At 42.1% G+C, this 123,069-nt stretch overlaps 3 protein-coding genes across 7 annotated transcripts; 2 read left to right on the plus strand and 1 right to left on the minus strand.

Annotated features, from left to right (window-relative positions):
* Positions 1–11,855: 11,855 nt before the first annotated feature.
* LOC139368333 (DENN domain-containing protein 2D-like) lies at positions 11,856–68,575 on the plus strand. 3 transcript variants are annotated; one of them, XM_071107090.1, is made up of 15 exons: positions 11,934–12,081; positions 26,155–26,214; positions 26,862–26,960; positions 30,675–30,844; positions 32,492–32,604; positions 32,705–32,774; positions 32,883–32,960; positions 34,012–34,152; positions 36,944–37,092; positions 37,223–37,394; positions 37,960–38,010; positions 42,066–42,147; positions 43,017–43,262; positions 43,465–43,535; positions 68,456–68,575. In XM_071107090.1, the coding sequence occupies exons 1-14, from the start codon at positions 11,934–11,936 to the stop codon at positions 43,533–43,535; spliced, it is 1,650 nt and encodes a 549-aa protein (XP_070963191.1). In that variant the 3' UTR covers positions 68,456–68,575. The 3 variants fall into 3 exon arrangements, with proteins under 3 accessions (XP_070963192.1, XP_070963193.1, XP_070963191.1); XM_071107091.1 differs by lacking the exon at positions 68,456–68,575 and having other exon boundaries at positions 11,856–12,081; positions 43,465–44,343; XM_071107092.1 differs by lacking the exons at positions 26,155–26,214; positions 68,456–68,575 and having other exon boundaries at positions 11,858–12,081; positions 43,465–44,343.
* Positions 56,353–80,385, minus strand: LOC139368334 (choline/ethanolaminephosphotransferase 1-like). Of its 2 annotated transcripts, XM_071107093.1 has the most exons (9): positions 80,089–80,385; positions 79,021–79,554; positions 72,669–72,816; positions 64,242–64,383; positions 62,387–62,471; positions 61,883–62,014; positions 58,434–58,592; positions 58,022–58,147; positions 56,462–57,689 (listed from the first exon to the last, which is right to left on the minus strand). In XM_071107093.1, exons 2-9 carry the CDS (start codon positions 79,438–79,440, stop codon positions 57,546–57,548), a joined length of 1,356 nt encoding a protein of 451 aa, XP_070963194.1. In that variant the 5' UTR covers positions 79,441–79,554; positions 80,089–80,385; the 3' UTR covers positions 56,462–57,545. The 2 variants fall into 2 exon arrangements, with proteins under 2 accessions (XP_070963195.1, XP_070963194.1); XM_071107094.1 differs by lacking the exon at positions 58,434–58,592 and having other exon boundaries at positions 56,353–57,689; positions 80,089–80,376.
* A 9,878-nt stretch (positions 80,386–90,263) lies between these two features.
* Positions 90,264–111,684, plus strand: LOC139368336 (serine/threonine-protein kinase 38). 2 transcript variants are annotated; one of them, XM_071107095.1, is made up of 13 exons: positions 90,264–90,323; positions 94,954–95,090; positions 103,173–103,224; positions 103,306–103,428; positions 103,525–103,608; positions 105,194–105,317; positions 105,827–105,981; positions 106,159–106,270; positions 106,882–106,943; positions 107,197–107,314; positions 107,462–107,681; positions 107,883–107,977; positions 108,243–111,684. In XM_071107095.1, exons 2-13 carry the CDS (start codon positions 94,960–94,962, stop codon positions 108,380–108,382), a joined length of 1,416 nt encoding a protein of 471 aa, XP_070963196.1. In that variant the 5' UTR covers positions 90,264–90,323; positions 94,954–94,959; the 3' UTR covers positions 108,383–111,684. The 2 variants fall into 2 exon arrangements, with proteins under 2 accessions (XP_070963196.1, XP_070963197.1); XM_071107096.1 differs by having other exon boundaries at positions 90,272–90,323; positions 106,159–106,261.
* Positions 111,685–123,069: the final 11,385 nt, after the last annotated feature.

The following is a 123,069-nucleotide window of genomic DNA, read 5'->3' on the forward strand; positions in this document are numbered from 1 at the left end:
ATGTAGGATTCTAGGTGTAATTTAGATGTTGTCCACAAGACAGCAGTGTGTATGCGCAAAGTTTCAGAATTACATCACTGCATAATATTTTGTACCAAGTCTGTCAGGTCTAGACTCAAGCCTCCCCCTGTACCCGGACTTTGAACTATTCCTCTCTGGGCGCAGGTATAGTGCACCCCTCAGCAGGAAAAACAGAACAAGACAAACATTTGTGCCAGGTGTGTTATCCCTCCTAAATAGCTCGGGCTAATGTTCCTATCGATTCAGTAAGGCCAGCCTTTTTAAAAAAATGTTTATGTATTGGTATGTAACTGTTATGAAAAGTTGTATTGTCAATTTTGTTTTGTATTTAAAGGCCACTTTAAATGTGTACATGACACCGCAACAAAATTTCCCCATGGGGACAATAAAGTCAGTAAGTAAGTAAGTTGTCCTTCACGAGTTTGCCCAAATGTGCCCAATTGGTCAATTGATACATTTTCAAGTACATAACTATAAAATATACATTTTCTATTACCATAGCATTTTTGTAAGTTTCCACACTCCCAAGAATGTCATTTGAATATAAAAATGTATTTTATCAAACAAAACTATGCTACATTTGTATCTCTGGGACCCTCAGGATGATTGAATGTAAGAACATTATTCACCTTCAGATGTGAATGTATCAAACCAGTTGCCGTGATAGTGCACAACAGAACACTATCCTCAAACAATAGCATGGCATTTTTTCACTGTAATAGCTACTGTAAATTGGACACTGCAGTTAGATTAACAATCATTTAAGCTTTCTGCCCATATAAGACATGTCTATGTCCCGGGAAGTTGGCTGTTGTTAACCATGTCATTCTAGTCACATTATCGCATATTGAGCAATAACTGTCCCGATTTCGGGACACCAATCCAGTAGAAGTTAACACCAACATTGGGAGTAATTTTACACCACTGAATGTTCATTTCACTCTGACTCCTGAAATCAATCAACACTGGTCAATTTGCTGTGTACAAGCTTAATGTTGATTGGTTTGACTGAGATACATTCCTTTGATTTGTTCAGTAGAAAATGCTATTACAACTGGAAAAACCCTCATTAACTTAATATGTTTCAATTTGAATACTGAAATCCATTCCAAAAACAAATTGCATTGGAATTGACCTAATCTCTCGTGGACAGATTTTCATGGACGGGTGAAACGAGAATCTGTCAAGACTCACATAAAATGATGTGATTATGAGCAGCAGTAGTTCCTGGTTTGGGGTTTGTCATTGATTATTTGGACAAATCAGGATTTGGTGTGATTTTCAAGCCTGTGTGAGGATGATAAACGGTTTCCACTAGATTCCACAGCTACAATGTAAAATTGATATCATGTAGTAGTGACACAACTCTCACGACTTTAAAACTCTGCTTGGTATCATATCCTGTAAACTACACAGATGTCTGCTTTGGATTTCTGTTTCTTATGACGCATGACTCCAAGCACATCATATTGTTAGGCAAACCAAAAGGGTGTGCCCACAGTTTAAATATAGAGTTTCAAAGTCTACATTAGAGCAAACAATAACTGATAGCTTGAAGGAGAGACAATACATTGTGAGGGAGTCTGAAATATCAAACCACACTACTGAACAAGATGGACACTACGCTCACAGGTAATGAAAATATCTTAACAGAGGTGATCACTGTAAATAATCTTCAAAGGTAGTTGAAGGTCAGATGTTGACATGTCACTGCTTCCAATTAATTGTATTTCTTAAAAAAAAAAAATTCTCAACTACTTATCCACATCTCTTCCAGACAAATAGAGCTAGGATGGCGGGAGAAGCAGAGAAACTGGAGCTTTTCCTATTGTCGATCCCAGTGTGAGCATCCCCGTCATCCCTTATTATTTGGGATTAACTAATTAATGAGGTCATTTATTTGGAATTGACTCAGAAGAAATACATTGGTCTTGACCTAGTGCCATATACACCAAAATTGTTATTCTCCTAGCCAAATTGATACATATCGTCATTATTGCTGCCCATTTTTCTAAAATGTTGATTAAACCTTCCTTCAGTTCACATACAGAAGTAAGGTGTAATCTTGATGCTTAATCTCAAGCGAAGGTAAACAGATGGCGAGGAGGCTGGATTTAGGTTTGGGGGGGGGGGGGGTGCAGTCCTACTCGTTGGTGCGTGAGGCCTCAAGCGTGAGTGGCTCTCATCTAAACATCTACAATCTCCCTCTCCCCTTCTGTCTGAACCTGAATAGTTGTATACCGACCATGCAAGTAAAGCATGAAGCATTCCAGAGGAGAGGGAGGAGGTTGATGCTCTTGTGACAGGCGCCTCAGGAGGACCCACCCCTCTGGTCCAGCTGAGGCTGGTGGCAGACTGGTTAAAGGGTAAACAAACCAAACTATTCATCGCTCAACCTCATGGATGCCACGATGCATCACTTTACAGTGCAGTCAGAAAGTATTCAGAACCCTTGACTTTCCACATTGTTACAGCCTTATTCTAAAATTGATAACATATTTGTTTTGTTTCTTATCTACACACACACACACACACACACACACACAATACCCCATAATGACAAAGAGAAAAACGGTTTATAAAATGTGAAAAAAAAAATGGGGTACGACAGTAGTCAATAGTATTCAGACCCTTTGCTTTGAGACTCGAAATTGAGCTTAGGTGTGTCTTGTTTCCATTTATCATCCTTGAGATGTTCCTATTACTTGATTGGAGTCCACCTGTGGTAAATTCAATTGATTGAACATTATTTGGAAAGGCACACACACACCTGTCTATATAAGGTCCCATAGTTGACAGTGAATGTCAGAGCAAAAACCAAGCCATGAGGTCTAAGGAATTGTCCATAGAGCTCCAAGACAGGATTGTGTCGAAGCACAAATCTGGGGAAGGGTACCAAAAAATGTCTGCAGCATTGAAGGTCCCCAAGAACACAGTTGCCTCTAGTGATGCAACAATGACATTTTTTGGCCGATACCTTATATTTTCCATGCCAAATAAAACGATCCCGATACCCGGTATTTAAAATGTTGGCGGACTTAAGCATTTTAGTACAGTTAAATAGTTAACACACACACACACACAGCGGATTAAGGCACTGCATCTCAGTGCAAGAAGCGTCACTACAGTCCCTGGTTCGAATCCATGCTGCCATGCATGCATCCATGCACATCCGGCCATAAACGGGAGTCCATAGGGCGGCGCACAATTGGCCCTGAGTCGTCCGAGTTTTTGACAGGGAAGGCCGTCATTGTAAATAAGAATTTGTTCTTAATCTGACTTGCCTGGTTAAATAAAGTTCACACCAACCAAAAATATATTTGTTGGCATTTACGCATGTCCCCATTACCAGCAAAATATAATCAAAATCTATTTCTTTCACTTACTTTGTGCTGTTTTGTTGTTCAGTCGTTTTATTCTCAACCAGGATTTCTATGGAACGCTGTTTGGGTCTTTTCGTGTCAAAAAATACACACGTCAAATAGTGTTATTTGACGTGTGTATTTTTTGACACGCAAAGACCCAAATAAGCTTGACCAATCAGGACCTGAATATGACTGCACAAGAATTTAATGCATTCAAACATATTTTACATAGTTCTTACACATTGATTATACTATCACTCATATGTCACAATGATTCATCGATACGTCTGCTATGATGCTGGTAAAGTTGTCTCGCGCACCTACAGTGCTGGTCATCTCATGGATGCAAACAGTGTTCTTCCCCAAAAACATAGCAAAACGACAATCTGTTTCAGTAGCTATAGTTAGCTAGCTATATAACTAGGTATCATAAAATAACCCTAATTTATAAGACAGTTCTTATTTGATTAATGGTGGTCGGACCCATCTATGTTTTAGCTAGCCACAATAGTGGATAGAATGTAATTGACAGTGATGCAAATAGTAAACTTGTCATCATTTAATAGATCATGCTAAACGAGGTTGGAATGTTGTTACATAAAATTAACAAAAGACAATGATTTGTTAATTTGACAAAAATCTGTTGAAATCACACTGGATGTATTAGGATGTATTAGACTTTAGAATTGCATTGGGGACATCCTTATTTCACTGCACGGCCTTAACTATGGATTGTGGATCAATGACATGGGGTATCAGTCTACTCAGTGACACCTAGAGAACATTAGCATCGTAGCTCTTAATGAGGGACTCTGAAACTGAATTGAACACTATTCCTGAGGAAAAACAATACTGCGTGGACGTTTGAGGCTGATAACGTTGGGGAAATTGTTTTCAGGCTAGTTGTATTGGTGCTTTAGCTGAGTACCTAGCTAGCTAGCTTGCTATCACAGAAGTTGCAGTCAAACAAATAATGCTTTATTACCAACGCAGTATTGTAAACACATTGTTTGTGGCCAGTGTTTGCAGACTTTTTTTGTACAGCTTTGACAGTGCTACTGATAGTAGTGGTGGCGCTTGGCTTACACATGCATATTCAGAACACACATTCTGTAATAGAACTGTTATTTGACGAGTCAAATAGTGTTATTGTCATTTAATGGTTCTTTTTAGACACGCAAAGACCCAAACGGCATTCCAAAGTATGTTGTGAAGCTAATTAATAGCAGTGACGCTATCACTGTGTAACTCCGGTAGGGCAACATCTGAAAAATAGCGCACTTGGTAGTGTGTACCAGTGCTCGACCAGTCGCGAAAGCCAACATCACCCAGGACAGAGAACAGTTGATTGTCAAGGGCAATGAATTCCATTATCTTGGTGTTAATGGATTTCGCCTTTGAGTTGTCTCGCTGAAATTCTTACTTTCAAATGACTGCTCGACTCGTTGACTGCTCGATCCACCCAGCAGATGTTGTGGGCTAGGTTAGGAATGCTGTGTTGCACGTGTAGAGCAACATTACGTCATGTACGTCAGCTTTGACATCGATAAACTAGACATCGGGCCAATACCAATGTTGGCATTTTTAGCTAATATGTTCACCGATATATCAGGCATCCCTAGTTGCCGCAATCATTCTTAAATGGAAGAATTTTGGAACCACCACCACTCTTCATAGAGCTATCAGCCCGGTCAAATTTAGCAAACAAGTGAGAAGGGCCTTGGTCAGGAAGGTAACCAAGAACCCGATGGTCACTCTGACAGAGCTCATCTGTGGAGATGGGAGAACCTTCCAGAAGGACAACTATCTCTGCAGCACTCAACCAATCAGCCCCTTATGGTAGAATGGCCAGACAGAAGCCACTCCTCAGTAAAAGGAACATGACAGCCCGCTTGGACTTTGCCAAAAGGCACCTAAAGGACTCTCAGACCATGAGAAACTATATCTTCTGGTCTGATGAAACTTTGATTGAACTCTTTGGCCTGAATGCCAATCGTCATGTCTGTAGGAAACCTGGAACCATCCCTACAGTGAAGCATGGCGATGGCAGCATCATCCTGTGGGGATCTTTTTCAGCGGCAGGGACTGGGAGACAAGTCAGGATCGAGGAAAAGATGAACAGAGCAAAGGACAGAAAGATCCTTGATGAAAACCAGCTCCAGAGTGCTCAGGACCTCATACTGGGATGAAGGTTCATCTTCCAACAGGACAACGACCCTTAGCACAGAGCCAAGAAAAGGCAGGAGTGGCTTCCGGACTAGTCTCTGAATGTCCTTGAGTGGTCCAGCCAGAACCCGACTTGAACCTGAACTAACATCTCTGGAGAGACCTGAAAAACGCTCCTCATCCAACCTAACAGAATTTGTGGGGATCTGCAGTGAAGAATGGGAGAAACTCCCCAAATACAGGTGTACCAAGCTTGTAGTGTCATACCCAAGAAGACTCGATGCTGTAATCGCTGCCAAAGGTGCTTCAAAGTACTGAGTAAAAGGGTATGAATACCTTTGTAAACGCAATATTTAAAGACATTTTGAAATTTGCAACAACAACATTTTTAAAATCCATCTTAGAATAAGGCTGTAATTCAACAAGCTGTGGAAAAGGTCAAGGGGTCTGAACTTTACGAATGCACTGTATGATGATTAATGTCAAATCACTGATCTGTGCCAAATGTGTATATAGAATAAGTCTATAGGACATAAGCATATAGGATAGCATTTAATGGTGAAAACCATCATTATGGAACTGTTAGTGGCAATTGATAATGCTAGTTGGTAACATGAGCTTAGTGAACTCGTACATTTACTGAACAAAAACAACTCAACAATTTCAAAGATTATATGAACTGTAACGCAGCACAAAGAAATCTGTCAATTGAAATGAATTAATTAGGCCCTAATCTATGGATTTCAAATGACTGGAAATACAGATATGCATCTGTTGGTCACAGATACCTTAAAAATTGGGGCGTAGATTAGAAAACAAGTCAGTATGTGGTGTGACCACTATTTGCCTCATGCAGTGCAAGATCTCCTTTGCATAGAGTTGGCTGTTGATTGTTATTGTAAGGGGTGCATAACTGGTGGCAGGGAAGTCAGACGCAGGAGAGTAGAACTAGGTAATAGCCGGAGCAGTTTAATTGCAAAACCAACAGCATAAAGAAATAACCAACATGGGTACAAAACCCAATGCGCACCAGTAAACATGTGCACAAGCACTTAAAACAAACAGTACCACACAAAGACATGGGGGGGAACAGAGGGTTAAATACAGATGTGTAGGAAAACAAGACAAAACAAATGGAAAATTAAGTGGATCGAAGATGGCTAGAAGACCGGTGACGCCGACAGGCGAACGCCGCCCAAACAAGGAGAGGAACCGACTTCAGTGGAATGGTGAAATGGTGGCCCACTCCTCTCCAATGGCTGTGCAAAGTTGTTGGATATTGGTGGGAACTGGAACACGCTGTCGTACCCCTCATTCCAGACCATCCCAAACATGCTCAATGGGTGACATGTCTGAGTATGCAGGACATGGAACAACTGGGACATTGTCAGCTTCCAGGAATTGTGTACAGGTCCTTGCAACATGGGACAGTGCATCATCTTGCTAAAACATGAGGCAATGGCGGGGGATGAATGGCAGAGCAATGGGCCTCAAGATCTCGTCACATAATCTGTGAATTCAAAATTGCCATTGATAGAATGTAATTGTGTTCATTGTCCGTGGTTTATGGCTGCCCATACTAAACTCAAAAAAAGAAACATCCTCACTGTCAACTGCGTTAATTTTCAGCAAACTTAACATGTGTAAATATATGTATGAACATAAAAAGATTAAACTAAAACAAACACAACAAGTTCCACAGACATTGAATAAAAGTAAGTCAGTATCTGTTGTGGCCACAAGCTGCATTAAATACTGCAGTGCATCTCCTCCTCATGGACTACACCTGATTTGCCAGTTCTTGCTGTGAGATGTTACCCCACTCTTCCACCATGGCACCTGCAAATTCCTAGACATTTCTGGTGGGAATGGCCTTAGCCCTCACCCTCCGACCAACAGGTCCCAGACATGCTCAATGGAATTGAGATCCGGGCTCTTCACTGGCCATGGCAGAACACTGACAATCCTGTTTGCAGGAAATCACGCCACATATCAGTATCAGTAAGCAGTATGGCTGGTGGCATTGTCATGATAAAGAGTCATGTCAGGATGAGACTGCAGGATGGGTATTACATGAGGGAGAAGGATGTCTTCCCTGTAACGCACAGCGTTAAAATTGCCTGCAATGGCAACAAGCTCAGTCCGATGATGCTGTGACACACCGCCCCAGACCATGACGGACCCTCCACCTCCAAGTTGATCCCGCTCCAGAGTACAGGCCTCGGTGTAACGCTCAGTCCTTCGACTATAAACGCGATTCCGACCATCACCGCTGGTCTGGTCCAGCGACGATGGATTTGTGCCCATAGGCGACGTTGTTGCCGGTGATGTCTGGTGAGGACCTGCCTTACAACAGGCCTACAAGCCCTCAGTCCAGCCTCTCTCAGCCTATTGCGGACAGTCTGAGCACTGATGGAGGGATTGTGCATTCCTGGTGTAACTCGAGCAGTTGTTGCCATCCTGTACATGTCCCGCAGGTGTGATGTTCGTTTGTACAGATTCTGTGCAGGTGTTACACGTGGTCTGCCACTGCGAGGACGGTCAGCTGTCCGTTCTGTCTCCCTGAAGCGCTGTCTTAAGCGTCTCACAGTACGGACATTGCAATTTATTGCCCTGGTCACATCTGCAGTCCTAATGCCACCTTGCAGCATGCCTAAGGCACGTTCCCGCAGATGAGCAGGGATCCTGGGCAACTTTCTTTTGGTGTTTTTTAGAGTCAGTAGAAAGGCCTCTTTAGTGTCCTAAGTTTTAATAACTGTGACCTTAATTTCCTACCGTCTGTAAGCAGTTAGTCTTTTAAAATATATATATTTGAAATGTCACCTTTATTTAACCAGGCCAGTTGAGAACAAGTTCTCATTTACAACTGCGAGCTGGCCAAGATAAAGGAAAGCAGTGCGACAAAAACAGAGTTACACATGGGATAAACAAACATACAGTCAATAACACAATAGAAAAATGTATACACAGTGTGCAAATGTAGAAGAGTAGGGAGGTAAGGCAATAAATAGGCCATAGTGGCAAAATAATTACAATTTAGCATTTACACTGGAGTGATAGATGTGCAGATGAGGATGTGCAAGTAGATACTGGGGTGCAGAAGAGCAAAAATAAATAATTGGTGGAATGGGGAAGTTGAGTGGGCTATTTACAGATGGGCTGTGTACAGGTGCAGTGATCAGTAAGCTGCTCTGACAGCTGATGCTTAAAGTTAGTGAGGGAGATATGGGTCTCCAGCTTCAGTGATTTTTGCAATTCGTTCCAGTCATTGGCAGCAGAGAACTGGAAGGAAAGGCGGCCAAATGAGATGTTGGCTTTGGGGATTACCAGTGAAATATACCTGCTGGAGTGCGTGCTACGGGTGGGTGTTGCTATGGTGACCAGTGAGCTGAGATAAGGCGGGGCTTTACCTAGCAAAGCCTTAGATGACCTGGAGCCAGTGGGTTTGGCGACAAATGTGAAGCGAGGGCCAGCCAATGAGAGCCCACAGGTCACAGTGGTGGGTAGTATATGGGGCTTTGGTGACAAAACGTATGGCACTGTGAGACTACATCCAATTTGCTGAGTAAGGTGTTGGAGGATATTTTGTAAATGACATCGCCGAAGTCAAGGATCGGTAGGATAGTCAGTTTTACGAGGCTTTGTTGTGAAATAAGAAGCCGATTCTAGATGTAATTTTGGATTGGAGATGCTTAATGTGAGTCTGGAAGGAGAGTTTACAGTCTAACCAGACACCTAGGTATTTATTGTTGTCCACATATTCTAAGTCAGAACCATCCAGAGTGGTGATGCTAGTCCGGCGGGTGCGGGCAGCGATCGGTTGAAAAGCATGCATTTAGTTTTACTAGCATTTAAGAGCAGTTGGAGGACACCGGAGTATTGTATAGCATTGAAGCTCGTCCGGAGGTTTGTTAACACAGTGTCCAAAGAAGGGTCAGAAGTATACAGAATGGTGTCGTCTGCGTAGAGGTGGATCAGAGAATCACCAGCAGCAAGAGCGACATCAATGATATATACAGAGAAAAGAGTCAGCCTGAGAATTGAATCCTGTGGCACCCCAGAGGTCCGGACGCCCCAGAGGTCCAGACAACAGGCCCTCTGAGTTGACACACTGAACTCTGAGAAGTAGTTGGTGAACCAGGCGAGGCAGCCATTTGAGAAACCAAGGCTGGCTGTTGAGTCTGCCGATAAGAATGTGGTGATTGACAGAGTCAAAAGCCTTGGCCAGGTCGATGAATACGGCTGTACAGTACTGTCTTTTATCGATGGCGGTTATGATACCGTTTAGTACCTTGAGTGTGGCTGAGGTCCATCCATGACCAGCTCTGAAACTAGATTGTATAGCGGAGAAGGTACGATGGGATTCCAAATGGTCAGTGATCTGTTTATTAACTTGGCTTTCAAAGACTTTAGAAAGGCAGGGCAGGATGGATATAGGTCTGTAACAGTTTGGGTATAGAGTGTCTCCCCCTTTGAAGAGTGGGATGACCACGGCAGCTTTCCAATCTTCGGGGATCTCAGACGATACGAAAGAGGTTGCACAGGCTAGTAATAGGGTTTGCAACAATTGGAGGATAATTTTAGAAAGAGAAGGTCCAGATTGTCTAGACCAGCTGATTTGTAGGGGTCCAGATTTTGCAGCTCTTTCAGAACATCAGCTATCTGGATTTGGGTGAAGGAGAAGCAGGGGGGCTTGGGCAAGTTGCTGCGGGGGGTGCAGAGCTGTTGGTAGGGGTAGCTAGGTGGAAAGCAAGGTCAGCCGTAGTAAAATGCTTATTGAAATTCTCGATTATCATGGATTTATCAGTGGTGACAGTGTTTCCTAGCTTCAGTGCAGTGGGCAGCTGGGAGGAGGTGCTCTTACGCTCCATGGACTTTAGTGTCCCAGAACTTTTTGGAGTTAGTGCTACAGGATGCAAATTTATGTTTGAAGAAGCTAGCCTTTGCTTTTCTAACTGCCTGTGTATATTGGTTCCTAACCTCCCTGAAAAGTTGCATATTGTGGGGGCTATTCGATGCTAATGCAAAACACCACAGGATGTTTTGTGCTGATCAAGGGCAGTCAAGTCTGGAGTGAAGCAAGGGCTATATCTGTTCTTAGTTCTACATTTTTTGAATGGGGCATGCTTATTTAAGAGGTTGAGGAAAACACTTTTAAAGAATAACCAGGCATCCTCTACTGACGGGATGAGGTCAATATCCTTCCAGGATACCCGGGCCTGGTCGATTAGAAAGGCCTGCTCGCTGAAGTGTTTTATGGAGCGTTTGACAGTGATGAGGGGTGGTTGTTTCACAGCGGACCTATTATGGACGCAGGCAATGAGGCAGTGATCGCTGAGATCCTGGTTGAAGACAGCAAAGGTGTATTTAGAGGGCAGGTTGGTCAGGATGAAATCTGAGGGTACCTTTACAATTAAGATCTGTGAAGTTATTTGGATTTATACAAATGATCTTTTTAAAGACAGGGTCCTGAAAAAGGGGCGTTTCTTATCTTGCTGAGTTTATAACCCCACTGTCACCATGGGCCACTCTGTTCACAACATTGACATCAGCAAACCGCTCTCCCATACAATGCTTACACGTGGTCTGAGGTTGTGAGGCTGGTTGGATGTACTGCCAAATTCTCTAAAACGACATTGGTCTCCAAGGGCATAGAAAGGAACAAATTCTCTGCCAACAGCTCTGGTGGACATTCCTACATTCCTGCCAATTGCATGCTCACCAACTTGAAACATGGCATTGTATTGTGTGACAAAACTGCACATTTTTGAGTGGCCTTGTGTTATGCTCACGCTGTTTAAATCAGCTTCTTGACATGCCACACCTGTCAGGTGGATGGATAATCTTGACAAAGTGGAAATGCTCACCAACATGGATGTAAGCACATTTGTGCACCAAATCTGAATTAAATATGATTTTTGTGCATATGGAACATTTCTGGGATCTGCCACTTTACATGTTGCGTTTTTTGGTCAGTATTGTAAAGGCTAACTAATAGTTATGAGCTGTCCTACATAACTGCACTGAAAACAAAAAAGGATATCTAAGAAAAGTTTTAAACGATTTATTAGGGATGAAATATGTTTGTCTGATCTGTTTGTCGCCTATCCTATGTCAATTTTATTTGACTGTCATCTTGACTCACCAGATGAAATTAGCTGTAATTCTAGTTATCAAAGGAATAGTTATGCATTGGTAGCGTAATTGTATCGGATGAAGCACATCCACGCGAGACACTGACAATTGATCGAACCATAGGCTCCGCGCACTGTACAGTTTGGTGCGTTCATCTCTCCAATTCCCAGAGAAGCCAACCCGTGAACATTGAGCAACAGCATGCGTTACTTGTGCGTTACTATTCTCCTTGTGTTGCCATGATGAATGTGGTTGATACATATTAATTTGAGAAACGACAAGCAGTCCAGGGAGATAAGAGGCTCAACGTTGATACCTGTGAGAGCTATGAGTGGAGAGGTATCGAGAAGGATTCGAAAAAGACATGGATTAAACAACTTCACGCAGAGATGGAGTGAGTAGATGACCTGAATTTATAGGCTAAAAAGTTTTAAACATGTTCGCATTGAGAATGAATGACTGATTGTATGACAAGGTTTGTAAAAATGTAAGTGTACATTTACTGAAAAAGTTGCTTCAATCAAGTCACTACTCGCGTTCCGGCGGTGCCAACAGCAGGCAGGTTTCCATTGACCAGTTTAATCGACAAAAGCAACGTCGCAACAAACAAATATTTGCGCCGTGTGTAATGGAAACCGCAGATGAGACATTTTCTTTTAAGATCGACAACAATTGTATATCCGTTAAACGGGTCGATTTATCTTGTCTAACTTGTCTTTGCGACAAATGGAAACGTTTTTTTTTTTATTTAACCTTTATTTAACTAATAATTTACGGTACACGTGGATGGTGATGTCAACGTAACTATGAAGCGCCACTCCACCCACATGTAGAACTAATTCGAAATGTCTGCCTGCTAAATGTATTTCAACTATAAAAATGATTATTTGCAGGATCCTTGTCCTGATATTTAACAATGGCGGAATTACTTTGCTTGTGTGATTGGTTGGAAGCAAGTTTCACCATTTAATTATTTCAGGTCTACAGGAGTGCAAGTTTCATAATGGCACTGCCCGTGGCGATATGTTGGCACATGGGAATTAGAATGTCAAATGTTAGTCAATTCTAACATTTTATTCATGAAGGCTTTTGAGGGCTACCTGATATATAGGTGGAAGGGCATGCAGGCCTGTCTTCAGTGTATTAATGCGCAATTTACCTAAATGGGTAATGGTAACGCTTCAAACACATTTACATTTTGACACTAGGTTTTCTGAAAGTGTTTATTTCCTACGACCTCGTTCCATCCACCGTTTTTACATGAGTTAAGTCATACCAGGAAACGGGACGTTTCGCTACAATTTTACAAATGCAGACAATTTCTTCAACATGGGGGAATCTTTGTTAAATTGCTAGAAATGGCAGTGAAAACGCGTTTATGCGCAAATATTGATATAATTATCATATAGAAGTAAACGTGGAGTCACGCTGTTGATTCTTTTGATGTTAGGAAGTGGAGATGAAATACGACCAAAGGTATGGAGACACCTGCTTGTCGAACATCATTCACTGATGTTGGGCGATTAAGCCCTGTCACAGTGGGTGTTCCAATTCATCCCAAAGGTGTTCGATGGGGTTGAAGTCAGGGCTCTGTGCAGGCCAGTCAACTTCTTTCACACCATTCGACAAATAATTTCGGTATGGACCTCGCTTTTTGCACAGGGGCATTGTCATTCTGAAACAGGAAAGGGCCTTCCCCAAACCGCTGCCACAAAGTTGGAAGCACAGAATCATCTAGAATGTCATTGTATGATGTAGCACTGAAACTAAGGGCCAAGCCTGAACCATGAAAACAGCCCCAGACCATTATTCATCCTCCGAACTTTAGTTGACACTATGCAGTCGGGCAGGTGGCGTTCTCCTAGCATCCACCAAACCCAGATTTGTCCATCGGACTGACAGATTGTGAAGCATGATTCATCATATCGGGGATTCCCGAGTTGCGCAGCGGTCTAAGGCACTGCATCTTAGTGCATGAGGCATCACTACAGTCCCTGGTTTGAATCCAGGCAGTTTCACATCCGACCGTGATTGAAAGTCCCATAGGGCGGCCAGTGTCATCCGGGTTTGGCTGGGGTAGGCCGTCATTGTAAATAAGAATTTGTTCTTAACCTTTTTTATTTAAGGAGGCAAGTCAGTTAAATAAAATCATTCCAGAGAATGCGTTTCCACTGCTCCAGAGTTTAAGGCAGCGAGAGTTACGCCACCCCAGCTGACGCTTGGCATTGCGCATGGTGATCTTAAGCTTGTGTGCGGCTGCCCGGCCATGGAAACCCATTTCATGAAGCTCCCAACGAACAGTTCTTATGCTGACGTTGCTATAGTGTTGCTTCAGCAGTCTGTGGTTATGCTCAAATCTAATTTGATTTGTCACACACATGGTTAGAAGATGTTAATGCGAGTGTAGCGAAATGCTTGTGCTTCTAGTTCCAACAATGCAGTAATAACCAACGAGTAATCTAACCTAACAATTCCTACTACCTACTAACAACTACTACCTTATACACACACGTGTATCCGAAATAGCCGAATCCACTCATTTGAATCTGTCCATTTCCTTCCGTTCACCAGTCCATTTTGAACGTGTTAACTCGTCATTTGACAAGGAATTTAGCTTGTGTATCCCATCAGGTAGATGCAGAAGTAAATGCCTATAAAAGCGTATGTGCACTCAGCATGCGTGTGTGGAGGGAGTGGTCTGAACGCAATTAAGTAAGACATGAAGGGGAAAGGAAATGTAGGGAGCAGAACTGTGATGCTTGGTTTCTTTTTTGTTGTGTCCCAAATGGAACAGTGGAGTCAAAGCACATCAACGTTTTCTTCAAGACATCAATTACGAACAAATGGTTTTATAGTATTTGAACAAAATATGATCTCTGGTTAAAGAGAGAATTTTGACGTCCTTCTCGATTACTCATGCCCATCCCTAGTGGGGGAGCATTCTTGACAAACACGGGATACTTGAGCGTGAATCCCAGCAGCGTTGCGTTTCACACACTTAAACCAGTGCACCAGGCACCTACTACTTTTCAAAGGCACTTCATATTTTGCCTTGCCCCCCAGAATAGCACATACAATGTCTCAATTGTCTCGAGGCTTAAAAAAGTCTTTAACCTGTCTTTTCCACTGAAAGTGATTTTACAGGTTACATCAATAATGGATCATAGCATTCACCTGCTCAGTCTCATGGAAAGAGCAGGTGTTCCTGTTTTGTACACTTGGTGTATGTATTTACATGTATGCTATGTGAATTTAGGCTTGTAAATAATGATTAGGATTTTGCATACTAGTGCATCAAACAAACGAACAACCGTCAAACAAATGAGCCCTTTAATTTGAGCTTTTTGTGGCCAACTTATGTTCAAAGTTTTGGGCTTCAGAACATGTTCACTCTTGATGTATTTGATCTTCAAAGGCTGTAACAAGTTCCTTTTATAGGTCCTAGGCCCATAACTGCTATGATTTGATAGTAACGGACTAACATACTTCAGAAAGTATTCAAACCCCTTGACTTTTCACATTTAGTTGTTTTACAGCCTTAATAAAAAAACATATTTACATTGCCTGCCACACACACACACACACACACACACACAATACCCCATAATGTCAAAGCGGAATTGTTTTTTTGAAAATGTTACTTATTCTTTATAAATCTGAAATGCTTTTTAATCAATAAGTATTCAACCCCTTTTATGCCAAGCCTAAATAATTCAGGAGTCAAGATTTGCTTATCACATGGACTCACTGTGTGCAATAGTATTTAACATGATTTTTGAACGACTACCTCCTCTCCGTACCCCACACATACAATTATCTGTAAGGTCCCTGAGTCGAGCAGTGAATTATCGACACAGATTTAACCACAAAGACCAGGGAGGCTTGGAAAGAAGGCCACCTATTGGTAGAAGGGTAATAAAAAAAAAGCAGACCTTGTATATCCCTTTGAGAATGGTGAAGTTATTAATTGCACTTTGGATGGTGTATCAATACAACCAGTGACTACAAAGAAACCCGTGTCCTTCCTAACTCAGTTGCCAGAGAGGAAGGAAACCACTGAGGATGGACCAACTTCGTAGTTACTCAACAATACTCACCTAATTGGCAGAGTGAAATGAAGGAAGCAAGTGCAGAATATAAAATTCCAAAACATGCTTCCTGTTTGCAACAAGGCAGTAATGTAATACTGCAAAAAAATGTGGTAAAGTAATTTGCTTTTTGTCCTGAATAAAGTGTTATGTTTGCGGCAGATACAAGACATTACTCAGTACCACTCAGTATTTAAGCATAGTGGTGGCTGCATCATGTTATTGGTATGCTTGTCATTGTTAAGGGCTAGGGACTTTCAGGATAAAAAAGAAAGAGCAAAGGCAAGCACAGGCAAGTTCACTGAATTCACTTTTCAGCAGAACCTAAACCACAAGGCCAAATCTCCATAGCGTTGCGTGCCAAGAGGACAGTGAATGTTCCTGAGTGACCGAGTTAGTTATGACTTATCTATTTGAAAATCTATGGCAAGACCTGAAAATAGTTGTCTAGCAATGATCAACCAATTTGACAGAGCGTGAAGAATTTTGAAAGGAATGTGTAAATGTTGGTGGAAGCTCTTAAACTTAAGGTGTCAGCATTAGTCAGCAAAAGCATGACCGTTTGGTTACGCAATGGGAGGGGTATAGACAGAGTAAATTTATCATACATACATTTGGAAGCTATGCTCACCGTAAACATAATACTTAGCACCCTAACAACCACTCATTCGGATTAGAAACGCAATATATTTACAGGTAGATGTCTTTCTTTGTTCTCTCTGAAACCACTCGATCCCGGCTATGGGAGGTTTGACACAAGTCTCTGGTTGTCCACCAGAGGTCACATTGTCCATAGTTGTAGGCTTCTGTCTGGGAGTGTTCTTTTAGAATTGATACTTCAGGTGTACCACAGTGGTGAGGGATCTGTTCTTCCCTCTCGTCTTTGGTCACATGTCCTAGACTAATTTACATACACAGCTGCAGACTGAATGTTTGGAGTCTTTACCTTCTTCACTCATTGAGAGTTTGAGGGTCCTACCATTCTCAGCTTTGTAGTCACTGCTCCACGCTGTCTGGTCTTGTAGTTTTAACAATTTCAACATGTAGGCCACTGCACGTTCTCTGGTCTGTATTTAAATGTTTATTTGTTCTCTGGTCTGTATTTAAATTCTCAGTGAGTCCTTTTAAGCACTCTGGCCTGAAAGGTGGTCCATCATGTTGACACAAACTCTGACCTCATTAGGGGTGTGGCTAAGTGTACATTTTATTTTTTCACATAGTTTCATATTTAATCATTCAAGTTTTACAACATTTAAATGTACGTCTGATATACCGTGTGAAAGCTCTTAAAAGTTAATGTTTCCATTTATAACATCTTTCAGATTTTTAATGACATCACAAAATATACATTAATTTCCCATATTCAATTTCTCATCATTACCAACATTCGGAGGATGAAATATGTTGTCCATTGTTTGATGTTGAAGTTCTTGGGCGGTAAACTCTTCATAAGTCACCCAAACTAGGCCACAAGGGTATCGTCTGCTGCCTATGGTTTACAATGGGTGAACTGTCACAAAACCCCCACATCCATCCCTCTCCCCCTCTGCGGGGCAGGGAGTGCGCTGATCCACTAACCTGATCCTTTGGATCGTCATAGGATAGTCATGACTAGGGATGCACGATATATCCGTGAACATATCGGAATCGGACGATATTAGCTAAAAATGCCAAAATCGGTATCGGTCCAATGTCCAGTTTAACGCCGATGTCAAAGCTACCGTGCATACCTATATACCGTAGGCACATGACGTAATAATGGCACGTACAATTTTGTGCAACACAACATTCCTAACCCTAACCAAGCCACACAGGATGTGCTGTGTGGCTTGAGCAGTCATTTTGAAACAGTAAGACATTTTCAGCGAGACAACTTAGACAAAATCCATTAAAGCCAAGTTAATGGAATCGATTGCCCTTGGCAATCAACCGTTCTGCCGTAGGAGATGTTGGCTTTTGCCAACTGGGCGAGCACCGGTACACACTACCAAGTGCACTATTTTTCAGATGTTGTCCTACTGGAGTTGCACAGTAATCGCGTCACTGCGATTAGCTTCACGACATGCATACTATGGGATGCTGTTTGGGTCTTCGAGTGTGAAAAAATAACCAGTGGCACTGTCAAATCTGTACAAAAAAAGTCTGCAAAGGCCAGCCACGAACGATGTGTTTACAATACCACGTTGGTAATAAAGCATTATTTGTTTGACCGCAACTTCTGGGCTAGCTAACTTTAGCTTGGTACCTAGCTAGCACCAATACAACCAGCCTGAAAACAATGACCAGTAGAACCTGCAGTCATTTTCATTATTCTTAACGATTATTTAGGGATCCTTGTAAGTATTGTATTGTTTGCCTATTGAAATTGAACTTCAGTTCATGAAAATAAATAGCTAGCCAGCTACTTAACCCTGTTGCCAAAAGCTAACGTTATAAGCAGCCAGCTAGCGTCATCTGGCTAGTGAGGCTCGACCGGACCGGGTTATGTGTTGTAAAGCTAGCCACAATAAGGATTAGTCACAATTGTGGAATTTGCAGTTTGCCTTCAAAATAAGTGTCATTGATGCAAATGAAAAAATAATATGCCATACTTTTATTCTGAAGGCTAACCGCAAAGTCCACTTGTGGCTAATCCTTATTGTTGCTAACTTTACCAATGGATTCGACCACAATTAATCAAACAAGAACTGTCTTATAAATTAAGGTTATTTTAGATGACACCTAGCTATATAGTTAACTATAGCTACTGAAACAGTGTCTTGTTACACGTCCAATAGTGTTATTTGACATGCATCTTTTTTGACACGCAAAGACCCAAACGGCTTTCCATAGAAATCCTGGTTGAGAATGAAACGACTGAACAACAAAACAGCACAGAAACGAAGAAATCGTTTTTGATTGTTTTACTGGTAATGGGGACATGCGTAAATGCCAACAAAATAACCTTTTGGGTAGTGTGGTGTGTGACCTTTTTATATTAACTAGGCAAGTCAGTTAAGAACAAATTCTTATTTACAATGACGTCCCGGACGACGCTGGGTCAACTGTGCGCCGCCCTATGGAACTCCCAATCACGGCCGGATGTGATACAGCCTGGATTCAAACCAGGGACTGTAGTGACGCCTCTTGCACTGAGATGCAGTGCCTTAGACCGCTGCGTGTGTAACTACTTAACTGTACTAGAATGCTTCAAAGGCTGCAAGGAAAATATTGGATATCGGTATCGGCTAAAAATGTAATCGTTCATCACAGTGCATTTCTGAAACCGCAGAACCTATACCATGACTCACTGACTTTAGCGGTCTATCATGGTCATATTTCAAGTGCAATAATACTTTAGTACATTACATACAGATAAAGGTTTAGGGAGGAAGAGAGAGTGAGCGAGAGCCTTGCCAGAATGAGAAGCTACCAATCCCTAATTGGATTGAGTTGAGGCTTGCTGGCTGTCAAGAGAAGATGTTGTAACATGTTATGTAACCTGAAGGGCAGGCAGCACACCCTGTGATGGAGAATTAATTCTTTACACCTACGACGCAGTATGTAAGCCTGGCTGTTCTCATGTTCTTCTAGCGGCCCTGCTACGCTACAGCCATCGGGCATTGACATCAGCTATCAGCCATTAAATGAATGCTTCCTTTGAAATTAAAGCTGCTTTGCTGCCCACGTCCAATGGCAGCATCCAAGCTCAAGAATTGCTGATGCTCAGTCCTTGATGGCTGACGCGTGCATTAATTCCGTATTGTGAATTCAAATAATGATAATTTAAGTTGATTTGTTGCATATACACCACTCGTTATTTTACAAAAATGTATGAAGTCGAATAGCTACTAGCGAGCAGAAACTCTTGCTAGCTACATTTGACTATTTTCACAATGTTAACAAAAGCATCTTGTGTATTAGAGGATCATTTAGGTCAACCACTAGCTGGAAAAAAAAGCTATTGTACTTAATCAACGAAAATGGTATAGTCGAGGAAATTAAAGATGCTCTTCCCCTCTGCACCTCTCCCCTCAAAGCAAAGCGACACGTATAGTGGCGCTGAAGTGTAATGCAGAGTTTCCCAACCTTCCACTTATTATATAGGAAATTTCAGAATTAGCACACCTGATTCAAATAATGAAGAGCTTGGTGATTACTTGACTAATTGAGTCAGGTGTGAGATTTAGTCTGTAAACTAAAGGCAGTATTGAACGAAACACATCCTTGGTAGTCCAAGTGTAGTGCTTGTGAATTAGTGGTAAATAAATATGTAGAAAAAGGAAGCACATCCAGTTGCTGGACAGAAAAAAGATGATAATAAGTAATGTCCAAACTGTTGTTTCTCAGTGGTTTTATATAGACCAACAGATATCCAACAATGTGTCTTTGTCAGGCCCAAATTATGTGTCCAGTAAATGTCTGCAGTGCAGCTAGCAAGGGAGTCTAACTGTGAGAAGAGGCGTTAATTGGCGAGAAACGGTCAGTGCTCTGGTGAGAATAAGTTGAGTAGGTATGTGGTAATGATTAGGTGACATTTAATCTCTTAATCTCAAACATTTTTGTTTTTGTGAACTCCATTTTACACACAGACAACACAATATAACCCAGGGATTGGCAACTTTGATGGGGGCCACAAAAAAAAACAGAAATCATCATGAGGGGCCGCAGTGGTCTTCATACCCACATCCACACATCCATTTAGTGGCCCCCCTCTTGACAGGGGAGAGAAGAAAAATAAGTTATAATTTACTGCAGTTCTACATTTTAAACAGGGCGTGGAGAAAATATTGCAGGTTTGCTAGCTAATTTCCAGCAATTCTACACATTTTGCCGGAAATTAGCAGTTTTATATCTAATTTCAAGAAATTCTACACATTTTGCCATAGGGAGGGGATAATTGTTTGCAGTTCGATACCAGAGTGAGAGTAACTAACAAAATCAATGGGGCCCCCCTAGTTGGTAATTCAACCATGATTACTACAAGTTTAGACAACTGAATAAAGAGTCCAGGTATTAATTTGGTGGTTCTGTTGGAAAAGTAGCCTGAGTCGCTGACTAGGCAAATGCATAACTGGAGCTCTTTAGGTAGTTATATAGCTGAAATGAGGTATGGCATAACTCAGTTCTTGACTATTTTCACAACTTTTGGGGGATTTGAAAAGTATATGGACACCCCTTCAAATGAGTGGATTCGGTTATTTCAGCCACACCCATTGCTGACAGATGTATAAAGTTGAACACACAGCCATGCAATCGCCATAGACAAACTTTGGTAGTATAATGGCCTTACCGAAGAGCTCAGTGACTTTCAAAGTGGCACCGTCATAGGATGCCACCTTTCAAACAAGTCAGTTCGTCAAATTTCTGTCTTGCTAGAGGTGCCCTAGTCAACAGTAAGTGCTGTTATTGTGAAGTGGAAACATTTTGGAGCAACAACGGCTCAGCTGCGAAGTTGTAGGCCACACAAGCTCACAGAACAGGAGCACGTTGAGTGTCCTCAGTTGCAACACCCATTACTGAGTTCCAAACTGCCTCTGGAAGCAACGTCAGCACAAGAACTGTTCGTCGGGACCTTCATGAAATGGGTTCCCATGGCCGAGCAGCCGCACTCAGGCCTAAGACCACCATGCGCAATGCCAAGCGTCAGCTGGAGAGGTGTAAAGCTCGCCACCTTTGGACTCTGGAGGGATAGCAGGGATTATAGAGAATTAACACAGGTCTCATAAACAATCTCTCAAACACAAGCCTACGTGCTAGTGAGTATCCAGCTAATATTTTTTTATTTCAAGCTTAGCCAACTTGGATCTTATTTGCTAGCTAACAGAGCACATCAGTTGAGTTGTTATGAACACCATTCTGTCTGTCTCCAACTGTTTGAACAGCATGCTAGCCTGTCCACTTTGTTCAGATGTTGAAATCAAGGGCCCTACATTAGTTGAGAATTCTTTGTAACTGTTTTATGCTTTTGAATGTTTTATACTAGCTGTTTAGTATTTTATAATCTTTATTTAACAAAAATGCTGCTAGCGCTATGTGGTACCGCAGTGTGCGAGCGACAAACTGGACAGTACTTTTCCTGAATGAATGTTCATTGATACATCATTTTTTTTGTGGTGTTTGCTCTGCTAGAAATTGAACATGATTTTACTGTAATAATGTGTTTCGGTGTCCATATGACCTATTTTTTATTTTTATTTATTCTGTTGGACCAAACCTCAAATGCAAATTGCGAGTTGAAACTGCTTGTCAGAGACTGAAGTGATCTCATGGCACGCGGGTATCTGCTTCTGAGGAGATGGGAGAGGCAGAACTTGCACAGCGTTCACCGTCACAAATAGAACTGACTTCTATTTTAGCGCTTGGCAACGCAGATGCTTGTTGGAGCAAATCAAATCAAATCAAATAAAATTTTATTTGTCACATACACATGGTTAGCAGATGTTAATGCGAGTGTAGCGAAATGCTTGTGCTTCTAGTTCCGACAATGCAGTAATAACAAGTAATCTAACTAACAATTCCAAAACTACTGTCTTGTACACAGTTTAAGGGGATAAAGAATATGTACATAAGGATATATGAATGAGTGATGGTACAGAGCAGCATAGGCAAGATACAGTAGATGGTATCGAGTACAGTATGTACAAATGAGATGAGTATGTAAACAAAGTGGCATAGTTTTTAAAGTGGCTAGTGATACATGTATTACATAAGGATACAGTCGATGATATAGAGTACAGTATATACGTATGCATATGAGATGAATAATGTAGGGTAAGTAACATTATATAAGGTAGCATTGTTTAAAGTGGCTAGTGATATATTTACATCATTTTCCATCAATTCCCATTATTAAAGTGGCTGGAGTTGAGTCAGTGTCAGTGTGTTGGCAGCAGCCACTCAGTGTTAGTGGTGGCTGTTTAACAGTCTGATGGCCTTGAGATAGAAGCTGTTTTTCAGTCTCTCGGTCCCAGCTTTGATGCACCTGTACTGACCTCGCCTTCTGGATGATAGCGGGGTGAACAGGCAGTGGCTCGGGTGGTTGATGTCCTTGATGATCTTTATGGCCTTCCTGTGACATCGGGTGGTGTAGGTGTCCTGGAGGGCAGGTAGTTTGCCCCCGGTGATGCGTTGTGCAGACCTCACTACTCTCTGGAGAGCCTTACGGTTGAGGGCGGTGCAGTTGACATACCAGGCGGTGATACAGCCCGCCAGGATGCTCTCGATTGTGCATCTGTAGAAGTTTGTGAGTGCTTTTGGTGACAAGCCGAATTTCTTCAGCCTCCTGAGGTTGAAGAGGCGCTGCTGCGCCTTCTTCACGATGCTGTCTGTGTGAGTGGACCAATTCAGTTTGTCTGTGATGTGTATGCCGAGGAACTTAAAACTTGCTACCCTCTCCACTACTGTTCCATCGATGTGGATAGGGGGGTGTTCCCTCTGCTGTTTCCTGAAGTCCACAATCATCTCTTTAGTTTTGTTGACGTTGAGTGTGAGGTTATTTTCCTGACACCACACTCCGAGGGCCCTCACCTCCTCCCTGTAGGCCGTCTCGTCGTTGTTGGTAATCAAGCCTACCACTGTTGTGTCGTCCGCAAACTTGATGATTGAGTTGGAGGTGTGCGTGGCCACGCAGTCGTGGGTGAACAGGGAGTACAGGAGAGGGCTCAGAACCCACCCTTGTGGGGCCCCAGTGTTGAGGATCAGCGGGGAGGAGATGTTGTTGCCTACCCTCACCACCTGGGGGCGGCCCGTCAGGAAGTCCAGTACCCAGTTGCACAGGGCGGGGTCGAGGGGTCTCGAGCTTGATGACGAGCTTGGAGGGTACTATGGTGTTGAATGCCGAGCTGTAGTCGATGAACAGCATTCTCACATAGGTATTCCTCTTGTCCAGATGGGTTAGGGCAGTGTGCAGTGTGGTTGAGATTGCATCGTCTGTGGACCTATTTGGGCGGTAAGCAAATTGGAGTGGGTCTAGGGTGTCAGGTAGGGTGGAGGTGATATGGTCCTTGACTAGTCTCTCAAAGCACTTCATGATGACGGATGTGAGTGCTACGGGGCGGTAGTCGTTTAGCTCAGTTACCTTAGCTTTCTTGGGAACAGGAACAATGGTGGCCCTCTTGAAGCATGTGGGAACAGCAGACTGGTATAGGGATTGATTGAATATGTCCGTAAACACACCGGCCAGCTGGTCTGCGCATGCTCTGAGGGCGCGGCTGGGGATGCCGTCTGGGCCTGCAGCCTTGCGAGGGTTAACACGTTTAAATGTCTTACTCACCTCGGCTGCAGTGAAGGAGAGACCGCATGTTTTCGTTGCAGGCCGTGTCAGTGGCACTGTATTGTCCTCAAAGCGGGCAAAAAAGTTATTTAGTCTGCCTGGGAGCAAGACATCCTGGTCCGTGACTGGGCTGGATTTCTTCCTGTAGTCCGTGATTGACTGTAGACCCTGCCACATGCCTCTTGTGTCTGAGCCGTTGAATTGAGATTCTACTTTGTCTCTGTACTGGCGCTTAGCTTGTTTGATAGCCTTGCGGAGGGAATAGCTGCACTGTTTGTATTCGGTCATGTTACCAGACACCTTGCCCTGATTAAAAGCAGTGGTTCGCGCTTTCAGTTTCACACGAATGCTGCCATCAATCCACGGTTTCTGGTTAGGGAATGTTTTAATCGTTGCTATGGGAACGACATCTTCAACGCACGTTCTAATGAACTCGCACACCGAATCAGCGTATTCGTCAATGTTGTTATCTGACGCAATACGAAACATCTCCCAGTCCACGTGATGGAAGCAGTCTTGGAGTGTGGAGTCAGCTTGGTCGGACCAGCGTTGGACAGACCTCAGCGTGGGAGCCTCTTGTTTTAGTTTCTGTCTGTAGGCAGGGATCAACAAAATGGAGTCGTGGTCAGCTTTTCCGAAAGGGGGGCGGGGCAGGGCCTTATATGCGTCGCGGAAGTTAGAGTAACAATGATCCAAGGTCTTTCCACCCCTGGTTGCGCAATCGATATGCTGATAAAATTTAGGGAGTCTTGTTTTCAGATTAGCCTTGTTAAAATCCCCAGCTACAATGAATGCAGCCTCCGGATAAATCGTTTCCAGTTTGCAGAGAGTTAAATAAAGTTAGTTCAGAGCCATCGACGTGTCTGCTTGGGGGGGGATATATACGGCTGTGATTATAATCGAAGAGAATTCTCTTGGCAGATAATGCGGTCTACATTTGATTGTGAGGAATTCTAAATCAGGTGAACAGAAGGATTTGAGTTCCTGTATGTTTCTTTCATCACACCATGTCACGTTGGCCATGAGGCATACGCCCCCGCCCCTCTTCTTACCAGAAAGATGTTTGTTTCTGTCAGCGCGATGCGTGGAGAAACCCGTTGGCTGCACCGCTTCGGATAGAGTCTCTCCAGTGAGCCATGTTTCAGTGAAGCAAAGGACGTTACAGTCTCTGATGTCCCTCTGGAATGCTACCCTTGCTCGGATTTCATCAACCTTGTTGTCAAGAGACTGGACATTGGCAAGAAGAATGCTAGGGAGTGGTGCACGGTGTGCCCGTCTCCGGAGTCTGACCAGAAGACCGCCTCGCATAGGATCCACTCCGTTGTCCTGTTTGTAAGGCAGAACACAGGATCCGCGTCGCGAAAAACATATTCTTGGTCGTACTGATGGTGAGTTGACGCTGATCTTATATTCAGTAGTTCTTCTCGACTGTATGTAATGAAACCTAAGATGACCTGGGGTACTAATGTAAGAAATAACACGTAAAAAAAAAAAAAAAGCATGTGAGCCGTGTGGGTGCAATGATTGAATAACATTGCATGTGTAAATTTAATATGTGGACGCAAGCATTGCATGAGCATCTTGTCATTATATACTGATCTCTGGTGTAACTGGGAAGGTGCACAGCACAGGAAGAGCAAACGAGATGAAAAAGACATGAGAACAATCAGACAAACGCTCATCAAAATGAAAAATCCCCAAAACCTTGATTCTGCGTTACAGACATTTGGAATATAATGCAAAAACATACATTGAAATGAATCAAAATCGATATATTTCCCAGCCCTAGCTGAACTGTGCATGTTTTGTCCTTTTGTTTCCACAGTGCTGGTCTGTAAACCGTAATGGTGAGCATGGAAATAAAATTGGACACATGTTCAGTCATTTTGGTTGACTGCAACACTGTAGTGTATGTTAATGGTTGAACTGTTACACACACACTAGGTAATGTCATTGGTGGACAATTTATCAACTGGCAAACCATGTGGTCATTTTGTCCATAAGCCAACCTATGTATTGCTCTGGACAGTTTTGTTGGTTCAGTATGTTTCAATAAGGTTGAACCTCTGGCATTGTGGGAACTTTATGACAAACCAGTTTCACAGAATGACTTTCCCCTGAACAGGTGAGCAACCTCAAGGTGCTGCCAATGGGAAAGAGAAAGACGCCCCATCATGTGATCTCAGTGAGTAGTTACAGTAGGCCTTATTGGGCACAGTACACATTTTTCACTTTGACTCTACCTTTAGCTCTAGGAGTGTGTTCCATGGCTTTGTTTGGTCCAGGCGGCTTGTAACCATAAAAGCATACTGTTAACCAAATAAAGGTATCAAAAGTTTAAAGGGAAAATACACACATTAGAGATGTAATGATAACGCTCCACAGGTGCCTCCAGTGTTTTCTTGTTTGAGCGCAGATTAGTTTGCTGATGACTAACCTATGAGCAAGGTCAGAGCACAGAATTGCAATATTCTACTTAAGCTGTTTCCATTGTTGTACATTTTATGATTTCACATTGTTTGAAGTGGTCCATATTTTAGCACATCAGTCATAGGGTTCTTGTTTTACTCTGTTCAATCTGAAGGCAGATGAATGTGAGGTTTAGGTGCCAAAGCTCCTGTAACAGGGTAACGCATTGGTCATGTTCAATAGGGCACTCCAAATATAAATATATATATATTTTTTTTACACGTTTTGCAACAGAAAAATAAGTGTTTCTTATTAGACAAGTCCACCTAGTCCCTCCCGGTTTCAGTTAATTTTGTTCCGTTTGGTAACATGACCCTTGTGTAGGAGTTACTAATCATCTGTTGGTCCGGTGGTCCCTTCTAGGCACTGTCCAGCCTAGTGAGGATGAGGAGGTTGAGAGAGGTGCCCTCAAGAGGCTCAGCACAATGTGGTCTTCATTCCGGGCCAAGCTCAACAGAGATCGTGAGTATAAGGCCTTAAAACGCTCCATGGAAACGTCTCGTTACATTAAAAAACGTATTGTTTTCTATTAAGTACTTCCTATTTCTCACACACACACAATACTTTTTTTCTGCGCAGCCAGAACCATGGTTTGGTCAGTATCCTAATGATTCCTGTGATGCAAGTGTCTGCCCAGGCCCTAGGCCCATTGCGGTGGGGCCTGCAGCTGTGATGAGTGAGCCACTCTTTATCCCTCTCCCCTGATGTGCGCTCCGAGAAAAAAAAGGCTTCTGATAGTATAACGTTTCAAAATCCAATTGCGGCTAAAACACAGCTTTTGGAAGCAACTGTTGTTGAAACGACTTTCTGTGGGTATCATTTGTTTTCCTCAACTCTTAATATTAAGTTCAATAGCAATTATCTTACAACATAAATATTTGATATGGCTTTGAGATACGGAGCGCGCGACATGGGCATCAGCCACTGTGAGTGCATAGGGTAGTAGGCTACAACCATTTTTTTTTCAGGACATTCAATTTACTGTTAGATTAATACATAACTTTTTCAGTTGATGGAACCAGCATATGATTTGGTTGCGCAAATGTTTTGCCGCTGTACAGCAATAATGACCTGACCTGTGTCCCATAATGTACCTGTATTCCAAACAGAACCAGGCTAATAATGACTAGCCATCTTATAAATTAGCATGCCCTTGCAGAGCTTGACATTCAGGTAAATTTGCCAGTGGCACACCAGGCCAGTGCCAACAGAAAGCTACTGGCCCAGGAAAACAGGCAAATTATGTCTTTCAATAGTGAGCTGAACAAGTAGACTATAATATATAACCTGGAATATAATATAGCTTATAGCCTACCATACACAAGTAATTATATTTTAAGTTGACAATATCGTATTTACATTATTGAACGAATCTGCACAATCTCAAAGGTGTTATTGTTCGTGATTGTAAACATGTTGTGTTTTCAGGTTTTCACTCTCAAAATAACACTTAAAAAATACAAAAACCTCAAATGCTAAAACCACATTAAAGGAGATCCAGTTTGAGGTCTGGGAACAACAACAAGAAACAAGAAAGTTGCCCTTTACTTCAATTGCACTCTTAGCAAGAGATTGTTGTTTGGCTAGCAATGTTTTTGTGCTGTGCAATGTACAGTAGGCTACATGTGATGGCAGAGTTTGCTAAATAAATGCCTTTGCGATTTGATGCAAATCATGATATCATTACTACTTGGCAGTCAATATATAATTGGGAAGATTTTTGGGGGAAAGCCTTCAGAAATGTTAATTCAAACAGTGCATGATGACTGAATTGCGCATTGCAATGATTCAACCAAGACTTCGTACTAAACTTTTTGAATAAATAGTTTGCATACCCATTGTTGCATACCCATGGATGTTTGAATAAATCTTTTTTTTTTTTTTTTTTTAATGGCAGAAAGAATATGAACAGCTACATTTTTTTTCACTGGCACCCTAGCGACCAATTAAAATGGATGTTTCACTGCCAAGTCAAAGGGTCATGCATACCATCCGGATGTGTGATCATGTTCTCCGTAGCCGACGTGAGGAAGACCTTTAAACAGGTCAACATTCAAGGCCAGACGGATTACCAGGATGTGTGCTCCGGGCATGTGCTGACCAACTGGCAGGTGTCTCCACTGACATTTTCAACATATCCCTGACTTGAATCTGTAATGCCAACATGGTTCAAGCAGACCACCATAGTCCCTGTGCCCAAGAACCATAACGTAACCTGCCTAAATGACTACCGACCCGTAGCACTCACATCTGTAGCCTTGAAGTGCCTTGAAAAGCTGGTCATGGGTCACATCACCATTATCCCAGAAATACTAGACCCACTCCAATTTGCATACTGCCCCAACAGATCCACAGATGATGCTATCTCTATTGCACTCCACACTGCCCTTTCCCACTAAAGGACTAAAGGAACACCTACTTGAGAATGCTATTCATTCACTACAGCTCAGCGTTCAACACCATAGTGCCCTCAAAGCTCATCACTAAGTTAAGGATCCTGGGACTAAGCACCTCCCTCTGCAACTGGATCCTGGACATCCTGACTTCCCCCGCCAGGTGGTGAGGGTAGGTAGCATCACATCTGCCACGCTGATCCATGGCCAGGCACGACTCCAACACCATCATTAAGTTTGCTGACGACACAACAGTGGTGGGCCTGATCACTAACAACGACGAGACAGCCTATAGGGAGGAGGTCAGAGAATTGGCCGTGCGGTGCCAGGACAACAACCTCTCCCTCAACGTGATCAAGACAAAGGAGTTGATTGTGGACTACAGAAAAAAGAGGACCGAGCATACCCCCATTCTCATCGACGGGGCTGCAGTGGAGCAAGTTGAGAGCTTCAAGTTCCTTGGTGTCCACATCACCAACAAACATGGTTCAAGCACACCAAGACAGTCGTGAAGAGGGCACGACATACCTATTCCCCCTCAGGAGACTGAAAAGATTTGGAATGGGTCTTCAGCTCCTCAAAAGGTTCTCCAGCTGCACCGTTGAGAGCATCATGACTGGTTGCATCACTGCCTGGTATGGCAACTGCTCGGCCTCCGACAGCAAGGCACTACAGAGGGTTGTGCGAATGGCCCCAGTACATCACTGGGGCCAAGCTTCCTGCCATCCAGGACCTCTACACCAGCCGTTTCTACCCCCAAGCAATAAGACTCCTGAACACCTAATCAAATGGCTACCCAGACTATTTGCATTGCACCACCCTTTTTACACAGCTGCTACTCTGTTTTCTATGCATAGTCACTTTAATAACTCTACCTACATGTACATATTACCTCAACTAACCGGTGCCCCCGCACATTGACTCTGTACCGGTACCCCCCTGTATATAGTCTCGCTATTGTTATTTACAGCTGCTCTTTAATGACTTGTTACTTTTATTTCTTATTCTTAATTAATACATTTTTAACTGCATTGTTGGTTAGGCCTCGTAAGTAAGCATTTCACTCTATTGTAGACTAATAAAATGTTATTTTATTTTTATAATGCTTTATTTCATTTAGTTTCATGTGTACTATGGCAGCTAAAAGCTGAATTACAGTAACACGTACAAGAAACACATTTCAATAAAATAGAGGCAACAAAATCATAATGAAAAGGGAGTGAGGCAAGGATGGCGGTAGAACAGAGGTTGGAGAGTGCATCTTGGTCACAGCACGAGAGGTAGGTGGTCAGAGACAGGTCTGCAACCATCGGCACACCTCGCTGTCCCTGACATCTTCAGCCTCTCCAAAGAACACAGATTTAGATTTTTTGTGGCCTCTCCTTATGGATGCGGTAGGTACTGTAGCAAGTCCTTTGCACTACTGTGTAGCACCCACTTGGGAGATGCCACGGCAGCCGCTGGCGCCAGAATGCCTACCACACATCGGTAATCATCAAAGTAGTCCTGATCTCTACGGGACTCTGCTATCTCTGCAATCCTCTCACTGCACTTCTCCACTGCCGTTGAAGCCGATGTCCGCATTCTAACCAAAACAGCTCCCAGTTCCAGCAAGCTAGCATACACTTTTCAACATCGCAGTGTTATAAAACCTGGACAGATCAGATTATTAATCAATTCTTATATAACTATCAAAAACAAAGTGGATAAAAAGACACACAACTAAATGTTATGTTACTATATAGTAAGCGTCTGCTTACACAACACAATGTTGTCACTGCAGAGGTGAAGGAACCATGTCAGGAGTCTCTGGATTCAGCCCCAGTGGACACCACAGCCAGGGAGCAGCGCTACATGAGCGGGCACTACTTCTTTGAGTACCTGGTGGTAGTCAGCCTCAAGAAGTCCAAAGAGGGGGCCTACGAGCCGCAGATCACCTACCAGTTCCCCAAGGTGAGTCCGCTAGTTGGACACACTGCATGTCTCCCGAAAGGGATATGAAGGAAAAATGTGAAGAAATTAAAAGTGCATTGGAAGTCCTTGAAGATTAAAAGGGAGGTAGGATAAAATAGTTCAGGTAGGCCTTCAGCAAGGAAAGTAGGAGGGTTGCTAAACATCAAACAGGCATCCAGTAGTGGACAAAGTTGTGATAAAACGGCAGAGCACTCACAATAACACAGGCAGAGATCTCGTTGATCTTAGAATGCTCATTAGAGTGCATTCAGAAAGTATTCAGACCCCTTGACTATTTCTACATTTTGTTACGTCACAGCCTTATTCTAAAATTGATTAAATCGTTTTCCCCCCCTTATCTACACACAATACCCCATAATGACAAAGCAAAAACAGGTTTTGAGATGTATTAAATATGTAAATGTATCACATTTACCCAAGTATTCAGACCCTTTACTCAGTCCTTTGTTGAAACACCTTTGGCAGCAATTACAGCATCAAGTCTTCTTGGGTATGTCGCTACAAGCTTGGCATATGTATTTGGGGAGTTTCTCCCATTCTTCACTGCAGAACCTCCCAAGCTCTGTCTGGTTTGATGGGGATTGTCACTGCACAGCTATTTTTAGATATCTCCACAGGTGTTAGATCGGGTTCAAGTCCAGGCTCTGGCTGGGCCACTCAAGGACATTCAGAGACTTGTCCAGAAGCCACTCCTGTGTTGTCTTGGCTGTGTGCATAGGATCGTTGTCCTGTTGGAAGGTGAGCCTTTGCCCCAGTCTGAGGTCCTGAGCAGTCTGAAACAGGTTTTCATCAAGGGTCTCTCTGTACTTTGCTCAGTCCATCTTTCCCTCTCCTGACGTGTCTCCCTGTCCCAGCCGCTGAAAACTATCCCCACAGGATAATGCTGCCACCACCATGCTTCACCATAGGGATGGTGACAGGTTTCCTCCAGACGTGACGCTTGGCATTCAGGCCAAAGAGTTCACTCTTGGTTTCATCAGACCAGAGAATATTTTTTTCATTTAGGTGCCTTTCCATCTGGCCACTTGAACATAAAGGCCTGATTTGGTGGTGTGCTGCAGAGATTGTTGTCCTTCTGGCAGGTTCTCCCATCTCCACAGAGGAATTCTGGAGCTCTGTCAGAGTGACTACCGGGTTCTTGGGCACCTCCCTGACAAAGGCCCTTCTCCCCCAATTTCTTAATTTGGCCAGTTCTTGGTGGTTCCATTTAAGAATGATGGTCACTGTGTTCTTGGAGACCTTCAATGCTGCAGACATTTTTTGGTATCCTTCCCCAGTTCTGTGGGAACTTGTATAGACCGGTGTGTGCCTTTCCAAAAAAAGTCAAATGAATTGAATTTACCACAGGTGGACTCCAATCAAGTTGTAGGAACATCTCAAGGATGATCAATGGCAACAGGATGCACCTGAGCTCAATTTCTAGTCATAATAAATGGTCTGAATACTTATGTAAATAAGGTAGTTAAAATAAAAAATAGATTTGCGAAAAATTAATTGTTTTCGCTTTTTCATTATGGAGTGTTGTGTGTAGATTGAGGAAAAGGCTGTAACGTAACAAAGTGGAAAAAGGGAAGGGGTCTGAATACTTTCCAACTCTCGGTCGCTCTGTCTCTCACTCTCACTCAGAGGGATGGGATGGTGAGATTCCAAAGAGAGGAGGAAGAAAAGACCCTGAAGGCCATCACGCTCTTCTGTTTCCCTGAGGGGATCAGCTGGGCCCCCCTAACAGAGTACCACAGGTAACGCTGCACCTGATATGAATGTCCAGAATTTTTCCTAGTGGGAAAGCTGGATGTGTTATTGATAATCAAATATAAATGCTTTCACACATTTCTCTAGTGAGACATTCTCCTTTGTCTTGACTGAGATCGATGGCAGTAGAAGGAATGGATACTGCAGAAGGCTACTGGTAAGTTTCACTTTGGTTTTTCACTTCAGATGCTCTACCTTAAGATTTATTATAGTGTGACAAATGTCTCCTTATTCCTCTGTCTGTTTCTCCATTGTTCTCGCCTAGCCCCACGGCAATGGAGCGCGCCCCCCTGAGGCCTTCTGCATCATTAGCAGGCTGGCTTGTTTCGGACTCTTCTCCAAGGTAACCCGCTCAGGTTATTGGCTTTCGGCTGTCAACAATGAGTGTTTTGCACAGAGACTGCAGCATGGATTAGTTGAACTGGCAGAAACCTGGGTGTAACGATGGTTACTCAGATTTCACCATTAAAGAGATATAGGACACTTTTTTTGTGTTTTTAAACTGACACAATCAATTTCCATACACTGCTACATGCTCCAAAAATGCTAGCCAGGAGATTCTGGTAAATAACCAACGAACAAACTTAAAAGCAGTTTGGACAAGATGACAACACTGTAGGTAAGGTAACTTTTTTTTAAAGTTAACTATCCCTTTAAAGCTACTAAAACCAAGGTAGTTCTCACCTTATCACAGTTTTGTGGAAATCCCTTGGAAATGTCAACAGCACCTAACCTCCCCTATCAGAAAAAATTAAAAAGTACACTCTTCCACTTAAGTAGAACTGGATGTGATGGCACCTCTCGTAATTCTGACAACTGTTCATACTTTTATTCAGTCGTGTGTGAAATTGGACTGCGTTTATGTAACGATGTGTTATGGTACGAGGAAATTAGTTTGATGTATGAGCTTATTAGACTGGTATGGGGGTTTTGAAATGTCCTAGTTTGTACGGTTCATATGTTCTCCCTCTTTGTGGCACTTTATCATTAGCCCCTGTCTGTGGTCAAAGTTGAAGTAGCTGATTTTTATAAATCATAATTCACTGCTTTTCAGTGGTGCCCCAAATCTTTTGACATGAATATTGACACACACCACCACTACACTATCACTTAGGCTAGTGGGAATACTAAGCCCCACAGTTTACTTCCTCGTATACTTATTTCTGCTGCACCATTTCATTGCGGTTTCTGTTGGTTTTGTGAAGGGCTTGGAAGTTCACCCACTGAAATGTACACTGTGTGTGTGTGTGTGTGTGTGTGTGTGTGTGTGGGTGTGTGTGGGTGTGTGTGGGTGTGGGTGGGTGGGTGGGTGGGTGGGTGGTAATTGTTATTATTCCAGTGGTGCACAATGACGATGTCTGAGTTGGAATATTCCTGTCGGTCTTCTGGTGCAGATCTTTGACGAGGTGGAGAAGCGACACCAGATCTCCATGGCGATGATTTACCCGTTCATGCAGAGCCTTAGGGAGGCAGCGTTCCCCGCCCCAGGCAACACTGTCAAGATCAAGAGCTTCGTTCCCGACAAGGGCACCGAGGTTAGCACCCTGACTTAGCCACATTACTAAGTTAGTATAGCACAAGACGATTTTGACACCTACCATCTCAGATTGTGTTGAAATCATTTCTTTAGTTAGAAACCGATGATTTGCATTCCTGAAACATTAGTTTGTTGAAATATCATTTGATCTCTAGCATCCAATTCGGACCATAATTATTTCTAACAATGAGTATGAGGAATCCAATGATATGCTCAAAAGCCACCGACGGAGCACCTACACGCCAATCCCACCCCAACAACCAGCCAGTATGCAGTATCATTTCTCTGTCTGAACATGGAGCTGAGGCTTGAACTATTGCTTCTTTATACTATGTAATGTTATTCCCTTTGAAAGTGAGGATTTCTTTTCACCTGATTGAAGTCGCTTTCATTAGTTACCATAAATTAGTGTGAAAGTACCAGATTTGACCCGCTACATGTCGCTCTTCCTGCTACTGTCAAGGCCATTTATCAATTATTCTGGTCTCTTTATTCATTTTAATCACAACATTTTCTTTGCAACCTTGGGTAGAAAACCAATAGCTTTTGCTGATTATGAAAATAAATGTTGTGGTCATTCTCAAGCCAGTCCTCCATGAAAGCAATTCAGTTTGTCCTTCTCTTAGGTTTAATCTGTGTCCAGGAAACGGACACCCTGTGTGGTTTATTGTCTTCAAAAAAGGTCTGGATTAGTTAGACCATTCCTCGTTTAAAGCAAACCATTAGGCCACAGCAGTTCTAATGGCTTCAATGGTAAACGTCCCGAACACACTGTCTGGTGTTGGGTTTAATGGTAAATATCACTAATCATACTACATATAAAGATGTTTTCTAGTAATTGTATTGAAAAACATATGACTGCCACGCAATGGTTTAGAATTGTATTTTATTGTCACAACATTTTAGTCATAGCCCATTTCTCCATCAAAGTTTTGGGCATGTAGGAAAAGTCTTCATATGAGAATTGCACCATAGGGATAGCCCTCAGAGAGCTGCCATTTGTTGGACAATTCAAGTAGAGTTGGGTTGAAGCATTAGGTTTCTAAGAGAAGGACTTGCTTTCAGTAGAATGTATAAAAGGGTGTGGCAGGAACAGCAGCATCTAGTGGGCAAAACCTGGGGGCGTATTCATTACACCGATTCTGTTGCAAAATGTTTCTTAAACGGAACAGGGAGGGGCCTACCTGAATTTGTCCAATATTGTTGTTTTGCTCTGTTTACTTCCGTTTGGTTCTTAAACGGTGAACGTGTCCATAATGGATACACCCCTGGTACTTTCACACTAATTTATGGTAAATAATGCAAACGACATCAATGGCTAATTTCTCTGAACAGGGGAAAAAAACACATCAGAATCACAGGGAATACATTGAATGGGTGAGTAAGCAAAACTCCAAGCCGCAGCTCCATACTACGTCTTGGATATAGAGAACGGATACTGGTTGTTGGGGTGGGGTTTAGGAGGTCCATGTGTGACTGACTATTTTATTGGATTCATCATGTCTACCCAATGGTAGGATGATGTTAGATCCAAATTGTATGTTGGGTACTATATTTGTTGAATATTGTGAGAGTCCTATAAAAGGGCCAAATTGGGTGCAATCAATTTAGTTTCAAATGTTAGGATGATGGGAATAATTGGTTGTCATGAAAACCAGAATACACAGTTCCAAAAGTTGAGAAATGTCCACATTGATTGGTGATGAGCAATATGGTGGAAACATACTCCGGCCCCGTCACCAATCTGATCATCCAGGCCAGGAGAAAAGAGATTCTGGATGAGGCGTACTCCTCTTCCAAGCTACAGGAAGTCAAACTAAAGCACACAGCTAGAGATCTAGGAGACACACTGCTAACAAGATGCACAAAGGCAGTTGGACGGACACACACACAGCTAGTGAAAAAGGAGACCATGCCAGCAGGTGGAGATGCATTGACTGAAAAGAAAAGGAAATCCATTTAGCCTGGGATAATGCTGATAAGAAAAGAGATGCACTAGGGCAGAGGTGACACACACAGCCAACATGAAAATAGGAACGTCAATGCCTGCAAGAATAGTAGACATTTGTGTACACACATTCCACAGTGTGTATGTTTAGTCATTTGCATTCATTTTGGATAACCCCAAGTTACTGCTCTGGCACCATTGGGTAAAGTGTGGTGTATATGACTGGTTAAACATAACATCTGTGTGTCTACACACACACACACAGAACTATGTGTGTGTGTGGTGCTGTGTCTGAACTTGCCCTCTTACTCAATGTTTCCCCCGGGGCTAAAATCCCAGTAACACCAATCCCATCCTGCAACATTCCTTCTTTCAGGTCCTTTTTTCCACAATTAACCCCCACACACACTCTAGTTGTTGCTGTATTTTATCTGTACGTTTAGGTGTGATTACTTTAGTAAACTGCTATATATTTCAGCAAGTACACTCATTATGAAAAGTTGAGGCTGAACTATGCCTCTGAAAAATCAACTGTGCTGCAGATGTGGCTGGGACATGCTTTCAATGGGACTATTGTAGTTAATTAGGAGGGTACCCCGACTAGGATTCAAACCCTGTCCCCGGTGACTGCCATTCCAAAAATTTTGCCATTATACCAAGAGTTAAGCCATGCTTATCAAAGAGGCTGAACTATCTTGAGGGAAAGTTGTTCCCCGCTTGCTCGCATTACAAAAAAAAAAAAAAAATCCACTTTAAAAAAAAATCGACTTTATTACCTGTAACATGTTGGTGACGGTGGGGACATTTACTGTATATAACAATAGGAATTGACTGTCTCCAGATCATCAGTCTGACGCGTCCGTTGGACTCGTGGCTGGAGCACGTGGACTTCCGCACGCTCTTCCGTTGCTTGACCAATGAGGAGGTGGTGCTGGTGTTCGCTGCCGCCGCTATGGAGCGACGCATTGTCTTCATAGCCGTGGAGCTCAGGTACTGCGCACACACACACACACACCATTATTTTAGTCGTCTCAGACACGCATACATCAACTTCATCAATTGAGAGCTTAACTACTTCACACAGTGACACACACACTGAATAAGTCTGACCCCTCCACAGCACCCTGTCCCAGGTGATCCACGCTGTGGCCGCCCTCCTCTATCCATTCACCTGGCAACACACCTTCATCTCCATAGTCCCTGAGATCCTCATCGACGTTGTTATGGCCCCCACCCCTTACCTGCTGGGAGTGCAGAAGCGGCTAATGGATCAGGTCACGGACCAGACCGACGTGAGTCCCCCTCCCCATTAGCCTCGGACACCCTGATCATGTACATTCCGAAAGCCATGGGAACCTGTCGGCAGAAAGACTCTAAACAGGGTTAAAGTACGGTTGAGACTTTGAATAATAGAAGGATGGCCCCCTGAGACTACAGCAGTGTTAGCACCAGAGAAACGTTAAGGATTAGAGCTGCTAATGTGGGCCTTTCAGAAGCAACCCATTACCCCTAAGCCCTTGGATAGGTATAAGCAATATGGCAAAGTCTGCTAGCCTCTCTGTTAAAGCTCAGGAACTTCCAAGGAGGTAGGGGCTAAGGGGTTGTTCCTGGATCAGAGCCACGGTCTATCTCAATTCATCTTTCCTTGCCACCTCAACGAATTGGAGGAGGTCAAAGGTCCCTCCCCTCAGACCTTCTCCTCCAATGCATTCTGATGAGGTGAAGATGCGAAGAATCAAGGATAGATGATTTGAGAGATCCCCCTGAATGACTGGATGGAAAGTTTGGGAGTCTAGTTGTAATGGTGATGTATTGGTGTTGAAATAGTCATTCTAGGCTCTGTTCTCCCTAACACAGCTCCTTGTGGTGGACTTGTCAGAGGATCGGAAGGACACTTTCCTAGTTCAAGTAAGTGTCTGAAATATCTGCCCTGTGTTGTCTGAAGAGTGGAACGAATGGCCTACGTTTACAGACACAATTAAGTATCACATTTACTTGAGCGCATGCTTTTGAATTGAAATTATTTTTTTCACTGTTTTGCACTATGCAAAAATCGCTCCACCATTTCCTGGTTGCTAAAATTCTAATAGTTTGCCTAATTTCAGTTTGACAAGACAAGCAAGTATAGTGTAGAGCAGGAATGGGCAACTGGCGGGGCCCCTCTTTTGAAGGCCCTCATATACAGCACCAGTCAAAAGTTTGACACCTACTCATTCCAGAGTTTCTTTATTTTTACTTTTTTCTACATTGTAGAATAATAGTGAAGACATCAAAACTATGAAATAACAAATGGATTCATGTAGTAACCAAAAATGTGTTAAACAAATCCAAATATATTTTATATTTGAGATTCTTCAAAGTAGCCACCCTTTGACTTGATGACAGCTTTGCACACTCTTGGCATTCTCTCAACCAGCTTCATGAGGTAGTCACCTAGAATTTGTGTAATTTCTTCTTAGGGCTGCAATCCCGTTAACGGGATCGATATGACAACAGCCAGTGAAAGTACAGGGCGCCAAATCTCATAATTAAAATTCCTCAAACATACATATATCTTATACCGTTTTAAAGGTAATCTTGTTGTTAATCCCACCACAGTGTCCGATTTCAAATAGGCTTTACAGCGAAAGCACCACAAACGATTGTTAGGTGACCAACTCACAGAAAAACCCAGCCATTTTTCCAGCCAAAGAGAGGAGTCAAAAAAAGTACAAATAGAGATACAATTAATCACTAACCTTTGATGATCTTCATCAGATGACACTCATAGGACTTCATGTTACACAATACATGTATGGTTTGTTCAATAAAGTGCATATTTATATCAACAAATCTCAGTATACATTGGCGCTTTACGTTCACTAGTTCCAAAAACATCCGGTGATATTGCAGAGAGCCACATCATTTCACAGAAATACTCATTATAAATGTCGATGAAAATACAATTCTTAGACATGGAAATATAGATATACCTCTCCTTAATACAACCGCTGTGTCAGATTTCAAAAGAACTTTACGGAAAAAGCAAACCATGCAATAATCTGAGACGGTGCTCAGAAAAAAAAATATCCGCCGTGTTGATCAGAAATCACATTATAAATATTCCCTTACCTTTGATGATCTTCATCAGAATGCACTCCCAGGAATCGCGGTTCCACAATAAATGCTTTATTTGTGCGATAATATCCATTATTTATGTCCAAGTAGCTACTTTAGTTTAGTACACAAATCCAAACGCTTGTGCAGGTCCATCCGAACATCGGACAAAAACTTTTTGAAGTTATATTACAGGTCGAAGAAACTTGTCAAACTAAGTATAGAATTTATCTTTAGGATGTTATCATAAATCTTCAATAAAGTTCCAACCGGAGAATTCCTATGTCTGTCTGTAGGAAAGCCATGGAACGCATGTCGCTATCATGTGAAATGCGCGTGACCAGGACCTGGCCAGACCAGGACCAGACCACTGACTCAAAGAGCTCCCATCCGGCTCCACTTTATTTTATTTTATTTTTTATTTCACCTTTATTTAACCAGGTAGGCTAGTTGAGAAGAAGTTCTCATTTGCAACTGCGACCTGGCCAAGATAAAGCATAGCAGTGTGAACAGACAACACAGAGTTAAACATGGAGTAAACAATTAACAAGTCAATAACACAGTAGAAGAAAAAAAAAGAGTCTATATACATTGTGTGCAAAAGGCATGAGGAGGTAGGCGAATAATTACAATTTTGCAGATTAACACACTAGAAGCCTCATTCAAGTTTCTAACGTTTCTAAAGACGGTCTAGTGGAAGCCCTAGGAAGTGCAACTTTATCCATATCCCACTGTGTATTTAATAGGGGCTGGGTTGAAAATCGACCAACCTCCGATTTCTCACTTCCTGTTTGGATTTCTTCTCAGGTTTTTGCCTGCCATATGAGTTCTGTTATACTCACAGACATCATTTAAACAGTTTTAGAAACTTCTAACTTCTAAACTTCTAGTGTTTACTCTGGGCACCTTTCATCCAAGCTACTCAATACTGCCCCTGCAGCCATAAGAAGTTAATGCGTTTGAGCCAGTCAGTTGTTGTGTTGTGACAAGGTAGGGGTATTAGCCCCATTTGGTAAAAGATCAAGTTCATATTATGGCAAGAATAATCAGAGAAATGACAGTCTGTTACCTTTTACATGAAGGTCAGTCAATCTGGAAAATTAAGAACTTTGAAAGTTTCAAGTGCAGTCGCAAAAACCATTAAGTGCTATGATGAAACTGGCTCTCATGAGGACTGCCACGGGAAAGGACGGCACAGAGGATAAGTTCATTAGAGTTACCATCCTCAGAATGGATGGTAAGTTCAAGTAACAGACATCTCAACATCAACTGTTCTGAGGAGACTGGATAAATCAGGCCTTCATGGTCGAATTGCAGCAAAGAAACCACCACTAAAGGACACCAATAAGAAGAAGATATTTGCTTGGGCCAAGAAACTCGAGCAATGGACCTTAGACCGGTGGAAATCTGTCCTTTGGTCGGAGTCTCATTTTGAGATTTTTGGTTCCAACCGCCATGTCTTTTTGAGATGTAGAGTAGATAAGCGGATCTCTGCATGTGTGGTTCCCACCATAAAGCATGGAGGGGGAGGTGTGATGGGGTTCTTTGATGGTGACACTGTCTGTGATTTATTTACAATTCAAGGCACACTTAACCAGCATTGCTACCACAGCATTTTGCAGCGATACGCCATCCCATCTGGTTTTCAATTAGTCCCACTATCATTTCATTTTCAACAGGACAATGACACAAAACACACCTCCAGGCTGTGTAAGGGCTATTTGACCAAGTAGGAGAGTGATGGAATGCTGCATCAGATGACCTGGCCTCCACAATCACCCAACGTCAACCCAAATTAGATGGTTTGGGATGAGTTGGACCTCAGAGAAGGAAAAGCAGCCTACAAGTGCTCAGCATATGTGGGAACTCCAAGACTGTGGAAAAATCATTCCAGGTGAAGCTGGTTAAGAGAATGCCAAGAGTGTGCAAAGGGTTGCTACTTTGAAGAATCTCAAATTTAAAATGTATTTTGATTTAATACATTTTTGATTAATACATGATTCCATGTTTTATTTCATAGTTTTGATGTCTTCACTATTATTTTACAATGTAGAAATAGTGAAAGAAGAACCTACTCATTCAAGGGTTTGAGTCAACACTTTACTGGTACTGTATATATATATATATATATATATATATATATATATATATATATATATAATTTTTTTTTTAACTTGGTGGGGTCTTCACTGACTGCAAGTTAGAATAGAATACACAGGGTGCAATTTTGAAACTTGGTTGTGCATCAGCAGTTTTTCACTTATGTCAGTCAGTCACTCAATTAGCCCATGTCAGCTAACATTGTTTTAATTGGCCTCTAGACTAACTTAACAATTATCTAAACTTAGTAATTGTGGTTGAATTACCGGCCGGGGGGTCCCCATTTGTTTTTGTTAGACAGTCTTACTCAGATTTCATATTCAAAACTGCAAACATTTCTCTCTACCCTTGGCAAAATGTGTTCAATGGTAGGAAATTTGCTGTAAAACAGCGTGCTTAGAAACTGTAACATTTTCTTTATGCCCCATGGCAAAATGTGTAGAATTGCATGATATTAACTCTAAAGCAAAAATAAATTATCCGCTTTAGAATATATTTTCAATGACCGAAAATATTGTATGTTCAGCTGTTTGAAGCTGGTGTACAAAACCGACAAGTAAAAGACACAAACAAAACTTAAGAACGGGAAGCATAGAAATAACACACACAGAACCGATTTACAGCTTCCTAGACTCCCTTTCAATGAGCGACAGATCTATATTTGGTCTGGTCGCCCAAAAAGTTACATACTGCAGCTTTAAAACTATGGGGGGGTCATGTATTTTTTGCTTTGACATACCATTGAATACGGTTCCTCTGTTTCATAGATCGGGGATGAGAAGTCTATTCTGCCCCCTAAGCTTCAAGATGAAATACTGCAGGCACTAAGAAACAGGAAAGAAAAATCCAGTGAGTAGTTTCATATATAAAAAAGCTGATTATCCAAAATGCAAATGATGTGTTGCATGGGATATTCTTTCACGAAGTGTCCAGAGATTATCACACTTTTGCACCTGCAGTACCACATCAGGTGTTCAGATAGACATACTTTGACACAATTCAAATGTGATATGAATACATGCCTTTTATTAACTGTAACCTCTGAAAATACAGGTGCCTGACAAAATAAATGAAGAACTTGAGTAAATGAGGGATACAAAGTATATTGAAAGTAGGTGCTTCCACACAGGTGTGGTTCCTGAGTTATTTAAGCAATTAAAACATTCCATCATGCATAGGGGTCATGTATAAAAATGTCCAGTTGCCCATCTGACTTTTTGAGAGGTCTCAAAGGAGCATAGGGGGTTTAAAGTTGGTTCCAGTCACTAGATCTCAACCCAATTGAACGCTTGTGGGAGATTCTAGAGTGGCGCCTGAGATGGCGTTTTCCACCACCATCAACAAAACATTAAATTCTGGAATTTCTCATGGACGAATGGAGTTCCAGACACGTGCAGAATCTATGCCAAGGTGCATTGAAGCTTTTCTGGTGGCTCGTGGTGCCCCAACGCCCTATTAAGACACTTTGTCTTTACGTTGGTATATCCTTTATTTTGGCAGTTGCCTTTAGATTGCTTTATGCTTTCTTTGATCTTTTCGAAGTAATGAGAGGTTAAGGAAAATTAGCATGTGTCATCATAGTAACACAAACTGGTGGAAGGTCAATGTGATGCCTTACTGTGGTACTGGAGAGCCAGAGTGTTATGGCTCATGAGCACTCCCAAATGACACCCCTCTGAGGAACCACCTGGACCGTGTGTGTACCATTTCCCCCTCAGCTGTGGAGGAGCTGAACAGCGTGGTCTCGGAAGCCTTCCTGTCCTTCTTCGTGAAGACTGTTGGCCATTTTGATTTGTACGTGACGCGGAACAGCAGGGGCCAGCCGGGGGTGTTCCAGAGCAGAGCCTTCTACAAGACCATCAAGTCCAAGACCACGCGGCACTTTGTCAAGAAGTTCCTCCAGACCCAGATGTTTGACCTGTTTATCCAGGAGGTGGAGCAGCAGCCAGCGAGCCCCCAGCAAGGTGCTTGTGCGAGGGAGAGTTTATTTAAATTATACATACTTACATAACCGAACAGTATTTGAAAGATGCTACTTATGTGTTAGAAACCATTTCTGAAGTTGTTTGCCATGGTAATGAAGCCAGCTTGTTCCTGGGGTATATGTTTGCTTATCATAAAGGAGTAAATTAATCATCTACTCTATTTTTTTTTTTTTTTCCCCAGGAATTTTCCACAAAAAGACTGTTGAATACCAGGAACAGAAGAAAAAAGAGAAGGCGAAGAAGAGACACTAAGTATGAATACACTGTAAACGAGGCCATGATATTACATTTACATGTGTCATTTAGCAGACGCTATTATCCAGAGCGACTTAGTTTGTGCATTCATCTTGTCCCACCTAGCCATCTCTGTCATAGTAAGTGCATTATAGTTGCCATCAGCCAAGTCAGTGGTAGTATGGGGGTGGGGGATCTTTGACTGGGCTTAAAAGGGAGGTGGTAGATAGGAGTACTCGGGTTGGGGTGTAGGGTAGAGCATAGCCTAGTGGTAGGGAGGGGCAGTTCCTCTTGTTGCTCCATAGGCAAGAGCGCGATGAGCCCCCCCCCTGCCAAACCCTCCCCTAAACCTGACGACGCTGGGCCAATTGTGAGCCGTCCTATGGGACTCTCGGCCACGGCCGGTTGTGGCACAGCCCCTCGGGAGGCCCAGTTTTTGATTTATTTATCTGTATTTATTTATTTTTTATTTTACCTTTATTTAACCAGGCAAGTCAGTTAAGAACAAATTCTTATTGTCAATGACGGCCTAGGAACAGTGGGTTAACTGCCTGTTCAGGGGCAGAACGACGGATTTTTACCTTGTCAGCTTGGGGATTTGAACTTGCAGTTACTAGCCCAACGCTCTAACCACTAGGCTACACTGCCGCCCCGTGAGCTAGAGTATGTGTGAGAGGGGTTGGGGTAACAGTGGGTATTTTTAATGTGCTGCTACTGTATAAAATGATACACTGAACAAAAATATAAACGTAACATGTAAATTGTTGGTCCCATGTTTCATGAGCTGAAATAAATAAACCCTAGGAATGTTCCATACACACACAAAGCGTATTTCTGTCAAGTTTTGTGCACAAATATGTTTACATCCCTTTTAGTGAGCATTTCTCCTTTGCCAAGAAAATCCATCCACCTGACAGGTGTGGCATTTCAAGATGCTGTTTAAATATTTATTTTTATATGAACTGTAACTCAGTAAAATCTTAGAAATTGTTTTATATTTTTGTTCAATATAGATGGTTGACAAGACTAGATTCAGAATTAGTGTTGGCTTCAGTCTGTTACCATCTGAACCTGCTACAATCAATTAGATGAAGCAACAAAAAAAAATCACGTTTTTTTATGACCCTTTACTACTGCTTTCCAGTTTTTCAGTTCTGTTCAAGAAATATGTTGCCAAGTAAAATATCAACAGGTTAACTGTGTGTGTGTGTGTGTGTGTGTGTCTGTGTCTGTGTCTGTGTGTGTACAAAAAAATCCTTCTGATTTATTTGTGGAAAAGTACAATAGCAGAAATTTGGTAGCATCAAAACTGTACATTACAGATATAAAAAAGGCAAACTGGACTTAAAAATAAATAATGTTTTTACCACCAAATGGAAGAATACTGACTGAAGCAGGGACAGACTACCTGGACTGGTCCAATAAGGAAAAACAAATGTTACATTGCAGAGGGACATCTGGGAATGCTGTCTTTATTTTTACAGAAACGTGGCTGAAGGACAACACTCAACTCTGCTATTCAACCGTTCGATCCATTTTCCATTATGAATCGAACGGCGGCTTATGGTGAGAGTAAGGTAGAAGTGTATGCTTCCAGATCAACATTTCCTGGTGTACCGAAGTTGAAAACATCTCTAGCTCCTGTTCACATGACCTGGAGTTTCTGATGCTAAAATGTCTCCGTCTCAGATGAGCTTAACACATTCTATGCTTGCTTCGAGGCAGACAATGCCAAGCCATTCAGGAAGGCTCTCGCTGCTATGGATGACCAGTGCTTTCGCTATCCGAGGCTGATGTGAGGAAAACTCTCCGGCCCCGATGGCACCCCTGGCCATGTCCTCTGAGTGTGTGCTGACCAGCTGGCGGATGTCTTCACGGACAGCCTGTCCCAGGCTGTCGTCCCCACTTGCTTCAAGGAGACCACCATCATCCCAGTGCCCAAGAAAACCAAGGTGAGATGCCCAAATGACTATCCTGTCGTCGCACTCACCCCGGTCATCATGAAGTGCTTTGAGAGACTGGTCATGGCCCACAAGGCCAGCATGCCAGGCACACTGGAACCACTCGAATTTGCCTACCACTCCAAAAGATCCATGGAAGATGCCATTTCCATCGCTATTCACACGGCCCTAACTAGGGCTATTGCAGTGACCGCATTACCGCCACACCGGCAGTCTTGAGTCATGACCCGTTGAGCCACGGTAATCTCCTTTTATGCACTCTGGACATGTTAGTAGTACCCAACTCACTAACGATCATCAGGTCGCTAATGGCCTATTACTCGGCTCTATTGTCCCTCTAACCACTCTGACATAAATGTAAATGCAATTGAAAATCACATCAAAAACTTGTCATCAAAACATTGTGCTTTTAATACTCACCTCACTGTGATTGATCAATTTGAAAAAGTTCAATAACAGGTTGAAACTGAGTGGTTAACATTGTGGATGTTTCAAAGCATAACACAAAGAAATGGACAGTGCCTTCTAAAGTGATGATTAATTCAAAACATCCATATGCATATTAGAGCTTATGGATACACACAGGCCTATATATAAGCCCCCCCCCCCCCCCCCCCCCCAAAAAAAAACGGAATTAAAATAATGATCGTGCTTTTATACAATACATAGCCTACCGGCATATTACAGAAGGCAGAAAAATGAAAAAAATAAAAAGGATTTAATTTAGTTAGCCTACAGAACATTATAGTGAATTTGTATTTTGAAAAGCCTAGTAATAGGGCATTCTTTATATTTTCATAATTAATAGACTGACGCATTAACTTTGGCTTCAGAATATCTCACCACCGTGCGTATCTATCTCCTCCCCTCTTGCCTTCATTGCTTTCTACAGCGTGTCGAGAGGGGCTGTCAACAGTTTAATGAAAGATGTTTCGTTGTGAAAACATGTTGCTATTGATGTTCCCGAACAGATTTCACTTTGTTTCCCAAATGAAGCACTGGGTAACTGCAGGAACAGGGCTGGAGAGCCCATGGCATACATAGTTTGGGGGGAATGTCACTTGTGCATGGCGAAATAACCTGAGTAGCCTACCCCACATGGGATATACCGGTGGGAAATTATGGGCCATTCTAAATCTAAACAAAATGTACATATTAGTAAAGACAAGATTAAATTGAGAATATTCTGATGTGTGAAATAATGAACGCTGGAGAAAACCGAGCACAAGCTTATTTTGCAACTTTCTCAAATCATTAATAGCTTATAGTTGCATCAAGCAGCCCATAAGTATTTTGATTTCTAAGGCATATTCTAAGGTTTGTATCATTCACAACTAAAGTTGCCAAATAACAAAAAAATAGCATATAGGACTTCATATGCGCACCAATGGCGTTTTGAGCCCCACCTGTTTAGCTAAAAAATAAATATACAGTTCGTCGGAAGTTTACATACACCTTACAGGCTGACCACCGCTCGCTTGCGCTCGCGTTGCAAAAATAAATGTTGATATCCATGTTATTCAATTATTGGACCCACACTGCTCGCGCGCGCCAACGAGCGTCTGCGTTGCCACGGCAAAATAGAAGTCATTCCAATTTCTGACACAGACCGTGCTGCAAGTCAAAGTCCTTCATCAAAGATGAAAAAGCCTGGGAGGAGGAGAGATGACTAGAAACGATGTGGTTGACCGTTTTATGTGTGGATTAATTGGCAGAGTAGAAGTCCTTGTGCATTTCCGGTAAAATAACTCAATGTTTATATCCCAGGACAAATTAGCTAGCAACAGCACGCTAGCTAAATAGAACAAATTAGCTAGCAAATGCAAGCGAACTAGCTAAATTGCCTTAATATTTAATGCTTTTCGACCTGTCCCCAAATTAATGTAATTGGTTCAGAGTTAGTATTGATATTTTAACCTGTGTGTCGTGATCGCGTTTGGTGTAGGGGGACAAAATATATTTATGCACGATGGCGCGCGCGCAGCCGGTTTGGGTTCCGTGTCAGCCAACTACATTTAAACTCAGTTTTTCACAATTCCTGACATTTAATCCTAGTAAAAATTACCTGTTTTAGGTCAGTTAGGATCACCACTTTATTTTAAGAATGTGAAATGTCAGAATAATAGCAGTGATTTTATTTAAGCTTTTATTTCTTTAATCACATTCCCAGTGGGTAAGAAGTTTACATGCACTCAATTAGTATTTGGTAACATTGCCATTAATTGTTTAACTTGGGTCAAACTTTTCAGGTAGCCTTCCACAAGCTTCCCACAATAAGTTGGGTGAATTTTCATCCTTTTGTGATGGCCACTCCAATACCTTGACATTGTTGTCCTTAAGCCATTTTGCCACAACTTTGGAAGTATGCTTGGGGTCATTGTCCATTTGGAAGACCCATTTGCAACCAAGCTTTAACTTCCTGATGGATGTCTTGAGATGTTGCTTCAATATATCCACATAATGTTCCCTACCTCATGATGCCATCTATTTTGTGAAGTGCACCAGTCCCTCCTGCAGCAAAGCACCCCCACAACATGATGCTGCCACCCCCGTGCTTCATGGTTTGGATGGTGTTCTTCAGGCTTCCATGCCTCCCCCTTTTTCCTCCAATCAAAACAATGGTCATTATGCCCAAACAGTTCTATTTTTGTTTCATCAGACCAGAGGATATTTCTCCAAAAAGTACAATCATTGTCCCCATGTGCAGTTGCAAACCGTAGTCTGGCTTTTTATGGTGGTTTTGGAGCAGTGGCTTCTTCTTGCTGAGCGGCCTTTCAGGTTGTCGATATTGGACTCGTTTTACAGATACTTTTGTACCTGTTTCTTCCAGCATCTTCAAAAGGTCCTTTGCTGCTGTTCTGGGATTGATTTTCACTTTTCACACCAAAGTACGTTCATCTCTAGGAGACAGAACGTGTCTCCTTACTGAGCGGTATGCCGGCTGCGTGGTCCCATGGTGTTTATACAGGGAGAGCTAGAAAGTTCAAGCGCCTTTGGTTCTGCCATAGATTTACATTAGAAGTGCCCATATAAGAAGGCTCAAGGTCATTGGCCACAGATAAAATAACTTCAAATCATGTTATATCTACCTTAGTTTTGGACTGATCATGTCAACATCATACTTTCAAAATCTTAGCTAGAAAGCTATTATAGATAAAACGTATCAGTGCTCATCGGCCATTGGACATAAACATAACACAAAAAAGTTGGGTGGTTTGGAAAGAGAATGCGTATTCATTGACTACAGCTCAGCACCATAGTGTTCACAAAAATCATCACGAAGCTAAGGACCCTGGGACTAAACACCTCCCTCTGCAACTGGATCCTGGACTTCCTGATGGGCCGCCCACAGGTGGTAAGGGTAGGCAACAAAACATCTGCCACGCAGATGCCATCCTCAACTTTGGGGCCACTCAGGGGTGCGTGCTGAGTCATCAACATTGGGGCCGCTCAGGGGTGCGTGCTGAGTCCCCTCCATGTTCACCCACGACTGTGTGGCCAAGCATGACTTCAACCAAGTTTGTTGATGACACAACCGTGGTAGGCCTGATCACCGGCAATGATGAGACAGCCTATAGGGAGGAGGTCAGAGACCTGGCAGTGTGGTTCCAGGACAACAACGTCTCTCTCAATGTGAGCAAGACAAAGGAGCTGATCTTGGACTACAGGAAAAGAAGGGCCGACCAGGCCCCCATTAACATCAACGGGACTGAAGTGGAAACGAGACTGAAAAGATTTGGCATGGGTCCCGAGAGCCTCAAAAGGTTCTACAGCTGCACCATCGAGAGCACTGGTTCTATCAACGCCTGGTATGGCAACTGCTCGGCATCTGACCGTAAGGCGCTACAGAGGGTAGTGCGTACGGCCTAGTACATCACTGGGACAAGTTTCCTGACATGACATCTAGGACCTATGTACTAGGTGGTGTTAAAGGAAGTCCCCAAAAATTGTCAAAGACTCCCGTCACCCAAGTCATAGACTGTTCTCTCTGCTACCGCACGGCAAGCGGTACCGGAGCACCAAGACTTCGTCTCGGGCCGCCAAACCATGCCAATATATCCAATATAACATATTTGAATAATGAGTGACATTTTCATAAAAAACGTTATTTTGATAAATATGTATATACTATTTCATCCTTCCACAAGATACGGTCCCGAAACAAATCTAGGGTTGCTACCCAAGCCAGGTGGTCGGTCGTTCATTCTATTGGTTCGGTTGCCAGAGACGCGACCCAGCCATTCAATCTTTTTGTTCTGTTTCTATGGACGCGACCCAGTCGTTGTCATACTGGCTGGCAACGTTCTTATCCCTTGTTGCTAGCTAGCCAACTACAGCTAACTTACAGTCACGTCAAACAGTGCAGACAGAATAACAAAAGTAGCTGCATTTGTTTAAGCTGTTTTCTAGTGACATTTATTTGGACACATCCATAACAATGCGCTAATGAGACATGATTTCCCCTGGCATAGAAAATGTGCTCTCTCTTCAGGACACTGTTGGTCAGAGGAGCTAGCCAACAACACAGCTAACACAATCACTTCAAACTGAAGCTGGAAAGACTGCCAACTAGCTGCAATTCATTTAATTTGAACTTTTTTTCAATCAACATTTCTTTGTATATATCCATAAAAATTATGCCAGCTGATTCATGATTTCAACTGGCTGAGAAACACTGCCTGTCTGTCTTGTCCTGACTGCCGTCCCCGACACGTTCATCACCATGTGACAGCTGGAGATCAATTTTGAATATTGTTGCAAATGTCAGAGAGACCGACAGTAAGGTTTATACAAATCTCCGCTGTTGAAAACTAAATGTTAGTCTAAAAGAAATGTAAGATAATGTCTAGATGCTTTTTATAGTGGAGATCAAGTTCATAACTTCTCTGCCTGGGCTGATGAGACAGTGGTTTGCGCAGTAAATAGGCATTTTAACGTCATAGATTTAGCCAGTGGTAACTTTAACCAATCAGAATTCAGGATTAGACCCACCCATTGTATAAAGCCATTTATAAACTGGGTGGTTTGAGCCCTGAATGCTGATTGGCTGACGGGTATGACAAAACATTTAACTGCTCTAATTACGTTAGTAACCAGTTTATAATAGCAATAAGGCACTGCGGGGGTTTGTGGTATATGGCCAATATACCACGGCTAAGGGCTGTGTCCAGGCACTCCGCGTCAATACCCCATAATGATGAAGTGAAAACAGGTTTTCAGCAAATGTATTAAAAAATAAAACAAAAGTACCTTATTTACGTAGGTATTCAGACCCTTTGCCATGAGACTTGAAATTGAGCTCAGGTATATCCCGTTTCCATTGATCATCCTTTAGATGTTTCTACAACTTGAATTTACCACAGGTGGACTCCAATCAATTGATTGGACATGATTTGGAAAGGCACATTCCGGTCTATATAAGGTCCCACATTTGACAGTGCATGTCAGAGACAAAACCAAGCCATGAGGAAAGAATTGTCCGTAGTGCTCGGAGACAGAATTGTGTCGAGGCACAGATGTGGGGAAGGCTACCAAAAAATGTATTCAGCATTGAAGGTCCCCAAGACCACAGTGGCTTCCATCATTCTTAAATGGAAGAAATTTGGAACCACCAAGACTCTTCCTAGAGCTGGCCGCCCGGGCCAAACTGAGCATTCGAGGGAGAAGGGCCTTGGCCAGGGAGGTGACCAAGAACCCAATGGTTACTCCTTCCAGAAGGACAACAATTTCTGCAGCACTCCACCAATCAGGTCTTTATGGTAGAGTGTTTAGACGGAAGCCACTCCTCGGCAAAAGGCACATGACAGCCCGCTTGGAGTTTGCCAAAAGGCACCTAAAGGACTCTGACCATGAGAAACAAGATTCTCTGGTCTGATGAAACCAAGATTAAACTCTTTGGCATGAATGCTAAGCATCACATCTGGGGGAAACCTGGCAACATTCCTACGGTGAAGCATGGTGGTGGCAGCATGATGCTGTGGGGATGTTTTTAAAGCGGCAGGGACTGGGAGACTAGTCAGGATCGAGGGAAAGATGAACGGAGGAGCAAAGTACAGAGAGATCCTTGATTAAAACCTGCTCCAGAGCACTCGACCTCAGACTGGGGGAAAAAGTTCACCTTCCAACAGGACAACGACCCTAAGCACACCGTCAAGACAACGCAGGAGTGGATTTGGGACAAGTCTCTGAATGTCCTTGAGTGGCCCATCCAGAGCCGGACTTGAACCCAATCGAACATCTCTGGAGTGACCTGAAAATAGCTTTGCAGCAACGCTCCACATTCAACCTGACAGAGCTTGATAGGTTCCGCAGAGAAGAATGGGAGCAACTCTCCAAAAAAGGCTGTAATCGCTGCCAAATGTGCTTCAACAAAGTACTAAGTTCTCAATACTTATGTAAATGTAGTAGTGGAAAAAGTACCCGATTTTGTCATTCTTGAGTAAAAGTAATGATAACCTTAATAAAAGATGACTCAAGAAAATGTGAAAGTCACAGTAAAATACTACTTGAGTAAAAGTCTAAAAGTATTTGGTTCCAATTATACTTAAGTATCAAAAGTAAATGTAAAGGTATGAATCATTTAAAATGTCTTATATTAAGCAAACCAGATGGCGCCATTTTCTTTTTTTAAAATTAATTTACGGAAAGCCAGGGGCTATCTCCTAGACTGACATTATTTACAAATTAAGCTTGTGTGTTTTTGTGAGTCTGCCAGATCAGAGGCAGTAGGGTGGTTTTTTACGCCACTGTATAAATGTGATATTTCAGTTGTTGTTTTTTTATACATTTGCAAATATTTCTAAAAACCTGTTTTTGCTTTGTCATTATGGGGTATGTTGTGTAGATTGATTGGGGGGGGGGGGGGGGGGGGACGATTTAATCCATTTTAGAATAAGGCTATGATGTAACAAAATTTATAAATAGTCAAGGGGTCTGAGAACTTTCCGAATGCACTCTAATGAGCATTCTAAGATCAACTAGATCTCTGCCTGTGTTGTTGTGAGTGCTCTGCTGTTTTTTCACAACTTAGTCCACTACCAGATGCTTTTATTTTTTGGATGCCTGTCTTCGATGTTTAGCAGATTTAAAGTAGATTTTAAAACCAAATACTTTTAGACTTTTACTCAAGTAGTATTTTACTGGGTGTAATTTTTTGTTAAGGTGCTGTATCTTTACTTTTATGACAATTTGGTACTTTTTACACCACTGTTTCAATGTATATGTTCCAAAGGCGCACATCCAGTAGCTTGTTCATGTTAATTAACGTCAATTACCGTGAGACCTGCAGTCTTTCGCATGACAATAACCAGCTAACAAAATGTAATGACAGCCTTAACCCTAACACATCTGGACAAGAGGAACTCCTATGTGAGAAGGCTGTTCATTGACTACAGTTCAGCATTCAACACTATTGTTCCCTCCAAGCTCGACACCAAGCTTAGAGCCCTGGGTCTGAACATCACCCTCTGCAACTGGATCCTGGACTTCCTGACGGGCCAGGAGTAATTTAATTTGAGCCTGAGAAACTGTCCCTACAGGCAAGGAAAGTCAAATGTGTTTACATTCCTTGCCTACAAGTGGTACACGTGTTTCCAAAATGCAATACTTTTCCATGGTCGTTTAACAGATCCATTCAGTTCCCACTTGTGTCCCCTTCTAATGTGTCAATGTCTGCAGCTTCCCTGTGTGCGTGTGCATGTGTGTTTGTGAGCCCGCGCCCCCAGGATGTCCCGGCCCGTGGTACGACACCCCAATTTCAACCAGGATGTAGAGCGCCCTGCAGGTATACTGTCATGGTGGTGGTTTTCTGTGAAAGAGCAGAACAACACATCCATACCTGACCCAAGCTGTCACACATTCCAGATGGAAGAAATGGTATTTGCCTCGAGGTGAGAAAAAATAATAGGGAGCTGCAGCACCCTCAGCACCCCTACTTCGTGTGTGTGTGTGTGTGTGTGTGTGTGTGTGTGTGTGTGTGTGTTTCAAGTGACTCTTTCATGTCATATGACTAACAAAAGTACCCCCTGTAACTTAACTGTAGAGAAAAAATGAAGCCACATAGATCATCAAACTAATTGCTCCTCAATCCCTGCTAGGTCTAACTGAACCAAACACATCCTACTGGGCACGCACATCAATTCAACTTCTAATCCACCTTTGTTCAACATATTTTTATTGAAATGGCGTGGAAACAACATTGATTCAACCAGTGTGCCCAGCGGGATACTTTTTGCTTCGTAAATAACATCCATGACACTAGATTTGTACTTAGCAGAGTAATTTCCTTGGCTGACATTCAAAGCCACACTCCACCATGACAAAGTTTTCAACCGGGAATAGAATCAAGTCTGTGTTCAAGCAGTGTGTTGAACTAGGTCACAGACGAAACAAACTATCAGTCCTGCAAACTGTCACCCACTTTAACACCACACTTCAGGCACTAAATTCTAGTAGTCTGATTGGGAGTATAGACCGCTTCATACTTTTAGTAAGACCACTCAACTATTATAACTGATATGGAGTGTGTGTGTGCCTGCTGCATGCGTGCGCCAGTTTTGTATTTTCTAAAAAGGAAGATATGCTCAGCAGTGTTTCCTGTTGTGTACTCAAAGAACACTAAGCGTTTAACCACAGCCTTCTTAAATCTGTAGAAAGACCACTCGTGCTTGAGTGGAAAGCATTGAGATTACTGCATCTTGAAATGACTGCATATTACGGGAAGCAATTATGGTGCCTGTATAGCCTATTTAAAACAAGATGTTTTAGAATTTGATTAAAGTTATTTGCTCTCTTTTTAGGCTTTATCAGTTATGAATGTGGGGGCGGCAGGTAGCCTAGTGGTTAGAGCGTTGGGCCAGTATCCGAAAGGTGCTAGATCGAATCCCCGAGCTGACAAGGTAAAAATCTGTCGTTCTGCCCCAGAACAAGGCAGTTAACCCAATGTTCCCGTAATTGTAAATAAGAATTTGTTCTTAACTGACTTGCTTAGTTAAATAAAGGTGAAAAAAACATTGCTTGCTTATTGACAACATTTGGCATGTTCAGTCATAATGCAATTAAGAGCAGGCCTTGCCCCTATATCAGTGTGAATGATACACTACCTGACCAAAAGTATGTGGACACCTGCTCGTCGAACATCTCATTCCAAAATCATGGTCATTAACATGGAGTTGGACCCCCCTTTTGCTGCTATAACAACCTTCACTGTTCTGGGAAGACTTTCCACTAGATGTTGGAACATTGCTGAGGGGACTTGCTTCCATTCAGCCACAATAGCATTAGTGAGGTTGGGCACTGATATTGGGCGATTAGGCCTGGCTCGTAGTTGGTGTTCCAATTCATCCCAAAGGAGTTTGTTGGTACTATGCATTGGGGCATGTAGCGTTTTCCTGGCATCTGCTAACCCCAGATTCCCAGACTGCCAGATGGTGAAGCGTGATTCATCATTCCAGAGAATTCATTTCCACTTATCCAGAGTCCAATTGTGGCGAGCTTTACACCACTCCAGCTGACGATTGGCATGGTTAGCTGGAAACCCATTTTATGAAGCTCCCGACAAACAGTTACTGTGCTGACGTTGCTTCCAGAGACAGTTTGGAACTCAGTCGTGAGTGTTGCAACCGAGGAGAGATGATTTTTATGCGCTTCAGCACTAGGTGGTCCCGTTCTGTGAACTTGTGTGGCCTGCCACTTTGTTTCTGAGCCATTGTTGCTCCTAAACGTTTCCATTTCACAATAACAGCACTTACAGTTGACCCGGGACAGCTCTAGCAGGGTAGAACTTTGACTAGCTGACTTGTTGGAAAGGTGGCATCCTATGACGGTGCCTCATTGAAAGTCACTGACCTCTTCAGTAAGGCCATTCTACGGCCAATGTTTGTCACACGGCTATGCTCGATTTTATACCCCAGTCAGAAACAGGTGTACCTGAAATAGCCGAATCCACTAAATTGAAGGGGTGTCCACATACTTTTGTATATATAGTATATGTGTGTATATATACTGAACAAAAATATAAACGCAACATGCAACAATTTCACTAAGTTACGGTTCATATATGGAAATCAGTCAATTGAAATATATTCACTAGGCCCTAATCTATGGATTTCACAGCACTGGGCAGGGGCGCAGCCATGGGTGGGCCTCAGAGGGCATAGGCCAACCCACTGGGGAGGCAGGACCAGAATGAGTTTTTCCCCACAGAAGGGCTTTATTACAGACATAAATACTTCTGAGTTTCATCAGCTGTCCGGGTGGGTGGTCTCAGATGATCCTGCAGGTGAAGAAGCCGGATATGGAGGTCCTGGGCTTGCGAGGTTACACAAGATCTGCTGTTGTGAGGCTGGTTGGACATACTACCAAATTCTATAAAACAATGTTGGAGGCAGCTTATGGTAGAGAAATGAACATCAAATTATCTGGCAACGGCTCTGGTGGACATTCCTGCAGTCAGCATTCCAATTGTACGCTCCCTCAACTTGAGACATCTGTGGCTTTGTGTTGTGTGACAAAACTTCACATTTTAGTGGCCTTTTATTGTCCCCGGCACAATGTGCACCTGTGTAATGATCATGCTGTTTAATACGCTTCATGATATGCCACCTGAGAGAAGCCCCGTTTATACCTGGTTCTAACATGTCCTTTGTCCTGATCTTGTCCACATTCTTAGATGGGTGTGTAGACAAGACTCATTGTGATCCAATCTTAAAAGTATGAACGGACATCAGGACAATATCCGCACGAAGGATGCATGTTAGAACTAGGATAAATGGGGCTAGAGTGAACGTGTGTGTTTGTCCCTCAAACATCATTCTCTCCCCACTCTATTGAGTTTTTTTTCTCAAATTATGCGGTCTTCCAATAGACTCTAGATCTTTTATAAATATAGCAAATCTTTATTTTACATAAGCTTGTTTATTCAAAAATGTATTTTCTTTGACAAAGTAACAATTTTGACCAAACAAAAAAAGAATGACAGAAGCATTTTTTTTTAACAGCCAACGACTGATTCATCCTTCGCATTTTATTTTCAAAATCTCTGCATTTATCAGAAATGACAAACAATCCAAGGAGGGGGGGGGGGGGGGGGGGGGGGGGGGGGATGTACGTTTGAATGGATGTTTCGATTGGTTGAACCCCATCAGTTACAGAGATATTGGCTGTGACCACTACAGTGGGTTGTAATGCCCATCCCATGCATATGATACACACGAGAACAATGACAAGTTCTACTCTTGTAATGAGACATTAGAATACTCTGTGTGTCACTGTTTGATATAAGGTAAGAGGCATTCCTTAACTTTTGCAGAAAAAAAAACATTCCTTATGTTTGAACATGGACGGGTACTGCGTCCGTCCGTACGGATATAGTTCTAACGTTAAATACTTGGTTAATGAAGAGACCTCAGAATGCAGTACACAGAACTACACCTTGAACAGAGGACTAATGTTTTCTCTGGAGTGGAACAAGTAGTTGTACGTAGAGGAGCTAAACTAGTACCAATACTGAAAGAACAGAGACATTTAAATTCAGTCATACTGCTCTGACACATTAATAAACTGTAGGTGTTTTTCCTGTAGATAAATATAATATTATAATATTACTTGGTTAGGTATAACCTGCTCCTTCCCATGGATAACATTTATTTCAGTTTAAAAAATAGCTAATACACAGATAGTGGCAGCACGGTTATAGTAAGCAACATTAACCCCTATCCATAAAGTTTGGTTAGACAACTAATTCTCAAATAGTTTGTTACCAAATAACGGGGTGCTCTTTTACGACAAACTAACAAAACCCCTTTCTCTTCGGTTATGAACCTTTAACACCAAAACAACACAACATCGGCAAAAACGGAGCATTATTGCACAACAAATAGATTGAAATAAATTATTTCCACCACCCTCAATGTATTCATAATTTCATTGGCTAATACATTCGTAGAGAGACCGCCTCCAATTTGTCTCATCCAATGGGAATCTTGTGGTGACAAGGGGGAGGCGGTAGAGGTACACCCACCAACTTCATCTCCGTACGGACAGTGTCACCAGACCAGGGACACAAGTGTCACCACACATCTTTGCCTGACTGGGAGGCAGCAACGGGCCGCAGGTTGGGGGGTTTGATCTTGAACACAAAGATGTGCAGGTGAGAGGCGATCTGGTTGCATACGCTGACGCAGTAGCGCACCAGGTCAAAGATGGACAGGAACTGGAGAGAAACAAGACAGAGGGTGGATGTCAAATAGTCAATTTAAGGCTCCCTATATACAAAACTGGTTGTGTTTATTATATGGTCAATCATCTTTTGAATAAATTCCCCTTGAAAAGGTATTTGATTAGGATCCCATTAGCTGCTGCCAAGGCAGGCCCTACTTCTCCTGGGGTCCAAAAAAATATATTTAAAAAAAAAATGGCACAAATCTAAGCTAGGCATCTACATTGTACTGCAAAATAAGTTAAAAGGGGAAATCCTAACTTTCATTTAGGTTTCAATTGGCTTGGTATGTGCACATGGATGAACCGATTGAGGTGTAGCCTTACTAGTGCCACCCAGAGGACCAAGTACTCGTCTATGATGCTGTTAAAATACTGGTCCAAGAAGAGCAGCCCTGGCCCCAGGTAAGCCAAGTCATGGAGAGACATCTCACTTTTGGTCATATGAGCCACCTGTAAAACAAATATATATAAATAAGATGGGGCAGTGTTAAGTTAAACAAGGAAAAACAAGACTAGAGTTGGTATGCTGAATAAGGAATCCCAGATTTGAGCTTTAACCCTAAATTAACACAACTAAAACAGGGCACATTAGGCCAAAGTTCCAACATCCACACCAACATACTATTTAGAATGAAGCAAAAGATTGGACATGTATTCCAAGTGGTATACTAGTGTGGATTTGGAAAGTAACCAGGCCCTTTCAGTGTTTAATGTTTCAGACCATCTGCTTCCTCACCACTAGCTTGTTGGTGATCTTGGCCGACACAAACCCAAAGGCCAGGACGTACAGACAGGGGTGCTTCTCAAACAGCTGGGACGCAGACTTCTTGTAGATCATAATAGCCAGAGTGATAACTGACCCTATGTGGAAGAACGGTGACAGGACACTCGTTCCCTGAGGAAGACGACGGGACATGGATGTCACAATCACTGTACCTAGCTGAAAATTCCACCATTCTTGTCCTTCTCTAAAGTGATCAATAAACTGCACGGTAAAGGCCTGCAGAGCAGTCAGTGGCTTGGCTGAAACAAATGAAACAAGTCCAGGCATGATAGGCATCCACTGTCACCATTTTATGGAGGCAAAGAAATGAAAAATGGTATTTAAAGAGCGACTGCCACTAGAAAGCTGGGTGGCAGGTAGCCTAGTGGTTAGAGCATTGGACTAGTAACTGGAAGGTTGCAAGATCGAATCCCCGCGCTGACGTAAAAATCTGTTGTTCTGCCCCTGAACAAGTTAACCCACTGTTCCTAGGCCGTCATTGAAAATAAGAATTTGTTCTTAATTGACTTGCCTAGTTAAATGAAAGGTAAAATCAAATAAAGCAACATCTTGTTTTGAAAATGCCCTATGCGGCATCGATATGAGTCAGACAAATGTATTCTAGTGTTAAAAATGACTACAAAAGTGTAAATAGAATCATTTTGATATAAGTCAATCATCCAAAATGATTTTTTATTTAGTATTTATTAGGATTCCCAAATACTCTTCCTGGGGTCCAAACAGGAAACAAAAAAATGTAAATACATAATATACACAGCGTGTACAAAACATTAGGAACACCTGCTCTTTCCATGACAGACTGACCAGCTAAATCCAGGTGAAAGCTATTATCCCTTATTGATGTCACCAGTTAAATCCACACCAATATCCTGTTATTATTTGAGATATTCATATCATATCCCTTTTACAACAACCGAAAAGGCTTGTATCCCAGTTATAAGAAACCCAGGTAAGATGCCTGGGATATGCTGATCTAAAATGGGATACTGTGGCATGTTAACATCTTATGCTGTTTACTGTTGTTTTTGCGGTCTGCGCAGGCAGTTGCTCATATCATGGGTGGTGTGTTTTCATACGATCGTCAAACAAATCCCTTCAAAAAGTATGCTACCTGCTCAGTTCGATACACCATAATACTTTATCTACGTAATCTCCTGTTTCTGCCTCACACTTTAGAAACAGGAGATGGCTCCTCACCTATGAGCCATTCTTGCCAGGCCACTTACTTACATAACACAATATGTCTGTCTCTTCACAGTCCCCGTTGTGGCATAAGGTGTTATTTCATCTGGTTTTTGAATCTGTTTTTATTGCTAGCTTGAGTTACCTGGAGTGGCAGCGAGTTCCATGTAGTCATGGCTCTGTCATGGAATGAAGGGAACCGTAATAGTTTTCCTTGGGTTGGGTTTATTTTAATCATATCCACATGCCCACAGCTGGCATCACCCAAGTAATCATCAATTAGGAACATAGCTGCAAGCAACCTGATCGTTATGCCCATGGTCAATTTGGTGTGACATTAGATATCCCAATGGGGCTAGTTAGGGACAATCAATAATGTACATAGGACAATATTTTAAAATGTCATTAGCTCAACATTTCAATGGCTTAACCTCAAAACTATGAAATGTATATACAAATATTGAAATAATTTAAATGTGCAACATGAAAACAATTTGTTTCATTTACATTGTGTAATTGATTTATGTTCCCCACTATCCCCAACCTTTCCATGGTCGCACACTAGTCAGCTAAAGCTAATTGGCGAAATAATTTGGCTAACTCTTCCCACCTGCGAACACACACACACACACACACACACACACGACACCCACATCAAACCACACCCAGAAACCAACTCGCGTTTGAATTCAGCCATGGCCGCTAGAGTTTCTTTAAAAAACTAATCTAAAACGACGCCAAATCAGGAAGTGCAGTCGCCTTTTAAACATTAGAAAAGACTGGCTACAAAAAAAACGAATGCTGTTGATGTTTTTTTAATTAAGCCACTGTACGATATACACTACAGTTCAACAGTTTGGAGTCACTTAGAAATGTCCTTGTTTTTGAAAGAAAAGCACAGATTTGGTCATTAAAATAACATCAAATTGATCAGAAGTACAGTGTAGACATTGTTAATGTTGTAAATGACTATTGTAGCTGGAAACTACTGATTTTTTAAATGGAATATCTACATCGGCGTACAGAGGCCCATTATCAGCAACCATCATTCCTGTGTTCCAATGGCACATTGTGTTAGCTAATCCAAGTTATCATTTTAAAAGGCTAATTGATCATTAGGAAACTCTTTCCTTAGCACAGCTGAAAACTGTTGTTCTTATTAAAGAAGCAATACAACTGGCCTTCTTTAGACTAGTTGAGTATCTGGAGCATCAGCATTTGTGGGTTCGATTACAGGTTCAAAATGGCCAGAAACAAAGAACTTTCTTCTGAAACTCGTCAGTCTATTATTTTTCTGAGAAATGAAGGCTATTCCATACGAGAAATTGCCAAGAAACTGAAGATCTCGTACAACGCTGTGTACTACTCCCTTCACAGAACAGCACAAACTGGCTCTAACCAGAATAGAAAAAGGAGTGGGAGGCCCCGGTGCACAACTGAGCAAGAGGACAAGTACATTAGAGTGTCTGGATTGAGAAACAGACGCCTCACAAGTCCTCAACTGGCAGCTTAATTAAATAGTATCCGCGAAACACCAGTCTCAATATCAACAGTGAAGAGGTGACTCCGGGATGCTGGCCTTCTAGGCAGAGTTGCAAAGAAAAAGCCATATCTCAGACTGGCCAATAAAAATAAAAGATTAAGATGGGCAAAAGATGAAGATTGGAAAAAACTTATGGACAGACGAATCTAAGTTTGAGGTGTTCGGATCAAAGACCATTCGTGAGACGCAGAAAAAATGAAAAGATGCTGGGGGAGTGTTTGGTGTGGGGGGGGGTGGCCTTGCTCAAGGGTACAATAGTAGGCAATAGCATCTAGGATTTGATACGTGCAACCCTCCATTTGCCAGCTCACTACCCACCAGATTTTTCCCATCAGACCTGGGATTTGCCTCTACCCGCTAGGCTACCTGCCGCCACAGGAGGCTGCCAAGGGGAGGATGGCTCATAAGAATGGCTGGAACCAAGCAAATGAAATGGCATCAAAGACGTGTTTGATACCATTCCACAAATCTTCTGCTCCAGCCATTACAATGAGCCATGTCCTCCCCAATTAAGGTACCACCAACCTTCTGTAAGTGTCACCCATATCATATTACTATCTGTTGAAATAACCAATACAATGAGCAGCAGGACTGTAAACCTTCCTTCCTAGACTGTAACTCAGCCATACAATTCAACTGGATCCTCATCAGCAAGGATGGATCACGTCTTACTTACCGCTATGGTGGATCCGTTCTTTCCTACACCTCCCGTGAATATGACCCGGAAGTAGTTGGTGCAGGAAAAGATGGCTCCTGCCACAGTGAGGATGGCTGGAATGATCTTAATCTGGATGTTCACCCCAGGGATCTGTGTGTGTTAGGGAGATTAGTAAGAGCCCTGTTCCAATACTTTCGAAATGCATCCTTCCTACCATCCTTTAAGTAAAGACAGATCAGAATGTGTTGGATTGGTGAAAGTAATAGGGCGGTAACCTGGCTTTCACCTATCCAATCACTTATTAGATGTGTGCTTACCTCCAGGAAAGAAGGAAAGGATGCATTTCTGAAGTATTCACACAATCATGAACCAGGACGTGAGTCTGAACACTTCAACCAACATGCCAGATCAAATGCATCAAACTACAATGCATGTAAATATTAGCATTAGTGTAATTTTTTTCAAATCCAAGCAGTAGAAACAGGCCATAATTTGCTGAATCAAATGGGTTAAATGCATTACCAAGAACTGCCAAAAAGCTGATCCTCCGATGGCAGCCAGTAAATACATGATTATAATGAAGAACTGCACTTCAGTCACATCAATGCTGAACGGGCAGAGAGACAGAGGAATCATGAGCAACCATTAGTGATTTCACATGTCACTCATGAAAAACAACATGCACATAGCACCCCCTAGCAGGTCCTGCACAAACTGTACCCATTCCTCTTGGTTGTGAATTAGAGGTCAACCGATAATGATTTTTCAACGCCGATACCGATTATTGGAGTACCAAAAAAGCCGATACCGATTAATCGGCCGATTTTTCAATTTGTAATAATGACAATTACAACGATACTGAATTAACACTTATTTTATCAATAAAAATCCATTTAGCCTCAAGTAAATAATGAAACATGTTCAATTTCATTGAAAATAAGAATGTGTTCTTAACTGACTTGCCTAGATAAACAAAAGGTATAAAAAATTAAAAAATATATATATATTTTTAAATAATCGGAAATCGGCGCCCAAAAATACCGATTTCCGATTGTTATGAAAACTTGAAATCGCCCCTAATTAATCGGCCATTCCGATTAATCGGTCGACCTCTATTGTGAATGTGTGTGTGTGTGTAGAGTGTGGAGAACATTTCCCTTGAAAGGCTGAGAGGAACCTGATCTGTTAAAGTTTTTTTAGTTGTTCTGTCTGACAACCTACTTAGCGCTTACTTACTCTGTGAAGGGCTTACATCATATCAAATCATATTGTTAAATAAAATCAACCATACTCCAAGGACAGTCATCGCTTGTCCTTGTGATTGTTCCCGAAAGCCAATCGGATTAGCCAATGTTGATATGTGAAGTTCCATCAAAATCTAAATCAGCTGTTAATGTCCTGGTGTCTACGTCAACACGGCTGCTGGTACAGAAATGTACTGGGTGAACAAGCTGTCATGACAGACCTATCATTGTTAAAAACAATCAGAATAAACATGTTTAGTTTGAGGTCGAAATATAGCCATTGACCTTAAAGCTTTGCACCAATGGTGGTGGTGGGCCCAAAATTTGTCGTAAATTATAACCTGAATTATAAGATTTATGTGAATTCCATCATCTCTCTGCTTCCTAAAATTATTCCAGTGGTCAACAGAGATGAACGTAATCTAGGATAGCTTACATTTAATCAAATTGAGCCACCTCTATCAAATACCAAATGACAGTATCAAAGCGATGTGAGAACGAATGAAACAGGGTCTATAAGAAAGTTGTCCTATTGCACAGGAATGGTTGGTGTTGGCGATGGGGGCAGTCTGTGCAGGAAGTGGGGCCTGATTGGACACAAAGGTTATCTTCAACAGGGAAGTCACGCGGATTATGCTCTCGTTTTACCGTTAAGTTCCAGAACCCCGGGCCCAAATGTGGCTGTGCACGTCTAACATAGCTACACGATCAGATACTCTGACATCAAATCTGCCCACCAGGAAAAAGACAAGGTAGCTCTGTGACATGGCTAGATAGCCAGGTTTTAAGCCCAGTGTCTATGAAAAACATCTCCCATCTCCCTACATGTAGGCCTATGACAAAACAGCATGTGGTTACTAAATGTTCCCATGGTTGCATACATACTAGACAAATACTAAAGAGTGCAATGACATAGCCATTTTATTCAAACTTTTCAGGACCCGTGTTCATAAAGCGTCTCAGAGTACTGATATAGGATCAGTTTTGCCTTTTTGTTCAGAAAGAATAAGAAGGGGGACCTGATCCTAGATCAACACTCCTATGCTGAGACGCTTTATGAACACGGCACCCTGGAACATCAGGCATGATGCTCTTGTCCTCCTGCCTTGTTATTGCCTCCCCCAATCACTCACATGCCAAAGCGCAGGGTGCCTGATACGTAGGTCTGCCAGTGGGCACAGTAGAACATGAACATGCCGGCAAAGCAGCAGAAGAACATCCAGTCGGGGTTAGTGCCAAGCTGGACGGCGATACAGGTACCCAGGACCACAAACACTGAGGGAGGGGCAGAGAAGGAAGTCCGAGAGAGAAAATGAGTGAGTGACAGAAAGATTCCAAAGAGGCAGGTATCCTCCAGCCTGAGTGTCTGTTTGTGCCATCATGCCAACTCCTTCTCACTCATTGTAATGGCACAAGTTTGGCTTGACAATGACAGCAATCAATGGGGTTGGCAAGAGCACAAATATATCTGGCACCAGGCTATTATCCTTACTGTGCTTAATTGCGTGTGGAAATGAACATGGGTAAGAAAAATGTATTTTACTGTGGGTCAAGTACCAGTGACATCAATGGATGCAGAGAGGGAAAGAGAGAGAGTGACAGAGAGAAGTTCAATTACACAAGAAAAAAATATAATACTACACTGAACAAAAATATAAATGCAGCATGTAGTGTTGGTCCCATGTTTCATGAGCTGAAATAAAAGATCCCAGAAATTTTGCAGATGCAAGGAAGTGTATTCTCTATAATTTTGTACACACATTTGTTTACATCCCTGTTTGTGAGCATTTCTTAAATCATACACCTGATAGGTGTGGCATATCAAGAAGCTGATTAAACAGCATGATCATTACACAGGTGCACCTTATGCTGGGGACAATAAAAGTCCACTAAAATGTGCAGTTGTGTCACACAACACAATGCCACAGATGTCAGTCAAGTTGAGGGAGTGTGCAATTGGCATGCTGACTGCAGGAATGTCCACCACAGCTGTTGCCAGAGAATTGAATGTTAATTTCTCTACCATACGCCACCTCCAACATCGTTTTAGAGAATTCCGTAGTACGTCCAACTGGCCTCACAGCAGTTTGCTGATGTCAATGTTGTGAACAGAGTGCCCCATGGTGGCGGTGGGGTTACGGTATGGGCAAACATAAGCTATGGACAATGAACACAACTGCATTTTTATCATTGGCAATTTGAATGCCCAGAGATACCGTGACGAGATCCTGAGGCCAATTGTGAGGCTCATTTTTTTAAAGGTATATGTGACCAACAGATGCATATCTGTATTCCCAGTCATGTGAAATCCATAGATTAGGGCCTAATACATTTAATTTCAATTGACTGATTTCCTTATATGAACTAACTCAGTAAAATCTTTGAAATTGCTGCATGTTGCGTTTATACTTTAGTTCAGTATAATAATAAATGGGACTTATTTAAATTGGACTTTTGGGTCCCTTTTCAAGGACCCAAAAGTCACTTTACAATTGTAGAAATTAAACAACAAATAAACAGTAGTCAAAACATCAGACAAAACCAAAACAAAGAGAGGGGTGGGCTCAAGGAAGGGAAAGAGTGTGATGTAACAGTGTATGGGGAGGGTAGGGGTTTGTATACAAACCCAGATAGGGTAAGGGGTAAGATACAAACATGTTTTAGGGTAATGGATAGGGTGAGGGTTTTTTGTTAGGTGGTGCTTAATATACTTTGCCTGTATGTGGTGGGGCTTTAGGAGGGACTGAAAAATGGTGATGGACTCGCCGAAGCTCTGGAGCTTCGACCTGAGGACGACAAGGTGAAATGCATGTGTGGGTTGCAGGGGAGAAGGTCTGAGAGGTGTTGGATTCTAGGTAAACTTTTAACATTGAGATATTAAAGACATGACAGATCAGACGCATTGTATATAAAGGAGTGAGATCTGTAGAAAGACAGAGTGGCTGTGGAATGTGCTGGGAGAGAGGGAGAGGGTCACGGGAGTGCGATAGGTGATACGATAGGACATCTGTGGATTAGGCGAAGGAGGGGTTGAGATCAGGAGGTCAGGTCAGATCCCTTGAAGGGAGAAATAATGGTTTTATTATCCTGTTACTCTCTTCCTGTCGAACCATAAGATGTAAGGATTGGAGAGATGGAGGGGTGTCTAAAGTGGAGTATATATACTGTACACACTTGTGATGGTGAGAACATGTTTTGCCTGAATTACAGCTGTAACAACCCTTTGGGAAGAATTAAACTTGGTTAAGCTTCTCTAGTGTCCATGAGTTATTTACTCTGAAAAATGAGAACCTAACAGAGGTGGTGAAGGGCTTTGTAGGTTAGAAGGAGTATCTTGTAATCAATGCGTTGGGAGACAGGGAGACAGTGGAGTTCACGGATTACAAGGCTGATGTGCTGCACAGGACCCACGGTGTGGGTGAGAAGTCGGGCTGCAGAGTTTTGAACTATTTGGAGCTTATGGCGGGAGTTGAGTTGATGCCGGAGAGTAGCGAGTTGCAATAGTTAAGACTGGAAGAGATGAATGCATGTATGAGGGTTTCAGCGGAGAGGACGGGAGAGATAGGACCTTAATCTGGCAATGTTGCGGAGGTGGAAGAATGAGGATTTGACCGTCTGTTTTATGTGGTGCTCAAAGGAGAGGGTGGATTCCAGAATGATGCAGAGTTTGTGGGAAAGACAGTAGTGTCGTCAATGGTGAGGGTGCCAACTTTGGTAAGGGTGGGTTTGGTGCCTATGAAAAGGAGTTCTGTTTTATCACTGAGCTCGAGAGAGTTTTGTTGTATCCATGTTTTTATTGCAGAGAGGCAAGAATCAATAATATGGGTCAGAGGTGGGTTGAGGGATTTTGTGCCGAGGTAGATCTGTGTGTCATCAGCATAGCAGTGGAAGTCAAGGTTGAAGTGATGGAGGATCTGACCAAAGGTGAGGATGTAAATGATGAATAGTAAGGGACCCAGCACAGAGCCCTTGGGGGACACCCTGTGTAACCACAGCTGAGTCTGAGGTGTGGCCACTGACGGGAGTTCTAGAGGGTAAGTGGGACAGCAATAGTAAGTAGTTCAGATAGTTCCGACAGGAATGATTCATTAGCTTTAAGAAGACGGTACACAAAGATAGTGGTCATGGAGAAGGATGATTTGTACCCCAATTAGTATACTGGTCAATTGTTTGTTCGCTAGGCTGTTGGTCAACCGAGGTTGTTTTAGTCGAGCAGGAACAAATTATACACACACACGGTCAAACGTTTTAGAATACCTACTCATTCAAGAGTTAATTTATTTTTTACTAATTTCTACATTGTAGAATAATAGTGAAGACATCAAAACTATGAAATAACATATGGAATCATGTAGTAACCAAAAAGGTGTTAAACAAATCAAAATATATTTTATATTTGATATTCTTAAAATAGCCACGCTTTGCACACTCTTGGCATTCTCTCAACCAGCTTCATGAGGTAGACACCTGGAATGCATTTCAATTAACAGGTGTGCCTTCTTAAAAGTTAATGTGTAATTTATTTCCTTCTTAGTGTGCTTGCGCCAATCAGTTGTGTTGTGACAAGGTAGGGGGGTATACAGAAGATACTATTATTATTATTACTACTATTTGGTAAAAGACCAAGTCCATATTTTGGCAAGAACAGCTCAAATGAGAAATGACAGTCCATCATTACTTTAAGACATGAAGGTCAGTCAACACAGAACATTTCAAGGACTTTGATAGTTTCTTCAAGTGCAGTCGCAAAAACCATTAAGCGCTATGATGAAACTGGCTCTCATGAAGACTGCCACAGGAACGGAAGACCTAGAGATATATCTGCTGCAGAGGATAAGTTCATTAGTTACCAGCCTCAGAAATTGCAGCCCAAATAAATGCTAACAGACACATGCAGCCCAAATAAAAGTAAGACATCTTAACATTAACTATTCAGAGGAGACTGCGTGAATAAGTCCATGGTCGAATTTCTGCAAAGAAAAGGGTACTAAAGGACACCAATAAGAAGAAGATATTTACTTGGGCCAAGAAACATGAGCAATGGACATTAAACCGGTGGAAATGTGTCATTTGGTTTGGAGTCCAAATTGCAGATTTTTGATTCCAACCGCCGTGTCTTTGTGAGACGTGGTGTGGGTGAACAGATGATATCCGCATGTTTATTTCCAACCGTAAAGCATGGAGGAGGAGGTGTGATGTGGGGTGGGGGTGCTTTGCTGGTGACACGGTCTGTGATTTATTTAGAATTCAAGGCACACTTATCCAGCATGGCTACCATTACATTCTGCAGCGATAGGCCATCCCATCTGGTTTGTGCTTTGTCACACTATCATTTGTTTTTCAACAGGACAATGAAACCCCAACACACCATCAGGCGGTGTAAGGGCTATTTTACCAAGAAGGAGAGTGATGGAGTGCTGCATCGGATGACCTGGCCTCCACAATCCCCGATCTCAATCAAATTGAGATGGCTGCTTCTGCGGTCCGACTTATTCCAAACCAACAAGTGCTCAGCATATGTGGGAACTCCTTCAAGACTGTCGGAAAAGCATTCCAGGTGAAGCTGGTTGAGAGAATACCAAGAGCATGCAAAGCTGTCATCAATGCAAAGGGTGGCTATTTAAATATAAAATATATTTTGATTTGTTTAACACGTTTTTGGTTACTACAAGATTACATATGCGCTATTTCATAGTTTTGATGTCTTCACTATTATTCAACAATGAAGAAAATAGTAAAATATAGAAAAACCCTTGAATGAGTATGTGTTCTAAAACTTTTGGGTAGTATGTAATGTAATATATAACACCTACTTATTCAAGGGTTTTTCTTCATTTTTACTATATTCCACACACACACACACACACACACACACACACACACACACACACACACACACACACACACACACACACACTACACACACTACACACACACACACACACTACACACACACTACACACACACTACACATTACCAGTCAAACGTTTGGACACAAACTGTTTAAACACAAACTCACTTCCTTGACAACAGCTTTGCATTGCTCCGCGAAGCACAAGAAGTACGAATGCCCTGACATCTGCTGAGGCCATATCACCGGAAATGTTGTATGGACAACGCAGACGGCGGATTGACCATTCACCCAGAATGCGCTCTCTCCCACCAATTTGTGCACATTCATTGTGTCATAACTTCATTTTGTGAATTGTTTGCGTTTGATTGTTAGTGTATATCAATTCCCCATTACGTTTCACCAGTAGTACATTTACCATCAATTCCTATCATTTCTGATCTACAATGTTTGTTACTTTGGTTACGGTCATTTATTTTAATGGATTCAATATTATTCCAGTCTTCCTGTTCTCATTGTCAGAGTGGACACATTGTTTGCAGAGTGCACAACCTATGCTACACTTTGAGAAAAAGAGTTATGGTTTATTTAATTCCATTTACGAGTTCTGTCAAATTTAGTCATTGTCTTTTGTTTTGAGCGCTCCTGTCGATGTTGAGTAAGGACATAATAAATGTGCCCATTTGGGGATCTGATAGTATTTCTGATTGGCTTAATGCACCACCACTAATGACCCGTGGAGCATCTCAAAGTAATTTTGTTTTCTTCAAGCAAACAAAGTCTGTTTTTACATCCATTGAGAATCCCAATTGCTCCTCAATGTATTTGAAAAATCTTTCCAGCTCTCTCACTTTCAATAACCACTCAGCGTGAAAGGGAAAATGAAAGGGAAAAATGTCATGCTCCGATACAGTGGATACGTCATAAAATAGGCTTCTTATCAGTGTTTGACTTGGACTGAAATAGGTTCCGGTCCTCATTTTGGGTGTTGGTACTGTTTATATGTAGGTGCAGGAGCTCCACAATACTTTTGAGCTAATATTCTATAAGAGGAACAGGAGCTCAAGCAGGAGAACATTTGAGGTGTCGGTAGTCAGCTCCGGTGAGCTCCTGTTCAAGTCAAGCACTGCTACTTATCGCACAAATAGCATACAGCTGTGTCTGTCCTGAGCTGGTGCAGGAAACTGAGGGCACAGAATATTCTATACAATGTTGCAAGTTTGCTAGCACAAGCTTTGGGCCAGATCCAAGTTGATACAATGTTTCAAGTTCAATGTAGACAGGCCATGTGTAGCCAATGTGATTTATAGGATATTTATATATTTTTTAAATCTGGAAATGTTCTACCTGCAAGCTGCATTGTTTTTATTTGTTGGCTTTATGTAGACTATTTTTACATAGTTGGCAATAAGTTACTTTTTACGTTTGTATAATTTTATTTTAGATTTGGATATCATTTGTATTAACCACAACAATGACTGAGATATGAAGACATTATTATGAATTAAATGAAACTGTTTCATGAAAATGTGCATATGAAAACTATAAAAGGGCATGCAGATTGGTAGAAATTGTAAGATAAATGGTCATTCCACATGAGAAAGTTTGACTCCTCGTGTAGCGTATTAACAGCAACTTCAGGAGAGAAATGGCAGAACCTGTGAAAGCCAGCTGGAGGAGAATGGTTGGGTTAGGTTAAGGTTTTCTTCTGGTTATCTAGATCTCTGGTGCCCTCGAGACATCAAACCGTAAGCTTAAAGCATCAAACAAGCTCATTGCACATAGTTGATTTTATTAAATCTATATATGGAAAAATACAGTTAAAAATTTAGCAAACATTTGGTCAAAAGACCATACGACTTTCGGTCTATCAATATTTTTTTCCGGGGACAGCCCTAATGCAAATTATTCCGTTTATGAACGTACAGTTGAAGTCTGAAGTTTTTACATTTAAACTCAGTTTTTCACAATTCCTGACATTTAATCCTAGTAAAAATTCCCTGTTTTAAGGTCAGTTAGGATCACCACTTTATTTTAAGAATGTGAAATGTCAGAATAATAGTAGAGAGAATGATTTATTTCAGCTTTTATTTATTTTGTCACGTTCCCAGTGAGTCAGAAGTCTACATACACTCAATTAGTATTTGGTAGCATTGCCTTTAAATTGTTTAACTTTGATCAAACGTTTCCGGTAGCCTTCCACAAGCTTCCCAAAATAAGTTGAGTGAATTTTGGCCCATTCCTCCTGACAGAGCTGGTTTGTAGGCCTCCTTGCTCACACACGCTTTTTCAGTTCTGCCCACAAATGTTTTATGGGATTGAGGTCAGGGCTTTGCGATGGCCACTCCAATACCTTGACTTTGTTGTCCTTAAGCCATTTTGCCACAACTTTGGAAGTATGCTTGGGGTCATTGTCCATTTGGAAGACCCATTTGCGACCAAGCTTTAACTTCCTGCCTGACTGATGTCTTGAGATATTGCTTCAATATATCCACATTATTTTCTGTCATCATGATGCCATCTATTTTGTGAAGTCCACCAGTCCCTCCCGCAACAAAGCACCCCCACAACATGATGCTGCCACCCCCGTGCTTCCCGGTTTGGATGGTGTTCTTTGGCTTGCAAGCGTTCCCCTTTTTCCTCCAAACATAAGGATGGTCATTACAGCCAAACAGTTCTATTTTTGTTTCATCATACCAGAGGACATTTCTCCAAAAAGTATGATCTTTGTCCCCATGTGCAGTTGCAAACCGTTGTCTGGCTTTTTATGGCGGTTTTGGAGCAGTGGCATCTTCCTTGCTGAGCAGCCTTTCATTTTATGTTGATAAAGGACTTGTTTTACTGTGGATATAGATACTTTTTTACCCGTTTCCTCCAGCATCTTCACAAGGTCCTTTGCTGTTGTTCTGGGATTGATTTGCACTTTTCGCACCAAAGTATGTTCATCTCTAGGAGACAGAATGCGTCTCCTTCCTGAGCGGTATGACGGCTGCGTGGTCCCATGGTGTTTATACTTGCGTTGTTGTTTGTACAGATTGTATTGAACGTGGTACCTTCTGGCTTTTGGAAATTGCTCCCACGGATGAACCAGACTTGTGGAGGTCTACAATTTCTTTCTGAGGTCTTGGTTGATTTCATTTGATTTTCCCCATGTCAAGCAAAGAGGCACTGAGTTTGAAGTTAGGCCCTGAAATTCATCTACAGGTACACCTCCAATTGACTCAAATTATGTCAATTAGCCTATCAGAAACTTCGAAAGCCATGACATCATTTTCTGAAGTTTTCCAAGCTGTTTAAAGGCAGTCAACTTAGTGTATGTAAACTTCTGACCCACTGGAATTGTGATTGTGAATTATAAGTGAAATCTGTACGTAAACAATTGTTGGAAAAAAAATTACTTGTGTCATGCACAAAGTAGATGTCCTAACCAACTTGCCAAAACTATAGTTTGTTAACAAGAAATTTGTGGAGTGGTTGAAAAACTTGTTTTAATGACTCCAACCTAAGTGTATGTAAACTTCCGACTTCAACTGTAAGTGTATGTTGCTTATGTCTGCAAGTGTGTTATGTCTACATCTCCGTCTTAGAGCGCGTGTTTGTAGGTGTCTGAGAGCATTTTGTACTGTCCTTTTAGTCTGAGTGTGTTCTGTATGTTTGTTTGAGACTGTATACACACGCTCCAGCACACACACACACACACCACACATACCTGTCGAGAGGGAGTCACAACCATGGTCAAAGAGCTCTCCCAGTGGGGTGCTGTTATTGGTGCGCCGTGCCTGCTTCCCATCGATGGCGTCCAGTGATTGGTAGATGAAGAGACCCACTGCACAAGACAGGTATGCCCACAGAGGTGCCTGAAAGGGAAAGGGCACAAACATTCAACATCATAAATGAGGAAGCTCTCTCTGGCATCAGAAACTTTCACAATAATATTATTAGTCTAGTGCTCGTCGACATTCACAGAAAAGCATGGGTTCAGCCTTCATGAACGTCATTTCCATGTTGGAGTAATATGATTACATTTGGCATTTAGCAGATGCTCTTATCCAGAGTGACATACATTCAATGCACTCAACTAAGGTTGGTAAGACAACCACATATCACATTTATTGCAAGTAAAACACTTTCATTTAAAAAAAGCAGCTATCAGCAAAATCAGTGCTAGTAGGAAAAGACAAGTATGTGGGGTTGCTATGGGTTCAACCAAGGTGCTATTTGATGTCACTTAGTTGGGCTGTTTTCTTTAAAAAGAGCATGGTTGTGTTGTTGGTGCTGGGTTATTGAGATACTGTATTACCCAGCGGGTCAGATCAAAAGACTGGAGGGGTAGTTTAGTGGGCACGTGGCGTTCAGATAGTTATTTTTAACCACTCGTGAGAGTAAATGTCCTTCCTGTTCATCTGTTCTGTTGTATAGTTATCACAAGTTAAGCTTGAACAATTTCATTTTTGTTGCTTCAAATGAGGCTTACAGTAAGTAGTGTGTGTTCTCAAAACGCCTATGCAAAGCCCATTGTTGGGATAGATACCACCATATTATACTACATAATAAATCTTAATATTCTAGAAGAATGTGTCAAATGCAAAACTTGCAGTATTTGGGTAATTCCAAGGTAACAAAATGACGCAGAAACTCAGATTTTTCACTTTAAAAGTATACCAAACAAAAAACATTGATTGTTAAGGTAAAACAAACCATACAATCTATGCACAAAGACACATTTTTTTAAATTTCCAATATAAATTTGACAAAAACCCATTTCAAACCAAAGAATATAAAGTTTAGTAACAGAATGATGTTAAAATTTCCCTCCGTTTATGTGACCAAGTTTTCCAAAATATCTACTCTGAAATATTATTCAAATTGTCTGCAGAAAGAATGGGGTGTCAGCTATGATATGACACCTTGAGTTTGAAAACTACAGCAAGTGAAGTGGATTAACCTCTGGCAACAGAGTCATGGTAACAGAATGACATCATGGTCCCTGATCTGTACTCTACAGAAATGCATAAATATGAATGCAATTCTCTTCATGGTGATGTATACTGAACAATAGACGCATTTTATATGGCGCTTTTCATACAGAATCTCAAAGTTGCTTTAAAACAACAAAAATGTTGGGAGCTGCTCCCTCCGTCCACTCAGATTGACAATCAGATGCAGACCATCGGTCCAGTTAAAAAAAAGAAAGAACAAAAAAAACACATTATTATGCCCACTCAGCTGTGCCTCACAATAAAACGATTTACACTACATGAACAAAAGTATGTGAACACCTGCTCGTTGAGCATCTCATTCCAAAATCATGTGGGACCAACTCTATATATTAATGCCCCTTTGCTGCCATAACAGCCTCCATTCCTCTGGGAAGGCTTTCCACAAGATGTTGGAACATTGCTGTGGGGACATCAGCCACAAGAGCATTAGTTTGGTCGGGCAGTGATGTAGGGTAATTAGGCCTGGCTCGCAGTCGGCGTTCCAATTCATCCCAAAGGTGTTCGATGGGGTTGAGGTCAGGGCTCTGTGCAGGTCAGTCAATTTCTTCCACACCGATCTCGACAAACCATTTCTGTATGGACCTCGCTTTGTGCATGGGGCCATTGTCATATTGAAACAAGAAAGGGCTTTCCCCAAACTGTTGCCACAACGTAAGAAGCACAGAATAGTCTAGAATGTCATTGTATGCTGTAGCGTTACGATTTCCCTTCACTGGAACTAAGGAGCCTAGCTCGAACTAGAGGTTGACCGATTAAATCGGAATGGCCGATTAATTAGGGCCGATTTCAAGTTTTCATAACAATCAGAAAGTTTTTTTTGGACGCTGATTTTGCATTTATTTTTTTACACCTTTATTTAACTAGCCAAGTCAGTTAAGACCACATTCTTATTTTCAATGACGGCCTAGGAATGGTGGGTTAACTGCCTTGTTCAGGGGCAGAACGACAGATTATTACCTTGTCAGCTCAGGGATTCAATCTTGCAACCTTACGGTTAACTAGTCCAACGCTCTAACCACCTGCCTCACGAGGAGCCTGCCTGTTACGCGAATGCAGTAAGAAGCCAAGGTAAGTTGCTAGCTAGCATTAAACTTATCTTATAAAAAACAATCAATCAATCATAATCACTAGTTGATGATATTACTAGTTTGTCTAGCGTGTCCTGCGTTGCATATAATCAATGCGGTGCGCATTCGCGAAAAAGGACTGTCGTTGCTCCAATGTGGACCTAACCATAAACATCAATGCCTTTCTTAAAATCAATACACAGAATTACATATTTTTAAACCTGCATATTTAGCTAAAAGAAATCCAGGTTAGCAGGCAATATTAACCAGGTGAAATTGTATCACTTCTCTTGCGTTCATTGCACGCAGAGTCAGGGTATATGCAACAGTTTGGGCCGCCTGGCTCATTGTGAACTAATTTGCCAGAATTGTACGTAATTATGACATAACATTGAAGGTTGTGCAATGTAACAGCAATATTTAGACTTAGGGATGCCAGCCGTTAGATAAAATACGGAACGGTTCCTGAAAGAATAAACTGAGACTTGGAGTAGTTGTTCTCCTTGCTCTGCATGGGTAATGCTGCTTCGATGGTGGCTGTTGTCGATGTGTTCCTGGTTCGAGCCCAGGGAGGAGCGAGTAGAGTGACGGAAGCTATACTGTTACTGGCAATACTAAAGTGCCTATAAGAACATCCAATAGTCAAAGGTTAATGAAATACAAATCGTATAGAGAGAAATAGTCCTATAATTCCTATAATAACTACAACCTAAAACTTCTTACCTGGGAATGTTGAAGACTCATGTTAAAAGGAACCACCAGCTTTCATATGTTCTGATGCTCTGAGCAAGGAACTTAAACTTTAGCTTTCTTACATGGCACATATTGCACTTTCACTTTCTTCTCCAACACTTTTTGCATTATTTACACCAAATTGAACATGTTTCATTATTTATTTGAAGCTACATTTATTTTATTGATGTATTATATTAAATTAAAATAAGTGTTCATTCAGTATTGTTGTAATTGTCATTATTACAAATAAATAAATACATACACACATATATATATATATATATTTATTTTTTTAAATCGGCCGATTAATCAGTATCGGCTTTTTTTGGTCCTCCACTAATCGGTATCGGCGTTGAAAAATAATAATCGGTCGACCTCTAGCTCGAACCATGAAAAACATCCCCACACCATTATTCCTCCTCCACCAAACTTTACTGTTGGCACTAAGCATTGGGGTAGGTAGAGTTCCCCTGGTATCCGCCAAACCCAGATTTGTCTGTCGGACTGCCAGATGGTGAAGCGTGATTCATCACACCAGAGATAGCGTTTCCGAATTCACAGATAATTGGTCCGCAAGGAAAATTATAAGGCAAAGAAACCGTAAATGACTTGGTAATAGGAAATAAAAATCTATTTAGGATTGACCAATGTAGATATTTTCAAATATACGTAATATTGATTTGAAATCTTTTGGACATCAAAGCAATCTTTAGGGAATCCTATTTGAGTCAGAAAATGATATTCATACGATAGGTAAGCTATACATACATTTAAACTCAGTTTTACTCAGTTCTGTGACCTGCGCCTGACTCCATCCTCACCTCTGCACAACTGACACTTGACAGTTGGTGATTTATGCAAAAATGTATGCCAATTTAAAAAATATATATAGTTCATAAAGGTTTTAGAGAATTTTAAGTTAGGCTCGGCTGAACGTTTTAAAGTTGATGTTGTAGCTTAATTGACCAAGGAGCAGGACCATTTATACTGAACAAAGATATTTAAAAAATGCAACAATTAACAATTTCAAAGACATCAGACAATTTAAATAAATGAGGCCCTAATCTATGGATTTAACATGATTTGGCCGGGATGCAGCCATGGGTGGGCTTGTGGGGGCAAAGACCCACCCACTTTGGAGCCAGACCACCCACAGGGGAGGCAGGCCCAGCCAATCAGAATGAGTTTTTCCACACAAAAGAGCTTTATTACAGAAATACTCCTCAGTTTCATCAGCTGTCTGGATGGCTGGTCTCAGATGATCCCGCAGGTGAAAGAGCCGGATGTGGAGGCCCTGGGCTGGTGTGGTTACACATGGTCTGCGGTTGTGAAGCCGGTTAGACGTACTGCTAAATTCTCTAAAATGCTGTTGGAAGCGTCTTATGGTAGAGAAATGTACATTACATTTTCTGGTAACAGCTCTGGTGGACATTCCTGCAGTCAGAATGCCAATTGCACACTCCCTCAAAACTTGAGATATCTTTGGCATTGTGTTGTGACAAAACTGCACATTTTAGAGTGGCCTTTTATTGTCCTCAGCACAAGGTGCACCTGTGTAATGATCATTCTGTTTAATCAGCTTCATGATATGCCACACTTGTCAGGATTATCTTGGCAAAGGAGAAATTATCACTAACAGGAATGTATACAAATTTGTACTCAAAATTTGAGAGATTTTTGTGTATGGAACATTTCTGGGATCTTTTATTTCAGCTCATGAAACATGGGACCAACACTTTAGATGTTGAGTTTATAGTTTTGTTTAGTATAGCATAGCAACCACTGTATTCCTATTCTTCTCATTCAAACCCATGTTAGACCTGACTTCAGTTCGGGGTCGTAACCGACTTCAGTGGGCAAATGCTCACCTTCCATGGCCACTGGCACATTGGAGAAGTGTGCTCTTCACGGATGAATCAAAGTTTCAACTGTACCGGGCAGATGGCGTGCATGGTGTCGTGCAGGCGAGCGGTTTGCTGATGTCAACGTTGTGAACAAAGTGCCCTGTGGTGGTGGTGGGGGTATGGTATGAGCAGGCATAAGCTACGGACAACAAACACAATTGCATTTTAACGATGGCAATTTGAATACATAGAAATTCCATGACCAGATCCTGAGACCCATTGTCGTGCCATTCATCCGCCACCATAACCTCATGTTTCAGCATAATGCACAGCCCCATGACGCATATTCTTGGAAATTGAAAATGTCCCAGTTCTTCCATGGCCTGCATACTCAGACATGTCACCCATCGACGTGTACAATCAGTGTGTTCCAGTTTCCGCCAATATCCAGCATCTTTGCACAGCCATTGAAGAGGAGTGGCACAGAATTCCACAGGCCACAATCAACAGCCTGCTAAACTCTATGCTAAGGAGATGTCGTGCTGTATGAGGCAAATGGTGGTCACACCAGATACTGACTGGTTTTCAGATCCACGCCTCTACCTATTTTTTGGGGGGGGGTATTTGTATTACCAGTCATGTGAAATCCATAGATTAAGGCCTAATGAATTTATTTAAAAATGGACTGACTTCCTTATATGAACTTTGAAATTGTTCCATTTATGTTTTGTTCGGTATAGCTAGTGACAAATTTTACGAGCTAGTGTCCAATCCTTGCCTCGTTTCCTCAAATTCTTCTGAAATCGCATTGGAGTAGAGGATCTAAGGTCCCTTCCTTTGACCTCCTCCTCTAATGAGCTTTGAGAGAAATTAAGGAAACTAGGATGGAGGGAGGATTTGACAGCTAGTAACATTTTCAGACACAGCCAAGGGAGTGACATTTAAGTTGTGGTTTGTGACATTCTGGTAGTTTACCACAACAGTGTTCATCAAAGACTGCTACTGTAAACTGGTTTAGAATACAGTTCTCACATACAGACAATGTGGATAGTATTAGGCTATGTAGCATACTTATCTAGAAAAAAGTGCAGTAAACATTGGCAAAACAATCATATCTAGACTTTGGCTCCAAATGGGTAGGCTATATCTGACAATCAATACTTTTCAATCAAGAAATTCTGAAGGCTCTCGTATTTTCTCAATGTCCTGTCAGTAGTGTACATTAGTCGTACAGCTGTGACAACAAACATTGACCTACTATTCCATGGTTATTACTTAGTAGCAATAACTGTTCAATAATTAATATGTGGGTGCTCAGTAGGAGGGTGGGTCACGTGATAGACAGTGTGTGAAAGGGCCCCAACGTTAAATTCTCCCCCGTGGCCTAGAATTCCCAGCGGTGCCCCTGCACCTACCTGTTCAGTGGCAGTGGGGCAGTAGTACACCAACACCAATGTGGTGAGGATGTTTGTGGCCAAGCCCACGATAGTGATGAGGTTGGGGGCTATCCATGCCGGCACACGCGCCACTAGCCACTCCCAGTAGTGCTGCATGAAGGGCTCCAGAAGGGAGTGGCCTGCACTGCTATACCTGTGCTCCTCCAACTTCTTCAGCTGGTGGCGCGACAGCGGTGGAGCCGGCAGCTGGATCAGCTTACTCAGGACACAGGAGCTCCCTCCACCACTGCATGTTGTGGTTGGGCCTGCAGTGGTGGTTGGCCTGTAGGATGGGTCCATTCTCTGGTCCTGAGGGATCCATGTCGTTGTCCCCCCTGCCCCCTGGGCTTCCTTCGCCGCCCGGGTCCGTGGAGCTCTTTGACCAGCGTTGTTACTCATGGAGGAAGCCGAAACCACACTTCACGTGGCACCCACTCTGCCTACGACTGCCTCCACCCTGGTACTATTCAGGGAATCCACAGTGGGGTAACAACAGTTTTCCTGGGCTTGGCCCTTATGAGGAGAGAGAGTTAATTTTTACTCGACAGTATGTTTTGGTGAGCACAATTTGACTATGGCAACATTCTGGGCACAAGCTGCAGAGGGAGGGCTGGTAAAAAAAAATGAACTGCTAAACCATACATGCATATCACAATTTTCCTGATAGATTGTGCTGATATTGCAAACAGCAGTCAGTGAGACAGAGTAAATAAATGCAAGGCTTGCATTATAGCTAGGGCATTGAATTAGCATTGAAGGGTATATACTTAAGGCAGACATTTTTAAGTCTACCTATAGTGAATAGTAACCAAATCATGTCTACAAAAAAGCCATTCAAAAGCAATGTTATATAGCTAGGAAGTTCATCTCATGTTACCCTATGCAATCATAGTAGTTAGCAACAAAATCAACTGGTCAGCTAGCTAGCTAGCTAGCTATCAATATATGTAGCTAACTAAACATATAATAGATTGTCAACACCATACAATCATGATCATGAAAAGCTGAGACAAGTTGACAAACAGTCGTCCTTCGGAAATCTCTTACCTTGATGCTTGATTCTATGCGGAAGCGATGGCCTCTATCGTGGTCTGCCTGAGAGCTAGTGTGCTAATTTAACTATGCGGCAACCTCGGACTTTTTTGTCAGTTTATATGTAACTAACAAGTGTATGGACTAGCCGCAGGAGTCTAATCCCCGCACAAATGAGTCTAGTTCCCAACGAGCTATGAGCTGTTTTTGTGGTTATAGCGGAGAGATATTTAAGAAAAGCGGAGCGATATTTGACAGGGAATAGGGATATCCCACTTCCGTCGCACAATAGGCCTTTCACTTGGAAAACGTTTCACTAAGGGGAGTGGGAGGAATCTTAGCTACGGGTGCATCAAAAGCCTTATCCGGTCTAAATAAATAAATATAAAATCATATATATATATATAAACGTCAATAACCAACTTTTTATGCGAGTAAAGTACATGTCGAATGTCTTATGCGAGTAAAGTACGTCAGATAAAAATGTCATGCCATATTGGAATAGATCATGCTAAACGAGGTTGGAATGTTCTTATATAAATTCAACAGAAGACAATAATGTGTTAAAATCACCCTGGGTGTATTAGAATTGCATTGGAGCGTACTTATTTCACTGTACAGCCTTATGGATTGTGGATCAATGGCATGGGGTGTCAGACACACAGAGAACATCAGCATCGTAGCTCTAGGCAAGTTCGTATTCAGGGTTAACTGCCTTGTTCAGGGGCTGCCAGCTCGGGGATTCGATCTTGCAACCTTACAGTTACAAATCCAATTATAACCACTAGGCAACCTGCCGCCCCTCTTATTGCGGAACTCAGAAACCCCTGTGATTTGAGCCACATTTATTGTACCAGTCAACCTACTATGTATATTGAACACTATTCCCGAGGAAAAACAATACAACGTGAATGTTTTGGAGCCTGCTAACTCTTGAGGGCTTTTTATGGAAAACACTTGGGTTCTGAGTAGGCTGATACACAATTTAATTGTTCCCCAATCGTTAGGTAAGTGTAATATGAATGTCAATACGCACAATAGGCTGACTGGGAAGATGATCCCGCAGTCAAAGTCCCACAATAAGAGCTACGACGCAAATATTTCCGTAAACTCTTCACAGTTCTCTGTGTGCCACCAAGGACTGATACCGCATTTCATTACTTCACATTCCAACCTTGTTTAACATCGTCTAGTCTAAATATGGCATGATTCCACCAATTGTAACCTTCTGCATCACTTTCAAATAGGTACTTTTATTTTGAAGGCAAACCACAAATTCCACTATTGTGCTTAATCCTTATTGTGGCAATTTCACAACACATAACCCGGTCTGGTCGAGACTGAAGTTCAATTTCAATAGGCGAAAAACAAGTGGCTACCTAGCTAATACTTACTCACAAGGATTCCTAAATTATTGTTAAGAATAATGAACATGACTGCAGTTTCTACTGGTCATTGTTTTCAGGTTGGTTGTATTGGTGCTAGCTAGGTGCCAAGCTAAAGCTAGCTAGCTACCCCAGAAGTTGTGGTCAAACAATGAATGCTGTATTGTAAACACATCGTTCGTGGCCGGTGTTTGCTTTGTGCTACTGATAGTAGTGGTGGCGCTTGGCTTGCACATGCATATTCAGAACACGTTATGTAATAGAACTGTTATTTGACGTGTCAAATTAAGATCTTATTTAACGTGTCAAATAGTGTTATTTGAAGTGTATAGTTTTTTGACATGCAAAGACCCAAACGGCGTTCCATAGGATGGGATCTTTATGTGTTGATAAAATTAATAATCCGACAAATGTCGGTGGAAACGCTTTTATCCGCTAATATCGATATAACCATCTTTTAAAAAATGTATTAAGAACAATTATAATACAATATACAAACATAACTTACAAAAAAAATCTACAAAATAACAAACTTTATACACTGGGGTATACACATTAAACAAAAATGCACAAGGCTTCACTTTAAGCAGCATTTTCAAATAAAATTAGTCCTCACACTACGACTCATCAGGAAAGCATGCAGTTTACAGATGACAAAACCCGGCCGTCCTACAATCTAAGTTAGATGCCTTCAATCTCACACAAATTATCAATGAACCTACCAGGTACAACCCCAAATCCGTAAACACGGGCACCCTCATACATATCATCCTAACCAACCTGCCCTCCAAATACACCTCTGCTGTCTTCAACCAGGATCTCAGCGATCACTGCCTCATTGCCTGCATCCGTAATGAGTCTGCAGTCAAACGACCACCCCTCATCACTGTCAAACACTCCCTAAAGCACTTCAGCGAGCAGGCCTTTCTAATCGACCTGGCCCGGGTATAATGAAAGGATATTGACCTTATTCCGTCAGTAGAGGATGCCTGGTTATTCTGTAAAAGTGCTTTCCTCACCATCTTAAATAAGCATGCCCCATTCAAAAAATGTAGAACCAGGAACAGATATAGCCCTTGGTTCACTCCCGACCTGACTGCCCTTGACCAGCACAAAAACATCCTGTGGCGTACTGCATTAGCATCGAATAGCCCCCACGATATTCAACTTTTCAGGGAAGTTAGGAACTAATATACACAGGCAGTTAGGAAAGCAAAGGCTAGCTTCTTCAAACAGAAATTTGCATCCTGTTGCACTAACTCCAAAACGTTTTGGGACACTAAAGTCCATGGAGAATAAGAACACCTCCTCCCAGCTGCCCACCACACTGAGGCTAGGAAACAGTGTCACCACCGATAAATCCACGATAATTGAGAATTACAATAAGCATTTTTCTACGGCTGGCCATGCTTTCCACCTGGCTACCCCTACCTGGTCAACAGCCCTGCACCCCCCACAGCAACTTGCCCAAGCCTCCCCAATTTCTCCTTCACCCATATCCAGACAGCTGATGTTCTGAAAGCTGCAAAATCTGGACCCCAACAAATCATCCAGGCTAGACAATCTGGACCCTCTCTTTCTAAAATGATCCGTCGCAATTGTTGCAAACCCTATTACTAGCCTGTTCAATGTCTCTTTCGTATCGTCTGAGATCCCCAAAGATTGGAAAGCTGCCGCGGTCATCCCCTCTTCAAAGAGGGAGACACTCCGGACCCAGACTTATATCTGTCCTACTCTGCCTTTCTAAGGTCTTCAAAAGCCAAGTTAACGAACACATCACCGACCATTTCGAATCCCACCGTATCTTCTCCGCTATGCAATCTGGTTTCCAAGCTGGTCATGGGTGCACCTCAGCCACGCTCAAGGTCCTAAACGATATCATAACACCATTGATAAGAGACATTACTGTTCAGCTGTATTCATCGACCTGGCCAAGTCTTTCGACTCTGTCAATCACCACATCCTTATCGGCAGACTCAACAGCCTTGGTTTCTCAAATGACTCCCTCGCCTGGTTCACCAACTACTTCTCAGACAGAGTTCAGTGTGTCAAATTGGAGGGCCTGTTGTCCGGACCTCTGGCAGTCTCTATGGAGGTGCCACAGGGTTCAAATCTCGGGCGGACTCTTTTCTCTGTATACATCAATGATGTCACTCTTGCTGCTGCTGGTGATTCTCTGATCCATCTCTACGCAGACGACACCATTCTGTATACTTCTGACCCTTCTTTGGACACTGTTAACTAACCTCCAGATGAGCTTCAATGCCGTACAACTCTCCTTCTGTGGCCTCCAACTGCTCTTAAATGCAAGTAAAACTAAATACATGCTCTTCAACCGATCGCTGCCCACACCTGCCTGCCTGTCTATGTACTTTGGACATAGAATATGTGGACAACTACAAATACCTAGGTGTCTGGTTAGACTGTAAACTCTCCTTCCAGACTCACATTAAAGCATCTCCATTCCAAAATGTTGCAACAAAGCATCCTTCACTCATGCTGCCAAGCATACCCTCATAAAACTGACTATCCTACCGATCCTTGACTTCGGCGATGTCATTTTAAATTTTGAAAATGGAACATTTCCAACACCCTACTCAGCAAATTGGATGCAGTCTCTATCACAGTGCCATCCGTTTTGTCACCAAAGCCCCATGTACTACCCACCACTGCGACCTTTATGCTCTCGTTGGCTGGCCCTTGCTTCATATTCGTTGCCGAACCCACTGGCTCAAGGTCATCTATAAGTCTTTGCTAGGTAAAGCCCCACCTTATGTCAGCTCACTGGTCACCATAGCAGCACCCACCCGTATCACTCGCTCCAGCAGGTATATTTCACTGGTCACCCCCAAAGCCAATTCCTCCTTTGGCCGCCTTACCTTCCAGTTCTCTTTATCTTTATTTGCACATTCATATTCTGCACATCTACCATTCCAGTGTTTAATTGCTATATTGTAATTACATCGCCACATGATTAGCTCAATCAGGTAATATTAATTACGGAGAAATTATAGAACCCCGAGGGCTCTCTATGGACAGGGCGTGACAGACATCCTCTATATAACATTTCAGCCAGAGCGACCAGCCAGCCCGAGCTGCTTGCATGCCCGACCCTCACCGGTCTAGTATATAACTCAACGCTCTCCTAACACAATATCTTTCCCAGTTCCCACCTTTATTGTTTTTATTCCCAAGGGGAAAGGTTTGGAAACCAAAAACCCTCACAAAATAAACCACATACACCTCAAATATACATTATCACACAGAAACAGCAAATCCTCTATATAATTAATCTCATAGGCCTAATAGTACTGTATTGCTCTTTTTACTTTCCCACAATATAGCTGGGTTGCCCCGTCCTGTCCCTAGGGGTCCACCACCCCGTAGCTCCCCAACACACCCCACTCAGCTTTAGGATCTTAGTGAAACAGTCATTTATTGGTTTAGGGTGTGTTAGGCCAAGGCCAGAGTTACAACCCACAGGACAGCAGACCCCCCAGGGCCAGCCCAGCAGCTAGGGATTGCCTAAATAGGTGTCTTCCGTGACGTATGCATGTTTTCAATACCTTTATTCCTACTGTATTCCATATAAGGAATCCAGACCTTATGAAAGTAGCCCAGTATACTCTTAATCTTGTAATAAATCAAATCTAATGTATCATAACTTGACATTGTGGGACTATAACCAACCAAATAACAGCAAAGCATTTCTTAGCCACTATAAATGCTTGGTTACAAAGTTTCTTAAGATAACAGTCTCCAGTATCAATATTTCCAAGCAAACGAAAACAGGGAGAAGGGAGAATCTGTAGACATACTGAGATAAAAGAACATACTCTTTTCCAGAATTCAGGCAGACTTCACAAGACCATAACATATGTCCCCGTTTGTGTTTTTACAACTCCAGCAGAGGAAGACATTTCTGAGTGCATGTATTTCAATTTCAATGGCAAATAGTATGTTCTATGAATGGACATAAACTGCAGTAATTTATGTCTGAGATTATATGAACATGACTGGGCATTCAAACACACCTGTATCCATTCATCATCATCATCAATAGCTTCTCCCAGGTCTTCCTCACATTTATTTATTTTTTTACATGTTTTGTGTCATCGGGAAAAGCCTCTATCAACCCTTGATACAGTTTGGAAATCAACTTTCGAAGTTTGTCAGACTGCCTTAAAATAGCATCTGGCTTGTTCAGTGTTTACTGCACAGAGAGAATAAAGTGTTGTATCTGCAATAATTCACCTCAACTCTGTCACAGACTGGTCTTCCCTGGCTGTCTGACCCTGCTGAGGCCACTGTCACCATCTGATCCTCCTAAAATGAGGCATGACAAAGAATTACCTTGGTGTACATTTATACATTAGATTATCCAAGAAAATAATCAATGGTTCAATAATTTAAATTACCATTATTCCCAGATTCAAGACTCGCTTTAAGCTGCCCTGTAGCTACATAAATATGAAATTAACTTACATATGATTAGACTGTAGTTTACTACAGTGTCTGCAAATAAACAGCCTAATGAAAAAAAGTAGAGCGGTCTCTACACTGGTTTCATGTTAAGGCTAGGGCTGATTTCAAGGTTTTACTTCTAACCTACAAAGCATTACATGGACTTGCTACCTGTCTCTCAGATTTGTTCCTACCGTACATACCTATACGTACGCTACGGTCGCGAGGTAGGCCTCCTTATTGTTCCTAGAATTTCTAAGCCAACTGCTGGAGGCAAGGCTTTCTTCTATAGAGATTCATTTTTATGGAACGGTCTGACAATCCACGTGAGAGATGCAGACTCGGTCTCGACATTTAAGTCTTTATTGAAGACTCATCTCTTTACTAGGTCCTATGACTGAGTGTAGTCTGGCCCAGAGGTGCAAGGGTGAACGGCAAGACAATGGCGTGACGAACCACCCTTGCTGTCTCTGGCCGGCTCCCCTCTCTCCACTGGGATTCTCTGCGTCTGACCATATTACGGGGTCTGAGTCACTGGCTTAGTAGTGCTCTTCCATGCCATCCCTAGGAGGGGTGCATCGCTTGAGTCATTGACGTGATCTTCCTGTCCGGTTTTGTGCCCCCTCAGGCTTGTGCTGTGGAGATCTTTGTGGGCTATACTCAGCCTTGTCTCAGAGTAGTAAGTTGGTGGTCTGTTGATATCCCTCTAGTGGTGTGGGGCCTGTGCTTTGGCAGGTGGGTGGGGTTATATCCTGCCTGGTTGGCCCTCTCCGGGGGTATCGTCAGACGGGGCCACAGTGTCCCCCGACCCTCCCTGTCTCAGCTTCCAGTACCTATGCTGCAGTAGTTTATGTGCCCAGGGGGCTGTGGTCAGTCTGTTATATCTGGTGTATTTCTCCTGTCTTATCTGGTGTCCTGTGTGAATTTAAGTATATTCCCTCTAATTCTCTCTCTCTCGTCCTCCCCTCCCAGAGGACCTGAGCGCTAGGGCTATGCCTCAGGACTACCTGGCCTGATGACTCCTGGCTGTCCCCAGTCCACCTGGTCATGCTGCTGCTCCAGTTTCAACAGTTCTGCCTGCGGCTATGGAACCCTGACCTGTTTACCGGATGCGATACCTTGTCCCGCACCTGCTGTCTCGACCTCTCAGTGCCAACTGACATTTACTCCAGATGTACTGACCTGTTGCACACTCTGCAACCACTGTGATTACTATTTGACCATGCTGGTCATCTATGAACATTTGAACATCTTGAAGAACAATCTTGAATCAATGGCCATGTACTCTTATAATCTCCACCTGGCACAGCCGACTGGCCACCCCCCAGAGCCTGGCAACTCTCACTTTTTTCCTAGGTTCCTACCTTTCTAGGGAGTTTTTCCTACCCACTGCGCTTCTACATCTGTTTTGCTTGCTGTTAAGGGTTTTAGGCTGGGATTCTGAATAAGCACTTTGTGATAAATTTGATTGGATTTTGATTTGAGTGTATGGATCTGTGCAAACTGCTACAGTAAGTGATATTTTTTATTTGAACGATTATTTCTTGCTGATATGAAAGATGGGGCATATCAGCATATGTTTCTAAAAGTTTTGCAAGCGATGATTATTGAAGTTTCTAAACGTTAAAACCCAGCTTCAGAATTGTAGTTCACATGCAGCCAACCGTCTGCTAACCGCTGAAAACCCTAGGAGCCTCAAACTCAACTCTGGACATCAAAGCCAGTTCCACTGCATGTTTTCATTGTTCCCCTCTAATCAGGGATTGATTTAGACCTGGGACACCAGGTGTGTGCAATTAATTATCAGGTAGAACAGAAAACCAGAAGGCTCCGGACCTCGTAGTGTAAGAGTTGAGTACTCATGTCCTAGGATAATGTGCTTTCAAAACAACGTAGAACTAGGAACTCTCAGATATCTGACTTTAGTGCTTGGGAACTCGGGAAACCTAGCTCAGACTGGGAAACATCGTTTTGAATGGTCATCCAACTCAGAATCCCATGTTGAAACTCAGGAATCTCTCCAAACAAACAAACTGCTGCCTAGCACGCCCACAAGCAAGCCACTCAAATCACTAGACTCGTTTTAGTCAGAGTGAGGGTTTTGGATCAATGCTACTTCAAAAATCAGTTTAACGTCTCAAAGAAAATCTGGAATGTCTTGGAGGAAAGAAGCATGTTTTAAGACTAAAAAAGATATCGAAGTGGAACGTTTCCTGTATGGATTTTCGTAGCCGGGCACCAATCAAGTGGGTTATTTCTGGGGTGGCGCAAGAAAGAAAGACTGAGGATATTACTGAAGACATCGATGGAGTGGTTGGTGCATGCTGACTGACCTGTATGGTGGACGGAGGAAAGAAATTCACTTAATCCATGCTACTGTTCTTTGATGAAGAGTCTCTCCCTTCTCATATAAAGTTAGGATTCATGAGATACACTGTAAGAGCTTTCATGCACAAGCCCCTTCAGTGCCATGCAGTAAATGTAGAAGATTTTGTCAAGTGTGTGCAGAAGGGAAGAGTGTCGTATGCCAGATGAAGTGAAATGTTGCAACTGTGGAGGTGAACATGCACCTGAATTCCTGGACTGCCCTGTTAGGGTGAAGGAGAATGAGTTGGCAAGGGTAAGAAGTGACCAGTGTTTCTCCTATCTGGAGTCAATGAGAAGATGGGATGGAACGAGTGGCGGGGAAGAAGCAATGGTAGTAGAGCCACCACGACCAGTGAAGGGATCTTCTGAGGGATAGTGAAATACTACATGTTAAAAAGGTGGACTTTGTATGATTTTTTGCAATGGTCATAAACTGTACAGCACAAGCAGAGAAGAAGTCTAAGAAAATTGGAATCATTAATGAATGCCGCTAAACGTTTTTTGGGCCTTCGTGATTTCACAGCCGAGGCCATGCAAGAATTCTTGTCGGTGAATGTACCGCCATCACAGGCCACTGAGCCTGTGTAGGGATGTATTTTGTATTATAAACTGGGTGGTTGGAGCCCTAAATGTTGATTGGCTGACAGCCATTATATATAAGATAAGATAAGGGAGTTAAGGCAATAAATAGGCCATAGTGGTGAAGTAATTACAATATAGGAATTAAAACACTGGAATTGAACCCTGTGGCACCCCCAGAGACTGCCAGAGGTCCGGACAACAGGCCCTCCGATTTGACACACTGAACTCTATCAGAGAAGTAGTTGGTAAACCAGGCGAGGCAACCATTTGAGAAACCAAGGCTGTCGAGTCTGATAATAAGAATGTGGTGATTGACAGAGTCGAAAGCCTTGGCCAGGTCGATGAAGACAGCTGCACAGTAATGTCTCTTATCGAATGCGGTTATGATGTCATTTAGGACCTTGAGCGTGGCTGAGGTGCACCCATGACCAGCTCTGAAACCAGATTGCATAGCGGAGAAGGTACAGTGGAGTTCAAAATGGTCGGTAATCTGTTTAACTTGGCTTTCGAAGACCTTAGAAAGACAGGGTAGGATAGATATAGGTCTGTAGCAGTTTGGGTCTAGAGTGTCTCCCCCTTTGAAGAGGGGGATGACCGCGACAGCTTTCCAATCTTTGGGAATCTCAGACGATAAGAAAGAGAGGTTGAACAGGCTAGTAATAGGGGTTGCAACAATTTCGGCAGATCATTTTAGAAAGAGAGGGTCCAGATTGTCTAGCCCGGCTGATTTGTAGGGGTCCAGATTTTGCAGCTCTTTCAGAACATCAGCTATCTGGATTTGAGTAAATGAGAAATGGTGGGGGCTTTGGCGGGTTGCTGTGGACGGTGCCGGCAGTTGACCGGGGTAGGCAGGTGTAAAGCATGGCCAGCCGTAGAGAAATGCTTATTGAAATTCTCAATTATAGTGAATTTATCAGAGGTGACAGTGTTTCCGAGCAGTGGGCAGCTGGGAGGAGGTGCTCTTATTCTCCATGGACTTTACAGTGTCCCCCCAGAACTTTTTTGAGTTAGTACTACAGGATGCAAATTTCTGTTTGAAAAAGCTAGCCTTAGCTTTCCTAACTGCCTGTGTATATTTGTTAGTAACTTCCCTGAAAAGTTGCATATCACGGAGGCTGTGCGATGCTAATGCAGAACGTCACAGGATGCATTGTGCATAAGAACAGCCCTTAGCCGTGGTTTATTATCCATATACTACACTCCCTCGCGCCGTATTGCTTAATTAAGTGGACATTGATTGCAGAAGCACGATGGGTTTTCTTAGTTGACGTGTTTTATTTTGAAGGATGAAGTTTTCCCCCAGTTCCCGCAATGTTTTTTTTGTTTCTTATTCAATACCCCGTCCAGCTGGTGGCGGTAATGCACCGTTAACGTTGGATGCCAACCGCCGTTAAACCCGATCGAAGAAGAGCCACAAACAGCGGAGCAGGGAGAGAGGTCGTTCCTGCGGAGGTAGTTATAACGAAATGCTTATTTATTATTACACGTACCTACCTAGTTTAATGAAATAAGATGTTATGGTTAACATGTTCCCTACCATCTTCTAGTTGTCTCATGGTATCGTGCCAGCCAAGCATCGTTGGTTGGTTAGCTAACGTTTCACGTTTAGCACAGCATGAGCAAGCTAAGCTAACTCGGCTAAACCAAGTTGGCTGGCTATCTACTTTGTTGAAGCTATGTGGCTAGATATTTTTTTTAACCGTTTATTTGGTCCATAATTGAGTATATTTGAAAGTTAACATCAGCATTAACATCAGCTAGCTAAGGTACTGAAGAGAGCTAGTTGTGTTTTCCGAATTAACGTAATTTTACCCGACAGTAAACAACTAGGCAAGCTAAGGTTAGTTAAGCTAGCGAACAAGCTCTCTTGACTTTACCACAAGTAACACAGGCTACACAGCTAACGCGAGTCCCAGTATCTTACCCGACAGTAAACAACTAGGCTAGCAAAGGTTAGTTAAGCTAGCGAACAAGCTCTCTTGACTTTACCACAAGCTGTGTAGCCTGTGTTACTAACGTTAGCTAGTTCGATACAAACGTGTGCAAAGATATTATTTGATGTGATGGTGCACTGGATGGACTCTTGATAAGTTAGCTAACTAGTTTGACACGCTTGTGTAAACACGTTTAAATTAGGTTGGCTAACATTAGCTACTTGGCATTTTACTTTATAGTCATATTTGATTTAGCTATCTACGGGAAGGGGTTGGAACCGAAATTATTTTCCCATCGTTTCGTTCCGACCAGCAAAATAAAGTTCTTTACCGGTTCGATCCCCCGAAAGTACCCGTGTATATCGTTATTTGTTTAACCTGTGAAATGAACAGTTCTAGCTCATTAAAGTACTAAAGCGAATAGAGCAGGCAAGCTAGTTGTTTACATGCCTGATGGACAAAGAAGTGTACCCTATGGCGCAAGATGCGACTGGATTTTTGCGGGTGGAGAGATGTCGAGAGAGGGATAAGGAGGCTTGAAGTGCTGGACATCTTGTTATGACATGATTATCTGAATAATTTCCACAGAATTATACCTAGGAGGAGCGACTTCTATGAAGGAACTTGGAATGTCTTTTGAGCTAGCTAACAAGCGTGTGTGCAAAGCGACACCAGAAATGACCCTCCTGTTGTGTTCCTTTCACGTCAATCCATTCTGTGTTCCCAGTCCAAAATGACCGCTCCATTATAGCTGACTATAAATCCACATATTATCACCTAATGTTGTGTTAGATCTTTTTATCAACTTAAGTTCTTGTGAACATTCATTCGTTTTGAACTTCCATTTATGGCCTGTAGGCCTCATTGACCTGAACTCATACAACTAGTTTTTGAGTAAAACAAATGCGTTATGTATTAATTATTTGGACTATAACAAATACTCAGATGAAACATATATATATATAATTCCCCCCCCCCCCCCCCCTTTTTCTCCCCAATTTCGTGGTATCCAATTGTTGTAGTAGCTACTATCTTGTCTCATTGCTACAACTCCCGTACGGGCTCGGGAGAGACGAAGGCTGAATGTCATGCGTCCTCCGATACACAACCCAACCAGCCGTACTGCTTCTTAACACAGCGCGCATCCAACCCGGAAGCCAGCCGCACCAATGTGTCGGAGGCTACACAAAAGTTCCATATATTATTGAAACAATGTTGCGATTGTTTGTGAGAATGCCAACAGATGTGGTGGTTCCCATTGGGGAAAGGTTTCAGTGGGGGTTGCCATGGAAGCCATGAAGGGGAGTGAGGTGTGTGCTCAAGACACATGCATGTGGGGGTCTGGGAGAGGAAGTGTGTCCATCTGATGAATGGGCATGTGCCTGAACTCAATTTTATACACTCATTTGTAGTCTCACCCATTCTTTTCTAATGACCAGTCATTTTTGACCGGGAACACCACAGGTGTACAAAGTTAAATAAAACACCCAAAAATGCAGGAGGGTTAAAAATACAGTTTTGTAGTTAATAAATACAATGTGAAACATGATAACTAGGCCTACAGTATCCTTGCCATGCGGTAGCAGAGAGAACAGTCCATGACTAGGGTGGCTGGAGTTTGACCATTTTTAGGGCCTTCTCTGACAAGCTTCCTCTGGATGGCAGGATGCTTGGCCCCAGTGATGTACTGGACCGTACACACTACCCTCTGTAGTGCCTTGCGGTCGGAGGCCGAGCAGTTGCCATACCAGGCAGGGATGCAACCAGTCAGGATGCTCTCTGGTGCAGCTGTCGAACCTTTTGAGGATCTGAGGACCCATGCCAAATCTTCTCAGTTTCCTGAGGAGGAATAGGCTTTGTCGTGCCCTTTTCATGACTGTCTTAGTGTGTTTCGACCATGATCGCTTGTTGGGGATCTGCACACCAAGGAACTGGAAGCTCTAAACAAATGCTTTGCTGTTTTCTGGCTGCACTTTTTGACATGACTAATTTAGCTGTAGTTGGCTAGCTAGCAAGCAAAGGATAAGAACGTTGCCAGCCAGTATGGCAATGGAACATTTAGAACGAATGACTGGGAATAGATACAGAACAAAAAGACTGAACGACTGGGTCGCGTCTCTGGCAACAATTGATAGAACGATCAGCCGGGCTGGGGAGCAACCCTAGACTTGTCGGGACTACTATCTTGTGGAAGGATGAAATAGTATGAATAAATTAATTAAAATAACGTTTATCTAAATCATTATTTGGTTATGTTGGTGTATAAAAGTGATAATGCCCTCGAAGCCGGTGAAGATATATTGTTTCTGAGTGACAGTGAGGACTTTCATAGGTGTTTTTATGTGGGACTAGAAAAAAATGCCTGGAACGTAATATAAAGTTACCATGCGCAATGCCAAGCGTTGGCTGGAGTGGTGTAAAGCTCGCCGCCATTGGACTCTGGAGCAGTGGAAACGTTCTCTGGAGTGATGAATCATGCTTCACCATTTGACAGCCTGAGAGACATCTGGATTTGGTGGATGCCAGGAGAATGCTACCTGCCCGACTGCATAGTGCCAAATGTAAAGTTTGGTAGCGTAGGAATAATGGTCTTTGGCTGTTTTCCATGGTTCGGGCTAGGCCCCTTAGTTCCAGTGAAGGGAAATCGTAACGCTACAGCATACAATGACACACTAGACGATTCTGTGCTTCCAGCTTTGTGGCAACAGTTTGGGGAAAGCTCTTTCCTGTCTCAGAATGATAATTCCCCCGTACACAAGCAAGGTCCATACTAAAATGGTTTGTCGAGATTGGTGTGGAAGAACTTGACTGGCCTGCACAGAGCCTCAACCTCATGGAACACCTTTGGGATTAATTGGAACGCAGACTGCGAGCCAGGCCTAATCGCTCAACATCAGTGCCCGACCTCACTAATACTCTTGTGACTGAATGGAAGCAAGTCCCCGCAGCAATGTTCCAACATGTAGTGGAACTGGAAGAATGGAGGCTGTTATAGCAGCAAAGGGGCGACCAGCTCCATATTAATGCCCATTATTTTGGAATGAGATGTTCGACGAGCAGGTATCCATGTACTTTTGGCCATGTAGTGTATCTAGCAACTTCAGAAAACCTCTTTACTTATGCAAAAAAAAATGTAAAGTCGTTTTTGGGACTCCCAAGTGGTGCAGTGGTCTAAGGCACTGCTTCTCAGTGCTCACTGCCGACCCTGGTTCGATTCCAGGCTGTGTCACAACAGGCCGTGAATGGGAGTCCAATAGGGCAGCGTGCAATTATCCCAGCATCGTCAGGGTTTGGCTGGGGTAGGCCGTTTTTTGTCAATTAGAATTTGTTCTTAACTGATTTGTCTAGTTAAATAAATAAAGGTATACATTGTGAGAAGGCGTGCTTGAAGTGTTTGCATGTCTTGGACATTAGAGGTGATGTATTTGTCTGCATAGTTTATGATGATGCACACACTACCCATCTCTGGTTCAGAGTAATGCTCCCATCAGCATTGGGTGCACAAAATTGATTTCCACACCATTTAACTGCTCTGTCACAGTATTATTGACCAGCCTCTATCATAGCACTGCAAACACGGCGGCTTCCATGACTCATTGAGCACCAGCCTTTCCTTTTAACGACCTCCTTATTCATTGCCCATCTGAATGTCCGGCGGATAATTGAATTACCCTGACCTAGCATCGGCAATACAAAAATCAAGGGCCTTGTCGGTGCTTGGAGCTCTTAGCCAAACGGTAGACTCTTTCCACTTGCCTCCCTCCTCCTGCCACCTCAAGGGTCCCTGTTTCTCAGCCATGCAAAATGTGCTGAGGCTGACTGGACATTGAGTTACTGTACTGTGACTGAAAGAGGACAATTGTCTTTAACCCCTCTTCTCTTGGCCCCTTATTTTAGAAAGAGAGCGGTTCAGCACTTGGAAAAGGTTGTAGGGAAAGTTAAAAGCAAATAAAAGAAGAGTCTGTGAAAGTGTTTGCAAGGGTATAGGCCTCTGTGAAAACAGCACAATTACAAGACGGGTGAAAAGTTTAATACATCTGCATTTGGTTTGGACTTGACGTTAATTATGATAGTGTAGGCCTATAGTTCTTTCAAGAGGATATACAGGTTGCTTAATTGCACCCTCCCCCTTTCAATGCATCTCTCAGGTAACCATGGCAATGACGGGCCAGAGTTCCTGCTCCTCGATGAGTAATCACACCAAGGAACGTGTGACCATGGCCAAGGTGACCCTGGAGAACTTCTACAGCAACCTCATCGCTCAACATGAGGAGAGAGAGATGAGGTAGGGCCTCCTACTACACACGCACGCATCCGTCTGGGCTCAGCCAACTGCCTTCCACTGACATATTGTTTACAACTCCTCTGTTCTCTATTGCTACATTCTTATGCGTTATGTCATTCAAGGTGGGTGTTGCAAACTTTGGTATTTGTGCCTAACATTGCCTTGTAAAAGTATTGATCCCCATTGGTGTTTTTTCCTATTTTGTTGCATTACAACCTGTAATTTAAATAGATTTTTATTTGGATTTCATGTAATAGACAAACACGCAATAGTCCAAATTCATTCATTATTCCACAATGTAATAAAGCGTAGTGATACTGAAAACAAAAACAAGCATTCTTATTGGAGTAAAGACTGTCCCTCACTGTTTCAAATCAAACTTTATTTGTCACGTGCTGAATACAACCTTACCGTTACATTCTTACTTACAAGCCCTTAACCAACAATGCAGTTCAAGAATGAGTTAAGAAAATATTTACCACATTAACTAAAGTAAAGAGAAATCAAAAAGTAACAATAAAATAACAATAACGAGGCTATATACAGGGGGTACCGGTACCGAGTAAATGTGCAGGGGTACAGGTTAGTCGAGGTAATTTGTACATGTAGGTTGGGGTAAAGTGACATAGATAAAAACAGCCAGTAGCAGCAGTGTTAAAACAAATGGGGGGTTTATGTAAGTTGTCCAGGTGGCCATTTGATTAATTGTCAGCAGTCTTATGGCTTGGGGGTAGAAGCTGTAAGTCTACCCCTTCCTTTTTCGAACATTCTGTTAAAAATCGCGCAACTTTTCAGCGTCCTGCTACTCATGCCAGGAATAAAGTATATGCATATGATTAGTATGTGTGGATAGAAAACACTCTGAAGTTTCTAAAACTGGTTAAATCACGGCTGTGACTATAACAGATCGTGTGTTTCATCGAAAAGCGCAAGAAAAACTGCTCTCTGAAAGCTAAAAATTATTTCCATGCGTCACTTTCATGGGTTGTTAAAAGGGCACAAAATTAATTATGGACCTGCATGCAATTCCTACAGATTCCACACGATGTCGCCATTGTCGTCATTTTCCAGGGACTTTTTTCTTGGTAAATCCAACTAACTGGATTAAATTTCTTCCGGTCTCCACCAGGATGTTTTGAATGTGCACATTGGCAGCCATTGATTTGAAGACGAGGAGCTATTGAATATACATCGCCCTGTAATCATTTTGATAGATTATAAACGTTTACTAATACCTAAAGTTGGATTACAAAAGTATTTCGAAGTGTTTTGTGAAAGTTTATCGTCGACTTTTTTCATTTTAAAAAATGACGCAGCGTTTTAAAACAATGTTTTTTTTCTGAATCACACAGCTTCCATAGAAAGCTATTTTGGGTATATATGGACCGATTTAAACGAAAAAAAGACCCAATAGTGATGTTTATGGGGCATATAGGAGTGCCAAGAAAGAAGCTCGTCAAAGGTAATGAATGTTTTATATTTTATTTCTGCGTTTTGTGTAGCGCCGGCTAAGCTAAATCTTTGTTTACATCGCATTCAGGCATTTTGGGGTGTTGCATGCTATCAGATAATAGCTTCTCATGCTTTCGCCGAAAAGCATTTTAAAAATCTGACTTGTTGGCTAGGTTCACAACGAGTGTAGCTTTAATTCAATACCCTGCATGTGAATTTTGATGAACGTTTGAGTTTTAACGAGTACATTTAGCATTTAGCGTAGCGCATTTGCATTTCCAGGTGTCTACTTGAGACATCTGCGTCTCAAGTAGGAGCAAGAAGTTAAGGAGCCTTTTGAGCTTAGATTTGGCACTCTGGTACCGCTTGCAGTGCGGTAGCAGAGAGAAGTCTATGACTTGGGTAACTGGAGTCTGTGACAGTTTTTTGTGCTTTCCTCTGACACCGCCAAGTATATAGGTCCTGGATTGCAGGAAGCTTGGCCCCAGTGATGTACTGGGCCATTCACACTACCTTCTGTGGCGTCTTACGGTCAGATGCAAAGTAGTTGCCATACCAGGCGGTGATGCAACCGGTCAGGATGCTCTCGATGGTGCAGCTGTAGACCCTTTTGAGTATCTGAGGACCCATGCTAAATCTTTTCAGTCTCCTGAGGGGGGGAAAGGTGTTGTCATGCACTCTTCACAACTGTCTTGGTGTGTTTGGACCATGATAGTTTGTTGGTGATGTGGACACCTTTTATCCACCTTTCATCCACACGTTATTCTAAAATGGATTCAAAAAATATATTTAACCTGTTGCGTCGACCAAACCCGGATCCGGGATTCTATTTACAGACCTAAGCTCATTACCATAACGCAACGTTAACTATTCATGAAAATCGCAAATGAAATGAAATAAATATGCCATCTCTCAAGCTTAGCCTTTTGTAAACAACACTGTCATCTCAGATTTTCAAAATATGCTTCTCAACCATAGGAAAACAATAATTTGTTTAAAAGTGGCTAGCTAGCGTAGCATTTAGCGTTAGCATTAGCGTTAGCATCCAGCACGCAAGATTTCAACAAAAACATAAAAGCCTTCAAATAAAATCATTTACCTTTGAAGAACTTCGGATGTTTTCAATGAGGAGACTCTCAGTTAGATAGCAGATGCTCAGTTTTTCCAAAAAAGATTCTTTGTGAATTCGAAATAGCTCCGTTTTCTACATCACATTTGGCTACCAAAAAAAAAAAACGAAAATTCAGTCCTCAAAACGCTAACTTTTTTCCAAATTAACTCCATAATATCGACTGAAAACATGGCAAACGTTGTTTAGAATCAATCCTCAAGGTGTTTTTCACATATCTCTTCAATGATATATCGTTCGTGGAAGCATGGTTTCTCCCCTCAATCAAATGGAAAAGTACAAGCAGCTGGCGTTTGCGCACCGAATTCCACGCAGGACACCAGGCGGACACTTGGAAAATGTAGTCTCTTATGGTCAATCTTCCAATGATATGCCTACAAATACGTCACAATGCTGCTAACACCTTGGGGAAACGACAGAAAGTGTAGGCTCATTCCTTGCGCAATCACAGCCATATAAGGAGACAATGGAAAAAAGAGCTTCTGAGATTCTGCTCATTTCCTGCTTGACGCATCATCTTGGTTTCGCCTGTAGAATGAGTTCTGGGGCACATACAGACAATATCTTTGCAGATTCTGAAACTTCAGAGTGTTTTCTTTCAAAAACTGTCAAGAATATGCATAGTCGAGCATCTTTTCGTGACAAAATATCTCGCTTAAAACGGGAACGTTTTTTATCCAAAAATGAAATAGCGCCCCTAGAAATCCAACAGGTTAACAAACTCAATCCACACACTGTAAAAACAGGTTTTTAGAAATGTTTGCAAATGTATTAAATACAGTACCAGTCAAGTTTGGACACACATACTCATTCCAGGGTTTTTCTTTATTTTTCCTATTTTCTACATTGTTGAATAATAGTGAAGACATAAACTATGAAATCATGTAGTAACCAAAAAAGTGTTTAACAAATCAAAATATATTTTATATATGAGATTCTTCAAAGTAGCCACCCTTTGCCTTGATGACAACTTTGCACACTCTTGGCATTCTCTCAACCAGCTTCAGTTGGAATGCTTTTCCAATAGTCTTGAAGAAATTCCTGCATATGCTTAGCACTTGTTGTCTGCTTTTCCTTCACTCTGCAGTCCAACTCATCCCAAACCATCTCAATTGAGTTGAGGTTGGGTGATTTGTGGGGGCCAGGTCATCTGATGTAGCACTCATCACTCTCCTTGGTCAAAGAGCCCTTACACAGCCTTGAGGTGTGTTTGGTCATTGTCCTGTTGAAAATCAAATGATTGTCCCTCTTAGAGCAAACCAAATGGGATGGCGTATCGTTGCAGAATGCTGTGATAGTCATGCTGGTTAAGTGTGCCTGGAATTCTAAATCAGACAGTGTCACCAGCAAAGCACCATCACACTTTCCCCATGCTTCACGGTGGGAGCCACACATGCGGAGATCATATTTTCACCAACTCTGCATCTCACAAAGACACGGGTGTTGGAACCAGAAATCTCAAAATTGGATTCCTCAGACCAATGGACAGATTTCCCCCGGTCCAATGTCCATTGCTTGTGTTTCTTGGCCCAAGCAAGTCTCTTCTTATTGGTGTCCTTTAGTAGTGGTTTCTTTGCAGTAATTCGACCATGAAGGCCTAATTCACACAGTCTCCTCTGAACAGTTGTTGAGATGTCTGTTACTTGAACTCTGAAGCATTTATTTGGGCTGCAATATCTGAGGCTGGTAAACTAACTAACTTATCCTGCAGCAGACGTAACTCTGGGTCTTCCTTTCCTGTGGCGGTCCTCATGAGCGCCAGTTTCATCATAGCGCTTCATGCTTTTTGCGACTGGATTTGAAGAAACGCTGAAAGTTATTGAAGTTTTCTGGATTAATCTCTCTTTGCTTATTTGAGCTGTTCTTGCCATAATATTTTTTATGTTACCTTTAACTAAAGTCAGTTAAGAACAAATTCTTATTTACGATGACGGCCTAACCCGGACGATGGCCGGTTGTGGTACAGCCTGGAATCGAACCAGCGTCTGTAGTGACACCTCTAGCACTGAGATGCAGTGCCTTAGACCGCTGCGCCATGCGGGAGCCCATAAAAATATGCACTTGGTCTTTAACCAACCCTACCTTGTCACAACACAACTGATTGGCTCTAACACATTAAGAAGGAAAGAAAGTGCTGTACAGTGCTGTACAGAAACCCAGCCTAAAACCCCAAACAACAAGCAATGAATGTGTAGAAGCACGGTGGCTAGGAAAAACTCCCTAGAAAGGCCAGAACCTAGGAAGAAACTAGAGGAACCAGGCTATGAGGGGTGGCCAGTCCTCTTCTGGCTGTGCCGGGTGGAGATTATAACAGAACATGGCCAAGATGTTCAAATATTCATAGATGACCAGCAGGGTCAAATAATAATAATAATAATAATAATAATAATAATCATCATCATCATCATCATCAGTGGTTGTAGTGGGTGCAACAGGCACCTCAGGAGTAAATGTCAGTTGGCTTTTCATAGCCGATCATTGAGTATCTCTACCGCTCCTGCTGTCTCTAGAGAGTTGAAAACAGCAGGTCTGGGGGCAGGTAGCACCTGTCCTGTGAACAGATCAGGGTACCATAGTCGCAGGCAGAACATTTGAAACTGTAGCAGCAGCACGACCAGGTGGACTGGGGACAGCAAGGAGTCATCAGGCTAGGTAGTCCTGAGGCGTGGTCCTAGGGCACAAGTCCTCCAAAAGAGAGAATTAGAGAGCGCATACTTAAATTCACACAGGACACCGGATAAGATAGAAGAAATACTCCAGATATAACAGACTAACCCTAGCCCCCCGACACAAACTATTGCAGCATGAATACTAGAGGCTGAGACAGGAGGGGTCGGGAGATACTGTGGCCCCATCCGACGATACCCCTGGACAGGGCCAAACAGGCAGGATATAACCCTTTCACTCCATTGTCATGATCAGTGGTTTCAAGGTTGTATCCGTAATTTATTTTGGCAACCTGATCATAGCGAAACAGAAAATACTTCTGCATTTCCTGCAGAAGCCATCAGGTCGAAGCAATTGTCCGTAGAGCTCCGAAGCACAGATCTGTGGAAGGGTACCAAAACATTTCTGCAGCATTGAAGGTCCCCAAGAACACAGTGGCCTCCATCATTCTTAAATGGAAGACGTTTGGAACCACAAAGACTCTTGCTGGAGCTGGACGCCCTGCCAAACTGAGCAATCGAGGGAGAAGGGCCTTGGTCAGGGAGGTGACCAGGAATCCAATGGTCACTCTGACAGCTCCAGAGTTCCTCTGTGGTGGGAGAACCATCCAGAAGGACAACCATCTCTGCAGCACTCCACCAATCAAGTGTTTATGGTAGTGGCCAGACAGAAGCCACTCCTCTGTAAAAGGCACATGACAGCTCGCTTGAAGTTTGTCAAAAGGCACGTACATTTATTTTTATTTCACCTTTATTTAACCAGGTAGGCAAGTTGAGAACAAGTTCTCATTTACAATTGCGACCTGGCCAAGATAAAGCAAAGCACAGAGTTACACATGGAGTAAAACAAACATACAGTCAATAATACAGTATAAACAAGTCTATATACGATGTGAGCAAATGAGGTGATATGGGAGGTAAAGGCAAAAAAAAAAAAGGCCATGGTGGCAAAGTAAATACAATATAGCAAGTAAAACACTGGAATGGTAGATTTGCAGTGGAAGAATGTGCAAGTAAAAATAATGGGGTGCAAAGGAGCAAAATAAATAAATAAAATAAATAAATACAGTAGGGAAAGAGGTAGTTGTTTGGGCTAAATTATAGGTGGGCTATGTACAGGTGCAGTAATCTGTGAGCTGCTCTGACAGTTGGTGCTTAAAGCTAGTGAGGGAGATGAGTGTTTCCAGTTTCAGAGATTTTTGTAGTTCGTTCCAGTCATTGGCAGCAGAGAACTGGAAGGAGAGGCGACCAAAGAAAAAATTGGCTTTGGGGGTGACCAGAGAGATGTACCTGCTGGAGCGCGTGCTACAGGTGGGTGATGCTATGGTGACCAGCGAGCTGAGAACTTTTCCTAGCAGGGTCTTGTAGATGACATGGAGCCAGTGGGTTTGGCGACGAGTATGAAGCGAGGGCCAGCCAGCGAGAGCGTACATGTCGCAATGGTGGGTAGTATATGGGGCTTTGGTGACAAAACTGATTGCACTGTGATAGACTGCATCCAATTTGTTGAGTAGGGTATTGGAGGCTATTTTGTAAATGACATCGCCGAAGTCGAGGATGGTCAGTTTTACAAGGGTATGTTTGGCAGCATGAGTGAAGGATGCTTTGTTGCGAAATAGGAAGCCAATTCTAGATTTAACTTTGGATTGGAGATGTTTGATGTGGGTCTGGAAGGAGAGTTTACAGTCTAACCAGACACCTAGGTATTTGTAGTTGTCCACGTATTCTAAGTCAGAGCCGTCCAGAGTAGTGATGTTGGACAGGCGGGCAGGTGCAGGCAGTGATCGGTTGAAGAGCATGCATTTAGTTTTACTTGTATTTAAGAGCTGTTGGAGGCCACGGAAGGAGAGTTGTATGGCATTGAAGCTTGCCTGGAGGGTTGTTAACACAGTGTCCAAAGAAGGGCCAGAAGTATACAGAATGGTGTCGTCTGCATAGAGGTGGATCAGAGACTCTGACCTTGAGAAACAAGATTCTCTGGTCTGATGAAACCTAGATTGAACTCTTTAGCCAGAGTGTCAAGTGTGGCGGAAACCTGGCACCATCCCTACCGTGAAGCACGGTGGTGGTATCATGCTGTGGGGATGTTTTTCAACGGCAGGGACTGGGAGACTAGTCAGGGTCGAAGGAAAGATGAACGGAGCAATATTTTCTACCTGCAGGCTACAATGTTATTTAATTGCTTTATGTAGGCAATTTTTACATAGTTGGCAATAGAAGTTACCTCTTTCTTCTTTTTAGGTTTTATTTTAATTTCGATTAACCACATGAGAATGATTTTGAGATTCAAAGATGTTATGATAAACAAAATGAATCTGTTTCACAAAAATGTGCATATGAAAACTATAAAAGGGCATGCAGATTGGTAGAAATTGTAAGATAAATGGTCATTCCACATGAAAAAGTTTGACTCCTCGTGTAGCCTATTAACAGCAACTTCAGGAGAGTAATGTCAGTCTGAGAAAGCCAGCTGGAGGAGAATGGTTGAGTTAGGTTAACCAGAAGAAAAAAAACTTATCTAGATCTCTGGTGCCCTCGAGACATCAAACCGTAAGCTTAAAGCAGGAGGAATGTGATCAGGTTTTTTTGTATTTCTTCTGCTCTGGCTCTTTCGAGTCATTTGCGTCTTATTTCATCCAACGGTGCGCTTAAAGCATCAGACAAGCTCAATGCATATAGTTAATTTTATTAAAACAGGTGTGTCTATATTTGGAAATATTACACGTTTTAAAAATGTTGAACAATCAACTGGTCGAAATTAGAGATTCATTTTGGTCGACAAATCTTTAATCGGGGACAGCCATAATTTAATATTTTTCTCCATTTCTGTTGCAGGCAGCAGAAGTTGGAAAAGGTGATGGATCAAGAGGGCTTGGCTGATGAAGAGGTGACATTGAAGACTAACACACACAACCTTTTTGACACGTGCAGTTGTGCGCACTAACCATTGCCTCCTCTACCTGTGCAGAAGCGTATCCGGCGCTCCCAGCACGCCAGGAAAGAGACTGATTTCCTGCGTCTCAAACGAACCCGCCTGGGGCTGGAGGACTTCGAGTCCCTCAAGGTGATTGGCCGAGGAGCTTTCGGAGAGGTAGGCATCACCCCTTTTCTTAAACACCTCTCTTACATAGCCTTGCAGACTTTCAACTTATTATTCAATAAATTATTGACACATTTTGGTCCCAAGGTGCGTCTGGTGCAGAAGAAGGACACAGGTCACGTGTACGCTATGAAGATCCTCCGCAAGGCCGACATGCTGGAGAAGGAGCAGGTGAGGAGGAGGAAAGGGTAGGAGGGTATGTTTGCCAGTACATAATGGCCAGTCATGTTCATTCTCACAAATCCAAAGCAGTGTATTGGATACAAAAGTAGTACCTGCCATGCAATCTATAAATGTAAACTCAGCAAAAAGAAGAAACGTCCTCTCGCTGTCAACTGCGATTATTTTCAGCAAACTTAACATGTGTTAATATTTCTATGAACACAACTGAGACATAAACGGAACAAGTTCCACAGACGTGACTAACAGAAATGGAATAATGTGTCCCTGAACAAAGGGGGATAAAAAAATCAAAATGAACAGTCAGTATCTGGTGTGGCCACCAGCTGCATTAAGTACTGCAGTGCATCTCCTCCTCATGGACTGCACCAGATTTGCCAGTTCTTGCTGTGAGATGTTACCCCACTCTTCCACCAAGGCACCTACAAGTTCCCGGACATTTCTGGGGGGAATGGCCCTAGCCCTCACCCTCCGATCCAACAGGTCCCAGACGTGCTCAATGGGATTGAGATCCGGGCTCTTTGCTGGCCATGGCAGAACACTGACATTCCTGTCTTGCAGGAAATCACACACAGAACGAGCAGTATGGCTGGTGGCATTGTCATGCTGGAGGGTCATGTCAGGATGAGCCTGCAGGAAGGGTACCACATGAGGGAGGAGGACGTCTTCCCTGTAACGCACAGCGTTGAGATTGCCTGCAATGACAACCAGCTCAGTCCGATGATGCTGTGACACACCGTCCCTGACCATGACGTACCATCCACATCCAAATCAATCCCACTCCAGATTACAGGCCTCGGTGTAACGCTCATTCCTTCGACAATAAACGCGAATCCGACCATTAGCCCTGGTGAGACAAAACCTCGATTCGTCAGTTAAGAGCACCTTTTTTTGCCAGTCCTGTCTGGTCCAGTGACGGTGGGTTTGTGCCCATAGGCGACGATGTTGCCGGTGATGTCTGGTGAGGACCTGCCTTACAACAGGCCTACAAGCCCTCAGTCCAGCCTCTCTCAGCCTATTGTGGGCAGTCTGAGCTCTGATGGAGGGATTGTGCGTTCCTGTTGTAGCTCGGGCAGTTGTTGTTGCCATCTTGTATTTGTCCGGCAGGTGTGATGTTCGGATGTACCGATCCTGTGCAGGTGTTGTTAGACGTGGTCTGCCACTGCGAGGACGATCAGCTGTCCGTCCTGTCTCCCTGTAGCTCTGTCTTAGGTGTCTCACAGTACGGACATTGCAATTCACGCAGATGAGCAAGGACCCTGGGCATATTTCTTTTGGTGTTTTTAGAGTCAGTAGAAAGGCCTCTTTAGTGTCTTCAGTTTTCATAACTGTGACCTTAATTGCCTACCGTCTGTAAGCTGTTAGTGTCTTAATGGCCATCCTACAGGTGCATGTTCATTAATTGTTTATGGTTCATTGAACAAGAAAGGGAAACAGTGTTTAACCCCTTTACAATGAAGATCTGTAAAGTTATTTAGATTTTTACGAATTATCTTTGAATGACAGGGTCCTGAAAAGGGGACGGTTCTTTTTTTTTGCTGAGTTTATGTATCATGCCATATGTGTGTATTTCTAGGTGGGCCACATCCGTGCTGAGAGGGACATCTTGGTAGAGGCTGACAGTCTGTGGGTGGTTAAGATGTTCTACAGCTTCCAGGACAAGATGAACCTCTACCTCATCATGGAGTTCCTGCCTGGCGGTATTACACCCATGCTTCTACACCTGCATTGCTTGCTGTTTGGAGTTTTAGGCTGGGTTTCTGTACAGCACTTTGAGATATCAGCTGATGTACGAAGGGCTATATAAATAAATTTGATTTGATTACACCCCCCTCACCCTAAGCTGAACCCCAAACAGTCTCCTACACTACAGGGACAGTCATTGTCCAGTTGGAAGCTAGATCAGCTACTCTTGCAAGTGTATGTAGACAGAGAGTAAGTGCTGATCTAGGATTGGGTCCCTCCTGTAAATAGTATCATGTTCATTAGGGTCTAAAAGGCTAAATTGATCCTAGATTAGTACTTCTACTCTGAGATGCTTGATACAGCCATCAGAACATTGCAGAAAAACATAAATGTGCTGCATAATGATTGTTTATTCTCAATGTTCTCTCTGCAAAGCCACCGAACGAACAACTTCTGTCCCGCTGAATATGCCTCAAAGTCCAGTGGGACTGTACATGTTGTAACCCGACACTGCCCCCTACAGGTGACATGATGACCCTGCTAATGAAGAAGGATACTCTGACAGAGGAGGCCAGTCAGTTCTACATCGCTGAGACAGTGCTAGCCATCGACTCCATCCACCAGTTGGGCTTCATTCACAGAGACATCAAACCTGACAACCTGCTACTGGACTCCAGGGTGAGTTTGAGCACGTACGCAAGAGACGCAAACATGAGCTCAGACTGGTGGTTTGGATATGTTATTCTGTTTGAATTTACAAGGCACCAAAATGAATAAAACGAGCTAAACTTTTCCAATACACAGCACTAATGAATATAAGCCTGTACTGAATGTGTTTTTGCTTGATTGTTTCAGGGCCATGTGAAGCTGTCTGACTTTGGTCTTTGCACAGGTCTGAAGAGGGCGCATCGTACCGAGTTCTACAAGAACCTGAATCATAGCCTCCCCAGTGACTTCAGTAAGCAAAGTCAGGCATCCCCAATCAATCCATTACTTTACATACTAACACCCTGTATTGATGTTAAAGCCACAATTTGGAGTTTCTCAGACCTTGTAGTCCTTGAGATTTGGAAGCATATTTTGGAGCTACACATTGTTTACAAAAACCCAAATGACAACCAAAAGATAAACAATGGAGTCATGTTTGGGTTATGGTGGAGGTAAAACTGATGTACAAAGCTCATAAGCTTATATACTATTAATTAGAAATACCATTGAACAGTTGGAAATGTCCCAGATATTGTGCCTTTAATGTTTCTCTACTAACTAGGTAATGATTTGAAATGTGCTTGTACAAAAATAAAATGAATAACTTAAAATGGTTTGTTTTTAGGTTTGCTTCATGTTTTGAGTTGTTGCATGTACCAATCTTTAAATTCCCTAATGGGGATTATTTTTTAAATGTAGAATCTCTCTGCGTTGGTGCGACTAAAATGTCAATCAACAGATCTTAAATGGCTATTTGTTTCATAACGGAGAGTCTGAAAGGGTTTCAGATGCTTAACCTGCGCGGTTATGGGGTTTAACAAGTATTACATACTTGTGTAATTTTCTAAAACTGTTTATTTTTCTGTACAGCATTCAATAACATGAACTCAAAGAGGAAAGCAGAGACGTGGAAGAGGAACCGGAGACAGCTGGTGAGAAAATGAAGCTAGATGGGAGGGCAACATACAGTGTATTCTACAAGTAGACATGGGCCGTGTTCGAGAGCATCCATTTTGGGCAGACTAATCCACATATACAATGTAGTTATTTAGGGTGCCGAGTGATTTGTAGATCTGTCCCTCTGCAGTCACCGAATGGAATGCAGTCGATCTCAAACACGACCACATTTGTATTGGTGTAGTCTTGTAGTCACATTGCATGATCTTTCTCTCGCGCCCCCCCCAGGCCTTCTCTACTGTGGGCACCCCTGACTACATCGCCCCTGAAGTCTTCATGCAGAACGGATACAACAAGCTCTGTGATTGGTGGAGCCTTGGAGTTATCATGTATGAGATGCTGATAGGTGAGATCCTGTCAACAACTTCTGCTTGGGGCCTCTGAAGAAGCATTGATTGGCTTTCAATCATCTTGCATCAATGTCACAGAATGGTGCCATTACTACGTATTTGTCCATGTCTGGCTTGTTGATCCCATGTGTGTTGTTTTCCAGGCTATCCCCCGTTCTGCTCAGAGACCCCCCAGGAGACCTACAGGAAGGTGATGAACTGGCAAGAAACACTGACTTTTCCCCCTGAAGTGCCCATTTCGGAGAAAGCTAAGGACCTCATCCTCAGGTTCTGCTGTGAGGAGGAGCACAGGATCGGAGCCACTGGAGTGGAGGACATTAAGGGCAACGCCTTCTTCGAGGGGGTGGACTACGACCACATCAGGTACGAGGGCTTAAAAGAATAGTTCACTTTTCTGACGTTTTTAATAATAATAATATTTTCCCTTAATTGCTGGTTATTTGTCAATATCCCAAATCTCCTGGCTAGCATTTTTTTGAGGATGTAGCTGATTGTATCAGTTAATGGTGCATTCAGAAATGGGAACAGTGACATTGTAAAAACAGGGTTTAATTTTTATTACAGAGAGCGACCCGCTGCCATTCCCATTGAGATCAAAAGCATCGACGACACATCCAACTTTGACGAGTTCCCAGACTCTGATATCCTCCAGCCAACAGGTACGTTTCTCATTGTCACCAACATTAGTGGTCTAGTAGTCATAATTCAACAGGGTAGTGTTCATTAGGGCACACAATGAAAAACAAAGACGTTTCGTATTACACCAGTTAGTCACTCCCAGGTTAAGTCTGTTCTTCTATTTGGTGCCAATTAAACATGGCCCTGGTCAACTAATGTCACCTTGAAACAGGATTCTCACATTTGGGCTCCTTTGTTTACCTCTATTGCCCTGTGTGAAATAATCCCTGTCTTTTTCTGCCTCAGCTGCCCCTGTGGTGTCCAACCATTCTGAGGCAGACCTCAAGAACAAGGACTGGGTCTTCATCAACTACACCTACAAGCGCTTTGAAGGCCTCACAGCCCGAGGGGCTATCCCCTCCTACATGAAGACGGGGAAGAGATGAATCCTTCCTTTGTTTCCTCACTCACTCTACCTGCCCCTCAGACTGGCATTCAAATGGGATTCCCCATGGATCCCAATGTCCACTCCTCTCCCAAACTCCATTTTGGAGGTAGAAACTAAATGACCCTATTCAAGCTTGTTGAAGAGGTCCATCATAATTGAGACTATCCCATGTGTCTGATCCTGCTGAAGGGACCTTTCTCCTTCCTTTGCAGGGGACTTGTAGGGCTCTGTGTACTGTGTAGAGAAGTGTGACCTACTCCAACTCGAGTTTGTCTATCTAAAAAAGCCATAGCGTTGTGCTGGAAGGTATGGACAGTGATTGTTTTCTATGTGAAAACTCACATGCCATTTCACCCCTGGATTAAAGTTCCCAGTGTAGGATCCACCAATGAGCAGTCTTGGAGGTGTTGATATGACCTTAGTTTGGGGACCATCTCTCGTAGATCTCCACTAGCATCGGTCCAACTCGGCCAAGACTGATTCTCTATCCTTCAGTATCCCAAGGGACTGAACCAAGATACCAGCATAACCGGTCACCTTAGGGGTCAGAGCCCATTTTCACATCAGAAGAACACACTTGACTGGCTATACCAGCCTTCTTCACTTCTTCCTCCACAAACAGACATTGAAGTCTTAAAGTTTAGCTGGGCGACCACCAGCATGGGACTAGGATCCAATATGCCTCACTTTTCTGTCAAAGGGCTAGCTTTTCTCTCTTCAGTTTCTTTCTTTTTTCCACACACAATAGAATTCCATCTTTTTAGAAATGAGTTCCGCCATTAAAAACATTAGAAATAGTGTAATTTGACGAACTAATGATGCTTTTCAGGGAATATATGTCAATGTTTTTCATGTGTTTTTAGACCGGACCGGTTGCCTGTTGCAACAAGGCAACTCATAACCAAAAACAATGAGAGCTGAGAGTAATTGTTGTAACTATTCAGTCTAATTTGAGGGTTTCAATGGAATTGCTTTGTCTCCATTTAATTGTCACTTCCCTACTGCCAATGGTGGAGCTGTTACATGGACTTTGGCAAGTGTTTATAGCAATAGAATCGCCTCTCTTGAATATGATTCTATTTGAAATGGAACTACCCCTTCCAGAAGCCCACCTTTTTAGGTTCTTAGTTTGACAATCATCCACTGTTAATATTAGCAACTTCATGCTCTCCTTCAACTCATTTGATTTACCAATACTCGTGGATATGCATGTCCTTTAGCTAGAGAGCAAAATCAAATACAAAAATATGTTGAATGTACTGATTGAATGCTAAAATTTGGAGCATGTACCAACTATTATTTATGGTACTTTTCCATGGACCTTTGGGGTAGGGGAGCTATAAGTAAGGCCAAGATATTGATACTCTTATCTTTCCTTCTCTTTTTTTGTCCTGACCACTGGTCTTTAAGGGCTTGGTAGGTGAGGTGGCAGAGCAAGTTTGTAACAGAGAATAGAAAAGGAGCAGCATTTAGAGTATTGAGACACACTCAGGCTCTGTGACCCTAGGTTAGGGTCATTAACACACCCTTTCCACTTCCTGTCGTGTCTATAGTTCCGTCTCTTCCTCTTGCTTGGCTATTTCTTAGCAAGAATACTTTAAACATTACATTTGTCTGACGTTTTGTGTCAAGGATATGCCACCTGGTATGTCCTTACTTTTCAAGAGGCTAAGAGGTGTGAGTGAGAAACTCGACCTTAACTCTGTAAACAGGGCTATATGTGACTCACTGTTCTTAACACAATCCCAAATGCTGTCATTTGAATCGAATGTAATCCCAAGGTGTAGTTGAAGATGAATTTAATGCCATGTTGATTCCAAAATGCTGTAATTTGAATGGAATGTAGCCTAAACCACAGGAGTGGTAGGTTTGTCACACGTTGAAGATATCTGGTATTTTGTTAAATATCTGTACGGTGTTCTGGGTAGTTCAGACTACTTGCTGAGATTTAATATCCAGACTTTTTTTTGTAGGTTTTACGACTGAGCGACAGAACTGATTTTGAGACTGGTCTCACCTTTTACTGATGCTTGGTGCCCGAATGATCCTGTTGTAATGCCGGGTTGAAAAAGTATTGGGCGGATGACTTGGCAAAGTGCGAATAACGTTTTGGAATATTTGTATTTTAAATGTATGCTGCTTGGTGTGTGAGATTTGCATGTCTTTAGAGGAGTGGGTGATGTGCTCAGTAAAAATAAGATGCTGGAATATGTAGTGCTCGATTAACCAACACTGATAAGGTGGGTGCTCTTTTGTAGATGTCATCCAACTGTGTGTCTGCTGTTATTTCCCCCAGGCACACAAGGTGTGGGAAACAGGATGTACAAACCTTTTTATAGGGAACATTCAATCAAACGTAGGGGGAGTTGTATTTAATCCACTGTGGTGTGGGGTTTCTATTGTATATTTTCTGCCATTTCACATTGAATAACTGCACTTAATGTCTGTGGTGTTTCCGTTTGTACAGCAAAATAATGGGCCGCTCTGAAATCTCTTTGTTTTGATGGGTGAGGGAATGTCATTTCACTGGTTGAATGGGCAAGCTAGCCATGTGCAGGAGTTACATTTTCTTCTGGAAATGGTTTTATCTGACAAACTAAATGAGGTGGAATAGTGTAAATGGTGAAGAAAGGTCTTAATTAAATATTCAAACATCCCTTGCTCCTCAAGACTCATTAACACCCCTTCGCCAAGAGCAATGTTTTCATCCAAACGGTGAGGTTGTCATTTTTTGGGGAATTTGACCAAAGCGAACCCTACACCACAAACGGGGCTAGGAGTAAAGTTAGCAGGACCCACCAGTTTCTCAAGCCCCATCATGTAAAGTCACCCAGTCATTGCTCCGTCATCTCTCAATAGTGCAAAGCAGTTCTTACAGGGCTGTTGTCATGCATGCAACCATTTTAAACAGCGTAAACTAGTCTTTGTGTAATAGATGGCACATTCCACCTGTGAAAACTAACATGGTTTTCAGAGAATTGTTCAGTGTTCCTCAAAGGTGCTACTAGGCAGCATCTCTGGTTAGATTTGGAAGCTAGTAGCCTACTACCATAGAGGCTTAGAAACTACATGGTTTAGATGAGCATTTCACCATGTATCCTTTCAGTATGTTAACCCACTGTTAAGGCAGAAAGTGGCTAAGTTGTGTGGGTATTGGTTCTCCAGTTAGTTCAAAAGGCACATTTATTTTGCCAGTCAATGGCAGACCGCTTGTTTCACTTCTGGTAGAAATACTCACCTCCGCTATTATGGTGGTATACTTTTAACAGCATTAAATAAAACACCTTGGACTATGTTGAACCAGTGTCTGTCTTTTTCATTCCTTGTCTGTGTAGAATAGGTCAGCTAGGGCAGCTCTGCCTCCAGGGAAGAAACAAGTTATTATAAGGCAAGAACTGTGATGCAAAAGTTATCACAGTTGGCTAGGGTAACGGGTTGGGATGCTCAAAACATATCCTACTGCGGAAGGTGTTTTGATTTCAGCCTCACCCTCAAACAGGTTTTCTCTTTAAAAACATGATGCTACTTATCCTTTTACCTATATAATGTCTAGCACAACTAGCTATGTTAAAAAAAAAAACTACATACAGGGCCTTGCAAAAGTATACATCCCCCTTGGCGTATTTCCTATTTTGTTGCATTACAACCTGTCATTTAAATGGATTTTTATTTGGATTTCATGTAATCGACGTACACAAAATAGTCCCAACTTGGTGAAGGGGAAAAAAAACTTGTTTACATTATTTGCTTTTTTTAAGATGGAAAAGTGGTATGTGCATATGTATTCACCCCCTTTGCTAGGAAGCCCCTAAATAAGATCTGGTGCAACCAATTACCTTCAGTCACATAATTAGAATGCGCACAGGTGGACTTTATTTAACTGTCATATGATCTGAGTATACATACACCTGTTCTGAAAGGCCCCAGAGTCTGCAACACCACTAAGCAAGGGGCACCATGAGGACCAAGTACAGTGCCTTGTGAAAATATTCGGCCCCCTTGAACTTTGCGACCTTTTGCCACATTTCAGGCTTCAAACATAAAGATATAAAACTGTATTTTTTTGTGAAGAATCAACAAGTGGGACACAATCATGAAGTGGAACGACATTTATTGGATATTTCAAACTTTTTTAACAAATCAAAAACTGAAAAATTGGGCGTGCAAAATTATTCAGCCCCCTTAAGTTAATACTTTGTAGCGCCACCTTTTGCTGCGATTACAGCTGTAAGTCGCTTGGGGTATGTCTCGATCAGTTTTGCACATCGAGAGACTGACATTTTTTCCCATTCCTCCTTGCAAAACAGCTCGATTCTTCACAAAAAAATACAGTTTTATATCTTTATGTTTGAAGCCTGAAATGTGGCAAAAGGTTGCAAAGTTCAAGGGGGCCGAATACTTTCGCAAGGCACTGTAGATCTATATCTCCCTCACTAACTTTAAGCTTCAGCTGTCAAAGCAGCTTACTGATCGCGGAAGCTGTACACAGCCCATATGTAAATAGCCCATCCAACTACTTACCTCATCCCCATATTTATTTTAGTTTTTCTGCTCTTTTGCACAACAGTATTTCTACTTGCAGATCCTCATCTGCACATTCTATCACTCCAGTGTTAATTGCTAAATTGTAATTACTTCGCCACTATGGCCTATTTATTGCCTTACCTCCTTACTTAATTTGCACACACTGTATACAGATTTTTCTATTGTGTTATTGACCGTATGTTTGTTTATCCCATGTGTAACTCTGTTGTTTTTGTCGAACTGCTATGCTTTATCTAGGCCAGGCTGCAGTTGTAAATGAGAACTTGTTTTCAACTGGCCTACCTGGTTAAATAAAGGTGAACCAAAAATAAAAACTCACGGGGACATTACGTCACCGCAAAATCTACGGGGAGAGCTCGAAAATTAAAGCTCCTTAGGTGCTGCCATAGTTACATTAGAAGTGCCCATCCAAGAAGGCTCAAGGTCATTGGCTGCAGATAAAATGTCAATTTTGTTATTTTAAATGTAACCTTTATTTAACTAATTGTGCACCACCCTATGGGACTCCCAATCACGGCCGGATGTGATACAGCCTGAAATTGAACCAGCGACTGTAGTGACGCCTCTTGTATTGAGATGTAATGTCTTCGACCGCTGCGCCACTCGGGAGCCCTCATGTTATCTCTACAGTAGCTTTGATTGGGCTGATCATGTCAAGATCATACCTTCAAAATCTTAGCTAGCAAGCTAGCCGTCATCGTGAATCAAGTTGACAATCTACTAGCAAATCCTTTTCAATCCTTGTCAAATGAAGAGAAATAATGAGGAGATATGATAGATAAAACATATTGGTGCTCATTGGTCATTGGACAAACATTACACAAGTTAGGAATCTCAAATTCAACACTGAGTGGTTTGGAAGGAATCAGTGGCTAACTGCAAGCATTGTAAAGCAATCACTAGCCTGCTATTCAGTGGATTGGATGTGTGGTCCAAGTCTGTGTTTTAAGGGTCTCTTTTTTTCCAAGCTTAAAAGGATAAACATTGGCCATGCTGTCAATCCAGCATGACTTCTGCCGCTTTCAAAACAACTGGAACTTGGAAATCTCAAACTTCAGTGAGTTCAAGAGAACTGGGAAATCGGAAAAAAAGTAGCTCTGACTGGGAAAATACGTTTTGAACAGTCATCCAACTCAGAATTCCAAGTCGGGAACTAGAGCCTCTTTCTAGAGCTCTGACCTGAACATCACTAACGTCATAATTCAACCTTGTTTTTTTCCTGAGTTCCCATTTATCTTGAAAGCACCATAAAACCAGAGAATGACAGAATTTGTTGATACAATTTGCCCATCCTGTTCAAGTGAGCACAGCACAACAAGGTCACCTTGTTGATTCCAAAAATGTATTGTATGCTGCTGCATAAATTATGTAATATACCAGGGAGATATGTATACTGTAGCTAACAAAGTAATACTAAGTGTATGTTGTGTAGTAAGCTGTTAGTAGCCCATGTGCTTCACCCTAATAATTTGGTCCCTTTTCCCCTCATAACTTAGCCTACTGTTCTGACTTGGTGGTTCACATGTAGCTTATAATATTCTGTCGTTGTACATTTCAGAAGCGCTAAACAAATAGTTATATTGACTACATCCGTCCTAGCTCGCTCATTAATGTCTAAGAGAGGTTAAATGCAGAAGACACATTTCAGTTGAATGCTTTCAGTTGTACAACTGACGAGGTATCCCCCTTTCCCTTTCCTAATCAAAATTACAGATTTCCTCTTATCCGCTCATTGTCCCCTTATGCCATAGTTTTTACACCTCAATTGTCAGTAGAAACCACATTTGTTTAAGCAAGTCATCCATATCAGCTATGTTTTTTAAAAGGCAGTAAATGAGGCTGAATGAACTGTTTTGCTGCCAGACAAGGCTTCGCTGATAGCCAGCTGTAACAGTGGTAAGGTGTTGGGACAGCTTTATGTCCTGTAGGCCTTAACACTTTGTGGGCACCGTTTGTCACTGTTATAGTCCAATTCATGTATTGTTTAGTGTTGTATTGACTTTGCTGGCATGCAACATCATCAACATCATTTTATTTTAGTTTGCCCCATCAAAATGTACATGCTAAAATCTCCACTGATGGAGATATGGATTTGGGTGGATACTTAATTCTCCGTACAGTCCAATGATTATGATGGTGATTCTGATCTAACCATACATTGTGCCCCTAACCTGAGAGGGTGGAAGTTCAATATGTAGCTAGATGTAGTAGGATAATGTTAGACTAAACTAAAAGCGTGAATAGTATGACAGAGCCATGAGAGGAAGATGGCTTTGGCGGTTTTATACAAGTAAGATGAGTCAACATGTTTTGTCTACTTGCGCACACACACACACACAAATCGGTACCATGGACAGCCACATAATATTTAGCTTTAGTTGATTGGACTAAATAGTTTTTGGTATCTTAGTTGTCACTGTATTAGACTAAACAGAGGTGATTTGATGATGTTGAAATGGTGCTGGAATAGTGGAGGCAGCTCCTGTTTTCTTTGCAACTTGCGTTAACTCTCTTTGGTTCTAAATCAATAGTTGTTTAGTGGTCTGAAAATGTCAGACTACTTAATTTGCTTAACCATGCTGTAGGTCATGTCTGTTACTGTACATTAATATGCTTTGGCTTAATTTATTGCACACATTAGTTTAATGAGAAGGGCTCTTTCATTAGTTTTGTTTTTATTAATTTATTGCTGGTACCCTCCTACCTGAGCGGCATGAGGCCTGTGTGGCGTTGCACTGTTAAAATCATCCCAGTGTGGACACCTATGTGTTGCAAAGCCACATGCTCAAAGTCCTCTCTGCTGTGGGTAATATTAATACAGAGAGAACCATTGTAAATGTATTTTCTCTTTTTAATGCCATTATGTTTACCATGTCAATGCCCTTAAATCTGTAGTTTGAAGCATATATAAAACATTGTTTCACTATATTACATAATCAACAAGAAGCATATCACACGATACCTTACAAGTGTGTCTATGTTCATTCTTGGCATCCGATCAAGTTTGTTTGTCAACTAACTCGCCTGGTAAATTAATTTGTATATGTTCTAGGTTTTCAGAACTCAAGTCCCCTTACATGCATACTTAATACACATCCGAGGCTGACGAGTGCTAATTTCACTCAACAACTTTTTAAAAAGGGTAGTAGACATTTACAGATCATAGTCTAGCCCAAAACTAATGAGACGGTTTCAGCATGTTCAAAGTAACACTACAAAACATACATCATCTTAGCAAACATGTAAAAAGGCAACATAAAATAATCCAAGTGACTTGTGACTGACTGAATATATACATTATATATTATACTGAACAAAATTATAAATGCAACATGCAACAATTTCAAAGAATTTACCTAGTTACAATTTCATAGAAGGAAATCAGTAAATTGAAAAAAATTATGTGAAATCCATTCCATCCGTTCCAGTTTTTAGTGGAGGACAGAGGAGCCTCTTAAAGAAGTTACAGGTCTGTGAGAGCCAGAAATCTAGCTTGTTTGTAGGTGACCAAATACTTATTTTCCACCATTATTTGCAAATCAATTCATTAAAATTCCTACAATGTGATTTTCTGGATTTTTTTTCTAATTTTGTCTGTCATAGTTGAAGTGTACCTATGATGAAAATTACAGACCTCTCTCATCTTTTTAAGTGGGAGAACTTGCACAATTGGTGGCTGACTAAATACTTTTTTTGCCCCACTGTATGTGGTATTGTGCTGTGACAAAACTGCACATTTTAGAGTGGCCTTTTATTGTCCCCAGCACAAGGTGCACCTGTGTAATGATCATGCTGTTTATTCAGCTTCTTGATATGCCACACCTGTCAGGTGGATGGATTATCTTGGCAAAGGAGAAATGCTCACTAACAGGGATGTAAGCAAATGTGTGCACAAAATGAGAGAAATTAGCGTTTTGTGCTTATGTACATTTTCTGGGATTCTTTTATTTCAGTTCATGAAACCAACACTTTAGATGTTGAGTTTATATTTTTGTTCAGTATAAATACTTGCAAGAGGTTTGTTGTTTTGGCTCTAAAATTGTTTTATCTCAACATGCACGCCAATGGATCCCATGACATTATTTACTGCAACATGAATACAAATTGTGGTAAGGTCCAGCGCAATATCAATTGACCATTTGTTAGTGCTATGACCATAAACATGCAACCTTTTTAGGCGAGTGCCTTGTTCAAGTTATGTTACGTCATCAACCAGGAAAACCTGCTATTTTGGGGTTGTGAACTGATTAAGGTTAAGACCTCTGTCCCACTGGGTGAAACAAAAAGAGTGGACACATTGAACTCTTGGCATGTACCTTAACTGGTCAATTAAGATATTTTATATTACAAATGGGTTGAATGAAAAGCTGATGAATGATGAACTATACAGGGAACAAAAGGTAGTGTGTGTCCCAAGACTCCCAACTAATAAATATACAGATAATTACCACTCTTCGACCCTCTCATTCAAGCCTCTGCCTGGCACCGAAAGTATAAATGTATAGCTGTGTGTGTCTGTCCAGGTGGTAAGTCCGCCAGAAATTACTGCTTGTAGACCATCACATTCATGTCATTTCTTTTTGATAAATAAAACAAGATCACAGGCTAGGTTCAAACACAGATAGGATAGGCAAACATTCCAGGTTTCATGACATTTTTATGAAAATAAGAGACATTGGAAATGCAACGTTGCAAAGCAACAGCCTCGTCATTGCTTCTCCCTCTTTCAGAGATCACAGTTTACGGGGAATGTTTGACTGTGAACTCAGAACACACGAGAGTGAATACTCATGGCATTATGAGAAGAAATACAGATTACAGCACCGGACACCATATTCTTAATACAAGATCAAAAAATGTTTGCTTAAAAAATAATAAACCAACATGGAGAAGCATGCGTCTCCTCTGCATGCCATGTCCACACATTATTTAGAGTAGACATGATTGGAGGAATCCATCACAAAAAGTGGAACTTGACAAAAAAACAGGAATAAAGACACAAAACAGCCCATACCAAACCCCGTCAGGATTATTTTGTGGTCAACACTGATCACGGGGGCAGATAATGATCATGTAAAAGGTGGTAAGGGGGTTCCTTATATTTATATGCTACTAGTGGTCAACTGTAAATTGGCAGGTTAACTGGGATGTTCAACTGAAGTCAAAGAGACTCATCCAACAGATGTGGCCGGTTCAGAGTTTAGGCACACATCCTTAACCTGAATGCAAAGAGTGGCATAATATGCACAACCACTTTCACCATTCTTCAGAAGGTATTCATACCCCTTGACTTATTCAACATTTTGTTGTTACAGCCTGAATTCAAAATGGATTAAATATTTATTTTTCTCACCCATTTACACACAATATCCCATAATGACACAGTGAAAACATGTTTTTAGAATTTTTTTCAAATGTATTGAAAATGAAATACAAAAAGATCTCATTTACATAAGTATTCACACCCCTGAATCAATACATGTTAGAATCCCATTGGTTAGTGATTACAGCTGCGAGCCTTTCTGGGTAAGTCTCTAAGAGCTTTGGACACCTGGAATATACAATATTTACCTATTTATTATTTTCAAAATTCTTCAAGCTCAAATTGATTGTTGATCATTGCTAGACAACCATTTTCAACTCTTGCCAAATATTTTCAAGCAGATTGAAGTCGAAACTAACTCGGCCACGTAGGAACATTCACTGTCTTCTTGGTAAGCAACTCCAGTGTTGATTTGGCCTTGTGTTATAGGTTATTGACCTGCTGAAAGGTGAATTAATCTCCCAGTCGTACTCCATAATGTCTTGTATTTGCCCCAAACATAACACGTTGTATTCAGGACAAAAAGTTAATTGCTTTGCCACATTTTTGCATTATTATTTTAGTGCCTTGTTGCAAACAATGTTTTGGAATATGTATATGCTGTACAAGCTTTCTTTTCACTCTGTCAATTAGGTTAGTATTGTGGAGTACCTAAAAATGTTGTTGATCCATCAATGCCTTGGTAAGCAGCTCCAGTGTATATTTGGCCTTATACAACAGGTGGGTCTAATGCTGATTGGTAAATAGGCATTTTAACATCATAGATTTAGCTGGTGGTAACTTGTGGAATAGGGTTAGGGCTAGGGACACTAGCTAAATATGACATTAAAATGCCTATTTACTATTTTCGGTCTGACTGTGCAATCCACTGTCTCATCAGACCAGCCAAGCAATTTTTAAACTTCATCTCCACTATAAAAAACATCTAGACATTATCTCACAGTTTCTTCCTATCACAGCCATTAAACTCTTTTTTAGTCACCATTGGCCTTCTGGTCAAATCCCTGAGAGGTCTCCTTCCCCCGGCAACTGAGTTAGGAAGGACGCCTCTATCTTTGTAGTGACTGGATGGTGTATCAATGCACCCAAAGTGCAATTAGTAATGTCACCATGCTCAAAGGGATATTCAATGTATACTTTTTTTTTTTTTTTACCCATCTACCAATTGTGCCCTTCTTTGCGAGGCTTTGGAAAACCTCCCTGGTCTTTGTGTTTGAAATTCAATGCTCGACTGAGGTACCTTACAATTCAGTATGTGTATGTGTGTCCATGGAACTTATGTGACTTGTTAAGCAAATGTTTTCTCCTTAACTTATTTAGGCTTGCCATAACAAAGGGGTTGAATACTTATTAACTCATGACATTTCAGTTTTTCAGTTTTTATTAATGAGTAAACATTTCAAAACAAAATTATTCCACATTGACGTTATGGGGTATTGTATGTAGGTATGTCAGTGACAGAATACATTTTTAATTGAGGCTGTAACACAACAAAATGTGGAAAAAGTCAAAAGGGTGTGAATACCTTCTGAAGGCACTGTAATTTAGCATTTCTTTGTCACTGGTAACACAAACATACCCATCACTTCACACAAATTAGAACACAAAATTTGTGATATTGACAAATGTTCTTAATATATGGCCACAGACAACCTTTTGTGGATGGCAGGCCACATTTGAAAACTACTGTTTGCCCTCTGAATTCCTCCCTTGTTTCTTACTTCTCTCGTGGCAAGAGCTCACTGGAGCTGCAATTTGTACAAAGTTGCAAGAACCTGTGGTCAAATTAGTTTTAAAGGAGAGCACCAGGGATGCACAATATATAGGTGGACATATCGGAATCGGACGAAATTAGCTAAAAATGCCAACATCGGTATCGCCCCGATGTCTAGTTTAACAGCGATGTTAAAAACTAATGTCAAAGTTACTGTTCATACCTATATAATGTATAGGACGTAATACAGGACGTAATGACGCCACGTAAAATGTGCTACAGATGCAACACAGCATTCCTAACCTAGCCCACAATGTCTGCTGTGTGGATCGAGCAGTCAACGAGTCAAGCAGTCATTTGAAAGAGTAAGAACATTTCAGCGAGACAACTCAAAGGCGAAATCCATTAAAGCCAAGATAATGGAATTCATTGCCCTTGACAATCAACCGCTCTGTCGTGGGTGATGATGGCTTTCGCCGACTGGTCGAGCACCGGTACACACTACTAAGTGTGCTATTTTTCAGATGTTGCCCTACCAAAGTCACACATTGATAGCGTCACTGCTATTAGCTTCACAACATACATAATATGGAACGCCGTTTGGGTCTTTGTGTGTCAAAAAAGATACAGTAGCACTCTCAAAGCTGTACAAAAAAGTCTGCAAACAACGGCCACGAATGATGTGTTAACAATACCGCCTTGGTAATAAAGCATCATTTGTTTGACCGCAACTTCTGGGGTGGTTAGCTATAGCTTGGTACCTAGCTAGCACCAATACAACCAGCCTGAAAACAATGACCAGTAGAAACTGCAGTAATTTTCATTATTCTTAACAATTATTTAGGGATCCTTGTGAGTAAGTATTAGCTAGGTTGCTACTTGTTGTTAGCCTATTAAAATTGAACTTCGGTTCATGAAAATAAATAGCTAGCCAGCTACTTAACCCTGTTACCCAAAGCTAACGTTATAAGCAGCCAGCTAGTTTCATCTGGCTAGTGAGTCTCGACTGGACCGGGTTATGTGTTGTGAAGCTAGCCACAATAAGGATTAAGCACAATAGTGGAATTTGCGGTTTGACTTCAAAATAAAAGTATGTCATTGACAGTGATGCGAATTAATAGAAATAGTAGAATTATGCCATACTTTTATTTTGAAGGCTAAAGCGCAAAGTCCACTATCGTGGCTAATCCCACATAGATGGGTCCGACCACCATTAATCAAACAAGAACTATCTTATCAATTAGGCTTATTTTAGATGACATCTAGCTATATAGTTAGCTAGCTAACTATATAGCTACTGAAACAGATTGTCATTTTGCTATGTTTTGGGGAAGAAAATTGTTTGCATCCATCAGCTAGCTAGATTGTTTTTATGACCAGCACTGTTTTTATATATATTTTTTTTTATTTTACCTTTATTTAACCAGGCAAGTCAGTTAAGAACAAATTCTTATTTTCAATGACGGCCTGGGAACAGTGGGTTAACTGCCTGTTCAGGGGCAGAACGACAGATTTGTACCTTGTCAGCTCGGGGGTTTGAACTCGCAACCTTCCGGTTACTAGTCCAACGCTCTAACCACTAGGCTACCCTGCCGCACTGTAGGTGCGCGAGACAACTTTACCAGCATCATAGCATATCGATGAATCATTGTGACATGAAATACAAGTGATAGTTCAATCAATGTGTCAAAACTACGTAAAAAATGTATGAACGAGTTAAATTATTATTTGATGTGCAGTCGTATTCAGGTCCTGATTGGTAAAATGGTGTTATTTGACACGAAAAGACCCAAACGGCGTTCCATAGAAATCCTGGTTGAGAATGAAATGACTGAACAACGAAACAGCACAGCAAGTACAGTTGAAGTCTGAAGTTTACATACACTTAATTAAGTTGGAGTCATTAAAACTTGTTTTTCAACCACTCCACAAATTTCTTGTTAATTAACAAACTATAGCTTTGGAAAGTCGGTTAGGACATCTACTTTGTGCATGACACACATGATTTTCCAACAATTGTTTACAGACAGATTATTTCACTTATAACTAACTCACTGTATCACAATTCCAGTGGGTCAGAAGTTTACATACACTAAGTTGACTGCCTTTAAACAGCTTGGAAAATTCCAGAAAATTATGTCATGGTTTTAGAAGTTTCTGACAGGCTCTAATTGACATCATTTGAGTCAATTGGAGGTGTACCTGTGGATGTATTTCAAGACATACCTAAGACATCAGCCAAGAACTCCACAAGTCTGGTTCATCCTTGGGAATAATTTCCAAACGCATGAAGGTACCACATTCATCTGTACAAACAATAGTACGCAAGTATAAACACCACGGGATCACGCAGCCGTCATACCGCTCAGGAAGGAGACGCATTCTGTCTCCTAGAGATGAACGTATTTTGGTGCAAAAAGTGCAAATCAATCCCAGCACAGCAGCAAAGGACCTAACCTGAAATGCCGCTCAGCAAGGAAGAAGCCACTGCTCAAAAACCACCATAAAAAAGCCAGACTATAGTTTGCAACTGCACATGGGGACAAATGTTATACTTTTTGGAGAAATGTCCTCTGGTCTGATGAAACAAAAATAGAACTGTTTGACCATCGTTATGTTTGGAGGAAAAAAGGGGAGGATTGCAAGCTGAAGAACACCATCCCAACCGTGAAGAACGGGGGTGGCAGCATCATGTTGTTGTCATGTTTGCTAGAGGAAGGACTGGTGCACTTCACAAAATAGATGGCAAAATGATGTGGATATATTGAAGCAACATCTCAAGACATGTGTCAGGAAGTTAAAGCTTGGTCGCAAATGGTTCTTCCAAATGGACAATGATCCTAAGCATACTTCCGAAGTTGATGCAAAATGGCTTAAGGACAACAAAGTCAAGGTATTGGAGTGGCCATCACAAAGCACTGACCTCAATCCTATAGAACATTTGTGGGCAGAACTGAAAAAGCATGTGCGAGCAAGGAGGCCTACAAACCTGACTGAGTTACACTAGCTCTGTCAGGAGGAATGGGACAAAATTCACCCAACTTATGGTGGGAAGCTTATGGAAGGCTATCCGAAACGTTTGACTCAAGTTAAACAATTTAAA

The sequence above is a fragment of the Oncorhynchus clarkii genome, chromosome 16 (genome assembly GCF_045791955.1).
Source record: "Oncorhynchus clarkii lewisi isolate Uvic-CL-2024 chromosome 16, UVic_Ocla_1.0, whole genome shotgun sequence".
In the NCBI taxonomy this organism is placed as follows: Eukaryota; Metazoa; Chordata; class Actinopteri; order Salmoniformes; family Salmonidae; genus Oncorhynchus; species Oncorhynchus clarkii.

Bases quoted from the DNA above. Each gene is read 5' to 3' on its own strand.
- LOC139368333 (XM_071107091.1), top strand. From the start codon at position 11,934: ATGTGGTTGATACATATTAATTTGAGAAACGACAAGCAGTCCAGGGAG. The intron at 12,082-26,154 runs GTGAGTAGATGA...TCCCCTGAACAG, and splicing joins CAACTTCACGCAGAGATGGA to GTGAGCAACCTCAAGGTGCT. The intron at 32,961-34,011 runs GTAACCCGCTCA...CTTCTGGTGCAG, and splicing joins GTTTCGGACTCTTCTCCAAG to ATCTTTGACGAGGTGGAGAA.
- LOC139368334 (XM_071107093.1), bottom strand. From the start codon at position 79,440: ATGAGTAACAACGCTGGTCAAAGAGCTCCACGGACCCGGGCGGCGAAG. The intron at 72,817-79,020 runs GTAGGTGCAGGG...TTTCCCTTTCAG, and splicing joins GCCCCACTGCCACTGAACAG to GCACCTCTGTGGGCATACCT. The intron at 58,593-61,882 runs GTAAGTAAGACG...CGTCTTCCTCAG, and splicing joins AGAACGGATCCACCATAGCG to GGAACGAGTGTCCTGTCACC.
- LOC139368336 (XM_071107095.1), top strand. From the start codon at position 94,960: ATGGCAATGACGGGCCAGAGTTCCTGCTCCTCGATGAGTAATCACACC. The intron at 103,225-103,305 runs GTGACATTGAAG...CTACCTGTGCAG, and splicing joins AGGGCTTGGCTGATGAAGAG to AAGCGTATCCGGCGCTCCCA. The intron at 105,318-105,826 runs GTATTACACCCA...TGCCCCCTACAG, and splicing joins CATGGAGTTCCTGCCTGGCG to GTGACATGATGACCCTGCTA.